Source organism: Amphibalanus amphitrite, unplaced genomic scaffold, assembly GCF_019059575.1.
Source record: "Amphibalanus amphitrite isolate SeventyFive unplaced genomic scaffold, NRLGWU_Aamphi_draft 000778F_arrow, whole genome shotgun sequence".
Classification (NCBI taxonomy): domain Eukaryota; kingdom Metazoa; phylum Arthropoda; class Thecostraca; order Balanomorpha; family Balanidae; genus Amphibalanus; species Amphibalanus amphitrite.
In genome coordinates this window covers 28,002-168,183 of record NW_024882272.1, presented here as the reverse complement: position 1 = coordinate 168,183, position 140,182 = coordinate 28,002, and the positions used below count along the sequence as shown (strand labels likewise).

The following is a 140,182-nucleotide window of genomic DNA, read 5'->3' as shown; positions in this document are numbered from 1 at the left end:
AAAAACCCGCAATCTTAAAAACCTGCTTTTGCAAGAAAAAAAATACAGCTGGGTCAATGCTAGAGCTATATAAACCTTACTTGCTTCATTGCTGTGCAGAAAAAGGCAGCCAAACAAATAGTAAGGACTTGAAATTTCTATGCTAAGTCCTCAGGAAGTGCACACTGGATAGTGGAAAATGAATAATGCATCAATACATTTGAACTTCCTTTCTGAAAAGAGTTCAGTGAAATCTTTCTCTCACCTTACTCTTCAGCATTGGCTGAGGGTCAAAATTTCACTCTAGCTCCCTCTCAATATTAGGCTTCTAGAATGATATTGTTATCAAAATGAATGTTGATATAAAAAGATATGTGATTTCCAGTTAAAAATAAATAGTGACACGTTGAATAATGAGTATCTAGTCGATCTACACATAAAACAAATCATGCAAAATCCCAGCAAAAACCAACTAACCACCAATGAACCACGCGTTTCTGGAAACATGCGTCAGAAGCGTCACCAACAGCTGATTGCAAGGAATGTTACAGCGACTAAATTATTGCAGCCGTAGTTAGTGCAAACTTGTTGCGAAAACACCGTTGTATAATGCATATTCATGTGCCATTCTGATAAAGTTATTTTACACAACAGCTAAAGTTTTACAATTCAGAGTTAATCACCTGTTAAAAAATAAAGAGACAGTAAATACTAAATAAATTGTAATAATTTTAAAGATGGTCTTGGTAATGCTCTCCGGCTGGTCATCTCTCGGCATACAAATGACAAGTAAAAAGACAAAAGAAATAAATGCGACCAGCTACTGGTTTTGTATAACTGCTATTTTGAGGTATTCAAAAACCAAAACAGAAAAATTGATTGCAAAATTATTATTGCGTCATCAATGTCAGCTTTCCTTCGCCTCAGAGACCAAAATTGACGCACTCAAATGCCAATCCTTGTCAGAATGTCGGAAGTGCGCCAGTTTTGTATTGCGTTATGTTTGGGCCGCATGCCAGTCAATATTTTGATTTTTGTAAGGGTAATTGGTGTTATTTTCGAAATATAGGGTGGGACAGAACATAGAGTAGGATAGGTAATTAATGAATTTGCATTGCATCAAATTTTGTTTAGCTGATAGCTCTTTTTATGCCGACCAGACGCAAATAAAGTAACATGTGGCATTTGCTCTGATTTTCAACATCTCATTTAAGTCTGGGTTCTTCCATAATGTATATCTAGTGCACACTGCACATAGACTTCAGTTCAGCTTCCTATAAGTTTGCTTTCAGGTTCTTTTATGTTTTATGGAATGCTTTCATCAGCATTTACTTATGCTTTGTAGTTTGTTGCTTGTACCCTGGTTTGGTCATTGCTAGACTGTGGATGCTATTGCTGGTTGTTTTCAGTTTTGCATTTGAAATGTGCTACCTTGATATATTTTTATATTTGGTTCTGTTTTAAAAGTTGTTTTGATGAATATTGTATTGTTAACCTGAGCAAATGCACTTGACATTGTGTTTTGCATCTAAAAAAATAAATTAATAGGTTCTTAAGTCTGACCGCCAAATACCCGCCACACGACAAGTTTTGCTTCTCGAACCCGCCAAAAACCCTGCGGGTTATGAAAACCCGCAGAAAGCGGGTTCGCGGGTTCAAAAGTGGCATCTCTAATGCACAGTCATTGTTCAAGGACGAGGGTCATGCCAACACAAATTAATGCCAATGCGATGAACCTAGGGTAAGGTGCCGACCATAATAGACACGGATATAGAGCTCTGAGCACTGAACACACTACCCGAATCACGTAGTTGTGCTATGCATTTATGATGATTTCATTAATCTCAAGTGTGCACGAGTCTCGCTTGCAATCCCGGATGCATGTCTAATTCACAGTTCCGCGGACCTCCCCGCTCGTAGCTAGCAAATAACACGGGCGTCTTATGTTTCTAACCTCAGCTGCAAATTTATCCGCAGACGCCGCCCCATTGCCAGTCTAGCTGCCCCGTTTGGCCCGCCCGTTCCCACGCCACTAGCACCGTTATCACTGCGACTCCGGCCTCTTGACGCGGCGTGAAACCGCCCGTTGCGCCGCCGCCGCGCCAATTTAGCCCAGCCAGGGAGATCCCCCGCCCGGGCTCAACCCCGTTCCTCCGGCGCGGCGGTCGGCCCGGTGTCATGTCGCTCACCCAGCCTCCCGCCCCTCCCCGTGATTCGCCGAGTGCGTCCAATTCGTCAGCCGAGCTGGGTTTATTCGTCTCGGTGGTGGAGCCGTGACTGTTGATATGACATGGGCAGGTAGGATGGGGCAAATGATTTGACGAGCCCCTTGTCAGGATCACATGGCCCGTGATGGGCGGAGAAATCGGAGGTCGGCGATACCGAGGGATGCCGCGGATAATTTGGAATGGGTGCCACGTTCACAGGCAAGACCTCGAAGCCCTCCTGGTTTTCGGCGCGCGTGACAGGGTAATGTTCGTAAATTAACCAGCTGACGGGGAAAGTAACCATTTCAGACAGCTACAGCCATTGCGAGAAACAAACCGACACCGACTCTCCAGCCGTAAAATGGGCCAAAAATAACTGACAAAGGCATAGGCGACGCGGGAGATAGCCTGACCTGAAAATAGCTACACAATGAAGGTAAACAATTTCAGAATATGATTGCTACGCCGTTTAACTTGTGCCGTGCTCCATGCTGAATGCCGCATGTAATGCCTGTAGTGAAGTCAAAACAAACATGAATAAACATTCAATGCGAGCTAGTTAGGTGATTCAGAACTGTAAAAAAAATATATAAAAGAAAGCTTTCGCTGGGTACGAGGAGTCGTGTTATGCGGGAAGTGGATAATGCCTTAAAATCCATGGACACGATATGTGTCGTTTTACAAAGCCAAGCCCACTGTCACGTCTCAGGCTCATCTGGACAGTCAAATATTTCAAGCGATTGTGGTTAAACACGCCTGACGTGTCGTCCGTCATAACACAGGCACGTGTCACTTTGTATCAGCTCTGAACATGTTCAACACGTGATGGAAACAGGGTCATTGCACATGATAGCGAGATTGACGATAGGCGAGACTAACCGGTTCCTTTAGCATGCTTTGGAGTTCGTCATAACGCTATCGCATTAGCATTGTTAGTACCCACAGGCTACGACTGACTACGAACCAAAATGAAGCAAAATAAAACAGGGAGAATTTTTGCATAAGTTTGATATCCAAATGCCTTATCAATCTTTACATGTTGCATTATCAAGACAAATTCACAAAGTCCATGATAGTTTAAGGAATTTCCACTGGTGACAGCAATGTGTCGACCATAATTTCTGACAATGGACGGTTCCTGGTAAGCGAGGGGTGATTCGATTATAACCTGTTGAATTTATGCTAACTTGATTATGTGTGTTAACTGGATAATTGTTATTAATTGCTTCATCGCTGCTAGAAATCATTGCAAAGTAGGAAATGCATTTCAGCGAATGAGGTTTAAGTCTTGAATAAATGCGATAAATGTATAGTAAAGCTGTTTCTAAGATGTACACTATACGGCGAGACACCTCGGCAAGGGCTCGCTGGACTGCGACAATTATTAGCACAAGTTGGCACCTACGTTGCAGACAATAGAAGCGTTGAACATATGAAAAACCGCATCCCATTCCCGTCGCGCCTGCTTTCACTGGCGCAAAAACCGCGCATGTCTTGATTCCGGGCAGTCATCTGTTTAACAAGCCTTTGTTCCGGCGCAAATAAAAACGGAATCGCTCTCGGGAACAACATGCTCCACAGAAGCAACAAAATCCCATTATGGTGTCAATTAATTTCTCACGACCTCTTGGGGTCGTATAAATTAGTCGCCCCCTTCCAATAGGTCAGTAAAGCATTGTCGCTCCGTTCCAGCGGCTCAGATCGTTCGGTGTCTGGTTTCAGCACACAGGGATGCCACGGGAAAGTAACGGAACCCCATGGTCACTGGTCCGACTGGTCAGTCGCCAGTTCCCGGTGGTCTTCTGACGGTGACTGGATATTTCTGTCCCTTGAGTCGCAGTCAGATAACCAACCAATGATATCTAATGTTGAACCCATGTTCAACGAAAAAAAAAACTACAAGACGTTATGAATTACACAAAAAACACAATCTGCGAACTCCATTTGAAAGTTGGCTTCATAGTCGAAGTCCCACCGCCGGAAGTAAGGAGACCCTAATCCAAAGCAGCGCCTTTCACTGCCGTGGTGACTGGCGAGCGCCTGACCCCTGTGAGGTGCGTTTGGGTGCATGTCACTGCAGCCGGCGGCGCCGACTGCAGCCCTTCGCTGGAGCTGTGCCAGCTCGGCAGCTGCAGCTTTCGTCCAGCTCGGTCCTGGCCGCCCATGGCAGCAGCAGCCGTCGCCAAGGCCCGGTACGAATACCTAATGGGCCCCGTTGAGATATGCAAACACCGCGGCGAGCGCCGGCCGGAGCCGACGGACGAGAGGAGCGGACCGAGAGATAAGCAGCCCGAATAATGCCGCCGCCGCCGCGCAGATAAAAGGCCGGCCCGCCCCCCGCGCGCGCCTTTGACGGAGTGCAGCTCTCCGCCTGAATGCCGGCCGTTATCTGTTTATGCTTTGTGCTTTGGTTTCTCCTGGCCGACTTATAAACGGTGGAGTGACCCGACTGGCTTCCGTTGAATGCGGTTAGTGGCCACTTCGCTAGCACACACGCGCACATGACTCGCCGGCTGACGGGTTGACACAAGCTGAGTCAGTCAACACATCGGAACCTCAGCCTGTCCCACTGTTTGAAACGGGGTCGCTGGGGCCGCGGGTGCGGTCACAATCCTGACATCTTCATCACATCACTGCCCGGACAGAGTGAATGGGCGACACTCCCCGACCGCATACTGTCTGTGCAGTGAGGTGAGTCGACACGGCGATCACCTTCAGCTGCACGTGCTCGGTGAATGGGCTGAGTCGCTGTGAGCCGGTGCGGGACACCGGTCCTCGGCCGCTCCCCGTCGTGGGTGCGGCAGACACCGTGTACCGTGCCGACTGTCTGGGCCCGCGGCGGGCTAACGAAGTCCGAGCTGGTCCGGCATCCGTCCCGCTACAGGCGGCCGTATACCCTGTTGCTGTCGCCGTACTCCCCCGCTACATATCAGCTCATCAGTCGGCGTGCTCGCCCAGTCCATCCGCCCAGCGCCCGGCTCCAGAACCCGACCGGTCCGGTCCGCGACCATCGCTGTCATCGTCCGCGCTGATCCCACACAGTGATTGGAGAATTTCCTGCAACAGGCGAACGCGACCGCCGCGCCGGCCGACTGCAAAACAGACGCGACCTCGCGCCAAAACAGAGCGGGTCCCGCCAAAACAGACCGGCCCGCGCACCGCCGCGCTGGCCCCTCGGGTTGCGCCGAAATTCCTTGGGGGCGTCTGAAATCTTCAATACGCCGCTATGGTGGCGGTTGATTCCTATTATCTGTGCCTCTCTCCACCGGGCAGAGAAGCGGTGAGTCAACAGAACGATCCGCGCAAACAATAGCGCCAGCGAGGGCCATCAGAGACTATCACTGGCGCGCGACAGAGTGGAGAGTCTTCATCGACAGAAAGGAATAAAAGACATCTCAGATGAAATAATAAACAAAATAGCAAACACGATTCTGGAGCAGATGACGTTACAAGTTACTAGGCTAATTGGATAATGTACCTAATGTTTATCCATTCATTGATTTAAAATGTATTTTACATAATTCATGCAATCTGTCTCTATGCCTGCACACCGCCTACCAGATGTCCCTGATATTCCCCAATTCCTTCCGACAAATTGATTGACATCACCAAAAGCATGTGTGCTGTTCCGACTGTCTCTCTGTCCACCACACCAACCACAGGATAAGGCCGGCTGCCCGTTTCTTCACCATCCCTGATCCCATGATGGCTGCGTGACCAAATTCATTAGGGAAACAAACTCGGAAGGACCAGTTTATATATCACAATGGGATCCTATCGAGGGATTGTATCAAATGCAGTTGGCATTGGGAGAGTTGGGCTATTACTGCGACCGAGAAGCGTCCCTGACCGTTATTCCATTGGTCTGAAACGAACCCGTCCCGAACTATGTAAGTACATGTGGCTGTCGACTTTTCAGTCACGCTGGGACTGGGGTCAGCTGGAGGTCAGAGGTCATAGAGCAGAATCACTCGAGGATAGGTGAGAGGCCGTCCCTGCTGAGACCAAATACTGCGCCACCAATAAGATGGTATATGGCCAGCGGGAGCTCGCAGCTTTATGGTCAGTAAAGCTCATTATATCAAAAGATCGTTTGGTTTAAACAAGCTAATAGACCTAATTGAGGTCGCTGCACTGGGAACATTAATTAAATGTCGCTGGAGGTCATAAGTTGCACATTTACGTCTAAGCTACTAACTCATGAAACGCACAGCTGACGTTCTGGCAAGTGGCAACCAGCTAACGGTATCAGAATTAACCAAACTAATCCTTCATTGCATAAGACGGTAATAGCAAACAGTACCTTTAGTGAATGAGACAACATAACGCCGCCAATATGTTTCTGGACCCGGTTAACCTTTGACCTGGCCATTTCGGGTCAAAGGCCCACGAAGGGTCAAAGGTCAGGGCACCGGGTCAGTAGTGCCACATCGAGGGACGCTGGGTGCTCTGTTCCGCGAAATATCGTGCAAAATGTCCGCGTCCGCTCGTGCCTGTGGTCGCCTTGGTTCGTGTTTGAGGACTAGACAGCCCGTGACAGCTACCCTTCTCTGCCACTCGTCCATTTAATTGCGTCTCAGCATGAAACTGAAATTCTGTGAGGTGAGCAGACAGTGAGAGCCAGAGAGGAAACTTCAGACCGGAGCTCGATGAGGAGCCCGACCTACAGAACCTGAAACGTGGCTGACACGTCTTTGTTGCTTTCTTCACAGTTTTGATTGTTGTAAAGCCAAAAGCTTCTCACGGGATCTGTTCGTTTTAAATTGTTGTCTGTTTTAATTCGTTTTTTATTTTTGTTGGTGTGTCAAACTTTGCTTGATTGGCACATTTCCTTCCATGACCTGAAATATCTTGGCCAATGAAAGTAGCGCTAGAAGTTAATACTGAGCACATAGCTCTGTACAGTGAAGTGCCGTATTGTCTGACATAGCTCATTTCACTGCATAGTTCATCCGACAACCTGTTTTATGTTTGAATTTCACAGTCAGGCTGATTCCGCCACTTCAACCGCCATTTTCATCATCTGTTGTGTGAATTTCCGGCTCGTTCCTGCCCGAAATCGGTCTCCCTCCGCGGCAGGTATGACGGAGAGAGGCTGATTAGGGACTCCCAGAGGCAGATAAGGCCGCCCGTCCAGACGCTCACCAGGTAATGGGCTAAATTGAATTACACGCTTCAGGAGAGCCTGAATAATTTCACATTGCCCGCGTGAAATGTTGCGACCTTTAAAATGTCTGACGCAAAATTCCCGTTGAAGTAACGGGTTATCATTGTAATTTGAACAAAATTCAATGTGTAGTTTATGGAACATCCAGAGATCAATGCTCGAGAGTGTTTCTCTGACACATTTGTGAAAGACTACCGTTCGAAAGAGATCCTGTCTCAGAATACGCACTGGGAATTCTCAGGGGCATTTTTCTAGAATCTGACATCGGCTGACGGCACCTGTTATCTGGTAAAAGCGACTACTGTTGTCTCTCTCCCTCTCATTAGGCGCCAAGGGGCGGAGCTCCCGCACCGGCGCACTTGTGAAACGGCGATAAAATTGGCGAGCATTGGGGGCGGTGGGCGGTCCGCGTGGTTATCTACGAGGGCCATTTCTGCGTCGGGGAGCAGTAATATGACAGGGCCAGCTCTCCAAGTGGCTAATAGCACGCCATGGAAGGAGTCCCTCTTTATTATGAAGGAGCCGCCGACAGCGAGAGCATGAAATTGTGCGCCAGGCTTGAGAAAGATGTGTATCTTTTTCAATAATAATTGAGCCTCGCATCCATCCTCGGTTAAATAGCCACGATGTCAAGTTACCTATATGCTAGAAGATGCAAGACCATTATGCGAGGCAGGTCGACATTAATCATTCAGGAACGGAGGTTAGATAAAAATGGCAATCATTTAACCCTTCACTTAAGCATTAACGTGCAATACATGCACGTTAGGACATCACATTGGATGTCCTACACGCGCAGGGTGCACGAGTATGAGGGACGACCCTGGTCGCGCCGGGTGCAGGACAGGGGCCGGGTTTCGGACCGCTCCGTAAGGTGTGGCTGCGACACGGTGAGCTGCAGCAGCCTCCACGGTCCAGCACCCCCTCATCCACCGCCACCCCCAACCACCAAGGTGAGCCAGCGGTTCCGGTGGACTGGGCCACTCCCACAAGCCTTACCCCCGAGACATAGACATTGTACAGTGGACATGAGCAGAGGCCCACCACAGGGACAGCTTGGGACGGGACAGTCCACAGCCTTCGTTTAGAGACTGCGGTTGAAGTTTGAACGTTGCGTCACAACACGCATAAACTGAAATAATAAGGTGACCAGATCATGAGATATCAGTGCAAAAAGTCAATGTTTTGTGACTGCCTTTTCTTCCGATTTATTTGTCGTGGGCTTCACGAGGCTATCGGAAGTTATTGCAAGTGTTAGGTACGTAAGCGCCAGAGCTGGGCGGACTAAGTTACGAGTCTCACAGATCAGGATATCTCCGGTATGCCTTCAGTGGGACACATTGGGTCTCAGTGGGACTCACATTAATGGTCAAAGGATAGGCAAACATTGGCTCCTGGACTAAACCAAAGCCATTCATTTAATTCAGGAGGAAAGACTTATCAGCAATCAATTCACTACCATCAAATGCAATAGCCAATAATAAAAATATTTATTTTTCGAGCCCAGAAATCATTTCAATGGTATAGGAGATATTGACATTCTTATTCAACTGATTATTACACAAAAGATGAAACCATCTAGCTATAGTTAAGAGACATTGCTGTGACTCATCTAACCAACATGAACAAATGCAGCAAACTTCCAGCTCAAAATATTGAGTCCAAATTAACATGTGAAACAACCTCAGTGTCCCTTCTGCCATTCTATGCACTATACCATAACCCGTCTAGCACCTGCCACCGGGTAACACCAGCCTTTTTCTTATCCTGGCACAGAATGAGTTCCGCGGCACGCCAAAATGGTCCAATTAATAACGCACCGCCGTGTGGTTAACGGCGACATTAGCGTGACAGGAGCGCTCGGACCACACAAAAAGTTCTGCCGACGTGGGTACAGCATCATCCACAACAGGGCTGTGACATGGCGGCAGCTGACACGCGAAGGAGACCCGCGGTGTGCACCGGAGGCCGTGGACAGAAGTCGTCAGAGAGCAGACCATCTTTTGTGTAACTACTAACTACTGACATTGTCCTAATTTGTCGTACAATCTAATCAACTTTTTTATGTCAATATAATTTTTTGTTAAATAAAAAAAAAGAACAAAGGTAAGTTATTTTAATCAGTGCTTTAATAGTATCGTTCCCGATTGAAAGTAAAATATATCCCATGCCTCACTGACGTAGAAGATGTCAAATGTCAATATTGACGAGACGAGACGAGACATCGCTTTATGCGACGTGAATCTCGTGTCCTGGGAATGAGAACAGATGTCTTTGTTTTAGATATCAGGCCGGATGCAAGTGTCTTCAAACAGCTGTGCTGCCAGCCACTTCGCAGACATCGGTTGCAGCCCATCAGGTGAGGCCACGATATTCACTATTGCCCTGAGCCCTCCATGATTCTGAGTTTTCGTGCCTATTGCCTAAGTATAGACAAGCACGAAAACCATTATTTCATTCATTTCTGCTGTTTATTTTTTCTTATAAGTTTTGTAATAAATTCGATGCACTACACAACCAATTTTATTTCAAAGAGCATGATAAGAGAAAACGTCATAATAGCCGAGCGTAGTTCCCTCTGATATCCCACCTCCCCTTTGTCGTGTCCCCACCACTGCCTGCCGCAGCAGTCCCGTCACGATGTCGCCGCTGCCGTCGCTGCTGCTGACCGTGCTGCTGTCAGCGGGCACCGCTCGCGCCGGCTGTCCGACCAACGTCGACTGGGTCGAGTTCGAGGGCTTCTGCTACTGGTGCTCCACGTACCCCGCCACCTGGTCAGCGGCGGTCACCGCGTGTCCCACCGTGGGCGACGGCTCCCAGATCGCCTCCATCCACTCACTGGTCGAGAACTCGTTCGTCATGGAGACCTACAACTACGGCGAGACGTGGATCGGCCTGAACGACCTCGGCGCCGAGGGTCAGTTCACCTGGTCGGACGGAGCGGACCTGGACTTCACAAACTGGCAGCCCGGCCAGCCGGACAACCTGGATAACGAGGACTGTGTGTGGATGCCGCACCCCAAGGACCCCAGCGGCGGACGATGGGACGACTACGACTGCGACAGAAGCCTCTTCTTCCTCTGTAAGATGCCTGCTACTAGCTGAACAACCGGTGTTCATATATTCGCTGATGTCTGCATTTGCGGCTGCGCTGCCAGCATCAGGGCTAGTGCCATACCGACGTTCGAGGGAAAATAAAGCCTCTGAGAAGTGAGTATGCCTTTTCATAGTTCTTGCCCACCATTCTTTGAGCCCTGTACGCTATGCAGGGATGTCATACTGTTCCAAGATTCCTCAGCCTAATGTTTCATCGCTGCAGCACAATCTGATGGCTCAGCTTCTCATCCTGCGCTCTTCCACACTTGGCGCTGACAGGCCGTGCATTTTCGTGACAGCTCAGCTCATAAGCTGGACTAGGAGTTTCAGAGCTGGACGTGACCTGGCGGAGGAACTGATTAGGTAACGTAGCGCAACTGCAAATGCTTTCAACCAACGGCGGCCAACCATCAAACTAGCAGCATACGCAATGGAATATCACCAGACTGCATGGATAAATTTATATCCCACGAGTCTACGTGCTCTATATGCACAACCAGCGTCCCAAATAGGCGACATCATTGCGCGCTGTGAACCGGCGCCGTTTCACCTCCAGCGCGGTCCAAATGGCAGAGTCCGTATCACTGGAGCTGTTATTCAAATGGCCAACCTAGCTCCAAATGTCTCCAAATGGGACCTAAGCGCCGAACAAGGGCAGCCGATTACGCTGAGCGGCCTGTAATGGTATCAGCTCGGCCACTTCTAGCTAAGCGCCCCAGCCGGATCATTGTCACAAACTACACAGACTACAGAATGATATCAGGCTCAGTGTGGGGTTCACTCAGTGGGATAAGGTCCAGCCAGAGTCAGACGGAGAAAAATACATATATAATTCAAGTCAACTCAGGCAAAGTAACTCATGAGTTTACGTTATAATTACGTTGATAGGTATACGTTATATACAGACGGACGAGTGTCTCGTATCAGTGATGAGAGACACCTTGCTATCTCATCTCATCTCGTCCCGTCCTTTCTGGATCTCAAAATACTTGTGACTTGTGAGAGTCATCACTACGCAATTGTTTCAATGCCAACGCCACGAATACCCGAGTTACTCTTGCGCTCCGCATAATTAATAGAAATACTCCTGAGATCCACCTAAGTCCGACGTCGGTGTCCGTTACGGCGTCCGTGTGTCGCCGAGCAGCTGGTCAGCTCCCATCACCGGCGCACTCTGGTGATAACAGGCCGGCCACCACGACCAAATGAAGATGTATGGGTGCTGTCAGCGCCAGTCGTATACGAGCCGCGGGGGAAGACTCTGAAGGTGTCAGCCGCCGGCGGCGACAAAACGAAGACAAAAGTCGCTCACAAAGGAGCGTGGTGAAATCCGGTGACGGCGGTGATGTGATAAGGAGCGGCGGAAATAAAATGATGACATAAAAGGCGACAAAAGGAGTGATGCTTGAGATTCAAAGGCGTAGAGAAAAGCAAAATGTAACAATAGGGAAATATGTTCGCCTTTGATTTACATATTTAACGTCGTTTTAACGAAGTGGTTCTAGAGCATATGTAAAAGCGAGCGCAAATGTGCTTTATTAATTCCTTCGTGTAAAAACTCCTTACTCCGTCGTCTTGTCATCCCATTGAGACACATGGGTCATCTCGTGAACAGTGCAATTAGCCACACATTCCTGGGTCATGGTTACGGCCAAGTTAACCGTTAAGGTCGTTGCCTTGGAGACCACCAGCAGTAGTGCAGCTGTGGTGAATCCGCAGCCCCAAAATGGCCTAGCTTGGTGAGCCATGAAAGCCTTTAATGACGGCTGATCATCCCAAACCGTTATCCTGAATCCCTTCCGTTCCAAGCTCTGTCTTGGGCGGTCCAAGAGGCGAGCGGTCCTGAGAGTACGCCGGCAGTTTGCTGATGCCACCCAATAGTTTCGCGCCTATTATGACGACTGACCCGTGACTCCAATTCCCCGGAGCGTGTGCCCGTTGGAGGCCCGAGTAGCGCCGCTAACAGGTGGATGGGCGTTGGCGGCCTGCCATGGGTGATTATACGTCAGCTGAGCTGACCCAGTGACACCAGCAGTGAACGTGTCAGCCAATCAGCGACAAGTGACACCAGCCTGACCTCTGACCTGACCTCTGACCCGGGCAGACCTGGGGGCGACCACCGCTGACCTAGACAGATCCGGGAGAGCTAACTAACCCTATTATGGAGCTCAGACGCCACGTCAGTGAGCGACGCTGCAAGCCTTCAGCATGTCAAGCACGCTGTTCAAAATTGCACAGCGCTCTCAGAAACCCTCTCAGAATGCGGTGGATTTCAGTTCGCGAGGCCAAATCGCAGTGCGCCTTTGTTTCAATAACAATCGAACACAGTGCCAGTGTTAGCGGGGCTGGGCCGGCGTGCTCACGTCCTCTCAGCCGCTCCGAAAATCGTGAACGGAATCGCAGCTAGACGGACGCTGCGGCCGGCCAGTTGCACTTGGCGAGGCGCGAGAACTTTGGGACGGTAATGGTCCCTCGGGGAGCCGAGTTAGGCCGCACGAAATTGGTTGGAACACGCCGCACGACGAGACAAAGAGAAATCGGAAGAGGAGGATGCAAGGTTAGTGTGAAAAGTAGTGTATGGCCATTGACCACCCTTTCAATTTCAATATTCAATGCTTGATTCAGTGCAAATATCAATCGGTATCAATCAATCATATCGAATGGAAACACCGGCGTTGCAAATAAGATGACAATCAGTCAAAAATCAATGGTAGATCATTCAGGAAATGCTGATAAAAAAGTAGACGTTAATTTCCATCTATCTGCCATTTTACCGATATCATAGTAAAGTCAGACATGATGTAATTAGATTGGCTCGACCTAGTGTGGAACGGTGCAGGCTGACATGCTCTCGATTCGATCAGACTGTACCATCTTCCTCCCTCCGCCGCCGCTGTATCTGACACCGTCTCGGCAGCTCCCGCCCGCCCCTGCAGCTCTTGGTGTAACAGGAGCGGAGGTCGGCTCCGGTGACCACAACGGCTCCGTGCCGACGCGGCGCAGAGGGCGGCTTTTTACAGCCCCGGGGGTAAGCTGAGCCGACGGGCCCGGCCGCAGTGGCCGCAGTGACCCCACGCGCCGACCGGGCCGGTGTCAGGTGTTTGGCACGGTGTAACAATGGTCCAGGTCGTAAATACAGCAGCACCTCAACAACTTTGTTCACTATTCAGTTTGTGTAGTTGACTGGAGTGTTTGCGCAGCCAAAGCGATAGAGTATATCGCTATACCTGACACCGGCCCGGCCAAAATATGCTCCATAGAAAGCTCTGTTCCTTTATCGCAAAAGCTTTGATCTTTTGAAAACACGATCTAGTTTCATTATTATGGCATCTGCAAATCACAATTTGCGATGAATGTTGGATGAATATAGCCAATTTCACATCTGACGCTTCAACACTTCATCATTCATTTTTCTTATAAATCATTTCTGCTCAACGAAGTGCATAATCAAGAAAGAATGCTGTGCCTAACACAGCTGAAACTCGACAAGCTCAAAGCCGCCTTACGTCCGGGGGAAAATTCAGACCAAAATGCGAAGACTGTTGCCTCACAATGAAACATTGGATGGAGTCGAGTCACGTTCAATTTTGACTCACACCCAGCTTCAGCGAGCATTCAGCGTCCATTAGGCTGTCACTCGGGCGAGCCACCACGGATCTCAGCCTTTCAGTGCTGAGTGATTGAACCAGATAGTTAACTAGCAATCAGGATTGATTGCAGCCCACTGCACCGACTCCATCACTCCGTGTGCGAGACAATATATCTCTCGGAGCCCGTCAGGGGCGCTCGCAGTGCTCATGACTGGCGAAAATCGTCCGTCGACCAAGGCTACCGCCTGTCTCACAACTCAGACGGATGGCGCCTCTCAGTAGAGAGGGGCTCATGACTCTCAGTAGGCACTGAATTTCGGTCTGTACTGTCATCCGAGCTAGTCACCTTAGTCACCTTAGCCTGAGCTACTCGGTCTCATCGAGACTATCTTATTCCATCGGGTAAGATATTTATTATCAGCTTTTGGTCAGTTACCTGAGCCCCATCTTTATGTTTAGGGCAATGCTATTATTTTTCTTTTGTAGTTTTTCTTCACCCATAGCGGTAGGTACGGGGTCCTGTTATCCCCTTCAGTGCAACAAGCTGAATGGTAGACCTGCCTGGTAAAAGCTGAGGATGTCCGGTGATCTGTGCTGCCCTGCGATGCAGATAAGTGGAGCGCTTTCCACCACTCTCACCTGAAAAAAATACACCAGTATAACGCCTTTTGGGGCGACTAACGGAGCGAGCGAGAGGGTGGGCCTTGCACGTGCGAAATTGCAAAGGGGTACCTCCAACTGACTTGTGCACGGCACCCTACTAACCGGTCTCTAGCGATGTGCCAAATTTGGGCACAATCGGCCCAGCCGTTCTCGAGATCTAGAAGCGGCACCCTGCACGTGCGCACGTGCAAAATGGGTCCCAACTGACTTGTGCACGGCACCCTACTAACCGGTCCCTAACTGTGTACCAAATTTGAGCACAATCGGTCGAGCCGTTCTCGAGATCTGGAAACGACCCCTGCACGTGCGCACGTGCAGCAGCACCCCAACTCTGGCACATGGATATGCACTATGCAGTGCCTAGTGGGTGCCTACCTACATGCCAACTTTCAGCGCAATCGGCCAAGTAGTTACCGAGATATTGCAACAACTACAAAACGAACACCTCTTCGTTTTGCACGTGGCACGTGCATAAGGGGTCACCCACATGCATCGGGAATAGTCCAATACTTGGTAGAAGGAATGAAGCTACCCTACAAAATTTACCGCATGTAAATCGGTCGAGTGGTTGCTGAGATATAAGCCTCGCAAAAGCGTTCGCACGGCCGGCCGCTCATACTCAGAAATTTCCGTTAATCTAAGGAAAGACTACGCTCGCTTCGCTCGCTCCGTAATGACAGCCCTAGCATAAAGTAATGCAATTTTTTAGCAGACCGAAATGCTGTGTCCAACTAAAAACGAAAAGTTTGATTATAAGGGTTATACCAGTATAGCGCCTTTTGGGGCGACTAACGGAGCGAGCGAGGGGGTGAGTCTTGCACGTGCGAAATTTCGAGGGGGTACCTCCAACTGACTTGTGCACGGCACCCTACTGACTGGTCTCTAGCGATGTGCCAAATTTGGGCACAATCGGCCCAGCCGTTCTCGAGATCTGGAAGCGGCACCCTGCACGTGCGCACGTGCAAAATGGGTCCCAACTGACTTGTGCACGGCACCCTAGTAACCGGTCCCTAACTGTGTACCAAATTTGAGCGCAATCGGTCGAGCCGTTCTCGAGATCTGGAAACGACCCCTGCACGTGCGCACGTGCAGCGGCACCCCAACTCTGGCACATGGATATGCAGTGCCTAGTGGGTGCCTACCTACATGCCAACTTTCAGCGCAATCGGCCAAGTAGTTACCGAGATATTGCGACAATTACAAAAGTGACACCTCTTCGTTTTGCACGTGGCACGTGCATAAGGGGTCACCCACATGCATCGGGAATAGTCCAATACTTGGTAGAAGGAATGAAGCTACCCTACAAAAATTACCGCATGTAAATCGGTCAAGTGGTTGCTGAGATATAAGCCTCGCAAAAGCGTCCGCACGGCCGGCCGGCCGGCCGGCCGGCCGCTCATACTCAGAAATTTCCGTTATTCTACGTAAGACTCCGCTCGCTTCGCTCGCTCCGTAAAAATTGATTAGAGAAATGAACACCGCATTGGTTTCTCATGAATCATGATCTATTCGTAGCTATCCGTATTATAAAAAAAAACTTTTTGCTGATTGGTAAGCTTTTAACGTAAACACAGAACGAGGCTATTGCATGAAATTAGTATTGATCGTGTTTAACAAAAGGCTTATCAACAAAACAAGTGCAATCAAAATGAGCTTTTAGGGCCTTTTCATATTCCTGTTCAGCCCCGGTATTGTAAGGGTGTTTTCCCAGTCCATCAAACGATTGAACAATTGAATAAAAAAAGCAATAATTGGATAACACCGAAGTACCTACATTCGTCACCACTTTCGCAGGGCTGAATCTGTTTCAGCTCTGTCGGAAGTGTCGACTCCAGCTGCGGTGATATATGACGTGTGACTGATGTGATTTGTGACGTGTGACTGATCTAATTTCACCCGAGGAGGGTGTGACGCAGCAGCTGCGTGCCCGTCGCAGTCTCTCCGGTCTGTTCCACGACAGTCTCATAACTCCACTAAGACAAAGCACGGCCTATATGCCGAGCCAACCTCGAGGATTGCAAGATAAACACTCCTTAGGTTAGACGTATAATGGAATATGGATAAAGGCACAGCACCAACAGCAGTTCCTTGTAAGGGTCTGACGCTAAAATAGCTACCTGTTCTTTACGTAAGATGTTCGTATGTGTTCGTTCGCCGAGGCATCGAGAGAGACGGCTAAGCTGTTTAAGCATGTGTTCAACACTAGCATATGTAGATCGATGTCGCGAGCCAGGTGGTTCCTAGAATTACTTAGCCCATGCGTCTGCAGGCAATGGCGCCTGTCGGTAGCTGGATTTATGACGTGATCAACCCTAGCAGAGATACGAGTACCGAACATCTGTTTAACAGTCGCCTGTGTCCTCGGACAACTGAACACGTGTTAAGCGCGTGAAATATCTTTCAGAATGGTTACAAATGAGTGCGGACACTCCCACTTGCATACCTGGTGGGCCGAGTGAACGAGGCCGAGGGCGGTTTCACTGCCACCGCAGCATCATTGCGGCTCGGGAGAAACTACCCGAGAGGTTACAGGCTGTGCAGTCAGATTACATAGTTGGATCTAATTGGCGATATCTGGCACCCTAGGGGTATGCAGGTCAACTGGCGAGATGCCCGTAACAGTCTAACGAGCCAAGCCACTTGGACATATTAGAAATCGACGGAAAAATGATCAACTTAATGGTATGGGACGTCTCGGCCGTTGGCATTCGTGCATTTTATGTTACATTTTCATTGGAATGTTGTTTAGATGTAAACTAATGAGAAATGTCATACTGACTCGGAACAAATAAGTCTTGTGCATGCGCTGGTTCTACTGACACATTTTTTACGTTTCATCCAGCTGATACCGAATTCCACGAAAACTTTCGCAGCCTGATTCAGTTAGCTTTCCGAGCTAGCCCACAACAGCGAGCGATGGTAAGGTTTGTTTAACATGCCGTGACTCCTGGCAAACATTTGAAATGCAAACGCCGGCAGAGGCTCGCCGCTATGACTAGATGGAGTGCCCTCCAGCTGCAGCGATCTCAGTCTGGAGCGTTCGCCAGTGATGGGATGAATTCACCCGTATATCTGGCACATTCCAAATGGAATTGCAGGCAAATAGATTGGCGAGGTGGAGCTGGAATTGCGGTGATCAAAGTAGGGATATGCGCTCATCTGCATGTTCCCGCCAATAGTGAGCGCGCGGGTTCAGATAAATTAGCTGATTACCCTTTTGCATTTGGCATGAATTATCATAATGCGTATGGAAAACCCGATTCCAAAGCAGCTGGTTTCTTTGAAGTTTTATATAAAATGCGCATCGGCATCTTGTGTCTAAAATTTCCCGTGAACTGACGCATTTAAACAAGTGCACTTTCTATCCCCATGCCCCCTATAACCATGCGCGAGAAAAATTATAAATGCATTTGTGTTCGTCTGTGAAGGATGATGACGATCCTAGTAAACACTCATCTCTTTTATTTTCATGTATCCGTGCACGTTCAAATAAGTAAACAAATTCAATTAAAGGGAACGTTTGTTTTACCGAACGTCTTATGCACACTATACCTACTTTGCATACAATCACGACCATCCTTTAAATTATGGAAAGATCATTAACATGTAAAAAAAAAACTGAAGATGTCAGTGCTTATCAAACTAGAGGTGCTGACCAGCTACAGTACTATACTTAATTTAGCTCCTATAAGCTGCTGTACTAACACGTAATGATAAATTAGTGCCCACAAACATTCATTCGATTTTAAAAAGGCATTTCGAGCGTGCCAGCATCAGTCATTCGAACTTCGAAGGAAGGTGTGTGGTTCATGAGCTGTCTTGGGTACGAGACCCCAGCGCAAAACAAAAACGTAACACCATGCTTCACTAACTGCAAAGCAAGCAGGGTGATATCTCAATAACAGTGAGCACAGCTCAAATACTCAAAAGCTCTGCATTTTTAATCAACGTTGTAGGCATGCACGACGTGAACCGTTCAATGCTTTTAAGAAAGGCTGTTGTGTGTAACAGCTCACGAACTGCTCTCCTAGCAGCACTATAACCCAACGGCAGCACAGTTACCATAATGAGGGAAACCTCGGCTCAAATCAACCGCTTCAAAGGACCCGCAAGCTGGAGAGCAGGCAGCAGTTTCTTCATTGGCGCGCATTCTAGGGACTTCAGTTTCAAAAGGAACTTGAGCAGCAGCTACGCAATATCATTTTGAAACGTTCAACAATCTTGGATTGCTTCAATTCACTAGTAAAAAACGCGTGGAACCACAAACAAAGCTACGAAAAAATAGAATTTGCAGTACAAAAAAAAAACTGAAGTCTATGAAACTCAAGCCAAGCACATGCTAGTATACAGGAATGAAACAGCAATAAACAAAATTAATGGTTATCAATTAATTAATATCAACTTGCGAACGACAACTACGGGACGGAAACGGGGATGATCAGGAAAAAGTGAAGAGGCGATCTGAGCTGGGAGGAGAGAGTTCGGAGTGAGAGTTGTTGCCGGCCGCGCCCACTCTGCTGAACTCCCGCGCCGCGCGCCAGAAAGCCCTCCGCCCGTCTGCATACGAATGCGGCGCATCGGTGGCGGGTCGCCGCGGCTGGCTGTTGATGTATGAGCAATAGTTGCGACTCATGGCCGGAGAGTGGCACCGGATACCGCTGACCTGAGCGGCAGCGCCGTGGAGCCACAGAGGAGAGAGGGACACGAGTGGCAGGTCAGGAAGGCACGGGGACAGGGCAGACGGACGTTCCCAGGTTCGACGGCAGGTTCCCACTCGTCTTTTGTGTCTTTGTTTTTAATTGAATTCATTAAACTGTGCTCTTCATTGCTAGCTCACTCTCGGAACTGTTCATTTTCTTTTAGCCTGTGGGTCACTGAAAATGATGTGCCTAGGCAGGGGCATCATATCTGCTACTCCTACTCTAAGGTTGACCCACGGCTTCGTCTCTGGCCGCCACTGCAGCAGCCCTTTTCAAACCTGAGCCCACAACTCATATCACATTACCGCCCCGCCCTCTAATCAAGATCACGGTTGACGCTGTGAGTGCGTCGCTTCTCGCCTCCGCACGGTATAAGCGCGACACTTGCACCGCTTCTATAGCCCCTCCACCCCATCCAGGGCGCACCCGACCGCTGTGAGACGGCGCGCCAACAGGCAGATCACACCGGGCTTTTCAATAAGATGTGATAAACGACGGTGGCCGTCGGCCGGCCTTTGTGACGGCCGGCCGGCGAAGGAACGCCATGGCACCCAGACGGTATTCGGAGCGGCACATGGGCGCATTCCACGCCCTCATATATCGTTTGCATGAGAATGCCGACGGCGAGCTCGCGCCGACAGGGACGATGGACGGTGGCCGGTGTCGGCGGCACTGGACCGACGAACCGACGGCACACGGTGACCGACGTCGGCAGGACGCGGACAGAGGAGACTGACCTTGGAGAGGTCGCGCGTAGGTCACTGAGTGGTCAGCGACGGTCATTGTGCGGTCAACGAGATAATAAGTCACCGCTGCTACCTTCGCTTCTTCACCGGGCTAACAGCCAGTGCACTAGACGGTTAGGGATGGTAGGTAAAAGTTAAAACTGTCCGGACTTAGGTATACCCTAATGGTTGATATGGCTGATCCGCCTTTCCCAATCGATCTCGATCTTACATCGATGTTACGCCAACATCAAGCAGGTCGGTCCATCGGTACCAAACGGTCGCCTGACCCTGACAGACAGCAGGTGTCATGTGACGCCCGCCAGAGGTGACGGTGACCCGTCCGGGACGCCTAATGGTGGTCGTCAGTAGTCTCGCCTCCAGACGAACGAGGGAGAGACACTCAAGCCGAAGCAGTGGGCGACACAAAAGGCCGGGTCCATGGGAGTTGGAGTCGAGAGAGCACCGGGTGGAGAGAGCCGAGAGCCGCGCGGAGAGAGCTCAGGAAGAGCCGAGTGGAAGCTGGAGAGGCGATCTTAGCCGAACAACAAACAGAGGCCATAGCTATCCCACGGCGAGCCGCTCGCCGCGCGGTGTAGCAGCCTCGTCCGCCCCATCGATAGTTGGCCAAGCCAACTTTTCGCCCACTTTGCGAGTCGCGTTTGTCCCTAAACAACGCAGACTCCTCCACAGATAGTATTGGTCCACTGCAGATTGTCTCAGCCGCGTGGGTTTCCGTTCAAGTTTCACCGTTCTACCTCCATTCGTTTTCGTGACTATCCGCGGCGCTGCGCCAATACCACCGTCCGTGCGGGCCACAGTCGCCGCCGTCGTACCATCCATCTCACAGAGACAACAGCGGCCGATAATGGAATCGGCCCGGCTGGTGGCGGCGGAACGGCGCGTCCCCGACGCTGTGCTGTCCGAGGGAGGTCCAACGGCCGCTGTGTGGTCCAAGCGAGGTCCAAATAGCCGCTGTGTGGTCCAAGGAAAATCCAATGGTTGCTGTGAGGTCAGGGAGAGGTCCAATCTGGTCAATATATCTGTGTACTGTTGGGGATGCCCAACAACCGCTATGTTTTTAAACGAAGGCCCAATGGTCACCGTACAGCTACGGAGGTCCAATGATCGCTGTGGTGACGGTGAGCTACAAAGCGGCTGCAGCCGCTCTCAGGGGTAGGGAAGGCGACTGGTCATTTTTCTCACAGCAGAGAGCGCTGTAATTTGACGAGACCGAAACGGCAGGCGGTCGACGGCCGAGGTCACGTCAACGGTTCTCTCCTCTCCCGTCTCTGATTGTAAGGAGGGAGAAGGGCAGACTGGCAGAAGAAAATGGGAATGTCAACTTGTTCAAGGGCTGCGATGTCGTGGGTGGCACGTTCGCGCACCCAGAACTTGAGTGTTTAGACAGCATATCCTAGATATATAGCTGGAAACTAGAAAACGAATTAATTTCCAGAATTGCCTTACTACCAATGCAAACATTCCAGTTTCCTTTGCTTCAAAAATTGTATGTTTCACAATGCACAATGCACATGTCTCATATCCACGAATCGTTCAGATGCTACATAAGAAGCTATCTTTTCTACATCAACCCAAAAACAGCCGTTTTCTCACGCCCTGGCCGCCATGTGTTGGCAGCCCGTCTCTGCCCAGCCCGGAGTGGTGATTGATAGCCACCATCGAGCACAGACGAGCCCCCGAGGACGAGGACCGCAACAATAGCTCCACAAAAACACGACACACAGCGGCCCCGGAAAAAGACGGCAACACGCCCCGCCGTGCGCCGCGCCGGCCGCCATGTGACCTCTCTGACCCCGGGGCAGCGCGCGGCGGGATCCGTCACTCGACCAACAGGTGGTGGGCGACTCTGTCAACGGAGACTTCAGCGGGACTCAGCATCAGCGGCTGCCGGCTCGGTAACGGCTTACTCGATGTTGGGATAGCAGGTTCATTGTTCAAGTAAGGATGCATATTGCACAGTGCCGATTTCCACTTTCACTGATGGCTCGTCGTTTGAAGCCATAGGTAATGCCTACCACGGTGAATGTTGTCTTATTTCAAACCTTTTGGTGGCGGCAGGCAGCGTCAGCCCGAGGCCACCTCCGTGCTGTCTCCTCGTCCCCTCCCCGTCTCAGAATGATTGTCCCGTCCCGTCTCTGTTTCAACGTGATTAAGTGAAAGTAATCTATATGCAGATGGCTCAACAAAAAATGACACCAAAACAGATTGAATTGTAAATTATTCACTAACCAGAATTTTACGCTCCACGTCGTCTGCATTCAAATCGCGAATGGTTTACAAAGAATGGCTTGATGTCTTTATCAATCAAATATTTCAATTCCTTGGTGTGCGAGAAAAAAGTTGATACTAGCTCTACTGAGATGCCGCGCCTATAGGGATGGGGTGTGCCTCGTTCCAGTGTTACCAGGTCAGATTACCTGCACCGTCACGACTCATGGCAGTGGCGGAAGGTCACCGAACTGGCTCAACTGATGGCCCGTAGAGAAAGTTGACCAGTGCAGAGGTGGCGGCACGGCGCCATGAAGGCAAAAAGTGACTTCCTCTCCACGCTCCACCTAGGCGCCTAGGGTCACTCATGTGACCTGTTAATGACCTCTATGGTGACATCTGTGCCCCTCAGACCTCTATAGTGGCCGGTGAATGAGCGGTGACATTAGGTGACATTTAACACACGGTGACATTGCTGCCGTCTCGCCTTGACTTCCTGTGAAAGCTGAACAACCATGGGAAGTTTCAATGGAACCACGAAGAGCACAATGCAACCCCAACAGAGTTAGGCACGATCTCGACACTCGGCGGCAGAGGAGAGGTCACCCCTGCCGTTCGTGATTCAGGTGCCAGGACCATGACCTTCAGCTGCAGCCGACCCATGTGGCGAGGTGCAGTCACTGAGTTAGAGTGTTCAGAATCGACACCACCACTAGCAGCACAAGCAGCAGGCCGCACAGCAGCAGCAAAAACAACACAACAACAACAAAACACACAACAGCCACAGCAGCACCATCGGCAGGGTCAGCATCAAACAGCAGCAGCAGCCAGCAGAAGTATTTAGCAGCCACCGCAGCACCATTGGGGGCGGTGCTGATGACGGCGACCTGCACCGGGTGATCAGTGGGCCCAGAGAGGCCCTGTTTGAGGTCACCGGACCGTTTAGGGGGCCCCGGCCGTGGGAACGGGGCTAGCGAGAGGGCCGGGCGGACCGCAGGGTGCCCGGTACTAGTGTTAGAGGTGCCCCGGTCACCACCTGATCCTCGTGAGCAAAAACAAGCGTAAATCTCAAACTGGGCGGTCCTAGAGCAGCATGTAGAAACGGAGCCAACAAGAGTGCGTCACTCACTACATTTGACCCCATGCAGATAGTAGCACAAAAGCAATGACCTGTCATTTGATTGACACCCTGCGGTCATGCAGTTCACAGAAAACGGGTGGAAGGCCGGCCCGATCCAACGGCGACCAGCGTACCGGCGCTGCACTGTGCGCCAATTGCGCGCCAATCTGGTAGCGCCGTGCTGCCAGATTGGCGCCACGGCCGGCTGCAGAGGTCACGTGCAGGTCGGACCGGTCTGTGACGTCACGGGAGGCCGGTGTGCTGCGGCGAAATACGGCGCCGCAGCGACGGTAGCGGCGCGCCGAGTCCCAACAGACTACCGCGGCAGACGGGGACGGGAGAAGGTGCGGCAGACCCCGGCAGTCGGTGAATTCTAAATATTGAATCCTAGTATCTCCAGATGGAAGGGAAATAAAATAAAGATGCTGATACAAAACATGCCATAAGCAGGTGCAGGCATAGTTTGTAAAGTATAAAGCTGAGCCTAGGCAGAATTCTTGCAACTGTTTAAAAGCAGAATAGCGGCAAAAGTTGTTTGTTTTGACTAAGCGAAAGTCTGAAAAAAATGCGACACATTTTTTGTTCCAATATCAGCGACAAAGTTTCATATTTGCCCGTGCATATGCCGTGCAATAAAATCCCCTTTGATATGAGCATCTGATGTGTCGAAGCCCGTAAGCTATTAACCCGGCGGCCGCTGAGCCTCCGCGCCACCCGCCGGCCGCTGGGGGGGGGGGGGGGGCATATAGTTGCCCCCCTTTACTTCTGCGACGATATCGTCGCAACGCGAAGAGATAAAGAAGCGAAACTTTGCACACATCTTCCTGAATACCTAGCCGAGGTTGTGTCCAAATTTGGTGTCGATCCCATTTGAAATGACGTCACAGTGACGTCATAAGTGAAATTATAGATTTGCGACTCTCATATTCCTCACGATACATCAGATATATGGGACCGAATATAAAGGGTCGATTATTGGTCAGAAACTAGATGGAAGTGTAGTTAGATGTTTTAGGATGACAGCAGGTGCTGGCTAGTTCATTTACTGTTGAGTTTCATGCTCAGCGTCATCAGAAACGGTCCATATCGGAAAACGACAACACTTTATGACGTCACTGTGACGTCATCTTAGGTACTACAACCACCAAACTTTCCTCAAACATTGCCTAGGTATTCATTTGAAGCTATGCCAAGTTTCACGTTCGTAGCTCATCAGGTTTCGGAGATATTTCACAAAACGTAAAGGGGGGGCAACTTTATGCCCCCCAGCGGCTCGTGGGTTAACACTTTTCTCCCCTCTACACGCGATAGACGTATGTAGTCACAGTCCAGCCTTTGTTCAATTTATTTCTGGTTCTTACACAGCTTTTACAAATGTCGACCGGAGTAATGCAGAAAAGTTATGTTTTGCGTGCATCCTGATCGATTTGAGCTTCAGCTCAATAGCGTCAGGTTTTAAAAAGAACGCCTGTGGTTGCTCATAAGGTTTAATACCTACCTATGTTTTACAGCGGTCCGGAACTTTGCTGGTCATACAAAAAGCCAGCCAATTTCTTATTTCAAATACCTAAATTAAGCGGGTTACCTTCTCACAAAACGTAGGCAAAACGAATAAAATACAAAAACGATAAAGTTTCAGCAAATTCATACTTTGCAAGCGTTCCCATTCAACCGTCTTTGACGCACACACCCACTGCGTGGCTAGTGGCTACCCCTGCCGCGTGGGCGGCCCACTCAGTCCGTTCGCCAATTTGGGACCGCAGCTCTGCTGCCGTCGTGACTGGCCATAATGACCCCCGGCGGGTGCGGGTGACCTCTGCGCAGACGTGAATCACTGCAGCCCCGAGTGCCGCGTGGATGACCTCTTAAGAGCGTTCGCCGCACCTGCTCATTGTCCGACAAAGCTGCAGACGCGTCCGACGCTCGTTCGTCTCAGTTTATGTCGCGAATAATTGCGCCGCTTATTTCGACAGTTTCAAAACCGTTGTAAAGTGAGTCATTACTAAGCTAAGTGAAGGTCATACGGTGTTTTAAGCTCAGCTTTGAAGCAAGTCACGAATCCGTCTGAAAAGTGACACAATGATTTTCATTGTACTCGTTAAGATATCACACTACACTTCCGTCGTTTAAAATGAGCAGATTGCACCACATTTAACTGTACTCCACCACAATCAACTTCCGCTTTCCATTCGCTCATTCCTCAGCGGCAAACTTGTCCATGATCCCATCACACTTTCACCTCTTGACTATCCCGTGACTGCCTAGGCCATCACCATAGACCGGCATCGCAATGACCCTCTGCAACGCGGCGCCGCCGTACAGGTCCGCGACGGAATGGGGCCGCGCTGGCGGGGCTGCTCGTGTCGCGAATGCCATCTGCATTCCAGAGGGCGGCGGCTTAATCGAGCATTAATCTGCGGTGGCCTCGGCGGCGGGCAGGTGTCGTGACGCGCCGGGTGGCCCGACGACGGCGAGGTCCGGCGGACGACGGGGTCCCGTGGACGGACGACACCGGCAGACGACCGACGCTATAGGGCCAGTGGACGACCGACGGCCCGACGGACGACGGACGGATGGCGAGTGAAAGACACCCAGCGACCGATACGGGCGGACCATCAACAACCATGGACGGCCGATATTCGGCCAGTCCCGTCACTGTGAGGCTGGCGAGTTCGTTCAGACTTCAGCCGCGAGCAACGGCATCGCCCACTTTTCGGTGCGGTGAAAAGTTTCGTTGTCGCTGTCTGTCTTCTCGCTGTCTTCATGGAGATAGAGGCGGCATACTGCGCCAGTATAACCAGGAAATGGATCTCCGTCAACTCGGTGAAGGCCTCAAAGACAGCTCAGAGACGTGAAACTCGAGATATATTCTGCAGATAGCGATGGAATTGCGACACTTTAATTCGGAGGGCGCTGAAACAGCTCGAAGACTGCGCGCTAAGACGGTTTGGAGACAGCTCGTTGACGTTTATGAACCAGATAAGGGTGGAACGGGGGTGTGCACTGTAAGATGGACACGGAGTATGTGGGATTTGTTTCGGACGGAATATCTAGGAGCAGGAAGGATGCTCGCGGTGCATTCAGAAGAGCCATAGATTGTATGAAATATTTAGGTAACAGTCAGTCGTAAATTATCTAACACTTCGTACAGCCGTCTTGTAAGGTAAGCTAAACATTATTTTCCCTATTTATCGCTTGAAGCATTTAGGTAATATATTCATATTTGACCCTTTCCATTTCCATTACAATTACACCGGTTGAGGCTTGAGCCTACAAAGCCACCAGCTCCACAAGTTTGCGCCGGCTTACAAAATAATGACCACCGGCCGCACCTTCCGCCGTTCATGACGGCATAGAAACTACATAGAAAGTGCCGCAGACCGCAGCCGGTCACCATCCTTTCGGCAGTCGCCACTACCGGGTGACGACAATGACGGCACTGGGGGGGGGGGGGGGGGGCGTCACTGTGTGGCGTCATCACGTCAGCCGCTCCTCGAGAGAGGAAAGCCGCCGGAGAAAGTCGTCATCAGCACGTCATCCTGTCGTCATCTGCCAGTCACCTGACTGTCATTTTGTCGTTTTCCGGCAGACAGCTGTTGTCAAACGACAGCCATACACACATGGACTGGGCTGCCTTATCCGTCTCACATTGCTGTGCATTGTGCAACGTGCATGTCATGTGTGATATCACGTATCACATCTATGCAAATGACAATAGTACATTTCCACTTTTTCCATACAACTGTATGCCTAACCAGCGATTAGAGTCTAGCTTACTGATAAGACGTTTTCATTGTTGAAGGTAGGAAAACAACTGCAAGGATTGATAGTAGGTAAATAGCTTTCGAGCGTTGCTTGCAACGCAACGCGCTTACAAGTTAACGTGAAGTGCAGTAACCGGGAAATGGTTACGGTGGATTCTGTTCTATTTTTTTCTCTCTCTTCCCCCCTCTCTCTCTCTCCCTCCTCCCCCTCCCTCTGGCCTCGGACAGGTGCATGCTCATTGATCAAGACACCCATTACCCATGAAACCAGACACCACTGTAATCCAAGTCTGCATGGCGTATGGAGACCGCGAACTCGAGACTTCGGGCGTCTCTCTCTCTCTCTCTCTCTCTCTCTCTCTCTCTCTCTCTCTCTCTCTCTCTCTCTCTCTCTCTCTCTCTCTCTCTCCTTTCTTCCTCCCTCCCTCCCTCCCTCTGGCCCTGGACAGACAGCATGATCATTGATCAAATCAAGATATCCATGAAGCCAAACACCAATGTAATCAGAGCCTTGTAAGGAGACCGCGAACTCGAGACTTGGAGCGGTGGTCCCAGTCAAACACAGCAAGGAGCCGAACGGTGCAACACACATCCCCTGCAAAGGCCGAGCGTATATGGAGGTGACCTTTGGATATTGCCGGCCGACCAACAGGGCAGCGAATTGCCCCTGTAACTGCCCAAATTGAACGGTAACGAGCGTCCAGCGCCGGCAAGGTTGAGCCAAGCGAGCAGAGTTTGAATCGAAATTTATTTGTGTGAAGTGGGTTGACTTATATCTAGTCGGCTGATAAGAAGTCTAGGTTCCGTAATGCGAGTTGAGGTGGGGTCAGCTAACAATTGATTAGACAAAGTTTGGCTGTTCCAGTCAGGTGACCCCTCGGACTTGGTCAAGACGGGGAGACTGTGGTAGGTCAGGCTGGGTGAATCGGTTCAGAAACGTCGAGGAGACACCTCAGCTTGGCACAGATCAGGTCAGGTCAGTCTGACCAGTGACCAAGTCAGCTCAATCAAGCTGTCACAGCTCAGGTCAGGTTGTCTGGGACACTGCGGACAAACCAGTTTAGATAGGCTAAACCAGATCCATGCAGAAAGGCCATGTCATGCAAGTAGATCAGCACAGGTCAGCTTGGGTCAGGTAGGCGCCGGTTAGGTCAGTTAGCTACCGGCGTCAGATCACCTGTGACCGCTCCGCGCCCGGCTCGTGCCTCTCCCGGGCAGCGACCTTAGACGGCCGGCGGGACAGGGTGACTCGCAATACCGACCGGTCGCTGACGGCGACTACCCACCTCACTGTCGGTCCTGCTGGAGTGGATCCGGCGTCACCGCCGCTCGGAGTCCTCGCGAAAATACAGACGGAGAGGACACAGGCCTCAGCACCGCGTAGGTCACGTCAGAGAGGCTAGACGGACCATCGAAAGTAGGTGCCGAACGACAGACAAAATCCACCGGCAATCTCACTCTCTCGAAATCCGCGACACCACCACAAAAACAGTCACCTTTCCGTCAGAATGGCGCAAATGGTCTAAAAATCCTGTTCCACTGTCAGATCTCTTCGCATCTCCCGAGTTCCAACCATCGCACCACCACCACCACTCGACACTCAGTCACTCCTCACTCGTCACTCTTCCTCACTCGGGCGCGGCGACACTCGATCCACACACCTGCGATCGACCGGCTCGACTAACAGGATTGTCGGACGGGTGGACAGACCGGGCGGGGCGGACTGACCGGCGACGGCTGCACCCCACCGCGGCCGGAGCGGCAGGCGCTCCACCGACCGGGTCGGCCGTGACTGAGCTGCACGGAGAGCTGGCGGACGGCAGACGGCGGCAGCGGGCTGCCGTGAACGGTGGGGGAGGGTGGCCGAGGGTGGGAGGGAGACGGAAAGGGAGGGGATTGGCAGCAGAGACCAAGTCAGATCAAACCATCCATCCTCGCCGTCCTCAGGACAAGTCCATCCGCGTTCCCCTCACGCTTTCCTTTCCGGGCAGGGGCTGCGATCCCCAGTCCCCCTGACAGAAAACCGGCGGTGAGGACAGGTTCGGGGCAGGACCACTTCCTCTCCAGGGTGACCATTTGACCGGCAGGGTGGGATGTCCCATTGGGGACATTCCCGTCCCACCGAAACGGTCTATGCCGTTGCGGCGCATCGTTGGTGGTCCGCTCTGTGCAATATGTCTACACTCCACACCCTACCATATTATCATATATAGCTGTGCAATGTGCGTTGAGCAATGGGCTTTCAGGCCGGTAGAGCCTACTCCTCCTCTCCCAAAAAGCAAGGCACTGAACTGTTAAGAACCTACATCATGCATTAAATTTAGCACGATTTAAAGCTATCCATTGCTGTAGCGGAACTACCGGAAGCCAATGAAAGCCTGGAAAGCTTTCTTTCGCGTGAATGGGGGAGATGAAAGTTTCAGAAAAGATGATGAGACTGCCGTAAGTCATTGACCAATGACCAGCTTACGCCTTGCATATTTTTAATGTATTCGGTCCATTGATGCAGTCCGATTATAATTTTTCCCCAATTTTCAGCACCTTCGAGAGACATGTTTGATTCTAAAAGCCATCATGTTTCTCGGCGAATAGCCTGTAACATTTTTGTAAAAATAAAAATGATGTACCTATTATTCAGGGCCTATTTTAACATGTTAACTGGGTCGGCAATTGCCGACGCCGTCCCACTACCCAGGTACGGAGAATGCCGACCCAGTGACAGCCGTTTGCCGACCCTGGACCCAGCTGCCACCCCCCCCCCCTCTAAGATGCAACACACACATGCAGGCTAGGCGCTGTCCTTCATAGCTAGGCTGCTGCCCTTCAAAATAATAATGCCGCCCATTAAAGTGAAACAGCCTTCCATAAAAAGTGATGATACCGCAACACATTGTGATAGTGCCGCCCCTTAATCTGTTAGTAGCCCCACACAAGGTAATGGTGCCGCCCCTCTAAGCATCCGTGGAGCCTCTAAATGTGATGGAGCCGCCCCTCAAGAAGACATGGTGCCGCCCCTTTCGGTATCGGTGGCGCCCCTGAATGTGATGGTGCCGCCCTCTCAAGTGTCAGTGGTGCCCTTGAATGTAATGATGTCGCCCGCCAACGAGTCGGTGGCGCCCCTCAAAATGATGTTGCCGCCCCTTCAAGTGATGGTGCCACTGCCGCCCCTTGCAGTGGCGGTGACGCCTCTCAAAGAAACAGTGGCGCCCTTCGAAGTGTCGGAGGAACCCCTTAGTTTAATGTTGCCACCCTTAACTTTATGTAGCGCCCCTCCATATGGTCTTGCCGCCCCTCTTGTTACCTACATTTCCATTTAGGCTCCAAGCATGGATGAAGGTTCTTTCATCTATGCTCGAATTCTGGGCTCGATGTGTCAGTTATACAACTGCAGTGAAATAACATGTTTCAACAGCAAAGCTTGAACGCTACAAAAATGAAGAGGCTGAGACGTTTTTGGAACGTAATGCTAGTCTACATGAAAAACTGTTACAGAAAAATGACGTAGTCATTTCTGTAACCTGCTTGCATAATTTATTGCGTTTGATTACTTATATTTGTCAAAGCGGGACTTGCAATAATCTCTGTGATCGTCAATAAAAAATATAACTCGAAAATGCAAAAATTTATTTACAATGAAATAAAAAAATGATCAAAATTTATTGTTATTCATGACGTCATCAACTTGATGATTTCTCTAGGATAGACTTCGAAAATATAAACAAACCGTTCTGAACCAGTTCTGAACGACACACACATGAGACCCCTGACAATAGATAAGAAATTTATAAATAATTTGATATTTCGGCTCGATATCGCACACTCTGTCATCATGTGTAGTGCGGCTGAGCTTAGCAAATTGCACACATCCAAAATTTCAAGTGATGATGGTAAAATGTTTAACTACTTGGTTCATGAGAACGATGCTGGTCTTTTAACCATTTATTTACACTCGACGGAAGATAATGCATTTTCTTACAAGGCGGAGGTAAGTCTGAGTTAAATATCACAATTAGTTGAAGTTATGCTGTTTGGAATTAATCTTAAAACACCAATGATCCTAAGGCTGTTGATGATGGGTAGGTAGTCATCCGTCTTTCAGTGTACGCATAAGTGTGATGCCTGCTTAATGACTACCCCTATTTTTTGCACAAATTGATGCATTAGCCATTGCTTTTTTATTTTTCATGCCTCTAAAATCATTTTTACTTTGCTTCAAATTACCTGTTCATTATTTGCCAAAATAAGTAAAACAGGTTAATATGAGCATCATGTTACGTGGATCAAGATTGCTTGATAATGGGGATTGTGTTCAGCTTAGGTTGAAGTATGTCTTATTTTGCAAATCCACACAACGTCCATGGCATCAGAAAGGTTATTGTATCCCATCATGGCCCTTATGCTAGGGGCCACCTGCTGAACCATATTTGAAGAAGTTACAGGGTAGTGCTCTAGTCTTTTTTATCTTTTTAATGGTTGATAGATTCAGTAGGTAGTGCTTGGTTAATGGAATGCTGAAGGCAGGCATGTCTCCATCTGTACAAAATCTCATCAAATCTGCCTCAAATTACCAATAGATATCAGATACTTGCTTACTTTATTTAGTTCTGATTGATTTCTGTTGGTTATTGTCAGGTAATATCTCATGTTTTTTTCAGGTGACCCCAGATATGTTATCCATCTTAACTCAGCAAAGTGAAGAACCAGCAGCTTTAGCCAGAAATCTGCTTTTTGCCAGAGAGCCCAGCATTGTTTGGTGTGTTGAGACCAGCAGAGCAGATGCCAAAGTAACATGGAAGAGGAGCCTGGCTGAGGGAATGAGGCTAAAACTGGGATCAATTACTTTGGTAAGTATGTAATACCCTTATTCAAAACTATATTTTTCTCAATTCAGTCACTGATGATAACCATAGGTTTATGTATTATGTAACAGTGTATTGCTGTTTCAGTACCTATAACATCAATTATGTTAGGCTAACATGTTACATGGTTAGGCTAACAATTACTTGTTAGGCTAACATTGTTAGCCACTCTCATGTCACATCCTGTAGGTCTATAGTGCAGGCAAAAAATTTGCACCTGTATTAGTACATTATCAATGATGAGTCCTCTCTAGTTACTCAATTGTTGAAACAGAACTTGCCTCATGCTTCATCATTGTCCTATATTCCAGGTTGCACACCCCTCTGCATCCTCAGATATGCTCTCTATCTGCTCTGCAACCCTGCAGGAGGAGACAGCCAAAACAAAGGTGGCTCAGAGTAAATGTGACACTCTGGAGAAAGGTAATTTTTCTCAAATGAGCTTTAATGGCCAATTCACAATCGGTATCTTAGAAACTATAGGGGAATTTGTGCTTTCACTGAAGCACTGGCTCATAAGTTGGTTAGATGCTTACAGAGCACAGCTGAAAGTTACACACTGATTGCAACATTTTTGGCAAGCTGTTGTTGCTGAATTTGCAACATTTGAAACATATGTCTTAGCACTATGAAGTATCAACCGACAGTGGTATGAATAAGTAGAAGTAAAATGCTTATAATAGCAGAACAATGTAACGGTTTAAGAAGTGATTAAGTAAAGAACAACAATGAGAAATATTTGCATGTAACTGCCACATTCACGACATTGTAATCATATTATTTTAACATCATTGTCATGACCATTCATTCATTCATTCATTCATTCATTCATTCATTCATTCATTCATTCGTTCATACATACATACATTGGTTCATTCATTCATTCATTCATTCATTCATTCATCTGTTCTTACATCATTCATTTATTCATTCATTCATTCATTCATTCATTCATTCATTCATTCATTCATTCATTCATTCATTCATTCATTCATTCATTCATTCATTCATTCATTCATTCATTCATTCATTCATTATCCCAGAGAACAGCCAGCTGCGCCGGCTGGCCGAGGAAGCGGTCAAAGCCCGCGAGCTGCTGGAGGCAGACCTGATCTCCAAGTTTGCCCGGCTGCTGAACGAGAAGAAGTGCAAGATCCGCGCGCTACAGGAGCTGCTAGATGAGCGGCGCGCAGAGGATATGAATGGAGGTGGGTGATGGGCCGCCTACCACCGACTGCTTCCCGCGGGACAGGGGTTTTGTCTAGTGACTGTGTCTTTCCTAACTGGATGATAGAGCTGTAACACAGAGGTCGCTAAGTTTGTGTGCAGTCCATGCGTGATATTGGCAGCATCAGATCGCACTATGACGGTGTACCTACATTAGATTTAAATGTGTTAACGATATGCATTGGTCATAGACATTGTTTAGCACTCTTTCCTTTCTCCCTTTCCTAGCTGCTCCTAATTCGAGACTCCGGTCTCAAATGCCGCCCCTCTCCACTGCGCCTGCCACTCTTCTGGTTTATGGCTCGTTCAGGCTCCCACAACCACATTTATACTCAGTACTCACCCACCCTGTCGTCTGACATTTTCCACAACTCTTCATCCGTTCGGCAGCGGGCGGAGTCGGTGACGCCGTGCCCGTGTCCCCGGAGCCGACACGGTCGGACGAGGACGCCGACAGGCCGGGCAGCGGCGACAGCGACGCCTACGACCAGGACACGGACGTGGACAGCGGCGCAGAGGGGGCGGAGGAGGCCGGGCCGTCCTCCCGAGCTGCCGCTCCGTCCTCCCGAGCCGCGCCGCCGCCGGCCGACGACAGTCTGGAGCTCGACGGTGATGCACGTGAGTGGGACGGCTGGAGGGGCAGGGGGGGGGGATATGGTTAGAAGAAGAATGTGAGAAATCAAGTGGCAGGATGAGTTATGGTTCTGATCTAATACCACTATCGTTGAATTCTCCCGGTCTGTTTCATTTGATATCTAAAATTGTTGGTACATTGACGGAAAATATCAATATATTCGTCGTGTAGGGCGTTATCACATATTCATCACATGCGTGCGTAAAATTCTGCTATGGATCTCAATATCAAAGACGATCTCGACGTTACCGTGCCGACGGCCGTTCGAAGCTTCGAATTGTTACTTTTGATGGCATCCTCTTTTTGAATTATGATAGTTCATGCAACGATGTTGCTATGCCATGCTGATATGTTCCGCAAAAATGCACGATTTGACATGCAAGCCGACCGGGGTTCATGTAGCCGTTATAGTAACTAGGCTGCTCAGGCTTGTGCATAACGTGCATGTTTTGCTCAATCTGCCACTTTTTGGATCAGGCACTCGGTGATTTCAAGCTGTTTCATGTGGGTAGCTTTATTGCAACGTATGCTAGCAGGCAGGCAGGCCTTATGTCATGGGAGGAGCACTTATCTATTCCCCATCCAACTGCTATAGTTATACAAGTCTTCTACTCTCGCATTTTGGCTGGACATGACCGTTTGATAATCAGCAGACACCCGGCCTCCCCCTGTCGGCAGTGGATGACCCGCTACCGGTGCGTCCCAAGCGGCCGGCGGCCGAACCAGCCCGACCGCAGCCGCCGCCGGACAAACGGCGGCTGGCCGAGTGTGACGACCTGCTCGACCTGGTGTGACCTCAATCTCAGGCCGGAGGTCAGGTCACCGGGACGGTGTAATGGGAGGGGTCACTGGTCAGGGTAATGGGTATGGTGTGAATTCCACCTCTGACCTGGGGTCGTCACTGGGGCGGGTATTCAGGGAGGGGTTAGGATATGGAATGACCTACAGCCCTACCTTGGATATTCAGGTCACCGGGGGCGGGCATTCAGGGAGAGGTCGTCAGCTAGCGATGAGGAAGGTAGCTGATAGTGGCTACCTTTGCATGCAGTTATGATGCGTTATTGAAATGTTTGTTTAACGACGTCATTTTTGTGTCCCGGTGACACCAAGTGGGCGAGCTGAATTCGAACCTTGTCAGGATAAATCCGAAGTCAGAGAGCAGACACACTTTGCTTGCCGTATACTGTGGTCTGTGAGATAGGCTAGCATGACTCAATTGCATTGTGATTGTAAATCAATGCTAAGATAACTCTTATGCTTGTGCACAGATAACAGTAGTTACTAGTTATGTACCACTGTTATCTGTGGCTTGCGCATTCAAATGCCTCTTCTACCAGGATGCTCCACTTACGAATGGAGTAGGCATATTCCAGTCTCTGTTTGAGGTCGTAGAGAGCAATGCGGACGCCGTTGTGTTGTGACTGAGGTCGTAATATGAACGTCTTTGACGCAACATCAATGTCCGATATGCGAGAGAAACATTTGAGAATCCTAAGAGAGCATTTTGTCATTGCCTCTGTGATAGTCTTGTGTGCTGCCTTTCTAGTCGAATGCGATGTTGGAAGCGTGCATGTCTGACGCCTCCACCACAATCTACATAGCTTTGTTCAAGTGTTTGTTGGATGCTATAGTGTGCTTAAGGTATGACGGATCTGTTGCATTGTGCGAGTCTGCTGGTAGTCGCCCAGCCAAACTAGCACAGTGTGATGTGATTTTCTGCGATTTCTCTAACTATTTCATGCATAATCCTGTGATTGCATTCACCTTGTACGAGTTAATTTCATCATAGTCATGTGTTGTTGATAACTGTAATACACCATCGTTTTGCCGAGACGCATGTGACGGCCAGAACTCCAATGTCAAGCGCAATTCAGACGCCAAGAGAAACCCAAACTCGGCTCCAACTATCGCGCCACCCCTACACCAGCGTAGTTCCTGGGTAGGACACCACCCACTGGCCACCCTCCACCCAGTCTCGGTCACTGTTCACATACCACTCGCTCCTTCAGCCGTGTATTGAACGATTGTCCCCTCACCAGCCGGTCCAGCTCGCCGGCTCGAACCCCGGCACCACAGTGGCCGCCGGCTCGAACCCCGGCACCACAGCTGCGCGCCGCTTAGGTCACGGAAACGAAAACGGAGGGAACGGTAACGGAATGGTGACAGAAAGCTTCAGAGTGTGGGCTTGGACATACTGATGCCATTGATAAGGATTTTCGCTAGTATTCCGGTGAAAAAGGGGATTTTTGAAGTAAACCAAGCTAGCAGACGTTGTCAGGAAAATGAAGACGAACAGAACCAAACGGTACACAGAATGTTGCTAACAAAATGCAAGGTGGGCTGGCAGCAAACGCACGACAACAAAAAGCAGCATCACACAGCGGACAAAAAATAGACGGAATCTTATGGCGAAGCTCGCAGGGGCGAGTCATAAAATACGAAACCCGCTCAATAATTTGCAAACAATGATAGATATTCATTTACATTAAAACAACACATAAAACGGGACCACTCTCCCGGCTCTTCGTCCCAGCTCGGACGAAATCTCGAGACGTATGGTAGGCGCCGCCGAGTTTAGCATGGCAGCAACGACAAAATAGACAACTCTTGGTTAGTGGAAACGGAACAGTTTGTCCGCTTTGGGTGATTACACGGATCCGCACCACCTCGAGGATGCGCACTTTTCGTAGACAAATCACCGGCGACTAACTAGTAACTGGTTAGATATATAGACTGCGTTAAATAGAACCCAAGACTTTGGATGTGTGTGGCGTGAAGCAGAATCAGGCGGGCGGAAAATGTAAAGCGGCAGGGTCAGAGCCTACGTGTCTGGGGTCAGCCGGCTTTAATCAAGGTCTCCATGGCCAACGAAGGTCTCCTTTGATCAACGAAGGTCTGCCAGTCAACCAAAGCCGCCTGTCAGCCGAGGTTAGCAAAGGTCGCGCAGGGTCAGCCGAGGTCATCCAGAGTCATCCAAGGTCATCCGAGGTCCGTTGTGACCGGAGCCGGCCGGCGGGCGTGTCCCTCTACTTCATCAGCGAGGTGACGACGGCGCGGGCGTTCAGGTTGCGCAGGTCGGTGTAGGTCTGACCGCAGCCGACGAACACGATCGGCTGACCGGTGACGTAGGTCATCGAGATGGCCGCACCCACCTGCGGCGATAGGTTGCATGTCAGACAGCGGGTCAGGCGGGTAAGAGAACCCCGGTTACTGGTCAGTGATAAACACATGGCTCATCTAGGAATAAACGGTGATTCAGTAAACACTTCCCTTACACTAAAGTAATCATCTAAAACGGACAATCAGCTCCAGCTAACAAAACGACAAGCATAGACAACAAGCTACGCGTTCTAAATAAGTTTTCCCAAGCACCAAGCCGTTAATTTCAGCCCCTCATGCCACCACTGAAGCCACCCTTTACGCCGAGACGATTTCGTGGCCTGACGGTCCGCCGATGCCGACGCTACCCACCTTGTCGTCGATGGTGTCGAACTTGGTCAGCACGATGCCGTCGATGGTGTGCGGCCGGTCGGAGGCCGAGTGGTCGGCCAGCGACTGGTTGAACTTGACCAGCTGGTCGACGGCCTCGTTACCGACCAGCGCCTCGCCCACGAACAGCACCAGGTCCGGCTCGTTCACCTTGATCAGCTGGAGGTGCCGAGAGGGGAGAGGAGGGTCAGATGTTGTCGGTCGGAGTTGGGTGGAAGGCAGCCATCTCTTCTACTGGACGATGATTCATTAAAATGAATAGAGCAAAACACAAGATCGTCAAAGGAACGTTACAAATTTAATTGCTCATCAGATTGTCAAAAAAGCAAAACTGCACTCCCCTCTATCCTGCCCCTACCCCACAATGATCCTCACCTTTCCCAGGGCGCGCATGAGCGGCTCGTTGTCCTGCATCCGACCGGCCGTGTCGATCAGCACCACGTCCACCCGGCTCTCCCGGGCGAACCCGATCGCGTCGTTGGCGATACCGGCCGGGTCCTTGCCTGAAGAGGGGGAGGCGGAGAGGTGGTCAAAGCGCTGGTCAGAGGTGGGCGAAAACGAGCAGAGGAAGTGGTCTGTATCTGGGAAATACATGCTTCCCTGACGTCAGAAAATAATTTGGAGGTGTGCGGCGCCACTGTTGCTTCAAACGGCAGAAAACGTCGGCACCAGTGACTATTGACTGGCCTGCCAGACTAATTGGTCTTCGTAAGGACTATCACGTGCCCGACTCATAACTGACCAAACCCCTTTCCCTACACGGTACCGACCAAAACACACCCCTTCTTCCATTCATCGCTCAGCACATACCTCTCCTTCCATCAATGACTTTTGTCCTTACCCTCCCCACTATCACTTACCATTACCTCCTCCCCACCCTTCCCTGGTCCTTTCCTCACCCTCACTAACCACACCCCCTCCCCTCCGTCCACTAACCGTATCCCTTCTCGTACAGCTGGACCATCTGCCTGCCGCCGTGTTTCTCGGGCGGGTGCAGCGCGTTCAGGTGGCGGGTGTGGGTCCGCAGCTGCTCCACGGCTCCGGCGCGGAACGTGTCGCACGCGGCGATCAGCACGCTGAACCCGTTCTCGATCAGCCAGAAACAGATCTGGGGGGAGAGGAGGATAGTGGCGACTGGTGGAGCGTTGAAGGCAGATAATTTCGCTCAATTGATTTACAATGATGTTTTATCAAATGGAAATGAGCGAAATATTGAATGGTTTGAAATCAGCTGTGTTCAGATGAGCTACTTGACGATCACAATAAGTAGGGGAGAGTGGGGTAATTTGGCCGGTGGTGTAAATTGGCCGCCCCCACCTGTACGATGTCTTATAAAAGTGAGTGAAATAACTCTAGTCTCTATTCATTTGTCATGAGTAGAAATAACTGGAGGACAAATGTCAAAACTTTGCCCCTCGTAGTTTTATTCAAAATTAATAAAACGTTAATTTCATTAGAAAATGGTAACTTTTACTTCTGTTTACAAAGTTGTATAACATGTAGTATTTGGGCTAAAAACGAATTCAGACATTATAGCGCCATTCTTGGGGGTGTTCAGCGGTTCCAAGAGCAATTTTATCTAATTCCGTAAAGCCGTGATGACTTTATAGACATAAATTTTCAGAATGGCAATATGGGGTAATTTGGCCGGGACTAGCGGGGCAACTTGGCCGGTGCGCTCATGGTCACTATGCTGGGACGGCCGAGTTTTCATGGTCAATTGTACCATAAATGACATGATTCATGACCAACTTTGACTACTTTGATGCCTTACTTCCGATTGGTCAACTGTAAGAGCATGTGACGTCATCAAAGGTTACCAAACGTTTTTTGCTAATAAATCCTTACATAAAAATGGTACAGCCGCACAAATGGTCTCATTCTGTTCAGCTCGCCAAGGCGCATCAAGTGATATGCATGATTACCTTGAAATCACATGACCTTGAGGTTAAGCGACCTGATACAACGTGACCTGAGGTCAACCTTTGACCTTGACTTCTCAAGGTCAACACATATATCTTTCGATGCGGACTGACGAGAGAATTACGATGGTACTCAAAGTTTGGGCCTAGCTTGATTACTTCAAAAGTTATTCGTAAAAACTGTGATCGCATCTAGAGCCGCTAATTTGGCTATTTTGACCCCTGTGACCCCTGAGCCAACCTCCAAAATGCGGCAAATGCGTCATAGGACACACGTCATTGCTGAATCTGAAGCTGACTCGCAATATAACAGAAAATCCCGACCGCAAACTAACACCGGCCAAATTGCCCTACACCCCCGGCCAAATAACCCTGCTAGTGGGGCAATTTGGCCGCCTTGCAGACCTTTGTAATACGTCACAATTTCAATATAAGTAATTACTCTATCATTTCAAGTTCACTGTCCAGTAAAGTAAAATGAATGCGACACCTGCCAGCGTTGAGAAAATGCAGAAATGTGTCGTCAATTTTAAGTTATATCGTTTTCTAAAAAAAAAAAACGGCCAAATTACCCCACTCTCCCCTACGATGAAATTTCATTGGAAGAGTAACAAATTCTGACGCATCTAATAAATTCCCGTTAGCCTAGTTTACTATACTTATAGGTACCGGTCATGCGTATGTTAACACTAAATTCACATCAAACGTCTAAAACACAGTCTTTCTTTCTTCAAAGACAAACCTAGAATCGACCGATTCGCGCCCTTCTACCACCTCGCTCCGCACCTTGGCGAGGTTGGTGCTCTTGCCGACGCCGTTGACGCCGCAGAAGGCGACGACGTACGGCCTGCCCGACTGTTTGGCTGCCATCACATCACGCAGAATGTCGATACGTCGCTTCGGCGAGAGGATCTGCACCAGTGAGTCGACCAGGGTCTGGCGCACGGTCTGCGCCACGCCCTCGAACGTGCCCAGAACCTGGCGGAGGGGGGAAGGGGGAGTGAGCGTGGTGAGAATCGTAACTTGTCCGGCATAGGCACTGGCAGTGGCGAGTCATGCGACTGGGTTTGATAACATAGACGGGCTAAACAGGATGAAATCAAATGGTTGTTCAGATACAATACTGGTTTTCGGATGATCAATAAAAAAAAAGAATACACGTGAGGACGGAAGAAGACGTCGCAGCATAAAACGGAATACAAATAAACGAAGACGAAAAAACGCTCATGCCATCTGAAAGCTTCCGAAGCCTCGTGTCTCGCGTTCTGTGCCCACCTTTCCCTCGAGTTTGAGAGCGATCGAGTCGCACAGTTTGGCCGCAATGTCGGCCGCCACGTTCTTCCCGACCAGGTGGTCCTTCAGCTGGTTCAGCACCGGCGTCACGTTCTCCTTGGTGATGGTCTTGCTGCCCACCAGACTCCTGTCGCCGGAGAGGGGGAGGGTGAGTTAACTTACGACGCAGCATTGGCATAAATGTCAAAGCAAGGGCATAGTCGAAGCCATCGACATTCCTCCGCACCCAGGGTATCCCCTAAGCCAGCGTCAGTGATTGTAAAGAGACACACAACGAATTATGTAAATGATGATGATTGTAGTTTTTGTCCACTAATGAGGCTGTATAGCGATCGACACCGAGTTGTCAGAAGACAAGCTGCCGACGACGGTACTCCAGCGGTATTAGGGGTAGTAAGAAGCGGGGACTCCAAAGTTCATGGCCACTGTGTACCGTATAGTTATTCACTCATCAGTCCCGCCCCTTACTCACTTGAACATTCCGAACACGCCGCCCGACTTCTGTTTGGTCGGTGCCGCGGACTGCTGCTCCTCCGGCTCACTTTCTTCATCCACTTCCATGTCCTGGATATTTCCAGCCATGGCTCCTACCATCTGTGACATATAGATCAGGCCGGACCATGGGGTTATGGATATTTCCAGCCATGGCTCCTACAATCTGTGACAGATACACCGGGTGATTGTCAACGGGTCTCAAAAATAAAATAGAATAAAAACAGTGATCAGAATAGAAGCACGATCAGTGATACAAGACTGTGTCTGGAATACGTCGCCCCACTTACACTAGTATCAGGTACGAATTCGGGCCGCTTGGACTCCTTGCCATCGCCAGCCTCGGAGAAATCGAGGCTGGCAGCATCCTTCTGCCCTCCCGACAGCGCCCAGATGCGCGCCTCTTTTTTGCCCTTCTTGCCGCCACCGCCGGCCGCCGGCGACTTGGGCCTGGTGCGGAGAGAAGAAGGGAAAGTTGTAACGTTTTGAGCCGGGATACAGTAAGGTGCGCTGGTATAAATAAACATGGGTGTATTTTGCTATTTAGCTTGAAGGGGCTCCACGCGAGGAGAGTAGCATTGCCTTCACAACATTGCAGCATTATAGACGTACAACGTAATTTTCCGATAGCGGAATTGAAAAACGACCGATCAGAGAATAGAAACAAGGATTACGATACACAAAGCACAGTTTTTAACGACTTCAAATAGTCATCTCTCGACAAGATGTCAGCCGATCGCCACAGCACTGGTCGGGCCGGGTCGGACTCACGATTTGGGCTCCTTCTTCTTGCCGCCTCCGCCGGACATCTTCATCATCATCTTGCGCCGGTTGGCCATGATCTGGTCCTCCTGCGACATCCCCGGCTCCGGGGCAGGCTCCGGCTCCGGCTCCGGCTCCGGGGCGGGAGCCGGCTTCGCCACCGGCTCTGCCAGACCCAGCCGGAAATAAATTAGGTCAGATATATGGAAAGACTCATAATGCGAACGAACAGTGAACGCTATTGACGCCATTTGAAACTTATTAACGGACCAGAAATTTACCGCTACGTAGTATCAATCATAGTTACTAATTCAGTTATCATCGATCATGTTTCAATATCTTATTGGTAGACAATAGGATATCAATATGTATTAATCGATAACGACGTCACGACATGTGCTGTTCCACGTGTGTTCCATTCACAACGTGCACCGGCCACCGGTCTCAGCCTCCGGACCCCTTCCAACCCCAAAGAACCGGAAAGCGGGCGCCACCATTACCTTCGGCTCCCTTCTTCTTCTTCTTATCCTTCCCTGAAACGGTCACCAGTGGCGTGTTAGCAGGGGAGCTCAGCCGTCAGCTATAGCACCATTCTGCCTCCACCAAGGCACCAACACCTCGCCCAACACCAGAGATCCAATCAGTCCCAATCGAGAGCAGCTCCATCAAAATCCAGCACCGGCAGGTCAGTGGGTCTAAGGCAATAATCGGCCAAAATCGTGCATTCCCACCACCAATGTTTATCCACACTAATTCAACGGCGGATCACGCATGCCTATCGACAACCATTCATTCAGATTCACTCCTGATATGTTTTGCGGTGATTTGGGCACAACTCCAGTCATACACACGCACACAAACCTGAACCCAAAACAGCCCGCACCCGGCCCCGGTACTGTGTGTCAGGGACTCAGTCGGAGTGTCGCACGTACCCGGCTTCTTATTTTCCTTGTTATCGCCTCCCTTTTTCTCAATCATGGAAGCGACCGTCTTCTGCGACTTTTGCGACTGCTCGAAGGAGCGCATGGTGCGCGGGGCCTCCGCCTTCTGCTGTCCCCATTGTTCGGCCACCGTCTGCAGCTGCGCGAACCGCGAGTCGAAGGAGAACCTCTGCCGATGGGGAGACGGGACGGTGTCAGAGGGGACGGTGTCAGTGTGGTGACAGTCGGAAATAATGACGGTGGTTTGCGATGGGGCCATGTGCTATTATCATTACGGTTTGAAATAATGCTCATGTGCTTCATTGAAACCCATGCATAAAAATAGCAAACATTAGTGATGAAAACAATTAAAGACGCATGTGGTAGCCGTGAAACTGGTTTGGACAACTTTCCTCCTGGTCCGTTTTTTACCGCGACCTTGCATGACAAGGAAACTCACAATCCATCAACCACAGTAAACTTGATACACTTTCATATTGCACCAAGCCAATCACTACTACCAGTACCTACTACCTGTTTCGATGTGCAGCCAGCAGAATGAAACACAACGGTTGGGCTATACCTAGGCCCAGCCCACGTTTCCTGGTGCCAAAATACAATGGTTTCAAGGCCAGTCAAGCACGACCTGCTTCGTCTACTACTGCACCTGATAATAGCTGTGCTCGGTGAGCAGGTTTTCAAATTTATCCCGGAACTCCCGCTGTACATCGTCCAGTAGTTTGTCCACATAGGAAAGCTGTAATATCTTCTGGAAGCCGACAACAAACACCAGGTCGAACTCGTTGTCCAGCCGGTACTTGAGTGTCCAGCTTGCATCTGTAAATGATGAGATGCCTGTGCGCTCCTGTGAAAGAGCAGGTTATAGGCTAAGTCAGTTTGATGCATGTCTGATTAGCATTCATACATCAGCAAACTATAGATCAAACCCTAAAATATGTCATTCATTCATTGCTACAAATATTCCATCTCGATCCTTTGTCAAAGCATTAATATTTTGACATTGCATTCATTGTTGACAAGTACCTAACTTCATTGAATATGTACCTAAGCTATTTATCCCTACATCAAGTGCCTTATTCATCAGCACCTGCCATTGATGGGTTGGCAACACATTAGACACCCCAACAAGCAGTGGGATGTCTACCAAGCAGTGGGATGTCTAGATGGAATGCAGTTAAAAGCAAGCATTTATCAGCACAATTATTAAGTTTGCTATGTGAGGAAAACAACATTTTGTTAGCATCAGAACTCGCAACACGCAAGGGAGCCAAACAATGCAGATACTGATCCTCCTTGAACCTTGGAATCATTGATCCATGCAGCATTAGATAGGTACCTGAAAAAAGCACTTCTAAGCCAAAATGTATCAAAACAGCCACTCGTTGCCTCTATCTATGTTAGTTGGATGAAACAATACGGCTACGTTGACGTGGTCCAATTTTAGGTCACTTTATCTCTATATTAATTTACCTGTAAAAGGACACTTTTCACCAATGCATTTACAGAGGGAGCGAATAAATCTTTGGTGCCTTCAAAACACCAAAGCACGATGCCTCCCTTTGTGAATATAACAAAGAAATCTAACATCGTGTGGCCGGAACACCACCACGAACACGACAACAACCGCAACTGACGTCGTATATAGGGCCTTGCTGACGTCCAGCTGTTTTCCTTCTACGCAATCGCAGTGGATATGCAACTGCGTCGTCAACGTAACAGCCGCGTCAGACAAGATTTCATTTCCAAATGAAGGAAAACCTTATATGCGTGAAGGATTTTCGCTATTTTGTCCCTAATCAAAATACTTTTTGTTTCGTGTCAAAAACCCGGTTTACATAGCATATTTGACGAGGCTCTAGAGTCTAGCTCGTTAATTTGGCGATAATTTCGATGCAGTGGTCTTCAAATATTTAGAGGGGATCATTTTGTAAATTGCTCAGCACCATTGGCATCTTTTGCAAAATCACGGACGGAGATATAAGCTTGTAACAAACCCTATGTAAACGCGTCTAATAAATCAGCTTGCAGAACTGCAATGAAATATGTCATTTAGGTATTTTATGCATACTTTGTCTGATACCGCTCTACAAATTTCCCATGTTTCATTTTATAGAATTTAGTATACTTTTTCCTCGTAGGTAAATCTCTTTATAATTTGGTAGTAATTTGATGGAGTTCAAATCACCGCGCTTAGACGTTTATTGCGCAGCATATCTTCGAATTATTCCATATATGGAATATTTATGTTTTCTTTGTGTGTTATAAGTTTGTAATTGTAATCGTGGATTGGGTTCTCGAGTTTTTACCTATTTCAATATTTGTCTCCATTTTTTCATTGGACATTTCACTCCATCCTGCGCAAACCAGCCCCTGTTCTTCAGCAGTGGGATATTATACTCAAAGGCTGAATTTGAATTGGAATACCTACCTACCCTACCAGTCAAGTGGCTATTGTAATGCAATGCCAGTAGCAGAGGAACACCTTCAATTAAGGGGGCACTGCCGGCTCTTGGTCCCATTCCTTCCATGCAACGCCCATATGGCTAATGTCAATGTTAAAATGCCAAAATCAAAGGGGGGCACGGTGCCCCGGTGCCCTCCCCGTTCCGCCGCCTATGTGCAATGCCATACTGCAAAGTGTGGGAAGCTTGTGGGTACCTTGCCAGTGTAGAGGCACTCCAAGGCCGTCAGTCATGTCACACAAATTTCCAAGTTAATGGTGCAGAAGGTGCATGGAACGTTTCAGTCTTGACTCGGGCACCAACTTGAACTCTGTACTGGTATCGTAGGCATTCCATTTTGACTTGTGCAGGCGCATCATCCAAGAAAATGATGTATGGGGGATAGGGGTATGGTGGGTGACGGTGGGTCGGTTAGAGAATGGCCAGCTTTTTGCTGCAGTTGTCACACCAAAGCTGCAAGCATCTACATTTTGTGGTGAAATTCTAGGATTTGTTTGGTGCTGGCTGGTTCAGATTTCCAGTCTTGGTGTGGGGTTCACACAGATTTGTCACCCTAGCTGGTGTGGCTCATCAGGTATTGTCCTGCTTTGCAGTCTGATGCTAATGGATATTTTTATTTATTCAAAATAAGCTATTTATTTCTTGTTTTAGGTACCTGTGAGTGGGAATGAAAAACTGAATCAGCTCTTGGACATAAGCATGAAGACATTACAGTGATGTAAAGTGCAGCATGAGTTCAAGTTGAATTGAGATTGCTTGAAAAAGAAGCTTGTTCAAGTTGATTGGAAATATTCTTCATTTTCATTGCCAGTCATTCAAATAAATTATTGAAGATATTTTGTGCATGTTCATTCTAGCAAGACTTCAGAATGGCAAGTGTTAGCAGTGATTGTAATGCTGGCTTTACTGATCCACTTCTGGCCAAGCAAAAACAGCATAGCAAGAGGGCATTTGAACTCATAGCCAAGGCCCTGAGACTTGATGAAGAGAACAAACATGGTGAGTACTGAGTACCTAATAAGCATATAGGTTACATAATAGTTTTTTGGGTATTTTCCATTTGTTTCACCCATTGACCCCTTTTTTCATTCACTGACCAGGTTAGATTTTCATTCCTCTCCTTACCCCAGCATTTCTTTGTCATTTATGACGGTCGGGCAGGCCATTTTCACATGATACCACAGTAAATCTGCACTGAGTGTCACCCCCTCCCTCTCCCCCACACTGACAAGATATCAGTCAAACTGGGCACCATTAATCGTCTGGCGACTGTCGATGCTCGGCAGGTAGCCGGCCGGAGGCGGTGCGGCTGTACCGGGAGGGGATCGCCGAGCTGGAGCGCGGTATCGCCGTGGACTGCTCGGGCCGCGGCGAGGACCGGCGCCGCGCGCAGCGGCTGCAGACCAAGATGCAGACCAACCTGGCCGTGGCCGCCGACAGGCTGCGCTTCCTAGGTGAGCTGGAGCGAGAGCAACACGTCGGAACTTACGAGCTGATGAACGTTCCATTGGCACGAGTTTAAATGTTTCACTACACCTTACAAGAAGGTGGCTTGGCGCATTGTATATATAACATACCCGCTCAACTGTTGACTATTCCTGTCCTCAGTGCCATGAATGCTTAACACGCGCAGTGGAAGGGGGGGCGGATTTCGCCCACCCCTCCTGTTTTTCGCCAATAACTCGCGCCGCAAACATAATATTAATGTGAAATTTCGGCTACCTGTCCAGAATTGAATTGCGGATCTTCTCGTGCACGAAATAAGAAAATCGGTTCACAACTTTTCTAGTAATAGCGGTGTAAAGTCAAACATCCTGCCGCCGCGGCGGCGCGGCGGCCGGCGTTAGCCGTTACGCGCCGCCTGAATTGTAGACAGTGCCGGGGCGGGACGGTTCTGTCTTTACATCGCGCTCCTTACCGCTGATTAAATTAGATTCGCGTCAAATTCGGTGAGAAGACTGAGAAATGTACAGGCGAGCATATGGTCAAAGAATTTTGAAAATCGGCCGATAACAATTTGAGTTATGAGTGTGTAAACACAAAATTGTGATTGCCGCGTTTCCCGCGTCGGCCGATCCCGCTTCAGCCGGCGACATCTTACCCTTAGCAGGCTTCTAACTGCCATATTTATTGTTGGATTATCTAGAAATTCACCATACATACTCACAAATGTTTGTTCTTTCGTATAGTGAAAGAAAAAAGAAAATCGGCCGGTAACTTTTTGAGTTATCGGCGTGTAAACGCGAAAAAGTCGCTAATATGGCAGATTTGACCACATTTGACCTCATTTGACCTTGAAGATATTGACCTAGGGTCATGAAATTTACACACAACAGAGTTCCCCATGACCCCCACCTACCCTCCAAATTTCGTCTTTCTAGCTCCAGTGGGAGCTGAGATCTTAGGGGGGGGGGGCGACATCCGCCCCCCCCTTCCACTGGGCGTAGTACTCGCAACCCTTCCACTGCGCGTGTTAATGTGAGCTTACAATCCCTTTTGACACTTAACAGTGCTTTCACAATACCGTCCTCCCTCAGTTCAATTTTCATCAACCGGCCATTGCGACCTGGGCATTGCGATTCTAAAGCCCCGGCTCCACTACGCGATTTTCCGTGCGATTTTGCGAGAATGCGATGCCCTAGGCGATGACAGAAAATGTTCATCTAGTGGAAACGGATGCGCTAAGCCACACTGCGGGAATCGCATTATTGCATGAAATGTCACGCAATATTGCTCACGCATTATCGCAAAAAAATCAGAAGTCCGATCGCAATATCGCAAAATCGCACAGGAAAATCGCGTAGTGGAGCCTGGGCAGAACGCTCTAATGACTCATTTTTTCATATTTTTCTCAAAACAATTATCATTTCCATTTCAGAAAGTTGCCTCTCAGACCCTGATGGTGAGTGGTGGAAGTCCTTTATATCAAGCTTGTGCTTTAAACTTTCTCTAGTTTCCTCATGCTCTTACAGCTACTTTTACCGATTCTGCGAACTGCATGAGCAGTAGCACGGTTATAGTTTTACCGCCATTATTTTCTGCACAGGGACTGATGCAGCAAGGCTTTGGCACGTCATATTCTAGTCAGCCAAATTCTTTTTGCTTCCGGCTCGGCTCTGCATCATCTTCTGCCTTGCCTTTCCCGATCTTTTGGACTTTTTTTGCAGTGCGTGGAATCCAACGAAGAACACATTTCTGACTTTGTTCAAATGTTATGTTTTTTTTTATTTTAGACTTAAGTCCACTACGTGGTCTCACTTTTGGCTGGATACCGTCTGCCCACACCGTTGCGAAATGTGTACTCTATTTTGCACCGCTATCTATCGTAGTTGCCCGTTTCGGTCATTCTCAACGAACCGGTGGTGTCCCCTGACGGGATATCCGTCCCGGGACGCCACTGTTCCCGGCACTGGGCGACCACAGGGTGCATGCTGAGGCACGTGACCACACCGTCTGCAGAGCGCATGGCCTGTCTGGAGGAGCGTGCGGCCGACTCGGTGGTACCGCCGGCGGCTCGTCAGCGGCCCGGTCCGACGGCACGTCCCCCGGGCCAGGCCGCCGGCCGGCCCGCCGCGAGGGCCACTGGTCAGACCGGTGACCCTGTGACCGGTCACGGCAGCGGTCAGCCGCCGGCGGTCACCGTGATCAGGGAGGGCCGGCGGAAACCCAGCACCGGCACCGAAGGTGGGTGTGGGGGAGGCTCCACCAGAGACCGGCCGAGGTGTGGGCGATGTAGGTGGGGATGGCACGAATGGAAAATGGTGATGGCGAATTGTATTGGTCGTGCCTTCACCTCTCTGAACGAATGCTCTGCTGGGGACTGGGGAATGAGTGTGATGCGATGTCACTAAGCATTAGTAAATGTTTTGTTTACTTTTTATGACAGCCTTCATTTAGTAGCTTTTGCGTGTACCTATGTCTTTATGTCTGTCCGTTTTGCGCGTAAATCCGGTTGTTATGTTGTTTGAAAAATGTTGGGCTGACTCTATGATTCTTTGTTAGTTTGAAATATGATGAGCTGTTTCATTTCATCACCATATTTGAAATCAAAGTTTGCTGGTGATTTGGGTAACTTCAGCATTTTTTTTTTTTTACTCATCCATGCTCCATCGGCTGCAAGATTTTCTTTCAATTTAGGCCGGATTCGATGTCTTCCCGACGACGAACATACTACATCGTCCGGCGAATGGCGTTCGGTAGCCGCAGCCAAGTCCCCGCCGACATCGAACGGTATTGGCCGGAGTCCGGACGACGTAGAATCTTCGTCGTCCGGGAGACATCGAAGCCCATAACCGGTCAGCTCGATATAACCCACCTCGGACGTCCTGCAGCGGCCGAGCGGAAGATCTCCCCTGTGTACGGGTACTCGGGGCCGGGCCGGCGTCCCGCCCCGTCCACCGGTACCAGTCGGACCACCCCGTCCTCCGTGCCGGCGCGCCGGAGACCAGCCGCGCCCGGCACAGCCGCCACGCGCAGCACGCCCAACCGGGTACGTCCCCTATCGGAGCAGGCCAGGCCGATCGGGCTCTGTAGGCACGGCTATGTGAATGTGTGTGTGTAGTGTACGCATGATTAGGGTGAATGCGTGTGAGTGTATTTGTGAGCATGGCGATGATACGTGAGGTAGGTAAGTTGGGCATCGAATCATGAGTTTCCCAAGGGGTTTCCGGTGATGCAAAGGTGGTTGCGACTTGCGAGGCACTCGGCATGACTTCACCGGCATTTCACCTACTGGTGATAGGAAAGAAGCACGCGTTTTAATTTTTAACAAGCATCATGGTCCGTTGATGCGGGTCCCGGAACTACCAACATATTAGTGCATTGCATATCGCGCTTACATCCCGGTAAAGGATTTTGAAGGTGCGAGGGATTTGGTAGCATTAGATTAGGGCGTAAGCTGCGCACATGCGACAAATTTTGTGAACAACAGTTGTGTTCAGATTATCGTCGATGGTTTTCATCCATATGACGATTTTCTGAAGGTTTAATTGAATAATAGTGTTAAGTAAAGAAAGTGGAATAGAATATTGATGGACGTGTAGTTTTCACCAAACAATTATCAAGTGTAGCCAAGGCGTTGTGGCTGAAAGTAGTTTCGTTCCGTCTGTAAAGCGATTACGTAACCTCTCGCGAACAGGAAAACGGACTCAGTTGAACAGATAAATTTGGCGCCACATGCTCGTTCACGTTGTTGCCGCTGCTGGCCAAACAGTTTGGTTTTCGCACGTTGAGTCGATTGTTTATGGTCTGAGCTTTTGGATTATCGACTGGATTTTTTGTTATTTTGTGACTTCTTGGGGCAGCACTAATGAATACCTTGTTTTGCATCAGCAACATATTGGAACAGCGAAAAGCCTTGTCCTCTTGTATGAATTTCTCTTTTGCAGCTCATTCTTCAGTTAAATACCTACTGTCTACTGTCTTCTGAAATTTAGAAGGAGCAAATTTCTGCCAAAATCCAAATATTTTTCTTTTGTTGCTGTGGAGAAATGTCCTCTTCCTATGTTTGGTCAGTGGCATGGTGTTTTGCAAAATTATTATTGGTGCTCATGATTTGCGAGTAGTTAGCCCAACATTTACCAACTTCAATTACTTCAATTTCGACTAAATTACTTCAATTTTATCAGTCAGTACAATTGGATTAAATAAGTAAATATAAGCAATGCTAACTATTGATTTTAGTCTCTGCATCCTATTTGTTGTGGTTTAATTGCCATGGTTTCCTGACGGCAGGTGAATATAGGAATTCCTCAGCATTGGGTAGGTAGATATCTATATATCAAGGTATTCACTAGTGCTCCCCAGTTAATTCTAATTTGACCATCTTCATAGAGTTCAGAAGCTACATTGGACCCAAGAAGGTAAACCAAGATGGAGCGACGACGAAGCACCAGACTGCAAGCGAAGCCGAAGAAGGATCTTTGTGAGATTGAAAATGAGATTGAAGAGCCACTTTCAAAGAAACAGAAGGTGACTGATAAGCTGGACAAAAAGCCTGTTCTGAAGGCAGGCAATTTTGCATCAGTCCCTGGTCCGGAATATGTCTCTGCTTATGAGGCATCCATCAGAAAGAACATTGAGGAAAGGATGGAGATGCTGAAAATGTTGAAGATTGATGCAATGAAAGAGGAAGCAAAACCGACCGTGACAGAGAGCAAGACCAATACAACCAGGTTCTACAGGAAGGCTGTGAAGCCGGCGAAGCCGCTGACACCGAGCCGGAGAAGTCTGCGGATCAGCGGCCGCGACCCGCAGGGCATAGAGCTGCCGCCGCGGCCCCCCACGCCGGAGGAGCGACCGCTCAAACTGGGCACCGAGACGGTACAGAGCGCCAACACGGGCCTGTCCGAGCCGGGCGAGATCTCGGAGAGCCTGGCCGACATCGCCGGCCGAGTGGCCGAGCAGGGGCGCTCCGGGGGCGGTCCCTGCGGCTCGTACGCGGCGGCCCTGACCGACCTCGCCCTGGACACGTTAGCCAAGGTGACGCCTCAGCGTATCGTCTCCATGGCCTTCTCTCCCCTGCGTCAGAAGCACGTGCTGGCGGCCGGTGACAAGCGCGGCGTGCTGGGTTTATGGGACGTGTCGCGCGGCGGGCTCGGCGTACACAACCTGTCCGCACACACCGGGCACATCGTGGGCGTGAGTTTCTCACCCGTGGACGGCGCGCGCTGCTTCACCAGCAGCTACGACGGTCTGTGCCGCGCGCTCGACCTGGAGCGCCAGCAGTTCGACCAGGTGTACGCGCCGCCCGACTCGCAGCCAGATCTCTACCTCAACCACCACACGCACAGGGACGAGAACATCCTGCTGCTGGGGCGCAGCGACGGCCGGCTGGTGCAGCGCGACCTGCGCACGCCCGACTCCACATCGCTGCGGCTGAGCGACCGCGGCGGCCTGCGGTACCTGAACGTCCACCCGAGCCGCGAGCACTGCCTGGCCGTGGTGGAGCGGCCCAACACGGTCAGTCTCTGGGACCTCCGCCGTGTGAAGGGGCCGCGCAGCGCTCTGCAGCGCGTGACTCTGCCACGCACGTGCGCCAGTGCTATCATCAGCCGCCGCTCGGGTGACCGACTGGTGGTGCCCTGTGCCGACGACTTCATCCGTATCTACGACGGCGTCAACCGCGGCGCACTGGACGCCAGTCAGACGATCCGGCACAATAACCAGACGGGGCGCTGGCTGACCACCTTCAAGCCCACCTGGCTGCCCGACAGCGACGAGCTGTTCGTGGTGGGCTCGATGCTGCAGCCGCGCCGCGTGGAGGTGTACGACATCAGTGGCCACGTGCACCACCTGTTAATGGGAGCCGACTTACTGACGGTGTGCTCCACCGTCGCCTTTCACCCGAACGAGCGGGCCATCGCGGCCGCCAACTCCTCTGGAAAGGTGCACCTGTTCCGGTAAACGGCTGCACAGACTATGGACGGTAACACAGGGACGTGATCTGTTCCTAGACGAAGTGTCTAGGTGTTGGATGCGAGTGTTAAATATTAGTAGCGTTGGAGCTTCTGTCTCCTCCAAACGGGCCAGCCGGACAGCTGCTGCCCTCCGCTGCCGATTAAATTGTCGTGCTCACATGTAACGCGGGACCACCTCATGTATTCGCTGCTAGGACGTGTCCACCTGTCTCAATTCTCAGCTGAGAGGTAGGCGATGCTGATAGTTAAGTTCAGTGTTAGTCCAGATCAGCGTCGGTTTTCAACTGCTGTCTCGTTTTAGGTCATTGTATCAGTGCCATGTACTGGTGCCAGGAATTTTTAGGCATACGCGCCATTTAATTATGCGCCGCGTTAAGATAACTTCGTTATGGAAACGGGCGCAATAGTTTAGGGCTGTTAAAGGCGTTTGGTGGCGTAAGATTATAGTACACACTTCACTGTTTTAGTTAGAAGTTTCTCTAGTGATAATTTGAGTGCTTAGATGGACCATGATGGTTGTCGAATAAATCAACATTTTATTTTGCATGTGTGTAATCCTGTGCTGTCGGCTATGACATAATGAACAGAATATTAGAGTAGTAGACAGCGCCCGATCCCAATCACGATAATACAGTAGGATGCTGGTGACCGGGAAACGGACTTGTGAACAACCATCGAAGCGCAGAGAGAAAACGTCCGACCGCTAGCGACTCTCGTCATTTATAGCTAAAAAGCATGAAGTTATCTGGCATCCCTTGTATTCCACAACCGTTTCAATATCCAGAGCGGCGTATTCAAGGTAGCTATGTGCGTTAGGAAAATTATTAGTGATAATGAGAGTATTGAATGCCTCCATCGAGCTCAAATAGGCCATTAGTTAGTAGGCACTTCGCGAAGCCCGGCACATACCCATTCAGCACAATACCTCAAGAGAGTTCGACGTGAGTTTGGTAAGTTGGCGTCAATTTCGCTTGTTTTTTTTCTTTCTTATTCTCAGATGGGTACCGCAAATGGTGTTTACTTTCATCTTCGTGTACCATGCGTCGCTTTGTCACACTGCCCGCCCGTGACCGAGTCTGCCTACACCACGCTGACTCTGTCTCTGCCGCTCCCGTCAGGCGGGCGGCCTGTCATCCCCGGCCACCTCGTCTTCCGGCACCCCGTCTCGGTCCGCGCGCAAGCTGCTCTCCACCGCCGGGCTGAAGGGAGTCGACCCCAAGCTGGCGCAGCTGATCCTGGATGAGATCATTGACGCCGGACCGGTGGTGACGCTGGATGATATTGCAGGAAATGCGGTGAGTTCTGGAGAGGAGGGAGAAGAATGGGAAGACTGGGGGAATTTGCGGGGGAATCAATGGACGATATGCAGAGCAGGAAATGCGGCGAGCCGGAGAGATAGCTAAAGGCGGTCTGTGGGAATGACTGAGGGAATCTGCGGGGAGCTAGGGAATGGTCGATGCTAAAGTACGTATTTCGTCATTCAACTAAGTGGGCGTGTAAATTCAGGTTGTGGGAGTCAGTGGGTGACTATTTTTAGCGATGTGGTCGGTCGTAAATGCTCAACGTCCGGCTCAGTGTGGGTGGGAGGTGGAATTGAGTTTTCCGGGAGGCGATGGAATCTATTGACGTGATAACTGTAGAACACTGATTCGATGAAGGGAGGGACCCTATCGCCCGTCATACGGGCAATCTTCTGGATCAAACTGTGCTACTGCCGATTTTGAACTACGCAGTCCCAGCCGGACTTTCGTGAGCCAAAAAGGATCCTGAATGTTTCTGTTTTTAGGCCTAAATATCTGTGAAACAGGTTGAATATATTTTTTTAGACGTCCGGGCTCGACGGAGCCCATGTAGGTTCTCTGAGTGTGTGACAGGGCGCACCGTGACCTCATGCGTCATGTTTGGCTATGTATGCGGTATGCTATTCTGACAACAATGTGATTGTCTCCGCTCAGTCGGCGAAGCGGGCGCTCCAGGAGCTGGTGATCCTGCCCTCGGTCCGCCCCGAGCTGTTTACGGGACTCAGAGCGCCGGCGCGCGGTCTCCTGCTGTTCGGACCGCCAGGTGAGACTGGGTGAGGGGAGAGGCCGGCTCGGAGGGGAGAGCTGTAGAGTGCGGTTTTGAGTTGGGAAAGAAACTGATATGGAAGGTCAGCTGTCTGCAGGCTTTCGGCGGCGCCTTTTCAGATATATTTAGTTGGGATCCAAGTTGAAACCTAATAGAGACGCGAATGTGATTTGCTATACTGAGCTGTGTTAGAACAGACACAATGGCTATGTCTTACTATCTCTGTCGTGAACTGATTCAGAGACTATATATATACTCCTCGCAGAATTGTCCCTTTGATCTATCAACATATCGCACACTCACACTGCCTTTCGGACACACCCTCCTGAGACCTAACTATGCCCTATGCCTCCGCCAGGTAACGGCAAGACGATGCTGGCGCGCGCGCTGGCCAGCGAGGCGTCCGTGACGTTCTTCTCCATCAGCGCCTCCAGCCTGACGAGCAAGTGGCACGGCGAGGGCGAGAAGCTGGTGCGGGCGCTGTTCGCCGTCGCCAGAGAGCTGCAGGTGGGACCGGGGGGTCTGTCGGGGATTAGCTGATCTGCAGCGGGGAGAGGAGAGATTGAGGGAAAAGGGAGGATTGGGAGAGGATGAGTGTTCGGCAGTCTGTGTAGTTATGGCTATCGAACTGGCGTTTTGTTGCTGTGTTCCTGATTTGTGAGATCGATATGCATAGTTCCTAACTTTTATGCAGGTTAAAATTGTTGAGATCTTGCTGAGATCATCTTGCCTCTGAACGAACAAACGTTCAGTACTGTGTTATCTGTCTGGGCAGTTCACACAAGCTGTCCTTGCAACGGCATCTATCTGTGTGCCCCATAAGTATTACACCCTCCTCGCCGTTTCGGTTTAAGACTCACTGTGCCGCCGCTGACTCGCTCTCCCGCGTCCCCAGCCGTCCATCATCTTCATGGACGAGCTGGATTCGCTGCTCTCGGAGCGGCGCGAGGGCGAACACGACGCGTCCCGCCGCCTCAAGACCGAGTTCCTCTGCCAGTTCGACGGACTGGGCACCAACGCCGAGGACAAGATTCTGGTGCTCGGAGCCACCAACAGGTAGATTGGGAGAGTCGGTAGCTTGTGTTTACTCCTTTTATAAGTGCGGTCTATGGTAGAGGTGGTTTTGGTGTCGCTGTGTGAATCAATCATCACTATGTGGCTCTCCGTCGTGTTGGCTTTCTTCTCGAAACGTATGGCCACACTTCGGGTCTGTAGAATGCCTCTTACCGCTTATCAAATGACTGACGCGTCCCCTCTCTTCTGACGCCGACTCCGCTGTCTGCCACAGACCTCAGGAGCTGGACCAGGCCATCCTACGCCGCTTCCCGAAGCGGATCTACATCCCCCTGCCGGACCGCGAGGCGCGCAAGGCGCTGCTCGGCCGCCTGCTATCCAGCCACGGCCAACCGCTGCGGCAGGGCGACCTCCAGACGCTGGCGGAACTCACAGACGGCTACTCGGCTAGCGACATCGCCGCGCTGGCCCGCGACGCCGCGCTGGGGCCCATCCGAGGTGAGAGGGTGTGCGAGAGAGGGAGAGATACGTGTCTTCTTACTCGTCAGAGGAGAGTCAGGGAGAAAGGGACGCCAGTGTTCCCTTTACCCATGTGAGGGGAGCGATGGTGGGGAGAGAAGCCAGTACACGTTTTACCCATCAGAGGCGGATGGTCGTGAGCTGGTCTATTATAAATTGAAGCCAGGTGGTTGAGGGTGGAACGACGGCACATTGACTGTAACGAGAGGGACATGACATTATTGGCCTGATCATTTGTCATCATGTACGCTGTTGCAAGATATCTGTGGACATAATTCACACAGAACCTTGACTTGTATAGTATAAACGTCGAACACTACACTGTCCTCCGGTAACAGTCGCTCTGTTCCATCCTTCTGCTCGGCAGAAATGGACCAGGAGCAGGTCAAGTCCATCGATCCCAAGAAACTACGGCATATCAATGTCAACGACTTCAAGGACTCTCTGAAACGAATCCGACGCTCGGTCGACGCTCAGACACTGGCGCAGTACGAGAAATTCGAGCGCGAATACGGCGAGCTGCGCGCGTGATATAGTTGTAGCACATCCTCTTCTGACGGCTGGGGAAAGTGCCGTGTTGTTGGTCGGACGAGGATTGATGGGACTCGAGTTACTCGAGCAGAGACTGTGATTTGGGAGTCGAGTTAGCTGTTGCCTCGGTGAACGCCGTCCGTATTGCCTGTTCCTTCGGAGAGTTGCGTGGACATGGTTTTGTGATTTTCCGTGAACGGTGGACTGTTATGAATAACAGCCAGAAGATGTGTTGTGGACGGTTTCGTAAATTTTATAAGCGTTTGTCGTTGAGGGAATCGAATGATATGCGCGCCCAGTTTTGATCTAACTATTTGGGAAAGTGTAACAACGCGTCACTGGCTGCTGATGTGTCAGTTGCCAGAGCCGATATAACAGTATGTGTGTGTGAGATTAACTTACATCAGTAGTAATATCAGCTTCCGAAGTCGCGTTCAGCCTTCCGGTCATCAACTTCCGTTAGTCTGTTATTAATATTCTAGCTGTATGTCGCTCTTCTTTCGGCGGCCGGCGTCCTGTTCCTTGGATGCTCGCCTTATGATGTTCTCAGCTGTGCATAAGACGCCACATTCATCAAACGAGAGTACTTCCGCCTTCATTGCCCAGCTGTGGGTGTCCAGCTGTGGTGCCATCAGTGTTGCTTGGAACCGGGCCGTGCCGGTGTCTCTGCCCCCCCCCCCCCCTCCCCTTCTTCACACACCCCTCCTAAGGCCTGGCCTACCGCTATTGTATAACCCTGTTTACTACTGTGTCCACGTTGGTAGGCTGATGTGTTGTGAACGGTAGATGGAAGAGGTGATTTGAGTGAGCTATGACCCTGCCATCACCAGTGAAATGTGGGGCAGAAAGGATGTAAGCCAGTGTTCTGCATTCGTCATGCGTCCCATGGAACCGCCAGTGGTGACTTTTCGGCTGACTTATCTGTTTTAAGATCTGTATGTGTTATGTTGGACGTGATCAATTTTCGTAGTGAGATTTAACAGTTGTTGGATGGGGTTAAGTTGCTTATAACAGTTGTCAATTAAAGTAACATACTGCAACTACTGATATTACTGGGGATGCGAGTCAAACTAGTAACCCATCGTAGTAACCATTGTTGATGTTTAAATTTGTTGGTGATATCCGAGGCATAATTCACATTGGCTGTTGAGCCGGTTATCCCGGCCAAGTTATGAATCAAATGATCTGTGTTACCTCAAGTGTTACACTACCCATCGGACCTGAATAGGGCTGACTCGGTGTCCCAGGTTTTCGTTTTAGTCATTCCAGCGAGAAGTATTACGTTACTGATTCGTGTAACAGCGGGTGAAGATACTGCTCGATCGCAGTGTCACGTGCTGCCCCCTCCGTGAACCACGAGCTCTGGTGTTCAGTGTGATCCGTCTTCCGCCGCCCCATACCAAACCTGCGTATTCACAGTGACAATGGCGTGCCATCAAACGCTGGCTGCTAGATCTGTGCTGCCGCCTGCAGTCGGTGTATTCTGTTGTGAGCCCTGGTGGTGTTCATCCCTGCTTACACGCAGTTGTGACTGCTGGGTTATCCAGTGCTTGAGAGCGACGAGCACAAGAAGTATAGTCAGGACTGCGAGGAAGCACAAGTCCCAAGAGGTCGCCGATGGACTGCCGGTGTCATAATCCATTGATGTACTGTGTATTGTCCGTATTTAACAATAAACTGCGTGTTCTAACAAAGCACGGTGGGTAAATGTGGCAGACAGCGGTATCTAGCGACTCTTGTAGACGGGATGGGTAAACAAATCTGCGGGAGAAACTCCGTGCCATTGGACTGAATACCAGTTACTGCCTCAGACATATACAGATACAGGCGCACGCACACGCGCATACTGGCTGAAATATCACAGCACACCGTATTGTCGCGACAGCAGTGGTTTACTTCAACCGAAGTGCGCAACACCAGGGGTATAACTGTTCTCTTCTCACACATTCACGCTATAAGCACTCTTCAAACTACTTGGAGGGAGAAAATCCTCTTCTTGATGTCCACTGACGCTCTGCGCAATAAAATTGTTTTATTTTAAACAGCCCATTGATTGAATACAGCGGCTGCTGGTGAATGTCCCGACTAGAATATATTGCACCTTCCGAACATAGGCACGCTTGGACGCTCTGCAAGGCTAAAAATAGCATGACCTTATGAGTATCAAAACAGTCCTAGACGTTATAAATTCACATCAAAGTACAAGTAAGTACTACGTCCCTTATCACCACAGATTGGCGATTTGGTATTGCACCAACCACACATTTCTTCTAGAATACAAAAGAAAAAGAATACGCTCGGAACGATGAACGAAGGCGCCTGCTTTTCGCACCTTGGTGTCGCACCGATGCCTAGGCGCACTCAGCTCCCAGTTTCCTCTAGCTCTTTAGCTTTTGGTCATCTCTCTGCTCTTTGCTGACCCTCTCGACTCTCCATCTTCACTCTCCAGTCTCCCTGCTTCTCTCTGGCGACCTCTCAGTGACTCTCTCGCTCTCTCAGCGGTCCAGCTTGACCAGGAGTCCCTCGCCGGGCTCCAGGTGCAGCTGTTTGAACCGGATGAAGCCCTCCTTGTCGCCCGTCGAGCTGGCCACCACCAGGCCTCGGAAAAAGATGTGGCTAAGGTCGCGCGTCAAGGACTCTGGCGAGGTGTTGAAGATGACGCACCAGCGCGGCTGACGCGGGTAGAAACGGTCCAACACGAGCACGGCAGAGTCCAGGTAACGCACCTGACGATCGAGAGGGGGGGGGGGTACGCAGGTCAGCACGTTGTACAGGGTGTAACGAAATTATCCGGACATCTATTTTTTCGCCATATCTGCTCGCAAAGTTTCTTTTTTAATGTTAGAAGCTGGAAAGTTGGATGAATGCATACCTCTGATAGCTGCTCTCAACTCAGCAGTGACCCTGACCTTGCGAAATGACTCTTGCTCTGAGTAAGAGTCGAGTCGCCGACGGGTTCATTTGATAGTTTTCGTTTAAGGCAATGGAGAGAAGGGAGTTCAGTCTCTCGTTTCGTAGTAAGGCTACGTGTTGGTGGCATGGTGGCATGAGCCAGAAGCTGGTCTGTCAGCAGCTGGACATCAGCAGCAGCCAGTAGCACATCTGCCTGAGACGTAATAAGCTTGGACTTGGTGGCAGACTCAGCCCGGCGTCGATCGCGAAGGGCGCCCTTTGCCAAGTGGTGAGGAGAGTTGTCAGGATAGCGACAAGGAAACGGCACCAATTAATCCGCAAACTGACTCGAATTCTTACCAAGGCAGATAATAAGAGGTCCCACATCATGATTCACCGTTACCCGCCCTTTAGCTTGGTTTTACTGCTCTTCAAAGTGAAAACGACAATGAAATTGACGGGAAAACAACCAGTCCACCACGTTTGGCCTCAGTCCAGGGCGTGTCCACTGGTCGAAGGAAGACATGAATGAGCTGGCCTGGTCAGATGGGAAGCTGTTCGAGCTGCGATGTCCGTTGAACCGTCAAATCGGCCATGTGTGGGCTGCCAGCAGCTCAAACATGCCGGCCGTCGCCGGCGTCAAACATCCGGCCAAAATTCAGACCTGGAGCATGTTCAGCTGCTGTGCAATATTCAAGCTGTTCATGACGCCACAGAAAACCACTATCCGTGACGAGTATTACCGGTGCAACATCATGGCTAGCGATTGGTTGGAGCCACTGAATAGACGGCACAGGAGGGCTCGGTTTCTGAACGCGTACTGATGCCTGATTCAAGTCGCGCAGTCTTCATGCGGGGCGGCGCACCACCTTCAAGTCCCTAGCAGTATGAGACGTGATGCCGAAAGGACCTATTGTTCTTCTGGGCTAACGGGCTATGGCTTGGAAATAGTTCCCATCCCAATTCCATCGATATCTTATGGACTATTGTCCAGCAGGAGATGAATGAGGGGACACCCGCCACCAGCGCCGCCCAGCTGTGGGCACAGGTTAGTAAGGCGCTGCTCTACATGAAACCCACTGTGCTGGAAAACCCAGTGGCTGGAATGCTCCAGAAATTTGTACCTGCGCTCTTATGAAAGGTGGCTACATAATCATTCAAAAGGGAAAATATCAGATTGTCTTGCTTCTTAATTACAGCGCGACGAAAGGTGTCCGGATAATTTCGTTACACCCTGTACTCGTATAGTGACACCGGTCTGATGGACCTAAGAGGGTCACCAGGAACTGTGCGAACTGTTACTCAGCATGTCATTGCAAGGGTGGAAACCTGAATGAAGCAACGTGGCGCGGATGCAATTTGCAAACACGGACTAATTGCGTCAATCCACGTCGCTCTTTACGAAAGGAATGCCCGCAATGCATTGTCAGCACCCGTTAATAAATAAATAACGCATTCCCATCGCCAGCGAAACATACCCAACCGCCAACGGATCGATCTGTCCCGCACCTTTTCCACCACCAATAGACCTCGGTGTACGGAGGTCTGTGCTCTACCCCACCCCACAAACAGACCATTACATCGCCTCACCATCAGGTTCGACGACCGTTTCGGGTTGAAGTCGCCCACCGCCTCGTAGATCCCATTGACGTAGATGGGCACGGCGGTGCTGTGGGTCTGCAGGGCGGCCCTCACTGACTGCACTGATATGTTCTGTTGGCTGTCGGCGTTGTACAGGTGGTGGCCCTCGGGCAGCGGACGCCACGGCAGTCGCGAGCTCAGGGTGAAGTCTGCTGATGTGACGTCGTCCGACCACGGCATGATGCCCAGGCCAGGAACCGTCTGTAGGCGGAAAGGGTCGCTCAAAACTGGGGGAGGGGTATGCAACGGCGGAATTGGGACGAGAGGCTCAGTGCACTACGAGTCAAGATCGTTGCACACATCTAGTCACTACAGTTAGCCTATTGTCGTTAGTAGTCTCTCTGTTAGTAGCTTTTATCCACACACCGCGCCGCCTGGACCGCGCACTTTCCGCTAACCTACCTGGTTGGTCTCGCTCTCTGTCTCCATGAGGCAGACTTCATCTCCGTAGAGGACGGTGACCGTGCCGGGCAGCAGGCTCTGTAGCAGGGTGGCCCCCACCGAGTGACCGCGGCCCAGTCGGCGGGACAGGCGGGTGTCCTCCGGTGATGAGAGGCGCCACGTGAACCAAGGCACGTCCGCAGACGCGTCCCACGACATGATCTGCGGGCGGTACGGAGAAGGGTCACTGAGTGGGTCACACCACTGATGAGGTCCGAGGCGTGGAGCGTAGAGAGGAGAACAGAATGATCGGGTCGACGCGATGGAGTGATGAAGCATATTCATCAGTTGAGGATTGCGAGATAAATTTGATATGTCGTTGGCATCACATGCGGGTCACGGTAGGAAAGAGGCAGCCTCGGTCAAACAAGGTCCTGAACTGAAATGAGATCAAAACTACGTCGCTCAACGGGACATTGGAGAGGCATGAGCGCGATATGTTCGCTGGACCTCCGCAGTAACGTAATGGATCCATAAATACATTATCAATGAGAAACGACAGCCCACCCGCCGCAAATCTATCTGACGGCGAAGGTAGAATACAGAAGAGGCCCTGCTAGCTCCCTTCACCGATGCCCGATTTTCCTCGGGCCTCTTCCACGAGCTCATCTCCGTGCAAGGGCATATCCAGCTGCGCCATTTTCCTTCACTGGGCACTGGCCCCATCTGCATTCCCCAGCGCTTGCCCTCTCTATATGCTCTGCCCCGTACCACGGCCCACTTTCAAAACACCCCAGCCTACCACCTCTCATGTCTCTATCTTCCTACCGGATCCATTTTCCTCTCTCCGGCACCCACGCCCCTCCCCTCTCTCCAGCACCTGCCCTGCCCCCCCTCGCCCTCACCAGTCACCACAGCCCCCCTCGCCCACCTCCTCTCACCTCAGTGATCTGGTCGACGATCTGCTGCGGCGAGCGACCCTCGATCTGCAGCTGACAGTCCAGCAGATCCACACGGTGCAGCACCTTAGTGGCGTTGTGCCGGTCGTGCTCCTGGATGGCCCGCAGCAGCTCCAGCGGCACCACCATGATCCGGTCCTCCATGCCGACCGTGTAGCGGTCCAGCAGGTTACGCACCTCCTGCACCAGACTCTCGACGTCAGCACGGTCCACGGCACGCTCCAGGCCGCGCACCAGGAACCCGTCGACGCCCTGGAGCAGCCAGTGTTCCAGTGTGGCCAGCAGGGCGGGGTAGGTGGCATCCTGGAGATGAGAAGCGCCAGTGCCGTTCGACGGTATCGGGTTGGTAAGGTCAGAGTCGTCAGACGTGAGTAAGGGTACGGGATCGATGGTGAGAATCACGTGAAGACCCATGGCGTGAGCGTCTTCAACCATGTTCAGGAAGTCACCGGAGGTCCCCAGCTTCGGGTCGACGAGCTTGTGGTTGATGACGTTGTCGATGTCTGTCGGGAAGTCTCCCGTCTGGAAGATCCCCGTCAGGACAATCGTGCTGGCCCCCAGGTTTTTCACGTAGTACAGCCTGCTCTGCAGCCCCGGGAGGTCACCAACGCCGTCTCCGTTCGAGTCCTGGAACGATCCGGGGAACAGCTCGTACATCGCCTCGCCCTGGTACCACTTCTTGAAGGGGTCGCATTTGCGCGGCATTGAGACGATCCATCCGACGCAGACGGCCAGCAGGGCCAGCCAGATGGCGCCGCTGACGCCGACGAACACGTTCCTGATGAGCGGCCAGTTGCACGAGGAGCAGCACGTCTCCACCCGCTCCATCTCCTGGTAGCTCAGCTTGCGGGCCGCATCTCGGTCCAGAGTCTGGTGGAGATGGAAAGGGAACGTGTCAACAGCAGCATACAGTGAAATGATGACATTTGTAGTTACCGGGATAGTTCCGACGACGCCGTTTGCCATGGAGACCATGTTCACATTTTGGTTGATTTCCAACGTTTTGCAGCCACTTCTGTTTCCCATTCTACAATCTGGTAAGATTGGCCAAGCTCTCCGAAAAAGACGTCCATCAGGGCCCACCCCAGTTTCAAATTAATTTGGGATGGACATTATTCAATAAATCTCAGTTCCCCACAGGTCCGACGGCGGTTCTGACCTGCGCCGAGCCGAGGTGAAGCAGTTTCTCCTCGGTCGGTATCTCCGGCTGTTGCGGCGTCACCAGCAGCTGGAGGGCCTCCTCAGCGCTGCCTTCCGAGGAGGTCTCCTTGCTGGTGGCCGACGCCGGCCGGTCCTCGCCCACTGCCGGTGAAGACAGGGAGAGGGGTGAGACTCGCTGGTCGACAGCAGTGAACGGATGTGCACTGTGCAAAGGCGGTTAGGGATCAGGATAGAGGAATAGATGATAGTAGATAGAATGCGTAAACCTGTACTGACCAGTATAGCGCCTTTTGGGGCGACTAACGGAGCGAGCGAGGGGGTGAGTCTTGCACGTGCGAAATTTCGAGGGGGTACCTCCAACTGACTTGTGCACGGCACCCTACTGACCGGTTTCTAGCGATGTGCCAAATTTGAGCACAATCGGCCCAGCCGTTCTCGAGATCTGGAAGCGGCACCCTGCACGTGCGCACGTGCAAAATGGGTCCCAACTGACTTGTGCACGGCACCCTACTAACTGGTCCCTAACCGTGTACCAAATTTGAGCGCCATCGGTCCAGCCGTTCTCGAGATCTGGAAACGACCCCTGCACGTGCGCACGTGCAGCAGCACCCCAACTCTGGCACATGGATATGCAGTGCCTAGTGGGTGCCTACCTACATGCCAACTTTCAGCGCAATCGGCCAAGTAGTTACCGAGATATTGCAACAATTACAAAAGTGACACCTCTTCGTTTTGCACGTGGCACGTGCATAAGGGGTCACCCACATGCATCGGGAATAGTCCAATACTTGGTAGAAGGAATGAAGCTACCCTACAAAAATTACCGCATGTAAATCGGTCAAGTGGTTGCTGAGATATAAGCCTCGCAAAAGCGTCCGCACGGCCGGCCGGCCGGCCGGCCGGCCGCTCATACTCAGAAATTTCCGTTATTCTACGTAAGACTCCGCTCGCTTCGCTCGCTCCGTAATAAACATCTAAACAGCTAAACGAACTGTGTACAGGTGCGCGCATTCCCATCATGTACGTTTAATGTTGAGAACGTACTCATGGAAAGCAGGCAAACGACGACCAAGCACTATCGAGCGATCATTACCGGGCATGACGGAGGCGTCAAGCGACAACAAAAATAAAAGGCGGGACATAATAACAAAGCACTGCCGCGGTGACTGGTTCAAATAGACAGGAGCTCCAAGGCCATTAGAACCACGGGATGATGCAACCGAGCACATGAAGTGATGCTGCACGTCCCGATCACCCATCACGGCGCTTCGGGTTGGCGAAAGACAACAGCAGCACCGTTATAAACACACGGACTTCGGGCTGTCATAGGCTATGAGACCCAATAATGTTATAGCAATGGTAGTAACTCAAGTAAGTATAACTAATGGGTTAATATGGTTCATTCCCGTCTTCCAACGAAACAACGCGTCATCGTTTTTCTCTTGAAGAGTGAACTGTTACATCGAAGTCTGCGAGGAATCGGCCAGGAAATGTCGCCCGTTACCGCCATCACGCAGCACGTCACGAGCAGCTCCTGACCGGTCAAAGGTCGTGGCACCATTTGGACATGTGTCACTCCAGTCTGCTGCAACGGGACTGACGTCTTACCTATCCATTCCTATGTATGTGTCATTTATGCAGAGAGAGTGGACATGTTGACCAAAGACATCCGTAGGCCTTTTTACTTTATCTTTTTTTCGCGGCTCCAAATTATAACACGGCTTCCGGTCGAGAGTCAGCGTCCAGTCAAGTTATAGTTCGATCCCAATACGGGCTACTCGATCGACTTCCTCTGACAGAATGAATAGTTGCGTAGCGATTTCCACATGCGTCACATTGACGGCCGGGATTATATTGTCACGATACGGCGCGCTCACGCTTGACATCTAACGCCTGTTGTCGATTTATTTAGATACAAATAGGCAATCATTTTGTTGGATCACCGGTTAGGCGCCTTCGGTCTATTTAATTACATAGTTTTTCATCGTTCAGGAATTACGGAAACGGCGTAATTTTAACGGTAACTCATATAACTGTTCCCTGAACACAAACAAACGGAAACCAGAAATTGGCGGATATTCCGAGTGCGTCTCCCCACGCTTTTCTCATGATGATGTAAGTTAACGTAATGTTGCTCTCGCGAACCGGGGCACGACATCCGAAGGTCGCTGGTCGGCCTCAGTCCCGACCAGACTCAGCCAGAGAAAACCAGATTTGTCCAGCGCGGAGAGGCGGGCGTGTCTCACCAGCCACCGGCTGCTGGCGGTACCCTCTGCGCGGGCAGAGGGGGTGACGAGGGTCGAAAAGGCCGCAGGACACGACCCACGCAATACATAGTGTGTCCAGAGAGCGCGGTGGCCGGTCGGCGGGGAGCCGGCGCTCCGCTCGCCCTGTAGCGGGTCCGAGCTCCGGACTCAGTCTCCACCGGTCTGAGTTCCGCACTCAGAGTCGTCCGATCGAGCCAGAGGAGCTGCGCAGTAGGTAGGTGACTGTCCTTACCTGTGGGGCCGCCGGCGCCCCCCGCGGCGGGCACTGCAGGAGTGTGGCGGGCCTGTTTTACAGTCTGTAAACCTGTCTGCCGCGCCCCCGACGGCCCCGATATACGATTGGCATGCATACAGGGAGCGGCTGCAACACCGAGGGCGAAACGGTTCCTCTACGTCATGGCATGGTGACCACCGTCCATGGCATCACTCAGGAGCTGGATTACATCATATTCTTGGCTTCGAATTGGTTGTAGTTATCTAACTAGGCAGTCTCTAAGCCCTGCACATCCCAGCGACTCAGTCGCCTAGTAAGTGATGAGCAAAAAAGATTTACCATTTTCAGAAGTACATATCTCGAGAACACGGATGAATACACGCAGGAGATAGGTATGTCAATCTTGTTTAGCGCATATTGCAACGTAGCTTTAGACAATGATTATAAGCACAATAAGACCATTAGACTTCAACTTGTCTAAAGGTAAACTTAAAAACTTGCCGTATCAAAAAAGAATAATTTTTCCTTCGAAGTGATTTTTTTTTGTAGATCGAACATATAAATCTATGGTTATCTCCCTTTTCCCAATACATATGCTTCGTTAAATTAAATTAAGTTGAATTTGACCCAGGTGCATCCACTTAATTGCCATGACACGAAGGCTGTGACCAAAAGTCCGCCCTGTCTCGCAGTCCATCCCCGCACCATCTGACCTGTGATATCCGTGGTGATATGTCCAGTCACATCCTTGGTATCCAGGGGCTCGTTCCGCGGCAGATCCAGATCCAGTGCGGGAACTTCCTCTAGATTCTCAGGCAGGTGCGCTGCGGCATGGACCGAGCGGGGTCAAACACGGGTCACACGCAGGTCAGGCGCTAGGTCACATACGGGGTCATTCCCGAGCCAGATAAAGTCAGACATGAGAACATGAACGAGGTCACACATGGGGCAGACCTGCCCGTCAGATACGCCGAGGGCAGACACAAATAAGACAGAGACTGTCCAAGGGTCAGATACAGACTCCTAAGAGTCACACGACAAACGAGGCCGACCTGACTCTAAACGACGACCTGACAGGTCATTCCTGAAGTCAGACATGATCACGGGGAAAATCACAATCACCGTATCACTACACAGGACACCAGATGCACACAGCCGCGCTAACGGCCGTGGACTGCCTACTGTGTCCAGTGTCCACCCTCGGCGGCACTTGGCACGTCGAACCATCAGCCGAGACGGGGTGACAGTTTGACGGACCGACCGGGGAGCTCCCACTGACAGTGGATACATATTGCGTCACCGGTAGGTACAAGGATTGATGGAGAGCTTCTTCTACGGAGCTTCTGGCTAGTAGCTGATCGAGATGGTAGATGATTATTTTTTTTCTTAGAGGAAGAGGACAAAATGTAACAACGGGAAGCCTTGTGATAAAGGGTGGTTGATTGAGACGACATTCTATTCAATACATTTCGTGTAGACACGGGATAAATAACCTACCATTCGATGACCGTCTGAACATTTTGAGTTCACCGAGTGAGCAACATTACATTTATAAACAAAGACGTTGCAGTAACAGTAGACAGTGTTTAATAATCCCGAGGAAAACAATCGTCAGTGGTGACCAAAGATCTCGTTATCAGGAGAGACTCCATGACACCAAGGCCATCTTTCTTATGTGGTGATCTCAGCACCTCACATGCCAAATGACTGATGCTCAAACCAAACGATGCTAAAAAATAAAACAAATAAATAAATAAATACATAAAAGAACGTCAAAGAACGTCGATAAACGCATCCCGATAACAGAACGGGGATTCCCCGATTCGGACAAGGCCTGCCAATTAGTGGTTAGGTTATCATCGAGCCGGTTTCCTATCCATAACAAGGCGTGTTTATTATTTAAACTAAATAACCCCAGTCTCTCTCTCTCTCTCTCTCTCTCTCTCTCTCTCTCTCTCTCTCTCTCTCTCTCTCTCTCTCTCTCTCTCTCTCTCTCTCTCTCTCTCTCTCTCTCTCTCTCTCTCTCTCTCTCTCTCTCTCTCCCCTCCCCCTCCCTCCCTCCCTCCCTCCCTCTCCCTCTTTCTCTCTCTCCCTCTTTCTCTCTCTCCCTCTCTCTCTTTCTCTCTCCCCTACCTGATTCGATGGCGTCTCCCAGTGAGTGTGGCGCCGGCTGCGGCGGCTCGTACGCCTGGTCGTACACCAGGTTACGCAGCCCCCCAGTGGTGGCGGGCGGCGGCGCGCGAGGCAGCAGGTCACGCTGCAGGCTCTCGGGGCTCAGCCGCAGGATGCACGACGTGTCGTTATCGTTATTGGGGTTGGGCGGCGTCGGGCCGCAGGAGAACGACGAGTCGCTGTCGTCCTCGATGCGCATGTAGCGCCCGTACGGGTCCATGGTGGCGGCCGCGAGGATGGCGGCACGCGGCGGAGCTGGTTCAGTCTGGGTGAAAAAAAAAAAACAGAATACCATTGCCAGTGTGGCAAGCATACATATTCCCAAACATACATAGAAGATACGTGAATTAAAACGTGGTAGCATGGGGCAAAAACGTTATTTGACCGTCATGTGAAATGACAACACTTTTTCCGGTACAAGCACAGGCGAACGCTGGTTGTTCTGAGGAAGCCAGCCCGCAACCATCGTGTATGCTATAGACCATCTGCCATATCGATATAGCCACTTCGGATCGTCCCATCCACCCCTAACCGACCACAAGTGCACCTGAACTGCTATTGCAGAAGCCATCCCGTCACCAGAGACGGCAGAATGGCCCACTCACCGCGGCAGATGGAACCCACAGCCGGTCTGAACAGGCTCACCGTCACTGGCACTGCAGCCGCGGCCCGCGCCTGGCGGCCGGCACTCGCTCAGACGGTGCACTGAGTGTATGCACACTGTGCAGTGCCAGTATGGGAGACGAGCGCTCCCGTTTCGGCGGATCATGTGGCACGACTGTCACAATTTATCACGGAAAGGCCGGGCGGCCCCTGCCCCGTCGCCGGGACCGGGGCCGGGGTAGCTTTGGGAAAAGTTTACTTTCAACGCCACAGCAGTGCAATGGAATCAAAATCCGAAAAGTTTTGGAACTTAGATAAACTTTTTTGGGGGGCATACCCCATTGCGGCGCCCAAGACCGCCTTTCTGGATCCGCCATGGGGTCATACTGCAGGGTCCGCGCCACCGCGGCGGATGGGTTTAGACTCTGCCCGTGATCCCGGGCATGGGCCCGGCAATGTAAACATATTGCTATCACTGGCAGAGTGCAGGGGGCGGTGGCAGCGTGTGACTTCTGGCAGCCGTATGGAGCTGGTGGCATTGAGCGCTGATATCCGGCAGAAACTGTACATCGTCAAAACGTAGCAGCCGGCAGGTTGACAGCTGGCAGACCTTAAACAGATGTTCTGCCTTCATACAATCTCCGTTTACATATAATAATTATAAAAGGGCGTGGGCAGATCGGCCCCAGTAGATAACTACCTGTAGGTATGAAAATTAGAGCCGGTCTCGCTGTGACGCCACTGTCTCCTGGGCGTCGCGCACTCTGGGAATGGCCAATATCAGCGAAGGCCTACGTCATGGACAGGACAATAGAACACCACTAGGGTTACCCGCGTGCTCCGCAACGCAAAGAAGGGTTATTTTTGACCAGTGGGTATTGGGTTGGTCTGTGTCGATTTAGTTGGTATCCATTTCGTTCGATTTCTTTTTGACGGCCAAGCATTTTGTAATAAAACAAAAAAGATACATCGCATCGAGGTGCCCGTGTCGTATTATCATGCGTTCTACTTTAGAATGATTCGAAAACTGACTTGATCGTTTTTAATCGTTTTTAATCCTCCTCTCTCTAAGCCTCGATTCCCAGACTCATACGCCTGTCAACCCCCGTCTGTGAAAAGCTCATCTATCGAACTTTTCAGGAAGCTTAAGTTCAGAATATTATCAGCATTTCGGTCACAGAAAAACACACAGAACACTGATGCAAAGAAATATGCTCCCGTCATAAAGGATATTGTTAGCAACGATGATCTCATAGTAAAACAGTCTGACAAGTGTAAAAGCTTAGTTGTCATGTCCAAATCAGATTACGTCTCCAAAGCGTCGGATTTGCTAAGTAGCTACCAAAAAGTGGCCACGAATCCCACCCCAGACTTAGAGAAAAGGACCCGAGACCTCACCGCGAAAGTGCTGCGTGGGAAATTACCTGACAGGACCATCGACCAATTAGTACCCAAATGGACGAGAACGGCTGAGTTTTATGGCTTACCGAAAACCCACAAGCCAGGAAACCCTCTCAGACCCATTGTATCAGCTTGCGGGAACCCCTTAGACAAACTGTCTTGGTTCCTACAGCAAATCCTAACACAGCTCCTTCAGTTCGTACCAACGTATATTGAAAACACACAGCACTATCTTGGTAAACTCAATCATTCCTTTCCAGGTATCTTGCCTAAGGGAGCCATTGTGTTTTCCCTTGACGTGGTGAACCTGTATGGGAGTATCCCCATACAAGAGGCGATTAGCGCAACGATCGGCTTAATCAAAGAAAACATTTCCAAAATCAACACGTATGGCCTTTCACTAGACGAAATAGAGAAACTTCTTACACATGTGCTGACAAACAACTTCATTCGTTTTGGGACTGATTTTTACAAACAAACGGAGGGCATAGCAATGGGGAACAGGCTTGCGCCACCGCTGGCTATAGTTTTCATGCACAACCTAGAATCTAGCTTTGTAAAGAAAGTACTTGTTAGGCCGAGCATCTTACTAAGATATATTGACGATTACTTCGGAGTATGGGTACATGGCATCGAAACTTTACTTGAGTTTTATGAGAATATCAACAGCTTTCATCCAAAAATCAAGTTCACCTTAGAGCACACGTACCACACAGGCAACATCTCATTCCTTGACACTATGGTTACGGTTCATCCCAACGGCACTTACACAACAGAGCTGTTCATCAAACCCATGACTGCCCCTATCAGGCGCGGATACAAGGGGGGGGGGCCATGGGGGCCATGGCCCCCCCCCCTTGGCCGATTTTTTTCAAAAATAAAATAAAAAGTTAAAAAGCTGAAAAGGGGGCCTCCTGAAAATAAAGTGGCCGAAATCCGATGAGTTTTTTTAACCTACCCACTTAGTTATTTCTTAGAAGACTAGCTGAGAAGACTTCTTTGTTAGAAGATTGGTAAAGCTTTTCATAACTTGGAGGTCTCTTATACTCACAGAGATGACCACTTTTACAGGGCCTCCTAACCTGCACAGAGGGCCTCCAAGCCTGCACAGATGTCCTAACAAACACAAAATCTCTTAGCCTACACAGAGGCCTCCACTCGCATCCGAACAAAGGGCCTCCTAGCCAACACAGAGGGTCTCCTAACTCACACAGAAGGTCTCCTATCCTGCACAGAGGGACTCCAAGCTTGCACAGATATCCTCTTCGCCAACACAGGACCTCTTAATCTCCACAGAGGGCCTCCACTCGCATCCACTGAACAGCTAGATAAGCTCAATAGACGCAGTTTTTTTTGGGGGGGGGGGCCCAACAAGTGGGAAGATGGGGCCTCCAACAGGTGGGGGGCCTCCTGGTTTCTAATGGCCCCTCCCTTGGAGATTTTCTGGATCCGCCCCTGGCCCCTATCATTTTAAATTATGAATCGGCTCATCCCATGAAAACTAAGCTAGGTGTCCTCACTTCCCAAACGAAACGAGCGGTCCAGGTATCCTCTTCCCCATCTGCTGTGCAACGCAGCCTGGACAAAATCAAGCACCTCTTCCTGGAAAACGGATATCCTGAGCACATCATTGACCGAACTTTTAAAAACAACAAAAAACGAAAGGCACAACATGATAGAAAAAACGCTCAATCAGGGCAGATGACTTATATGAGGCTCCCTTACGTCAATGAAACAGTGTGTCATCGAGTCAATGGCATTATCAGGGCATCTAAGCTTAACCTTAGGGTGGCTTGGCAGAGTGGACCCACGGTGAAAAGCAAACTGGTCAGATCTGCCCTTCAGCCTCCGCTTTGCCGCGGCAAAACCCGGTGCCACACGTGTCCGAACGGTCTTCAGGGGAAATGCCACATAAAAAATGTCGTATATAAAATCACTTGTAAAACATGTCAGGACAAACCTTATATTTACATCGGAGAAACGTCGCGACCGGTTCGTGAGAGATTTAACGAGCACCTTTCTGACGCCAGACTAAGAAGACTAGGTACCGGACTTGGTGAGCATGCCTTAGATAGACACCCGACACTTAGTCACAAGGAAATGAACAACAACTTTCATATAGATATTTTGAGCAGAAACCGTGACGTGGCTGACAATAAAATTGATGAATCTATGAAAATCCGTGATATCAACCCAAACTTAAATACCTTCACACAGTCCTGGCCAATCGTTTAGGTTGTTGTGACTTTTGGTAGGTTACGAACCAGAAAGTAGTATTCATTTTTTGTTACTTGCATGGTGTGTATCTGTTTGTATAAGCGCTTGATTATATAGAACATGATAGGAATTATCATCGCTTGATTATATAGAACTTGTGACATGTGACGTTGTAAGCATATTGAAATAAGCATTTTGTGATCTGTCGTCGATGTCGACATCCACCTACATACAAACGGAGGAATGTTTTCCATCATTGTAGCGTGCGAATATGTTTTTGTATGTTGTGAAGTGTGTAAAGGAATTTCAAAAAACTCAGACCTGATGATGACAGTGTTGTCGAAAGCTTGTCTCTTTTGTTTCTCTTTGGTAAACTAAAGAACCAATACAATTTTTGGCATGTTATTGATCATTTTCACATCAATTTTGACTATAAAACTGACTTGAAGTCTTTTGAGGGCCATCGATGAATTCCGGTAAAAATGACAATGTAATGGTTTGGAACATTTACATTTTTAAGAATACTGTTGATCATCATGCAAAAATGAAGGCTGAGCGTTGGACAGAATTGAATGCTCTTTCCAACGGTGCCATTTTTAATTGACAGAGATATCAGATCATTGAGCAAAACCCGTGTGATTAATTAAGTGGCACATCATCGACAAAAACCATTTTCTCCAGCGATTTATACCACCTTGTCGTCGATCAATTAGCTATTCACAATTTTCCCATGAGAGGCGGTACGTTTCTCTTGTCAACAGGCGTTGTTTCAACTCGCTCCATTTAACGGTCACCTAAAAATAAAATTAATTCCAAAATCCCTCAAAAACCGCAACTTTTCAAATAAAAGTGCCCTCTCCGGTGCACGTGGCGCGTGCTATCCTCTGCATTGCACACCATTCAATAGCCCGTTCAATTCTGTACACGATGCTGTTTTCCCCGTGCCGGTCGGACCCCTGGTCACCAAGATATTGCACGGGAACTGGACCCGTGTCGGCCAAAATTAACCGTTTTCGCCCGATTTCGCACGCCGATTTATACATGTAAAGTCTATGACGCGAATTTGCACTTTTTGAGCACGCGCCACGCGATCCCTATCAATCCGATCGAGCTGAGACCCCTCAAAGGCACGTCGCGCATCCTTGATCTGTAAGTTGTGCAAATTTCACCGGGCTAGGTGCAACGGTCTGGCCTGTAGTCCACGCAAAGCACGACCAAGTCGGGACCTCGGTAACGGACAGACGCACCCTCCTCAAATAGTAATATAGATAGCTAAGGCTGACCTCAACCGGACACTTGGCGAGTTGCATCATCCAGTTTCTCGAAGCATGACAAGCATGCATGTCGTATCAGAGACAACCTTGTTATGCCGCCAAACGAAGTCGTCCAGAGCCAGTTACATAAGCTGAAGATGCATTTCAGCAGAGGCGTTGGAATAATGAGATTCGTGTCAAAGAATATACATACATTACTGACCTGGCCGACGAAATTATTTAGAAAAGAGATACGTAACTTTGACGGGGCTCCATCCCCATAATTTCACTTTTGTACCTAATTCAACTTAAAGGGACCCTCCCACCTTCAAAAAAAGTTAATGAATTGACATGAAAGTGATGTCGCTCGGTTCAGAAAGAGCGAAAAGGAATAGCCGTTTTCACGACGGGCTATCCGGCGAATGCACCTGATTTGACCAAATCTGCACCTAATTTCTTTTACAGCAAATATCTTCATTTTATGAAATTATTTCAGTGTTTTATTCGATGATGCTCTCTGATAATATGACACAGCAGGCATATAAGCAATTAGTGCAACTCTAGCTGATAGCTGCTAAGAGACACACTGAACCTGATTTGACCAAATCTGCACCTGATCTGTACCAGATGTGCACCAAATGTGTACCAGATGACAGTCGTGAAAACGGCTAATATCTACCAAATTTCATCGATAAATATTCACCGGTTTTCAAGATTCAAGACTTTTACTTTTATTTACTTTTTGGGATCTCTGCTGTTGCTAGCGACTTAATTTGAAAGTGCGACACTTGTTGCGCGCAAAGCAGCATATACCACCGCGTGCTACCAAACGTTTTGGTAAAAGATTTAAAATCGTTGGATCTGCACTGACGTCACTCATTCAGAGGGGGCATTCTAATGCATTAGTCCCTCTGAATCAAAGTGCTGCAACTTTCAAATTAGATATTTTCGATTTGAGGCATTTCTCGATCTTGTGAGTGCTCAAACCGGTAAGTGCAAGCCATGGACCCCATTTTGGCTATCTCAACTCAAAACTAATGTTAAGGTGGGATGGTCACTTTAACGTATAAGGGTGTGTGCATTTTGGGGTGGGACCACACAATCCTGAGACCGTGGCGGAGCCCCTGTAAATAAGTAAATAGTGTGAAAAGTAGTGTATTTAATAAACATTGAATTAAATAACAATTAACAATATCCAACGTGCAAAATTATGTTACGTTCATTAGGCAACTTTTATTATCATAAGAAGGGTTCATTTTTGCACAAAAACAATCTCAAGACCTCTACAAAAACGTTCATCCTCCGGCCGAATAACCTCCGAAATATCTGCCACTTCAGCACGTCTCGGCATATTCTTAGCCCAAGACAGAAGTTTGGAGTGATTCTGAAGGTGGCCTAAAATAGCACAACGATTTAGCGGATGCCATTGCTGTATTGGAGCGAGTTTGTGACTCTTAGCAGCAATAGGGACGGGAAAGCGGTTTCCACGTAGCGCCGCAGGAAAATGCCTGGAAGGTATGCTGTACCGCAATGCTCAAACAGTGTGATACTGTGCCGCATTACACCAAGCCAGGCGCGGGGCAGGGGCGCGGCAGAGTTGAATCGCACACATGTTGAGAACGCCAATTATAAAACAAGCCCAAGAATAATCTCGCCACTGCATGGCCAGATTGTCCTCCAGGCACATTGACATTTGCATTCCATGGAAAACATTAGTGTTTAGTGGGGAGCCCGCGGACATATCCACTGAAAACTACCTGCTATGAAGGTGATTAGTCACTGATCAGTGGTCGGCTCTGCCCTGTTGTACAGTAGCGGCGGAACACCTTCAATTAAGGGGGGGGGGGCACTGTCGACTTTTGGTCCCATTCTTTCCATGCAACGCCCATAGGGCTAATGTTAAAATGCCAAAATCAAAGTGGGGCGGGGCACAGTGCCCCGGTGCCCTCCCCGTTCCGCCGCCTATATGCTTTTGTAAGTTGAAGCTCTGAATGCTGAGCAGTGCCCCAGTGTCTTGTGACCGAGTCTGATACCCGGCAGCTGAGCCTCACACATCCTGTGGCATTGTGAACCCATTGACCGAGCCGGCATCTCACACATTCAGCGGCACACATACAGTCGTTTCGGTGACCGTCAACCGAGGCAGCATTTAGTTGACATCCCAGGCCTTGGTCGGTGATCCTGACAAGTCCTGCAGCGATTAAATTTCTAATTGTGATCGCTAATTTGTAAAGGCAGAGATAAGAAAAGTAGTTTAGTGATTATTTCTGTCAGGCGCTTGATTCGAATTTCATTTTCATCTTACGTATTTAGGAAAACGACAATCGAGAGTGACATCAGCGATCCACAAAATTTGAAAATGAGTTTAAATATTTTGAGTAAAATTTATCATTCTGTCATCACATGTGACAGGACTCCATCCGGTCCTGGCCCTAGCACGGTGTATGACGTCACGAATAACCAGCGGCCGCTCACATACCATCCACAGCCAATCCGCTCAGCCCTGGCAATGACGACGGCCGGCGGGATTATGACATCATCATCTCTCCGTCAGTCAGAACCTTCTGTCTCCCCTCAACTCACACCCGCGAGGTGCGGCACTCGCCAGTCGCCACCCTGCCGTCCCCCGACCTTGTCATACCGCTCCCGTCCCAGCCCGACCCCGATATAGACAGCCACCACCTGACTTGGCGTGTGTCCAGAGCTGACGCACAGCTGTACGGGCCTGGCGTCAGTGGGTCGGCACCTACCTCGGCGCCCCTCGCTCCGCTGCAGAGTAGAGTCCACTGTTTTCAGTCACACACAGTCACAGATTCCACGGAGGAGTTCGTAGGAGCGGGTCACTCTGCCGACTGCGGCAGCCGGGCGGCGCGCCGTCGGACGCACACAGACACACACAAACGCCCTCGGGCGTAACGATCCGTCTGCGATCGGTATCGCGACGGCGCCGACGATCGCTGTCGTCGTCCGCGCCTGCGCAGTACGGCCCCGTGACGTCACGTCGTCGGCGGGCGGCGCGTGCGCTGATTGGCTGCCGCCGGACACACCCCCACCAATGGCACGTGCGCTGCGCTGCCGGTTGCGCCGCTGGTTATGAATTAATGAGACATGCTCGACGGTGACGGTGGGGTCACCGGCGGCGGCTCGGAGGCGGCAGTGGAGAGTGACGGTCAGCGCGGGTCGCTGGCCAGGGTCGTTTTGTCTACCTGTCGGACGCCGGTCGCCACGACGGGGAACCTAGCCGCCCTCCTGGCCCACCGAACGGGCACTCGCGCGCACATTTACGGTAAGGGGAATACCCTAGATAGTAGGGGGTTGTGTAATGTGTAGTGTGCAACGTCGTCACAGCCGAATTCGGGCGGGTTACCGAATCAGGTCATAGAGCTACCCAATGGTTACGCCATTCTGAGGCCGGTGTCGGTTCAATCTAACAATCGACCTGGGTGACTTCCGACCTACTTGATTTTGTGTAGCTAACACTTGATGTACTTTGTAAGAATTCTCCAGTTTAGTTGCGAGGGTCACTCTAACCACATTGTTAATCTGACTAACTCTTCGTTCAAAGCATACCCATATGCACAAACGTATGTACAAAATACATGTTCTGCACGCATTACAAAATATATGCAATGAAGATCATAAGTAGGTAAGTAACTAGAACGCCCGCTCAAATCTCAGCTTCGTGAAATCATTCATTTATAGGCATCCTTTGTAACAAATCGGAGCAAAACACACTTTTATATTATCTTTTCCTGTGAATGGCACATAACTTAAATATGAAAAATGGCACTGGGCACATCGTCAAAGGGTATCGGAAAAATCAAAAGGTACTAAATGCCAATGGTGCACACTGCACAGAATACGAGTGTCTGAAAAAAAATATAAGAAAGATCGGAGTTCAAGCGCCTGAATCATTTTGCACGTGTTTTGATAACTGACAATGTAACGTTCGGAGAACATGTATGTGAAAAGCTGTGAGAGAAATGTGCTTGGATATATAGGAGGCAATATAAAGGCGCGTGCATCAGCAGCGGTTGCGCTTTAAATCCGTTCTTTCTAAGGTTTGTCAGACTAAAGCAAGGACTAAAGTTACCAAGAAAAAAAAACGACCAAAAGGCGGATACAAACAAGTATCTCTTTGATCCGTAGCGAGTGACAACTGGAGTCTGGAGTTCAAAACAGCATAGTTTATGGCCAACGTGAAGATTGCATTACAACCTCTTACCTCAACCATATTTGCGTATAGATAGCTAAGAATTATCATTTATAAACAGTCGCTCGAAAGGTTCATAAACTTAAGTTTTTTTTATAAATTTAGTCCGAACCTTTTGATGGGAAGGATTCACAAGGACAGAGCCACCGCTAAGCGAAGTTTGTTGCGATGACCCTGCCCTCTACCCTCCGATCGCGCAATTCCGATTCTATGGCAGGATTTAGAGTCCAAAGTTTAACGTGCGCACAAAGCCGCGCACGGCCGGTCCCCTCACTGACTTCGCCTGGCTACGGCCTGCCACCAACCGCAACCATACCTGTCAGGAGGCCCATAAATGTCGAGCGCCCGTCGCGCTTCGAACCCGGACTGTCATAACCGGGAACGCGTGCTCTCACCACGCGGAGTCCAACGCTCTAACCAACTGAGCTACGGGACCGGCTTTTAAACCGACATTTTAAATAAGTTAAGGAACTTATCTAAAATGCTTGCATTTAAAATGCACTGCAGTCAAATCATTGCATCCTCATCTGATTATGGCAAGCAAAACGTGGATAAATGGCAGGGGAGGATAACATAGACACAGGGATAAGCCCCCTTATCATTCGCAGAATGAAAATAGCAGATAATGTATAATACAAACACATGCAAGTTCCTACTTCCTTCAAAATAATAAACTCAAACATGATAAAAATGCCTATAGTTACACAGTGCACAAGAAGCAAACGGCCTTCATTCAAACACCGCCCAATAGCATGCGCCGGTTTTACCGACCTATCAAGCTGACCACACTGCTTACGCACAAACACTCGGCAGTCTCTCAGAAAGTCACTGGTCATACTACGAGTACCCACTGTAACTTTCTAAGCACGCGCGTTGTGCGTGGTCGTCAGGTGACCGGTGTTCAATAATGGATCAGACGTAGGTATCCCGCATCTCGTCGTCGGAAGATAGGCTGTCAAGGCAGCTCGCCTGTAAACAATTGCACGACCCTGTGTATTTGACGGCGAAGTCGGCGACACAAATCTCTCAAGGATGCAAGATAAGCGCGAAACGTGAAACGCATACGTAAAGCGAACGACCCCGCTTCCGGCGCCTTTTGTTTTCAACCGATCAAATGGTGGACGAGTGGTGGAGCGCGAAAGAACGTAGCTGGCAAGCAGCAATAGAACTGAGTAGAAGGTATCTAAATGAAAACATTTCTCGGAATGAATGTGTTAATTAGCGCAATCCTTTGCGTCTTTTCAGCACTTTTGCGTTTGGTAGGGCGTAGGTGTGGTCATCCAACACACTATCCTTCTCAATGACCAGCGTTTCTTTTCTTGGTACGGCACATTTCAACTTTATCACGGCAGGGTCGAAATGGGAGGAGCACACTCTGTTGTTATCCGTAGGGAGCCAATCTGGAGGCTTTCCCAGTGCTTCAATCCACTTGGTGGTCAAGGCAGGATCCTTAGGAAATCTGTGAAAGCTGCACTTTGACTGCCCTACGCATCCTGGAACACGGCATTTCATAACCATTGTGGAAAAACACTAAAGCACGATATGAAACGTTGAATGCTAGAAATCCTCAAATATTCATGGGACCTTTAGCGCACAATAATTGTTCCCTACCATGGGCTTGAATCAAGACCTTGTTTCTATCCCATCGGGAAACATTTTATCTGGCATCGGTATGTATTTTAATAAAGATGTTCATTCAGTTAAGGCCATGTATAGGCAATAGGCATTCAAAGTTGAAATCCACCAGATTTCGCGGGGCATTGGGGAGTTTCAAAGTGAGGAAACTGAGTGTTTTAGTGGTTTTCGACACCTAAAATCACAAATGTTTTAGCTAAGTCGTGCTCTTATTTGTTTCAATAAATTCATTATAGGAAAAATGAAATCAGCATGAAAAATGTCATCTTGAAGCAGTCAGAGTGAACATTGCATTATCACAAACATTATTACAAACCTAAGTTGAATTTTATATAGGTACATGATGTTCAGCACATGTCCTCAGGTGGACCAAATGACTCCTAAATCCGTTTTCAGGACGCACACCTGATGTTTTTGGTCCACAATAAATGAGGCAAATGCTCGAAATGTCGAGGATGGCATACTGGTGCCGAGGACTGCGGACCTCGGTGTGGGGTTAAAGGCCTTTTTGGAGCTCCAACCGTCACCTCCACCAGAATGACATGCCCGGCATTTCAAGATTGGATGAACAGCCAGGAATGGTAGCGTAAGAAAATTAATATGTCTACAAAATATTTCTATGTGATTCGACATCTCAGTTACATTGATCACCGAACAATTTAACTTTGAACAAGCTTATACTATTAGAAGTTGAAACTTGAAAGATACCTGGACTGGACCAAAATATGAAAATGAAATCGGTAACCCTTGTCTTAACCAATGCTTTCAACGTAATACCCTATAACCGAGGTGCCTATATGATATGACTGATTAAGATCTTCCTCTGAAGCCGCCACAGCGCACAGAAAGCCCAGCGACTGCAACGCAGCAGTATAGGAGTAGCACCAACAGCGAAGACTTCAATGCTCCGAGGAAACGGCTGAGCCTTTCTTTCGTTGGACTTTATTGGGTGCCTACTTACAGACGTTGGGTCTATGTCCTTGTACCTATTCACAAACAATTATTGCCTTGTAAGCATCATGGTGAGGTGGGTGGGTGATTTCAATATAATATTTAGTTATGTAGGCAAAGAAGGCAAGTAGGTAGTGTATATTTTGCTATAGAAACAACGGGGAAACGGTAGAGTTGAAAATGTAACCCTATCGGCTGGACCGTCCGGGCAGCAACAGTTGCTCGTTTCTCACTCACCTCACGTCTCCAAAGAAGGCAGCCATCGGCATCATGAGTAGGCGGCAGCAGCGACTGGCTCAGTGGGGCCTTTTTACTGTCCCTGGCACCAGCGACACATCGGGACCGGCGCCGATAAGGAGCAGTTGTCTGGGGGCGGGACAAAAACGTGACCAGCACCTGAAACACGTGAGGCGAGACTGTCAGTTCGCGGAATCGGACGGGAGTCGCCCGGCACACCGGTAGACAGGGTCGCCAGGAAGGTGCATGTAGATTTTGGGGAAACACTCGGGAGTCTGATCCCTGGGCGCTGAGCTGTCCCATGGGCCTCCAAACGTTCGTAATACGAGTATGGGTGCAACACTCATTTTGAATTAGGTATAGCAGTCTGATTATAATAGAAAGGGCGTTAGAACAAAGCTGGTATCACACAGTTGTCTCTTGTCCTCCATATGCGTAAACATGTCTAGTTTTGATGAATATAATAGGCGAAAACTAGCATTTTATACAAATGCACCACCCTTCTTACCCAGTTCACCCCCGACCGGCCAGTTCCGCGAACCCCCTGCGGCAGGGCCGCCCTCTCGGAGACAAGGGGACTGATCAGATGGAGACAACGGCACCGGCCGGGGAGACGGACCGGACAGTGGTCGCGGAGACGCCGTGTCGTGTGGGCCAGCTGGATCGCAAAGGACGATCACTAGGCGGTCCCAAAACCGCAGTGGTGACACCGCCGTTTGGCTGCTGGCCCCCTCCGACTCGTGACCCTGGCCGGTGACCTGGGACCGCAGCCGGTGACCGGACACCGGTGACCAAGCCTCTTGCTCTGACTGGTGACCTAGGTTAGATTCCAAACGGTACGTCCTCAATGTAGCCTCATGCTGTTATCTAAGCTTCCCTTGTGTCTCGTCGTTTTGCCACATTCGCAGAGTGATTTTGAGTGCCAGTTCCGAAGTCGGCGGGGTGGTTTTGGTGGAGCTATAGACCCTGGATTGACGGAGCGTTTGTCTGTGTTCGGCAGGTCGAAGTCGGAGGTTTCTTTCCAGACCTCAGAGAAGAAAAAGAACAGGATGGCGACGGATTTCCTCGCCGGCTGCGTGGGAGGTAAGCACTGCAGCGACTGGAACGAATGTAGTGACCGAATAGCTGTTGACATCTATTTGGCGTTGCATAACTTCATAAGGTGTTCATTATTCATAGCATTCCGTATAGTGTTATTCATGTATACCAATCGACACGGTAAAATTGCTTTCGTTCACGCTACAAAGCAACAACAACGAGCTGTAGAATCAAAGGGATAAATATGAGATGAAGTAAGCGAACATTAACAGCAAACAATAACGATAAACATAAACAGAACCGGACCTACCGGGCCATCTCAGACGCTGAGTCTGCACTATCTATCGCTGCAATCTCGAACGTACCCATCCGCCGGCTGATATATTCCCACATACAGAAGTCAATTAGTATGCAGACTGTTCATGGCCCTCGTCGCCAGTTGAGTGCTGAGGCCGGTTGGTAGGCAGCTCGGCCCCAGTGGCAGCCTCCGGCTACTGTCGACCGGACGATCGAGGTAGCGGGCTTCCCGAGCTTTCAGCACAGCCCTGGGGCTGGCTGCGAGGGGCTGCGGCAGACGGTCGGCCCCGAGACTTGGCTGCAGTGGCGGAGATGGGGTGGGAATAGATGAGGGGTGAATGAGAAGAGGATGGAAATTGGAAAATGGCCAGAGGAAAATTGGAGGAAACGGCAACAACAATTAGTCAAGTTGAGCGATAATTGTTGACCGGTTCACTGCCAACAATTGCAGACCTTCAGTGACACAACAACCCGGAACTGAAAGGCAGACAATGGTCTGGCTAACCTCGACGAGGCCTGCCTCTTGAGTAGCAATCCTCCAATCTAGGTCACCACTCATCCAAGATGGACGGCATCATGTGGTGCAGGCTGCCGTCGCAGCTGGCAAAGTTCCACAGAGCTGAGCCGTGACCAGCCAGCGCTGTTCGGGGACATTCCTTCCTCTGCGCCCTCGATAGAGGACACTGGACGCTGGGACAGGGTTTCTGGGCTCTGGTCATCGTTTGCTTGTGGCGCAGGTGTCGGAGGATAATGCGCAGCAGTCAGGGACGCCTCTGTCGACATGAGGGCCATCTCGGAGCGAGCCAGCTCGGGCCCCAGACGCGGCGGCCTTCTCGGACGGGTCCAGACCGGTCCCCGCCGCAGGCGTCCCCTAAAACATTCAGTTATGGGGCGTCCATGGGACGAGCCCCGAGATGATAGCATCGGAACAGCAACCGTCGGCCGTCTGCGCCTCCGGCCGCCTCCGCCTTCGATGCTACCCTCGCCACCACTGCCGCCTCCGCGGATATCTCCGCCTGCTACCACTGATGTGGAGGCAATTTCTTTTCGGGACCGACTGCAGCCCAGTTCGGGTCAAAAATTCATGTTGAAAACGTCCAAATACAGTGCAACGCCTCGACCCTGTTCTCTAAAGAGTCGAGGCTTCTTCTGAAGTAGCTGTCCAAAAAGGTGACTGTAATAGAACCTATTATTCGATACATGCTAAAATGCAGTCTTGGTTCTAAGAACGGTTTATCGTTTAGATCGCATTTATATTTAGGGAGTGACCAAAATGTGAAGGACCCGCGGCTCTGCAACAGACATCTCTCAGGACATTCAAAATTTGGGACCGTTTCATGGCCAAGCGACAAAGGTGGAGGGCTGGACAGGCTGGCCACCCGGGCTGCCGACCCTACACACCAGTCCAGAGAGTCCGGCGCCACACCGCGCCCCGGACACCGGCCGCGACTGGTTTTGATGGCCCAACGATTGGACAGTATATCTGATCGGGAGCCGACGGCCACCGGCCACTGGAAGTTTCCATCGCCAACGACGCGCCGCCTCTCTCTCTCTCTCTCTCTCTCTCTCTCTCTCTCTCTCTCTCTCTCTCTCTCTCTCTCTCTCTCTCTCTCTCCCCGTATTCTGCTCTCCCTTTCCCTTATTTCTTTCTCAGTCTCTCCTGGTAGCTCCTCTATCTAATTCTCTCCCGGTATCTTCTTTCTCTCTTTCTCTCTCTCTCTCTCTCTCTCTCTCTCTCTCTCTCTCTCTCTCTCTCTCTCTCTCTCTCTCTCTCTCTCTCTCTCTCTCTCTCTCTCTCTCTCTCTCTCTCTCTCTCATTACCCCTGTCTCTTTTGTTTTTGTTTAAGGTTGTCATCTCCCTCTATCTCTCGACCCCTTTTCTCTTGTTTTCTTTCTTGTTCTTAGAGACATTAGGGTCCACTGAGTAGGAACTAGGAAGGATAAAATTGACGAGCGGCGAATCACGATGCGTGTTGGCCGAGTAGCGTTGATGCTCCATGACACCATGGAATGAGTCGTCTGTCAGTAGTCACATTGGAGTGCCGAAAATCTTCTTGAGGTCATCGGCTTAAATTCAGGAGTAATCAGGTCATGGCGAAACTCACGGAGGGCGCCAGGTGACTGACCCGGTAATGATCGTATAGACGGTTAAGCTTAGGGGAGCCGTTGCGTTGGAAACTTGACATGAGGTGCAGGGCACTCCGTTTCAGAACAAACATTTGCTTAGTGGGCTTAGTGGTTGCTACTTTATCCAGTTGTCCAGTTCCTCTAAAATGCATCAGCCGCCTGGGTACGTTTCATGAACCAAGCCAACAATCGTCCATTGAGCGCTCGCGCGATGTCTGCTAGAGCTCTGTGCACTGGAAGATTCGGTCGGGTGGCCCGGACAGACCCGGCCTCCACTCGCTGAGAGGCCTAGCCTGCCTGCGGTCCCGCCCGCCGCCTGGAACCTTCCATTGGCAGTCGCAGTGGCGCCGCCGGCAGACCCTATCAGATGCCGCCTTATGCTAATGAGGAGGCTCGTCCGTGAGTTATATTCACTACGAAACGTGGAGCACCAGCCCAGCGTACCGATTGGTGTCATGATTGGTGCCATAGGTGCCATGGTGCAGGAACAAGTTGGGCAAAGCAGCCACCCATCGTTTTGGACTGTGGAACGAGTGGAACACACCGGTTCATATCGATAACATCATTTTGATAGTCATTTGTTATTTTACGTAACTTTTGTTAAAACCTTTGGTTGGTTTATGTATCATCAAAGGTGTTTTTAACGATCATCGAAGGGATATTCTGCACTTATTCTATAAAATCGTAAACTAACATTGCACACAACCAACAAAGATTCTAGGCATGATATGATCCGAAGTACCTATGGGAGCCAACGAAATGTCATTCAATACCCAACTCATAAACGACGAGAAGCTGCGCGCGCCGCGCAGACGTCACGTTAGTCAGGTCAACCACAAGGTGAAGCGGCAGCGGCACTTCTCGGAGGGGGCTGGCCGAGTGAGACGATTACATAACTATACATGGCTGACTGCATCCAAGGGTGGACTGCACGAACACTTCAGGCACCGGTCGGATACAATTCAAATGAGTTGCTGCTATCCGTCGACATATATTGGCGTTGCTGCATGTGCATGGTTGATGGCTGACTGATGCAAAGCGTCGAGCCGACGTTGCAAGTTGTTGGTATGTGAGGCCGCATCAACCGTATTGACTTTCTGGATGGTGAAACGAACGAATGTTGAACTCTGAGCGCTGAACTGAGGAAAGTTAAGCTTTTATTGCTATCGTGCGCTGTCGCACTTCTTCTTTCGGTCACTTCTTTCGGTCACAGTTTGTCATCTTATTGATTAATCTGCTTATGCGTTACGTGTGCAAACTCCAGTCCTTTAGGTACGTCTTTCGATGATTCTAATGCGATCTTTATTGTTTGTTTCAGGTGTGGCTGGAGTCGTTGTCGGACATCCCCTAGACACAGTAAAGGTGAGTCGATACTCTGTCACCAGTCACTTCAGTATAAAGCCCTTCAGTTCAGTTCCTTTCTTCCAATGGAGATACCCAGTACCAACCCAAGCTAGACTAGACACCTTACAGTAGTAGAAGCTGTCATACTACCGGGGAGGGGTTGTGCACTGCAATGGAGGTATCAAAACCTCACCCCTATAAGCGGTCTCCGGGTCACTCTCCAATGGAAGCCCTCGACTTGGAGCGCTACAGCGGGCACTACTGCGTGTAGGTCTTCACTCAAATATGGCGCGATGGAGCCCTGGTAGACGGGAGGAAGGGACCAGGCCCGTGCAGCGGTACATAGGACCGAACAGGAGGGGCTGGTGTCACGAGGATGATACCGGTGCATGAAGGACGGTTCCGAGTCAGGACACATCGGCTGGAGCGTTGCCCCCCGTCCAAGGTTCCTGTCAGTGCTTCGACTAGTGTCAGTCACATTACGCTGGTCGTGCGAGAGTGATCGGTCTTCTTATGCAACCTAAGCGTGTTACATTTCACTTTAGGTATTTACATTTGTTACAAGCGTGACAGGTTTCTGGACGCTAGTACGCGCGTACGCACTCGATCTTTTATCGAGCAAAAGCGCATGCACTATTCAGTGACCGGCACGTCTGAAAGGCGTTGACCTGCTGCCGCTCTCTTCCGATTGCGACGCAGAAAGGCCCCGTAGAAGGCACTCTTTACGCACAGTGCTTCTCCTTCTCATCAAGATTATCCCGGCGAAACAATCAGTATTCTCGCACATGTTTTGGAAGACCACCGGGCATTGTATCGCATTGACCAAAGAACTCTCCATAGTCCTATCTAGTAGAACCCAGCCGCCTCGCTGGCCGAGGTGGTAGAGCAGAACACTCTAGTCGTGAACAACATCCCAAGAAGCGCCGCCAGACACTACAAGAGCGGCCACCCTTTCTGATATGTATCCCGAATCGAGGCGGGCGGCCTAGCACGCCTTTAGCTAAGCGTATGCTCGACTGGGCTCATTGTTCTCGGTGGCGTGACCACCAAACAAGGCTGCCGGGGAGGAGGCACCTCGGAGGAGCCGGCTCAAACCGGAGGCGAGGCGACTGGGCCACCCGTGCGACCACCGCTTTGGTTCGGGCAGCCTTAGGTCGGCAAGCACAATGGGGTCCCACAGACAAGCGCCTCACTGACCGAGGTGTGGGCAAGCGCAAGGTATATGGGCGACGAGTCCGCCCAGTCGTGAGTAAACGAACTCAATGAAACTCGAAGAACTCGGCAATCTCAACTCAACCCTAAAGTGCAATGGACAGCTCACGCACCATACATGCAGTACGTTATCCGGGATAGCCAGATATGGACGAATGAACCCACTAGTCCACTACGCCATTTAACAAACGGCAACACCGATTTTGTTTTGCGCGCCTTTAGAAGGACGTCCAATGGCGACTGACCAGTCGTTCTGCGCAAATTGTCCCGACTCAGATTCCTGGGGCTCACACCGGCTCCAAATATTCAAAAAGCGTTTTTAGTTTTTACGTCTTAATTGTCAGTGGTGCGTCGAATTCGTCCAACTGGCGCGCGTCTTCTGCGTGAGCGCGCGGCACTCTCCGCCGACTTCGGACGACACCGGCGCGGCCTCAGCCGATCAGGACGATAAGCGCGCGCCACCGGACCTATCCAGCCATCTACAGTCACCAGTCAGCGCGCGACGCGTCGAGAGGCCGCCCCGCGCCGAATTCTGCCCTCGCAGTGGCGGCCATCTGATCTACGCAGCGCTCGCCGGCGCCCCTCCGTCGTCCCAGGGCCCACCGGGTGCCCCTCGCCGGCCGACCTAGCTGGAGGGCCGGCGCCGCGACCACCGGCGCCGCGCTATAACCAGCAAGGTCTTGTCCCTCCGGAGGGCGTATCACGAAAACAGAGGGGCCCGCTACCTCGGGATATGTAGCTGGTTTGCTCAGGGTTACCCTTTCTAGACTCATCCCCTGAGTATCCGAGACCTTGCAACATCCATATCTGCACCTATTTATCCCAAAACATTACCCGGAAATCATTAAGCGTTTAGCATGTGTCTTGGGCGCATTTCAATTTGAGCGTAGGTAACAACAGTCCACAAGTGCCCTACTTGTAACGAATAGAGCCAGAACAGTGGCCCACAAAACAGTGAATAGAGCTAAAATGCAATAAAACCACGCTGCTGACGTTAGGATATTTTGATTACTGTTATTCGACTCATGCCGACCAATTGGGACTGTGTGTTTGTTTGCAGGTCCGGATACAAACACAATGTTCGGTAAATCCTACATACCGCGGGACGTTCCACTGTCTCCAGAGCATTCTAGTCAAGGAAGGGGTAAGTACTGAAACTGTGTGCGGAGAATTAGCCAAATGTGCGAAAGCTTCATCTCCTGATAGTTTTAACGCTGAACGTATAAGTCATTTATTCTCGAATACCTATGTAGGTACTGCCATGTGTGCAATGTTTTAAATATGATCTTGGAAGGTGAATGCTCGAATTGCCTCATCCTTTTACCTCAAGAGTTTAACTGTATCTCAAGCAAAACATATAAACCCGATGTGTATGCCAATTTGTGGAAACACTCAAAATCTAGCAAAATATCTCACTCAGTTCGGCTCGGCACCGTGTCGCGTCGACCATCTCCAACCTCTCTCCGTCTGTGTCCCGGCAGATGCGCGGCCTGTACCGCGGCCTCACATCGCCAATGTACGGCGTGGCCGCCGTCAACGCGCTCACGTTCGGCATCCAGGGCAACGTGCGCCGGCTCATGTCCGACCCCGACTGCCTGAGGTCGCAGTTCACCGCTGGCATGATCGCCGGCGGCTGCCAGGCCGTGGTCGTCAGCCCCATGGAGCTGGTGAAGAGCCAGCTCCAGGTGCAGAGCAGCGTCTCCGGCATGGGCTCCCGCCACTTCAGCTCGCCCTGGGACTGCTGCCGCCAGCTGTGGGCGCGTTCCGGTGCCCGCGGCCTGATGCGCGGGTACTGGGTCACCGTGGTGCGCGAGGTGCCCGCGTTCGGCCTCTACTTCGGCACCTACGAGCTGCTCACCACCGGCCTTGTCGGGGATCAGAGGAAGAGCCTCACGCACATGCTGATGGCCGGAGGCGCGGCCGGGGTCGCCTCCTGGGTCTTCACCTATCCCATCGACGTGGTGAAGACGCGCATCCAGACGGACGGCATGGCCGGCATCCAGCACTACGACGGCTACATCGACTGCGTCCGCAGCACGCTGAAGCGCGAGGGCTGGCGCGGCTTCATGCGCGGCGTCAGCTCGGCGTCGATCCGCGCCTTCCCGACCAACGCTGTGACCCTGGCCATGGTCTCGGTGATCCTCGAGTACGCGCACGACCGGCGGCGGACGCCCGAGCCGCAGCAGGAGGCGGAGTCCCAGCAGCTGCGGCTGCCGCACCAGGAGCGACACCAGCTCGGCCAGCAGCTGGGCCAGCACCTGGGCCAGCAGCTCGGTCAGCTGGGTCAGCTCGGCCAGCAGAATCTGACCGTCACTCAGGTGACCGTACAGTTGGAGACGAGTGACGGCGGCCTCTCGGCGCGCCGTCGGAAGGCCACCATCCGACTGGATGGCCAGATGGCGCTGGGCCAGCTGCGCAGCCTGCTGGACCGCGAGATGGCGGCGCTGGGCGGTCAGCTCGGCGGCCAGACGGCGCTGCCCGTCAGCGCCCAGCACTCGGCCGCAGACCCGGCCGTGGCGGCCGCAGCCGCCGCCGCTGCCGCTGCTGCTGCGGCCGCCAAGGCGAGCGGCGTGCGGCGGGCGGTGGCGATCGACCCGCGGGTGGGCGCGCCAGCCGCCGCCGAGGAGGCCGCTCAGGAGGAGACCGGCGCCGAGGAGGAGGAACAGCTCGAGCTCTCCGACGTGCTGCCCTGCCGCCACGTGCGCCGAGAGACCACCGTCGTCACGCACATCGTCGAGTACGACGTCGGCGACGACCACATGTCACGGATCGTGGAGACGGCCGCCGCCTAGAGGTGCGCGCAGAACAGCCTGCGAGGCTCGCCGTTCCGTCCGGGACGTGGTCCGTCCTTCCAGACAGGGAGAGTATGTAACGATTCCGTCCAGGAACGCGGTTCAATTCCGTCCTCCGGCCAGGTAAATGGGCCGATATGTGTCCGTCCTTGTCTAAGTATGTGTGTGTGTGTGTGAGATGAGAAGCGGTATGTGTGTCTGATAAAACCGTCTAATGCGTGCGGATACGCTTCTCGGCCCGGCCAACTGTGCAATCACATAGCATAAGCTCCCAACCTGGGCGTCATTTGACATAGTGACCAATGTCGGAGTGCGGCTGCTGCTTCCGATTGCGTTCGACAGTGATAATTCAGTTTGTTGGCTGGTTCCACAAGGACGTCATTTGCTCGTGCGTAAATCGGATAACATATGCGGATTATTAGCGCACTTTTACCAAGTCTTCCGCTGATCTTCCGCGTCCGTTTACTGCATGACAGCTTTTCCTAACGTTTCTGCCTTTTTCTAGCCTTTTAACGCGAGATGTTTTGATTTGTGATATTATGTAAGGTGCACAATAAGCGTGTGGATGCGTAAAGATGAATGCCGATTATGCTCCAAACTAACCAGGCGTGATTGAACTGTTGACTTTTCGAACGAATTTAACTTTTTAGTCGTGTCGTTCACATGTCCTGTAACTTTTATACTAATCAGCGGAGGTTCGCGCTAGTGCCTTATTTATGCATAATTGTGGGGCGTTTGGGGTCACGTCAGATGATGTATCTCTACATAATCGGGACTGGGGACCAATCTCATTCAGGTATATATGACAAGGCGCAGGGTCGCCATGTGCCAAGTTAGGCAGTGACTGTATTTGCTTGTACGAAAGGAGAATAATTCTGCTGACTGGAGCCGCTGATATTGATCATAATGTCAAACCAAGTTGCCGAGCTATGTTATGCTTGTCATGTCGAAGTGCCTATGCAGACTGGATTGTGGATTGTTCTGTATGCCTAATGCTTATGGATGTCTTCACGCATTCCATGCGAGAGGTATTAAATATGTGAATACACTTGCCCGAATAGAAACCGGTTTTGATTGGATGTATCTTGGTATAAAAATGTAAAAATGCGTGAAAAAATGACAAAAAAAAACAAAGACCGCATCAATTATTTGATTTGCCTAAAGGAAGTAAAAGACTTTCACGAATGTTACGCGGATTAGCAGTAAGGCATCTTGGATTCTGTCTGCTCTGTAGATCGAATCAGGCTCCTGTACTTTAAGCTTCCAGGCGGTGGGGGGGGGGGGGGCATTTTTTTGCCCCCTATAGTTTTTTTCAATATATCTCGAGAACCGCTGCGCCGATCGTCACCAAACTTTCAGTACCCTCCCGGGAGCAGCTAGCGCACATGGTGACCAAATTTTTTTCCAAAGGCTATGATAGGTTGGCCGCTAATGACGTCAGAGTGACGTCATTTTTGCCATTTTCGACCCAAAAAAAGGTTTCGCGGGAAGAGCTGTCAGGCCTACAGCTTTAGAGATACAGAAAAATGTTTCAGATATAAAAGGTGTGGAATCAAAAGGGCTTCAAAACTGCTATTTCGGTTTTTCGATTTTTTTTGGATTTTGACCCCCAAAAATAAAAAAATAGATTTTTTGAATATAATAGCCAAAAAATCCTTTTTTTTTTGAATTTCGAAAAAACCGGAATATATGTGATAGTCGCTATCGCCTTCTATCCACATACTAAATTTGAGATCGATATCTCTTTTTTTGGCCAAGTTATAGCGAAAAAAACTGTTCAAAATTGATGACGTCAAATTTTCAAACTCAATTTTTAGCAATTCTAGACCTCGTATCGCAAAACAAAGACCACCATTAGACTCCCCGTGACGAGCTGCATCGAATCGATACCCATTTTATGCAAAAATATCAAATTTGAAATTTGACCTTATTTGACCTGACCTTGACCTGACCTCCACCAGAAAATGACCTAAACCGTACCTGATGGTCTTATAACCAACAGGCAACACCATTGAGCTGGAAATGAAAAACTGGCCATAAAACATGCATCGCATAACCTTAGTAAAGTTGGGCTCATGTGGTGACCCTTGGTGACCTATGGTGACCTGACCTGTGACCTGACCTGGTATGACCAGTGACCTCTAATAACAACATATTACTAGACAACGTGACGCCTTATCGCTTATTTTCGACAAAATGCGTTTTACTCGGTGTTATAGCGCTTTCCCTAGAAGCCCGTGAACGGTGAAACATTTTATCTTTGACCTGACCTGTGACGTCATCGGTGACCCCGAGGTCAATGAAATTTGGTTTCCTTCAACAAATTTGACAGGGCTATCGAACGCCGTTTGAATTTTGCGGATCCGTCCAGTAGTTTCGGAGATACGGGGGGGGGGGGCAAAAAAATGCCCCCCCCCACCGCGCGGAAGGTGGCTGGTAGGCCCACCGCCTGCCGGGTTAAAGACTCATTTGCTGTTTAAGTCACCTTTTTTTCTGCAATGGACCATAAAATAAAGCTGTAGCGGGCTCTCTTCAAATAGGGCTTTATATCTCAGCAGTATTGCAATAATGTCGGACGCCTTTGAACTCATCGTTAGACTGATTGATAATTAACTGCTCTTATTGATACGATTAAGCAGTGAAGCGTTACAACGGCGCAATGTATAGCTCAGATGGCACAACCGACGGCCTTGTTGGAATAATGATGCCGATGTCCTTGGCGGCTCGAGTAAAAAGTTTTCAACATCGCTGTGACCACTTGGACAGGCCCCAAACCAATCCTTGCTGGCCGAGATATGCTTGCATTTAATGAACCCAAACATGGGCGAGGGATGCAATATTTCTCATCCATGTCCATTGCCGATGGCACGTTGAACTTGGTATTTTTTTTTTACCTTCGAGACGTCCAACTACCGACAGTGTGCTTAACCCACAACAATCCAAACGTCTACTCTCAACTTAGTAGTATTGTCAACCGATAGTTTATTTGAACTGAGCTCAATTTAAACTCCGTCAATCGTCACATGAACACCACTTGGCTCCAGCTCTGCACCCATTGATAAATCATATCATGGGTGCGTAGTGATGTACCCATGCATATGATTTGCGCACCATGTCATCACCACTCTGCTCACCATTCGGCACCAAATCACGCAGTGTTTATTACAATGACGACATGGTCACGGGTACCGCCCCTCGCATCCCCTCCTCCGCCACCCGGCACGGCAGCTGGGCGGGAGACGGAGTACAGTATTGCTCAACCAAACATTCCTGGGGCAGCAGCTCGCTGGCACTGGCGCGTGGCCGCCGTCGGCTAGTGAACAGCCGGCCGCACTGCCATGGAAAACACGGCAACCGGCCGTCGGTTAGGAAACGCTGCACTGCCGACAGCGGATGGCTAGATTTCCTATTTATAGTCACCGTGGATTTCCTTATAATCAGCTTCCATTGAGGCGGAATTTGGTAAGGAGAGAAAAGGCAGAGGGTTAACCCTCGCACTTATAGGGGGTCGAACGGACCCTCCCCCCGTTTTTTTTTTGCGAATAACTCGCGCAAAAAGCAGCCGATCGGGACGAGACCTTGGGTACCCTCGAGTTAATCAATTTTACACATACCCTGAAAAATTCATGACCCTCACCAAATTGTCCAAAAATGGGCAATTTGAGCGAAATCCGTCGTTTTTGTTGTTGCTGAGAATATGACGTTTAAGTAAGGTCATATCACGCCCTTTTCGCTTCCAAATTACAAAACTGCAAACGCCTCAATAGGTAGGTATCTTCAGTTTCTAAGGAATCAAGACGTAACAAAAAGCATGAACGGGATTTTGCTTTGTCTTTCAAGTGGCTATCTCGGTTTTTGAAAATTTTGGATTTTAACCTAATTTTCTTTTAAACTGATTTGCGGAGAGGGAAAATAGCAATAAAATCAAAAATTGTGGGTGAACTTGACATGGCCTCAACCAGATGTCGACCTGAACTTCATTCCAAATATAGTCCATATCACTAATTGAGTATGCCCTTTGAGTTATATGAATAAACTGACCCATAAAACAGGTGTCACACATATCCTATTATATTGGTCGTCCTTGGTGACCCGACTAGCCTTGACCTTGACCTTTACATTCCATTGTATGCAATGCATCTTGTCTTGGTAGCCTAAGAACGTATTTCGGACAATAAATATCAGTCCATTCTTCGTGAACTGCGCTCCACGGCCGATAATGTACATAGATGCTTACACCTTTACCCTTGACCTGACCTTGACCTGGCCTCTGACCTACTTCGATAATTTTTGTTTTGCTCCAGATCAAGCCTTGTTGAGATCTTTTGATGAGAGCCGTTTCCTTCGTCTTGCTGCGACCATCGGTTCGGAACTCGACAAGGGGGCAGAATATGCCCCCTTCCCACGGCGGGACGCGGGATGCAGGGATGGGAAAATAATCACAGATCACTGAATAGGTTAGGTACTGGAGCCGTTATGAGCCCCGGGGTGGGTCAGTTGTCTTGTCACAGCCCGTCGAAGAAAAATAGGTATCAGGGACATTCTGAAGTTATAATAGGTAGACGGGCTGATCAGAAACATAGCATAGGTAGCTAAAACGTTATGATTCACTTATCCGATGCCAAATGCCGAAAGGTTGCAGCTCTATCCGTCGGATTGCGGCACCAACCGGGCTGATCAGGAGCCACATAACCTGGGCCCGGGGCCACCCGAGGGCGCTCATCACCAGCATAAATAGCTCCGGCGGCCGGCGGCTCGGCTCACTAGTCACTACCGGCGGAGCACAGCGGTCGCCACGTGCCTGACGGAATCGGACGCTGCAGTCCAGAGGTCACCGAGGGTTGTCAGGTGAGGTCGGATAGCCCGGGGCTACATCCGAGGAAGGTGAGGTGGGTAGAGGCACTACAGCTGATTAATATAGTTGGTTTCAGGTGTGTTTGATGTGGATTGTCGGCTCTAAAGCAATAAGTGATTTTTTTAAGTAGATAGGCATTAGCCGGTAACATAAGACAGACTTTGCATCATATGTATTGCATTTTAGCTACTTAATTAAAAAAAAAATATAGACGGTGTTTAAATATTGTCCACAATTTTCTACAGTGTAGCCTGAGTGAAAATCTCTCCGGGAGTTGCCATGGCACCGCCCGCGCCGACTGAGGAGACCCGCTCGTCCTCCCGGCCACTGACCGAGGACGAGTTTATTCGACCCGACCTGCCCTCCAAGTGCACCTGGCAGCTGGGCGCCGACCCGGCCACCAACCCGCACCACCGCCAGTGTCCGTGAGTAATCACCCGAGTTTCCACTACAGCCGCTGTTCGGCTGAGATGCTGTGTAAGTTATCTGTTATTATTGGGTATATGGTGTAACGTCGCCTTCATAACAAGCAACACATTTTAATGTTGTTGCTTTTATTTTATCTACAGCCGCTGTTCGTCTAAGATGCTGTGTAATTTATGCAATATTGGGTACGAAGTAACGCTTATACCTACGCCAACTACAATCTACATAAGCAACGCATTTTCAATTTTGTTGACATAGTGCAATCTATCATGCTGCAAATTATAACTCAGTAAATTTTGAAGCGCACAAACCTCTGGCCGTGTCCGTATTTATCAAGAAGATCTTCAACGGCAAACGCACCACATCATGGGCGCACCTTTTTGACGTCCATTCCACATACCGGTACCGACGCAAAGGTGTCAGCATTCCGGCCGTTCATCGGCTTGGCCAATGATTCGGAAAACGCAATATGTAGCAAAGTTATCACGAAAGGTTGCCTTTTTAAAATTATGGATATCGACTGCTCCGTGGCAGCCGGGTGGCCCAATCGTAACATATCAGGACGGGGGAGTTGTATCGACCCCTCTTCAGATATACAAAAGGTCTATAAAATGTCTATAAAAGGTCTATGAAAATATCTATAAGAATGGCTATAGGAAATGATGCCGATAGATAGTTCAATGCTTTTTTGCTTGTCCATCCATTGTTGATAGCAGGAGTGCAACTATCACGGCATAATACATATTTATCGCTCATCGTTCATTGAAAGAAGGACACCAATTCCTCTAAAATAAGCACCTCCGTGACAGCTTCACTTGTAGTCAAGTGCCTGCCGCCAGAAGAATGCGTCCGTATCAACGGGCCATTTTTAAATGCCTGAGCCAGCAATGCCAAGTAATTGCGGAACGCCAAGCGTGTTTACCCATTCCCAATCGTCACGCATACCTGGCATTAGGTATGCAAAAACATCATGACTGGCAAAATCCTTTATATGAAAGTATGTATCCCTGAAAGTGAGCGGTTCACTGAAAATGGTGCGGAAACGCCGTCTCAAACTCTCGCGATCTGACGAAATGCTACAAACATTGACAAACATTTGGACCTTTGTATATCACCATGCACCACCATGTCACCGCTCATCGCCAGCGATGGCGCAATGGTGTCGACAGTCTCTGGCAGCGGTGTTTATGCAAGTAGCTAATTGAAACAGACTATGATTACGCAGCGAGCGAAGCGAGCGTAGTCTTTCCTTAGATTAACGGAAATTTCTGAGTATGAGCGGCCGGCCGGCCGGCCGTGGTCACGCTTTTGCGAGGCTTATATCTCAGCAACCACTTGACCGATTTACACGCGGTAATTTTTGTAGGGTAGTTTCATTCCTTCTACCAAGTATTGGACTATTCCTGATGCATGTGGGTGACCCCTTATGCACGTGCCACGTGCAAAACGAAGAGGTGTCCGTTTTGTAATTGTTGCAATATCTCGGTAACTACTTGGCCGATTGCGCTGGAAGTTGGCATGTAGGTAGGCACCCACTAGGCACTGCATATCCATGTGCCAGAGTTGGGGTGCTGCTGCACGTGCGCACGTGCAGGGGTCGTTTCCAGATCTCGAGAACGGCTCGACCGATTGCGCTCAAATTTGGTACACAGTTAGGGACCGGTTAGTAGGGTGCCGTGCACAAGCCAGTTGGGACCCATTTTGCACGTGCGCACGTGCAGGGTGCCGCTTCCAGATCTCGAGAACGGCTAGGCCGATTGTGCCCAAATTTGGCACGTCGGTAGAAACCGGTTAGTAGGGTGCCGTGCACAAGTCAGTTGGAGGTACCCCTCACAATTTCGCACGTGCAAGGCCCACCCTCTCACTCGCTCCGTTAGTCGCCCCAAAAGGCGTTATACTGGTTTACATCTGAAGCGATGATGCAACTGGGTATCTTAACGCACATACATTTATACCAAACGTACATTTATCCGGAATACGGACCAGGCAGATTTTTCAGAGCTGGCCACGAATGAATCGGGTACCTACCTTACCGCTAGCCGGGTGAAATGGGTACGGGTGGAATTAGGTACGAGGGAAATAATAATTTCGAATATATTCGCCATCTCTTGAAGAGAGGATTAAGTATTTTAAACCGCGCCCCGCTGGGGGGGGGGGGGGGCAGAATCTGCCCTCCTCCCGTTTTTCGCCAATAACTTCTAAACACGTTACGCCAGCGACGTCAAACTTTCAGTACCTTATCATACATCAATTTGACACGTTCCCTGAAAATTGGAGCGAAATCCGTCGGAAAATTTTTGAGAAATTGACGTTTTAGTGACGTCATGTTCGCCATTTTCGCCTCAAAAACGGCAAAATTTCAAACGCCGCTAACATCTTCATTTTTAACCCGGCAGTTGCTGGGGTATTTCGCCACCCACCGTTTGCTGGGGGGGGGGGGGCGTTAAACGCCCCCAGCCGATAACTCGAGAACCAATAGGCGCAGCGAAACGCACGAGGCGGCAAACGAAAGAACGCGACGAGACGCTTCAGATGAGTACTTAAAAGTTGAATTTTGAGGTCACAGGTCGGGTCAAGGTCAGGTCAAACACCTGAAATCGGGCTTTCAGTAGCATGGACTTCAGGACTTCGCAATGGGCGCCTCTCGTCATTAACTCTGTCAAAACGGTGCACAATCCATCATATAAGGCCTACAAGAGTGTCAGCTCCATGTAGGGGTCAGTCAAGCATAGGTCAGGGTCAAGGTCAGGTCAACCGGGTAGGCACATATCCCCGAAAATCAAAACTGATATTCGCAGCCTGTGACACATGTTTTATAGGTAATTTGGGGCGTAGAACACGATGGTGACATTCATTTTATCATATGTGTACGTGTTTGGCCAAAAAAAATCAATTTAAGAAATGCATGTATCATGGTCGTGAAGTAGTCACGAGAAATTGCCAAGATTCAGTTCAAGATTATGGAAAATGCGGAACGATAATCAATAATCGAAGATAGCCATTTGATTGATCATGGTATTGGCAGTCTAATGACGTTTACGGCATGTCTGTATGTCTATTCTGTGATTTTATATTTTTTGAACATATGCCGTTTTTGGTTGAAAAGTCAGAAATCATGACGCCACTAAAATCTCGATATCTCAAAAATTTTCTGACCGAATTTTTTGAAACTTTGTCACAATAAACTTCAATCACCCTACAGGTAAAATTTGGCGCGCCTGCGACGCGCCGTTTTTATGCTATGGCCCGGTGAAAAAAGTGGGGGCGTTTAACGCCCCCCCCCCCCCAGCAACTCGCGGGTTAAAGGAATCAAGACGTAACAAAAAATAGGTTATACGTGATTTTACTTTGTCTATCAAATGGCTATCTCGGTTTTTTGAAAATTTTTGATTTTGGTCCAATTTTTTTCTTCAAAAAAACTGACTTTTTTGGGAAAATAATTATAAAATCCAAAATTTTGAGTTTATCGAAAAAACCGGAATATATGTCAGAGAAGTGGTCTATGTGCACCTACATACCAATTTTTAGAAGAATCAGTTCAAAAATGTGGGAGTTATTCAAAATTTTATGACGTCACGACACACAAATTTTGAAAAAAAAATGATTTTTTTTTTGGAAGTTCCAGACCTCGTACGGAAACAAAAGTAGCACCATTCGATTTGCCGTGAAAAACTGCATCAGATAGATACCTTTTTAGGCCTTAACAACCAACTTCAAAATTTGACCTCACTTGACCTGACCTTGATCTGATCTCGACCTGAAATTCATCCAGAGGTGGTCCATATCACTTATTGATTGTACCTATTGAATTATATGAGTAAAATGACCCATAAAACATCTGTCGCACATGCCCTTTTCTATATTTTGTTTTTGGTGACCTGACCTGACCTGACCTTGACCTTGACCTTTGAATGACATTGTGTGCAACGAATATTGTCTTGGTAGTCTAATAACACTTTTTGAGCAATCAGTCTCAGTCCATTCTTCGGCAACTACGGTGCAAGGCCGATACTGTAGAACCTTGCATTTTGTACCCTTGACCTGACCTTGACCTGACCTCTGACCTACTTAAGCAAAAAATTTGGGTTTGTTAACCCTAGAACGCCTAGGGGGGGGGGGGGTTGCATCAACCCCCCCCCCCCTGAGGTTTTTTCGAAGTGCACGCTAAACGGCTTGTCGTAGCGGGCTGAAATTTTCAATACCCTCTGGGGCAACCTTTGCGCATCTTTTGCCGAAAACAAAATTGATCGGGTCATGTCAGGTCACGGAGTTATGACGTCATAAGAGGTACAGCCTCCGGCCGACAGTTACCAAACGTGTGCGCCGAATCCCTAGGTTTTCTGCCGGTGATACCCACATTGTTTGATGGATCATGATGAAACTTCCCATGCATGTTGGGGCAAGCATTGGCTATCGTGTGGTGCAAGAAAATTGACCGGGTCAGGTCAGGTCATGGAGCTATGACGTCACAAGAGGAACAGCGTCCGGTACTATTTTTGAAAAGCGCCCGAACCACTATTTTGCTAATTCTTGTCACCTCAATGGGAATATGCAGCAATATTAGCTTCTATAGGGAGCAAATGGACCTCCCAAATCCAAAAATACAATCAGATTTCAAAAATTTAAATTTTGATTTTTCGAATTTCTGCCGCCGACTGTGACCTTGCCGACTTCCGGCGCTCCCAACGCGCCATTTTTAGAGCTAGGGAAACGAAATACATACCAAACGATAGAGAATTGATCAAGGAACACGATAGTGAAGGTTTCAAGTCGATATCTCCCACCGTTTTGCCGCAATCGCCGCGGAAAGTTGAAAAAGTTTGATTTTTTTCGGAAAATTTGACCTTTGACCGGTCATAAGTAGGTCAAATGTTGACCTAGGACCAAAAAATATACCACCAATCGCGAGATCTCGTTGAGAGCAATCCGTTGGTTTTTTTCCGCTAAGCTCTACGACCTTCCGTTTCGAAACGCCAGGGGGGGGGGGTGGTAACAACCCCCCCCTGGTCGTTCGTGTTATGAGAAATGGCCTGGTCGTGCGAGGGTTAAGATCCGCCTTGTTGAGAGCTTTCGATTGCCGTTTTCCCCGTCTTTCTACGACCATCGGTTCGGAAGTTAGACGGGGGGCAGAATCTGTTCCCCCCCCCCCCCCAGCAGGGCGCGTATGGCTTAATAGCCCAGCGGGGCGCGGGTTAATAATGCATATTAATAAAACAAATAACAAATAACATACATAGCATAGCTATAGCATGGATGATATAACACTGGATTGGTGTCTCGTGGAAATTAACATTGGGATCCGCGACATTGGGATCAGGCCTGCCATCTAGCGAGAGAATTATCGTAAGTTAGGAGCAAGCCGAGTGAACGCCATCTCTCAGCATTATGACACACGTGGGTGTGGTGTGTTAGTTGGCTTGAAGTGCATATTCCCACGAGTTGGAGGTAATCTTACTGGACCTGAGACGACAAAAAATGTCTTAAATGCTTGTAAGCCAAAAACGTCAAGCAGCCTTTAGGTAATAACGAAAATAAAATGCGTAAGACGGTGTGTATTGAAGCGCCCAGTCCCATCGGCTTGTATGACCTTTTATATTGTCATTTACTCACAATGGTAGAGCAGTTTGACAATATGTCACTTACATATTTGGTAGGCTTATTCCTTCTTCTCCGAATTTCGCCCTATTTTCTTCATCTTAGTTACTGTTACGGCACGTGCCACGTGCCAACTTAGGGGTGTCGAAATTGTTCCACATAAAGTAACTCCGCAATGGCTGGGCCAATTACAGTAAAACTTCGTCAATACAAGTTTGGCCTTCGTCAATACAATTTGGCCACTGGATGTAGTTAGGCATCCAGTGGCCAATGCATTTCCATGTGTCACTATGGGGGCTACTGCACGTGCGCACGTGGGGGGGGGGGGGGGGGTGCCGCTTCCATATCTCAAGAACAGCTGGGTGGATAACACTCAAACTTGGTACACAAATGTCACATCGATGCTCGCACTGCATTGATCAGTGCTTACATTGGTGCAGAGTCGTTAGGAAAACGATGAAATGAGATGCGTGGTGTGCAGCTGATTGATTCGCAACAGGAGATCCTTGTTTGTGAAGGCTTCGTCTCCCTTTTCCACCCCTTGTTTAAAATAACATTAACAATGCACGAAGAAGATCACACATCAAAGTTGTTTTAGGCGGCTATCTTGGGCCAGGGCTGCGAAGTTGTAGTCAGAGCCAGCGGTTCTGTTCCGACTCGGAGTCGGTTAATTTTTAAAAGCTGTAGTCGGAGATGAGTCGAACGTCACCGAAAAGTCATCGACTCCACAGACTCACCAGGGCTGCAGAGTCGGAGTCAGAGTCGGAGTCTGTGTGAATCGACAGTTCTGCCCGGAGGAGTCGGAGTCGATATTTGGATACCGGAATCGGAGTTGGAGCCAAAGTCACTGAAATTTCATCGACTACGCAGCACTGGTTGGGTCCTTTTCATATAGCGTCTTGAATGGCATATTGAACGGCAATGACGTTAGCAATTCCGTTTAAGTTTTTCATTAGACTTATAGATAATTACTTACGCTCGCTTTGTTCTTTGATCGGACAATTTGTTTGATTTAGGCCAAGTAAAGACTCATGTGAAAAATAGCGAAAACGACACGTGCTGGCGAAGTCTCCAATAACTCCCTGTTTCACGATTTAATGAGGAAATAACATGGAACTGCTTATCTTATTACTGACCCTGCACATAAATCTATTAATTTCTTCGCTTTTACTGACATACAAAGACATAACCTTTTGAAAAATTGCACAACAAGCCTGCTACTACACCACACTCCCGTGTGTCACAATGCTAATCAGCGGCGTTCACTCGGCTTGCTCCTAACTTACGATAATTCTCCCGCTAGATGGCAGGCCTGAGCTCAATGTCGCCAAAAACTGCGAAGACACCAATCCATTATTATCTCATCCATGGCTATAGTCCGTTTTTCTTATCTTTAGACTTCACTCCAAGATGTGCAGATAACTTAGCACGTGACGTCACACAATTTGATAATAAAAATCAAGCGTCACGCTCATTGCCACTGGCTCTAAAAGCGAACACACCATATGTCTGCTGTGTATCAAGGAAATCTGAGACTTTTATATATCTTTTGAAATTTATATCCATTCGTATACAATAATATGCAATGCTCTCAAAACTTCGGCAAGGAAAACCGATCGGTGCACAAGCGAGACAAGTGGTTTATAATGTTTACCAATATTTTATTCGAAAGAAAGATGAATACCTCAAGCAAGGTGATGAGAGTGCAGCGGCTAGCATTAACGTAGCGAAGGAGACCAGCTCTGCTACTGGAGTGTCGATTGCCTCTGTTAATGCATTCAAGAGTGGAATAGAGACACATGGATGCCAGTCTCCAGCCCGCCAGCGCCCTAACAGGGGGCCACGCGAGTACTTCGACGAGTTTGACCAGTGCGCGTTCAGAAGAATGGTGCATGCCATGTACCTGGAAGGGAAAAAGGTCACTTTGGACACCATTAGAGCGGCAGTTCAGGACAAGTTCGAGCAGACTATCTCGCGCTCAACCATACGAAAGCAGCTGTTCCAAATAGGATTCAAGTTCCGACAAGTGAACAACCGAAAGCTGCTGGTTGAAAAACCTCAGGTGGTGGCAGCCCGGAACGCGTTCCTGAGACGCATTCGGAAGATTAGAAGCTCCGACCCAGAGCGCACTATAGTGTACTTGGACGAGACCTGGTATAACCAGTTTGATATGCGAACGGTCGCGTGGTTGGACAGTGACGACGTGGCCGGCCATAAGCCAGTGACAGGGAAGGGCAAGCGCCTAATCATAGTCGATGCTGGCTCGGACAGCGGCTTCACCCCAGGAGCATTCATGTGTATGAGGACGGACGGCAAGTCTGCCGACTATCACACGTCTATGAACGCGAGCTGTTTCGAGGACTGGTTTCGACTCCAACTTCTGCCGAACCTGCCAGCGAATAGCGTGATCATTATGGATAACGCCTCGTATCATTCAAGATGTGCTAACAAGGCACCTACAGCTAGCTGGAGGAAGGAAGCGATCCAAGAATGGCTGCGGGTACATGATGTCAATCCTGATCCGGACTTGCGGAAGGTCGAGCTTCTTGAGCTGGTTCGCCCTCTGAAACAGACACGCGAGTATGTGTTGGACAAGGTGGCACAGGAGGCCGGTCATGAAGTACTGAGGTTGCCCCCATATCATTGCGACCTCAATCCGATTGAAATGGTTTGGGCAAACATGAAGACGCACGTCCGCCAGTTCAACAACACTGGGCATCTGAATGACGTGGAAAGGCTGCTGCTGGATAGCCGAGACGCCGCGCCACCGGACTTGTGGCGAAACTGCTGCCGCCACGTGCGAGAACTGGAAGAGGTGTACTGGCGAGCAGATGGTATGATGGAGGACATCGAGCCAGTGATCGTGTCACTTCAGGATTCGAGCAGTGACGACAGTGACAGTGAAAGTGATTGAGGGCGCATGGGACCTACGATGGCTTCGGTGAACCAAACATACCCAATATACGAGTACGACTCCTGTGTTTCCTGTCTTTTGTAATTTGTATTACGAGTTACTGGTGGTAGATTTGTAGACACTAGCGGGTAATACGAGCAAAACATGTCATCACATTGAAATAGTATGTATATTTGTTAATTTCGATCAATGCTGCATTCATCGCTAAACACACGCTCATATAGCCAACTCGTGTTGGTAGCCTGCGCCGCTGAACACGCATGTCCTGCGGGTTGCCTACCTCCACAGGCATAATTCATATCCGCCTCTCGTCACGCAGTCTAACCCGTCCACATGATACTTCGTGAGGATTACAACGTCACAGTCAATACTATCGAAAACGCGTTCACTCGAATGTCTGCGATAGCGAACCACAAACCAAGTGCTTCACGACAGTCGCCAGAACTTGTTACGAGCCACACGCCGAGCTCCTTCAAGAATTTCCTTGCATTGGGTCCGCACTCGCAGTCGCACGCACCTGCGGTTTCAAAAAACTTCGGCTGGAACCAAGCCCTATAGGTCTTGAACTAAAGTCACTGATGATGACTTGTGTCCATTTGCAGAATAGTTCATTTCCAAGTGATATTCGCTTTTATAGGTACCCTTTAATTCATCGGATCGATAGTTCGGTTAGCATACCAAACTTTATCCAACTTAATTTTTGTAGCAGGTAGGTATAAGTACCTACCTATTTATGTAATACACATTTGTAAGACTATAGTCCGTTTTTCTTAAGTTTGCCCCTCACTGTAAACGTCTCTTTGAACACAGCACGAGAATTGCTAGCTGAATTACTGAGGAAACTGGTAAGCGCACATTGTATTGTAGATATGAATAATATTTTCAAAAATAAGTTTTGAACATCGACGATTTAACGTTATGTTAACTGTTAAGCGCCGTGCAATTTATTTATTAGTTCAGACATAAGTCCTGAGAAGTCGTCTATCCCTGTGAGGCTGTAGGTATTGGCAGATACGATTTACGAGTCTGTGAAATAGTAAATAAATTTGATGGAATTGATCTCGTCTGTGAAATCTGGTTAAATCAGTGTGCGCCAACCAGTTTTCTCAGTAATTCAGCTAGCAATTCTCGTGCTATGTTCAAAAAGACGTTTACAGTGAGGGTCAAACTTAAAAAAAAACGAACTATACAAATCTGCACTTGCCGCACCCAAGAGCGCCACTCTCCAGGCTTCAAGGCAATATTTTCTGTTTCCGAAGGGCTTGATTTTTTCTAAGCCATGCTTTGTCTCGTGCATATCTTGCGAAACATCTTGGAGTGAAGTCTAAAGATAAGAAAAACGGACTATAATAAAAAATCCCCGTCCGGCCCAAACTAAGAACAATGCTCATCGTCATTAAGCTCTGATGCTGCTTTATCAGAAGGCGCAGTCCTGAGCTCGGTGTAAGTTTGTAACAAGTGCCCGCGATCGCTCCCACAGCCGGGAGCGACTCAACCTTTCACCCGACATTCTGCACGAGATCGGACGCACTCCGCTGGTCAGGCTCAACAAGATCCCCCAGTCACTGGGACTCAAGTGCGAAATGTGTGAGTACAGAGATCCGGATATCACGGACGTTATACCAATCAGAGGATGTTGCCAGCACGGTGACGTTGCCAGGACATAGCTTCGTTTTAGCTTCCGTCTTCGTCTATTGAGACAAACGACCTTGGTTTCGAATCGACCGCGATTTCAATGTTCAACAAACATTTTCAAAGTAGATTGTGCAAAATCTTTTTCATAAACATAAAAAGCATGATTCATGCACATTGCACACCAGTTCACCGGTGTAAACCTAACATCACTTTGCCCATTTTGTGAGGTGACTTCAACATACAATGTCACAGCGAGCAATAAATGGGCAACAAATAATAATAGAGGACGCCTCTGTTAATAGCAAAAATAATAAGTCAAGGTAAGGTCGACAGCAATAAAAGCCAGCTTTTCATCTGAACAAATGCACCACTTGTGATTTTCAGACGTGAAGTGCGAGTATTTCAACGCCGGCGGCAGCGTCAAGGACCGCATCGCCTTGCGCATGGTGGAAGAGGCCGAGAAGGACGGCAGGCTCAAGCCGGGAGGCACCCTGATCGAGCCCACCTCCGGAAACACAGGTAAGAGCTAAAAGTAGAAGGTGCCGTTCAATGTCTTATCTTGCAATGTCCGTCAGATAAATGCGGGCCGATCAGAAGAATTTGCTAATTGCTCCTTTACAGGTCAAGAAATTGTTTATTACAACTCTGTTGGAATCCTGTCATCCTGACCAGTGGCACACCCTTCATACATATTAGCATAAGAGAAACCCGAATAGGCGGAACGTGCTTGACGATCTTTACGTAGAGGCCTTAAAAACATGAAAATATGAAAATTAGTTAGCGATCTTTTAGACTTAAAGTTGTGTACTGCAGTGATCACCCGCTCTTCCCGCATAAAGCACCTGCGACTGACGACCGTTTTAACAGGCATCGGCATAGCTCTGGTGGCGGCCGTCAAGGGCTACCGCACCATCATCGTGATGCCGGAGAAGATGTCCAACGAGAAGGTGGCCGTGCTGCGCGCCCTGGGAGCGGAGATTGTCCGCACGCCGACGTCCGCCCACTGGGACTCGCCAGAGAGCCACATCTCCGTGGCGCAGCGGCTCAAGGTTCGGTCACATTGACGTTGTCCAAGGCGGAGTCGTTGACGTCATGCGTTACGGCCTTCTGATTGCATTATAGCCTTACTTTCGCAAATTGAGGAACAAGAACCTGGCGGCGTGCCCAACATCTCAACAGTAGACTTAGCGGTAATCACACTCGAGAATTCTCCTGGCTCCGCTGTGCGCTGGTCCAAGCTTGGTGCCAGTTACGCCGGCTGACACCCAGTACACCACTCAACCGTGCGCTGGTCCAAGCTTGGTGCTAGATACGCCGGCTGATACTCACTACACCACTCAGCCGGGCGCTAGTCCAAGCTTGGTGCCAGTTACGCCGGCCGACATTCACCACACCACTCAGCCGTGCGCTGGTCCAAGCTTGGTGCCAGTCGCGCGCAGACAGGAGAGATTCAAAATTAAGAGAGGCCAACTGGTCTTCACCTCTTCAAAGTTGTTAAATGGCCATGCAGTCTTGTCCTTCAGACAATAATTATTTAGGCCCATGCACCACCCGGCATTGTAGGGTGAACGCGACACCCGGCGTGAGAGGGGGTGTGGGGATTGCCTCCTAACCCGCACGATAAAGAACCCATGGTGTAGTTCGTGAAGAGTAGGCCATGTGCCGGCACCATGGCAAAATTAATCCCAAATCGAATTTATGGTCTTGATGGAGGACAAAATGGTATCTTAACCCGCGCCGGGCCGGTGCTCTGAAATTCCGCGCCGGGCCGCGGGGGGGGGGTGTTTGAACACCCCCCCTTCTAACTCGGCTCCTGGGCCACGTAGCGACACGCGGTAAGCGGCAATCGAAAGAACGTCAAAAATAAGGACGAAAGCACTTCGGTCATTTTTTGGGTCAGGTCAAAGGTCAGGTCACCAGAGGTCACCAAAGGTAAAATGTTGACTATTTCAACATTTTGGAAACTGCCAACGGCTATCTCGGGAACCGATAGAGCTACAGCGCCGCAAAAAAGCGCATTCGATAGCCCTTTTACAGACCTTTCTGAGTAATGGTCTCAGATTTGACCTCAGGTCAACGGTTTAGCCTCCAGAGGGCAAAAACTCCAAAAATAGCCGTTTTTACGAAAAACGTTTTTTCGGCAATAACTTTGGACTCAAAAGAGCTATGACATTAATTTTGCCAGCATCGTGTTTCTCTCGTCGAGACGCGTCGAATGAACTATAATTTGACCTTGAAAGGTCAACTTGAAAATTTGACCTCAGGTCAAGGTCATGACCTGACCGGAAAAGGTCATGTTGCATATCAGTCGATCCGCAACGTCGAGCCGAACACATCTAAGGCGTTTTCAGCGCTCTAGCACGCCTCTATCAGAAGTTATCATCGAAAAACTGTTAGATTCTGTTCGTGACCTGAGATGACCTCGGGGACATAACGAGGGGTCACAGTTGCCATTTTCTGGTTCAGTGTGCCTATTTTACCTACATCTCGATGTTTGAGAGTGTCTAGAATAGCGTTCGTGCAAAACAGGCGCTTTTCAATTTTCTCCCATTGACTTATAATGGAGAGGCCGCAAAATTGACCTGACCTTAGGTCACCGATATCAAAATTCCGAGATATACATTTTATAGATAGTGTTGCTCTAATCAATCGCTGAAGGTTTCAAGGCAATCGTTCAGTCGGTGTAGCTATGACGAGCATTCTTATTTTTTCTGAGGTGAGGTCACTTGGCGTGACCTGGTGACCTGACCTAAGGTGACCTGGGTCTGAAATTTTCACAACATGTGCGGAAAAGATGCACAAACAGGTGTGCCAAAAACGGCGGCGCTCCGCGCCGCCGTTTTTGAGATATCTGCGAAAAACCGCAAGGGGGGGTGTTCAAACACCCCCCCCCCCGGCCCGGCGCGGGTTAACAACCCTTTAAAGTAACTATAACGTAAAAATAATTCTAAGTTCTAACAGTAGGTAAAGTAAGTCCCAGGATCCCACTCACCTCCCAAGAAACCCACAACGCGTTACCGAGCACTTTAAAGGTCAAAATTTTAGAACTCACACACTTAATTGAAGTAAATGAGCACTTGCAATATCAAAATTCAAGCAATTCGATATTTTTCTAGCAAACATATTCTTTACAGGCGGCCGAATGTCCAATGGACAGGGACGCCTTAAAACCTCATTTTCACTCACACTCTGGCGGCGTAGCCGCGTACGGCAAAGCAACAGCTTAAAGGGACCCTCCCACCTTAACATTAGTTTTGAGTTGAGATAGCCAAGTTTGCGGCCAGGCTCAGAAACCACCATTTATCTTGGTCGCAACCCCCGCAGCTTTATGGTGTTCAAGAAATTTCTTCCCTTTACTTGCAGGGTGGGACCAGCGTGGTCCCTATCTCTTAACCATTACGGGAATCTGATGACGTCATCAGGCTTTCGAACGTCCGTTAAATGTTTGACTAAAACGTTTTGTAGCACGCGGTGGTATACGCTGCTTTGCGCGCAACAAATGCCGCACTTTCAAATAAAGTCGCTAGGAACAGCGGAGATCCCAAAAAGTAAACAAAAGTAAAAGTCTAATATCTTGAAAACCGGTGAATATTTTTCGATGAAATTTGGTAGATATTCGTTTTTGCTCTTTCTGAACCGAGCGACATCACTTTCATGCCAATTCATTAACTTTTTTGAAGGTGGGAGGGTCCCTTTAAATGATAACAAACGACTTCATCAACGTCATATTCGCTTTCCTGCTAGCATACACCCACTTCAACGCGGAGTTTCGATTAAATACTCAAGCAAAAGGTAAAAACGTTTGACACTGATGACATAACGATAAAGCCACTGTCAGCAAACTTACTGGTCCCATTCTGACATTTTACAGAAAGAGATTCCCGGCGCTGTAATTCTGGATCAGTACCGAAACAAGGATAACCCGCTGGCGCACTACGACACGACGGCGGCGGAGATCCTGGAACAGTGCGGAGGACAGGTGGACATGGCCGTCGGAGGTGAGCGGACAATCCGATGGTGGGGAAGCTTGAGGTTGTGTAACTGTGTCACAGAACGGTTGGGGAATGGCGAGATTCATAACAATGTTTAAAACGTAGGAAGTCGCTTGCCGTTCGCCGGGCTACCCTGGAAGTGGTAAACGCAACACAGCAGCACAGGACGAACACGAGTAGTCCGATATGACACTAGGCAGTGGGCAGTCCAATTTTGAGTAAGAAATGTAAGGTAGCGTCGCCTTTCAGCGTTGCCTCCAGAAGCACTGTGCAAGTCACATCTCTGCCGCAGGTACTGGCACCGGCGGCACCATCACCGGCCTGGGGCGCCGATTCAAGGAGGTCAATCCGAAGTGTGTGATCGTTGGTGTGGACCCGCACGGTTCCGTGCTCGGACATGACAAGGAGGAGGATGTCGAGGGCGTGTTCTTCGAGGTCGAGGGGATCGGCTACGACTTCTACCCGACCGTACTTGGTGAGAAGCGACTGAAGGATGACTCTGGTCAGCCAGCTGTCATTCGTCTGCAAGACGTGACTCATCGAGGAGATCTGCAGGGATGATTATTGAACAATTTGGGAAATTTGTTTTGTTTGATTATTGAACAATTTGGGAAAAAACAACTGCGGCCCTGGTGGCGCAGTCGGTTAAGGCGTCGACCCGCGGTGCGGGCGGTGCCGGATTCGGGTTCGATTCCCGGTTCCGCCCGTTCCGCGGACGTCGTCCCCGGCTGTGTCACCAGGTGTGGGGTAGGCTCCCACTTCAGCCGTAGCCTGGGGGGTGGGGGTACAAGGGCCAGGAGGAGGAGGAGCCCTCCTGTAAATGGGCCATAAGTGCCCGTTGGAGGGAGGCCTGAATAAAAAAAAAGAAATTCAGGCAATAACTATTAGGCATGAAAATTACGAAATTGCAACCAACTGCGACTGTTCCCGCAATAGGCACCGTCACCTTTCTTGCTGATTGATACCTTCATCTTATGACTTGTTAGTTGTTTCCATTGCCCGCAGACCGTAAGATCGTGGACAAATGGGTCAAGACCAGAGACAAGCCATCATTCCTGATGGCGCGCCGCCTTATCCGGGAGGAGGGGCTGCTGTGCGGCGGCAGCAGCGGGACCGCGGTCTGGGCGGCCTGCGAGGTAAGCGGTACCTGCTGTGGAAATTGGGATTCGCCGCCCTCTTGCTGGATTCCCTTGTTCAAAGACGGTCATGAAGCAGCCGAATATCTTTGCGAACCAAGTGAGCTACATTTTTGGTAGCAAAAGTGAAAGTCAGCCAACCATGTAGGCGCGATGGAAGAGGCTCTTGACTCGCAAATCGAAAAAATCGCTTTTTCTCTGATTTTAGGCGGCCCGTGATTTGCCGGAGGGCTCTCGTGTGGTGGTCGTCCTTCCGGACAGCGTCAGGAACTACATGACCAAGTTCCTCGACGACGAGTGGATGAAAGACCACCAGTTCCTCGACGTCGGCGAAGCAAAACACGGCACCTGGTAGGCATTTTTCGCCAGTGATGTGCTTACCGCGCCGTTACACTGCAGTCCAACAAAGTGACTTAGAACACCACATACACAGAAGCCCCGACGTCACGTCTGAAAATTTCTTCTTCGACATACAGGTGGGGCCAGCTACGCGTCTCAGCACTGAAGGTGACCACACCCATGACGGTGCTGCCGGAGGTCACTGTACAGGACGCCGTCGATATCATGAAGAGGGAGAGATTCGACCAGCTGCCCGTCATCAACGACGCAGGGTGAGGGTCGTAAAACTGACGGTGACATCCCGACAGAGGCATCCTCTTGGATCTTGTTTGAATGGTAGGGTGCGGTATTCGTCTTGTCGGTGGCATCGAAGTACTGGGAGAAACGTGTCCCATTTAGTCGTTTAACGTCATAATACGAATAAAGAATAACTTGGAATATGCAGCGAGTGAGAAAATGGACTTCAAAGGTGATGAGAATCAAATCTTTCAGACTCTCATGCTTTAGAAGACTGGAGCTTTTAGTGACGTTTGCGCTATCGTGTGTTGCAGAAAAGTGCTGGGCATGGTGTCACTGGGCATGCTGGTGGCGAAACTGGCGCACCACAGGGTCGAGCCGACCACACCAGTCGGAGAGGTAACACCCAACCGCCGAGCCGTACAAAAGGTTATGCGTTAACACTTGTTGAATTTAACAAGGATCACGATGACATGAAAATAGGAACGAACGTACCCCGGTCCCCTTTGTTTGTAACCTGGTCAACAGTCTCCTTTCACAACACCTTACGGTGCTAAATTCCTTAGATTTAGAAACGGTGGGCATGGCTGGGGATTACCTTTACCAAGAATAACATTTTTCTCGAGTTATTTACAGCTAAGCCCGTCAAATGTCTTGGATTGCACAAGAAACGCTATTCTTCCCTCGCCTGTACCTATCAAGCTAGTTTTAACGTGGCATCGGCGCATTTTCTCACGATGACTGTGCCTCACTGTCGCATTACTTTCACAGGTGCTCTACGGACAGTTTAACAAGGTTAATCTGGACCACTCTCTGGGCACGCTGTCTCAGTATCTGGAGAAGGACCACTTTGCACTCGTCGTACAGGAGCAGAAAGTTTGTAAGTGGTATATGGTGGCTGCAGTAGCGAATAAATTATTATTCAATTTCATGTCACATCACTAGCTTTTGTTAGATGCTTCAGACTTGTTATACTGATGGACATTTGAGATTAAACTCCTTTGGTTTATCGTCTGCAAGCAGTAGCAGCACAAGTTCTTTTCTTTTTTAAATACGGAATCATACACATTTAAAGAAGATATCCCTGACCGTACAGAGCTTCGCTTATCGCTAACCTGACCGCTGTTTCAGTCAAGGATAAGGAGCACACGGACACCAAGGAAGTCATTGTTGGTCTGGTCACCCAGTTGGACCTCCTTTCCTACATCATGGAGTACGAGCAGAAGCACAAGATGGACACAGAAGGACCCGGCGCCAGCGCACAGTGAACGACGAAAGAGCACCTCTTTTGCCTGGGGGGGGGGGAGGCGTAATTGAAGAGGGCAGCGCCGATGGAATCGTGCGCGCAGCATCCGACTTCTGGGGCCAGGGGTCTCAGAATCGTGACAGCGGGGGACGGAGGCATGACTGAGTGGCGTGTGAACTACCGTTATCAGCCTGGTAGTGCCACGTTAGCCGTTAATCGTAAGATTTGCAAGTGCGGCGCGTATATAAGGCTTGTATTGCTGGGGTTACAGCCAGCCCTTCCAGAACTCAGCAATCATTCACGGCGCTATTATGAAGCTTATTTCTTTGTGCAATATATGCTATACTATGTGAATCTTGCCCAATTGCAAACATGCTGGTAATCATAAACAAAAGTGAAATGACGCGCATCACATATATTTGGTTAGAAAACAGAAAACAACTGTAAGACACACGCAGTTCAAATGAACGACAGCAAGCTTGCAAAAATATCACTTCGTTATGTGTTCACCTGCGCTCAATCCGAGCCATGGCAACCACCAGCGGTCAGTTATGACAATGAGTCAAACGTGAGGCACCATCGTCGACAGGCGTAACGAGGACAACGCTACGTCTGTTACACGACTTCCATCACACGCTCCGTTTCTCCCAGCCCCGAGTCTTGAGTTCCGAAGGTCAGACCCCCGGCGACTGCTGGGCCGCCGCCGGACTCCGCAGAGCCTGCAGCGCGTCGGCACAGGCTCTGATGAGCCCCACCAGTTGGAGGGAGCTCTCCACAGAGGAGGCGGACTCCAGCTGGCCGGCCGCCCAGGACAGTTTGGCCCGCACCGCCGCCGCCGCCGCCGACAGCGCCCTCTCATCCTCTGCGTCGGCAGGGGGCGCGGAGCTGGCGCCGGCCGCGGCGGCCGGCGATGAGACGGCAGCTGGTGCGGACGGAGGCGCGGAGGGCGGCGCGGAAGGGGGTGCCGACACTGGCGGAGGTGCGGGTGCCGCGCAGTACTCCCCAGCGGCGGTCGGGGACGCGGCCGTGCGCCGTCGGACTGCTCCCGGAGAGGCGAACTGCGACTCGGCCACCTGTCGACGGGCCGCCTCCGCGCTGGACGCTGCCGGGAGCGGGTCAGCGGGTTACGGAGTGACGCGTAACGTAGCAGAACAGCACGTCACATGGACATACCAACCTCCAAACTACCGTCACTGTAACAGACTAGAATTGTTGGATGTTCTATACCATATTGATTGTTGCTGAAGGGCGTCGGTCGGGCCAGAGGAGCACTTCTGGACCTACCGAATACAAGCAGCTCGGAACCCCGTCACCTCCGGTTGCCCTACTCACCCGGGTTATCTTTCTCTGTGTCGGTATCCACCTCCACACAGGCCACACAATAGAGCTCGTCCTGCTTGTCGCGAAGGTAGATCGTCTGTGAATTCAGCGCTGAAGTTGATGCAGAGCACAATCGACCTGGACATTCTATAATCGACATTCACTAGGCATTTAATAACTTAACCCCTTCAAATAATAAACTGCCCTCGACTTTATAAGAAATAGCTCAGCACCCTAGTAGCATAAACATCGATTCAACATTAAAATTGGTTGAATCACAGATAACAGTAGTATCTGTGGTTGAATCCAAGTTGATTGTCAACATTGAGGATCAAACGACTTTCGGCATCGGTCCAACATTGATTTCACGTTGATTCTGCGTTGTATTTGATTTTTTTTTTCATCGAGATCAGGTCGATTTTGACTAACAGAACTACGTTGATACGACATTTACGTCAGTGTTGATTCTACGTTGAATCAACATTGTGCTACTAGGGCAAACATGGGAATTAGGGCTGTCTTCCCAGCCTGAGGAGCTTTTGAGAGATCTTTGCCACTGTACACTGTACACCCCACTGACCTCTGTGAATGACATTGCAAGACAATCGCAGAGTCGTTCTACTCACGGTGCATTTTGGGCATGTCTCATTGAGCATCTTGTATCCTTTCAGCAAGTATGATCCCATGAGGTTGGATATCTTGTCAGCCCTCTCGCGTTTGGCCTGAATAACCTTCATTTCTGCCTCAGTGGGAGGTGTCCACTCCATATCATCATCCATGGCTATGGTGCAGACTCCTGACTCAGCCCCTGGCAACAGCACAATTTCTCATTAAAATCTTATCTAAAGCACATGGGTGGGCTTTGAAATGATTTCTGGAACATACAATGCATGACCTTATCAATGTATCCATCACAAAACAACAGATAGCTAAAAAAGAAAGTTAGCATGTTTTCGACTAGGTTCATATAATAGGTTTGTGCAAGATCTGTGGCTGGTTGACCCCTGGCGGCATCAGTTTTGTCACCTACAGTTTTTGGTTGGCTTTGGTAAAGGGCACAACATCTTCACTCCCCTGTTCAACCCACTTGCAAGGTCTTCACAACCTTGGCTCGGATGGGAAGGAAAACGGTTGCATGCAAAGACTACTGACTGATATGCTTTGCATTGAATTGGGAAAGGTTCAACAAGGACCTAACCTAGGATAGTGTTCACACTATGGATAATATAAAAACTAATAAATGTGGCAGCAGATGCATATTCCTTACCATACTAATGTAAGAGTTAGCAAATAAATCAACAAAAGAAGCAGAATAGAGGACTTGTGGTAGAAATATACATGCATCAGTTTCTGAAAATCATTAGTAGGGCTCTTATAGTTATCTAGCTTCCCATCAGGCAGTCCTCCATGTCAACTAGTAGATAGGAAGTGCACCTCATAGCTTGATGGCAGTGAGTTTGTGGCTGGGGTCGGGGAGCTTATGTTGTTGAGACGACTGCCGTTCGTGCCACTCCAGTCGACGGCCCGGCGGTCCCGCGGCCCGCGCCCTCCCAGACACCCCTCCGAGGGCTGCCCTGCGTCTGTTGATGGGGCGATTAGCCACTGCGTTTCTAGATTCACTGTTCAGCCAGCTGGCAACTGACAAGAGGGCTAGGCAATTTTTTTTTTGAAATCGAAAATAAAGAGCATGGTCCTGAGAACAACATAACCTAACAGGACCAAACATTGCCTAACTATATCCAACTTTACCATAGGTTCCCTTTTTGACCATTTTTTTTTCACTGGAACATGAAATTTCATACTGTATTTCAGTACCATAAAACGGGGTGTTAAGGGACAGTTTTGAGGTGTTTTGTTATATAACTCAAGAAGGGTTGGGGATAGAAGCATCAACTTGTCAGCATTTTATGTGGAATTGGGTGCTTTACATGCCTGCTACATTTAAGTTAAAAAAATATGCGCATGCATATTATTTTTTATTATTTTTCATCACTGTCCCTTAGCACCCCAATGTGGGGTGTTAAGGGACACCTATATTATTCCAAGAAATAGTCATCAAATGCCCACAATTGGGGTGTGGAAGGGCACACAATTTATTTATTGAAATGTTTTGCATATTCTGTCACAAAACAAGTCAGGTTCATTAACCACTAATGGCCTTTTTAGCCAATTACATATAATGCAAATTACGCTTCTGGAAAATGTGCTAATTATAAGGTAAACAGAACCAAAAAGTACCCTTCTGTCATTAACAAAAACCCATTTTGAAGCTAGTCACTTGTCATTATGTTGCCCTCTTTGTTTTGGCCTTTTTATGATGACATCACATTTACCTACATCAGTCTTCATTGACCCATCATTGTAAAAGAGAGTGTTAAGGGAGTTTTGAGGTGTTTTGTTTTATAACTTAAGATGTGTTAGAGATGAAAGCATGAATTTGCCAGCATTTTATGTGGACTTTGGTGTTATCCATGCCTACTGAAAGAAAACTTTATGAAATTATATTTAGATATTATTTTTTTATTTTTTCTTCCCTGTCCTTTAGCACCCCACATCCACCTCAAAATATGCATGTGTCCATAAAAGAGGAAGAGGATGATGAATGAATGGGTGGATTTGTATAAATTTTTCAGGAAACATGTGCAATACATGTGACAATGCACCTATGCATTCATTTTACCTGTACTCCTACTAGTTTATGTGGTACACACAGAGTTTTGGAGATGTCTCAATTTTGTGAAAATGTAACATGATTTTCAAAACCATTTTTGAACCAAATCACATAGGCGGCGGAACGGGGGGGGGGGGGGGGGGCAACGGGGCACCGTGCCCCCCTTGAATTCTGCAAGGGGGGCACCAATAGCAAGGTGCCCCCCTTAAATTTGATGTATTAGTACCAGGCGCGGATTCGGGAAAACTCCAAGGGAGGGTCATGAATCGAAGTGGTGCCCCTACCTATACCCAAAATTAAAACCTCAACCGATTTCGGCCACTTAATTTTGGTGGTGCCCTATTTTCATTTTTTTTTTTTTTGGTTAGTCATGTGATGACTGGTGCCCCTGCTAGGCCGCTGGTGCCCCTGGAAAGACTGTGGTACCTACCTACCCTGCCCCCTGACAAGCCTACGGTGGGCCCTGACATGACTTAGGTGCCCATGGGCCCTGACAGGCCCGTGGTGCCCCTGACAGGCCTGTGGTGTCCTTGCTAGGCCTGTGGTGTCCCTGGGCCTTGGCAGGTCTGTGGTGCCCCTGGCGAGCCTGTGGTGCCCCTGTTAGAACGCAGGTGCCCTTGACAGGTTTGTGGTGCCCCTGACAATCCTTAAGTGCCAACGACAGGCTTGTGGTGCCCTTGACAGGCCCATGGTGCCCTTGCGAGGCCGGTGGTTCCCCTGCGAAGCCGATAGTGCCCCTAGCAGGCCTCTGGTGCCCCTGGCAGGCCTCTGGTGCCCCTGGCAGGCCTCTGGTGCCCCTGGCAGGCCTCTGGTGCCCCTGGCAGGTCTGTGGTGCCCCTGGAAGACCTGTAGTGCTTTTGCTAGGCCGATGGTGCTCCTGACAGGCCTGTGGTGCCACTGACAGGCCCGTGGTGCCCCTGCTAGGCCTGTGGTACCCATGGCGGGCCTGTGGTGCCCTGTCGGCTGTCAGGCCTGTGGTGCTCCTAGCAGGCATGTGGTGACCCCAGGCCCTAAGTCATGACCCATGTGACCTCCCCCTAGGATTCGCCACTGATTAGTACTGCGATGGCTTCTTGGGAATTCGATACATGTAGGATAAATGGAATTTATCAAACGACAATAAGGAAGAGACAAACACATAGGTACTTGAGGATCAGCTTAACCCTCGCCGGCACAGGCCATTTTGCGTCCTTCGACGGCACAAGGGGGGTTGGTACGACCCCCCTCGCGTTTGGCCCCTGATCGAGCTAGAGCTTCGCGGAAAAAACGGGCGTGTTGTTCGTCAAGAGAGGAAGCCGATGGTACCCAATTTTAAGGTCCGAGGTCATCGGGTGACCTTCCAGGTCAGATCAATGACCCGAAAACCGGGAAAATCGGGACCTGTTAGAAAGTCGTAAGATGTGGCTGCTATGTGGTTTTCCGGGGTGCTGATCACGAATATCGTGTTAGTTTTGATCAGAGATGATGTCTTTAAGCATTTAGACCAGGTCGGGTCAGGTCAGGTCAGGTCAACCGGTAGGGGTTGTGACGGGTATTCGTAATACGTGTCAACCGCCTCTGACAGCTTCGTAACATATTGCGAAGGCAACACAACTACTTCATAAATGTTCAAATGGTTGCTAAATTCGAATTAAGCTCCAAAAACTAGCCTAGAAACATGTAAAACTCGAAAAAGTGAACCGAGGTCACCCGAGGTCACCAAAGGTCAATGACCTAACCTGACCTTCAGGTAACCTTGACACCCACCCTAATGTATGGGAACAACATCAAATCACAAGTTTGAACGTTTGAAACCACGAAAAGCTTGCAAACGCGCGGCTAATGCGAGCCGACATACGCCGAATCGCGATTCCGGCCAAACATGGTCTCGGAAAAGAGGTCACAAGTCAAAGGTCATTAGGGTCAGGGTCATGAAATTTTCAGGGTAGGTGTAAAATTGATCAATGCGAGGGTACTGAAAGTTTCGTTGCGATCGGCAGCTTTTTACGCGAGCTATTCGCAAAAAACCTTAGGAGGGGTTGCATCAACCCCCCCCCCCCCCCCTGTGAGGGCGAGGGTTAAAGTTAACCACACATACGGGGGTGAACTGCCATTTTCGTTTAGTAAAAAAAAATAAAAAAAATCATCATGTGAGGGCTGTGACGAAAAATAAGTGGCCTAAATCCGAGGAGAAAACAGGATTTAGGGGTACCCCAGGTTTGGCTCCTTGAGCTGGTGCCCCCCCCCCTTGTCTCAAATCGTTCCGCCGCCTATGCCAAATCACTTGCATGAAAAACCATGCCATTTTGTCCTATAGTCAAGAACAAAACAGTGTCAACTACCACACTTAAGTTTTTATCTAACCATCTCAAATTAGGAATTTAACATGACACAAAGTTTTTCCCACGCAACTGTCCCTTATCACCCCACTGTCCCTTAACACCCCATTTTACGGTATGTGTGGCTACTGGCTATACCTAAACCTTCAAGAAAATGCCTTTATGTTTGAAACTGTAAGACACATTATCTTAACTTTCATTAAGATTTCATCACCAGTGAACCAGGTGTGGGCAAGGTTGGGTGGTCAATCTGCTGCATCATTTGCAGGCCTTAAATAAGTTGCATAAATATGAAATTTAAATGTGAAAATGCAAAGTATATAAAGCAAAAACTCATGCTGGGATTGCCTACAAGATATTATTAACCATGGATAATGATAAGCATGTAATGTTTTGTCAGGGCACAAATTGAAATAATTAGCTATAAAAACTGTGTAACAGTTTCCTAAGTGACTAACTAGGTTTTTAAGAGAGACAGTTAATTAACCTATATTTTTGGCTTTCATAAAGCAAAATTATATATTTATCTTGCTTTATCATATTTAAAGGGACTATCCCACCTTCTAAAATGTTGTTAAAACCAGTTAAATTGTGCCAGACTTTATAGATTGGATGACCAGGAACACAGTTCTGGCATTTATTTTTCATTAAACATCTTAGGCTTCCCATATTCCAAACACAAACTTTCAAATATGTGACATCACAGCCCAAAATTACCTCCTTCCCCAGGCCACATTCCTGTCATAAAGCTGATTCTTTTTACTCTGTAGGCACCACAACAAAGTTCAGACCAAGTTTTAAGCGATTTTTCAACGAACAAACCCATTTAAATCAGAATGACTAAACGAGGTGATGTCACACTAACGGTCGCTCCATGTTGAAGATAGGGCCTTGTACAAGGCCCATTTCCAAATGAAGGGAACAAATTTCTTCAACACCAAGAGGCTGCGGGGGATGCAACCTAGATAGATAGTGGTTTCTGAACCTCGCCGCAAACTTGGCTATCTCAACTCAAACCCCATGTTAAAGGTGGGATAGTCCCTTTAATACTAACCAAGGCCAGTGTAAATACATTATCAAGGCTGAGCCCGTTACTGGATTTTTGAATGACGTCGAAGGACGAGTGTGAAAATCAATTATCAGTAACAGTAAAGAATGAGGCGTTGAGAATTTATCACTGGCCAAGTTTGGTATGTATTTTACTGTATGCTAATGGTCAATCATTTTTCTTTAGGCCAAAGTCATTTTCAAGTCAAGCCAACTTTTTTACGAGACCATCCCAAAATGTTGCCGAGTGCAAACTGGTGTAACATTTTTATCGTGGTTATTTTGTTTACAAAACACATCTGCGGCTAATATAGGTACACACTTGAATAGTCCAGACATACAAATAAGTATGTAACTCACCTGAATACTCTTCAGAGACCCCGCTCACGACGAGCAACTAGCACATAGATGTAAAACGACCCGAAAACCAAACACGCGCCCTTGCACGCGCCAAACACAACACAGGTGACAGGCCACAGCACATTGGTACTGCATGTGGATATTGTGTTCGATAGCGTCCTTAGCGCTATACGCTTGCTAACGTTTAGTTTGCGTTTAGTGAAGGATATCACGGTGTTCGCTTTTTTAAGCAGCTGATTGCCTAGCAACACCCCCTGAAAACTGCTTTACTACGCAATATTAGAACAGAAGCAATAGAGTGTGCTGTAAGAGATCGTCTTATTTGTGCCGTATTTGTATTCAAGATATAAAGGTAATACGTTTCTAATTTTTATTATATAGTTTTATGAGCGCAGAACATTCAATCTGTACCTACTATTTTTAAATAATAGACATAAATTAAGTACATAAATCGCAACGAGTATTGCCATTGATATATGCCAAAAATTAACCGGAGCAGTAAAATGTCGGCTTTGTGCTTAGCTCACTACTCGCCTCCCGACAGTTTCTGTTCCCGAACAATAGATGTCGCCCTAATCATCCGCCTGTGTGATGCTATGCCGCAATGCTCCGTCAGCTGCTTCTGCTCCCGAACAATAGATGTCACCCTAATCATCCGCCTGTGGCCTGTGCGATGCTGTGCCGCAATGCCCCATCAGTTTATGGAGCGTTTCCTTTGGACACGATGAACGGCACGTTATTATAACCTCATGGGCGACAAAAATGGAATAGAATGGATATCAAGGGAAAATATAACGTACCGATTAAAAAGCCCTTCACCATTTTCTCAATTGTGTTTTATTTACCTCGGTTTCAATTATCCCTTTCACCTTCGCCCGATGTGGGGGAGTGGCGTTTTTGGTCACACCTGCTATACCTATAGTTTTATTTTGCGTGTGTAAAGAAAACCGAGACGCGCAGCGCCGCAAAACTTGGAATTGCTTATGGAATTCGCGATAGTCTTACTTTTGGTAAACTCCAGTGTCCTTTAGGGATGACCTGATGAACGATGACCTATATAATTCTGAAATATCTTATAGCGAGCTGTTTATTGCTTTTTACCGCGTCAGTTTTAGATCTCCCACTTTCCCAGATATGCTGGTATGGCCAAATACCCCCCCCCCCCCCCACACACACACACCATGGCGAAGTTGGCTGAGAGACCCAGCTGGACGCGGGTTAAGCCTGGCTAGTGGTTATCATGTGAAGACATACGAAGAGGCTATGAATGTGAAATTATTAGGATTTGATATTGTAAAAGGTAGAAATTCTCGATCTCCGCTAAAAGGACACGATACGATGTATGTACCACCTGCTGCATCCAAAGGCCCGCGCAATTCCTCGCTCACTCCAAAAATACTGATTCGGGCTGTACGTTTGGTGATTGCCATCATTCGACGTGAGTGGCTCCTCAAGACGATACTCTCGTCTGGTTGATCGCTTGCGGTACTGGTTGGCCTGTCCACCTAGACGGGTTCAGCCCCGGCGGCGCACCGGGATGGCCGTCCAGACAAATTTGTCTGGGCGGCCTCATCATAAGTTCTATCGTCCTTCCGACTCTGCAATGGTCTCATTAGACCAACGGCCTAAACCAACAAAACCAGCAGGCACAGACAAGCAAGGAAAAGGAACGGCGACAGTTTCTGGCTCCTGCTTGAGACCAAGTTTGAACAAATAAAAATAACTATCGTTCTCATGACATTGTCAGGCAAAAGGCATCCTATAAAGTTACTTTTACGATTGGAGACCAAATTGTTCTTTATCGATATCTCAACAACATTTTCAATACTAACAGATTAGTTTGTTTCATTTATTTTTTTGTCACCATCATGACCGCAACCAACGAAAACGAACTGCGTTTCCTTGCTAACTGCTGATTACCCAGAATGTAACACTGGCTAGTGTGCACCCAGCCGGGCCCCTACTTAAACCTGAAATCGACAAAAATAAATACACATCCAGCAGAAAACTGAGATTATACAACCAAACCTGAAAGAGACGACCCGTAGTTCTTATCCTTACTTTCAAACGTGAATTTGACAGTTTGGATGCGATGCTAAACTATCCTAAATAAAACATTCGGATTCTAGCACAATCTTTTGATTTAGATCAAGATTCAAGATGAAAGTCTCACTCGACCTAAAAACATCAGATGATACCCTTTACAAAAGAATGGTGTTTAAACCATCAAAACTACTCCTGTTCTAAAGCTGTCGTTTAGCATGGTATCGGATCTTTACTCAGACGTACGCAAAATCTCAGAGGCTCAGATATAAACAATAAACATGTCAATACGCTGCTAAAATGTTTGATGTGTTTGTTGCTAGACATTTTATGTAACATTGATGACACAAGTTCGGTAATTTTTGCCAGTCTTAGAAGCAATGTCTCATATGAAAAAAGATATACTTGTGTCTGCCTGCACTTACAATATAGGGTATCTGCGAATACCACTCATGCCACACCTAATATGCCTAAAATATGCACAAAAACATAAAACAAATACACCTTTCTGATTCCCCCTTTTCACTCAAGATCACATCTGTGATGACATTTCGTTCGTAATGTCAATCAAACAACTCAAACGTACAAATAAGAAAAGTTGATTAACTAATACTATAACGCACGCATCAAATGATTCATTATGCTTCCCTGAACAAGTCTCTTCATCTTCGCGAGGCCTCATTTTAGGAGCCTGTGATCGCCTATGCCATTACGTAATGAGCCTTCCTCTGTGTCCTACAGGGGAGGCCATATTAGCTATAACAGACGATTAAAAGTGCCTTATTACAGTGTACCCGGGACCGAACTGATCGACAAAAATCATATTAAAACGTAAAGTCCAATTAAATTATGAATGTAAGATCAAGTAACATAACTCAATGAAACAGGGAACAACTATTTGTATATAAGTTATATAGCACTATAAGATATAAGCATGTTTCGACTGCCTTTACTTCTTTGCGAGTCCTCCGAACCGCTCCTACGGTACCCATTTTCACCCTGATCAGACCAACCCTCTCCCCACTATCTGCCGAGAGGCCAGAGGCGAACTCCGCTCCGTCCAGCCCAGCGGTTTACTCAACCAGAGGCACTTCGCTCGGAGTCGCGGACGACTTGACGAACATCTGAGAGAAGTTTGAGACGATCGAGGCCTTCCGTTTGTACCATTTATCCGTCTTCTGCCTGTGGTAGGTCGGATCAGTCTCCATGATCGCCAGCATCTTCGAAGACTGGTATTGCTCGTCCTCCTCGTCAGATTTGTGGTGTTGTCTCTCATTCTTCGTGATGTAGGAGAGCAGTTCTTCCTGCGTTGCTATCCCGACTATGATATCTTTGGTCGCCGTCTGGCCGTTGCCCAAAACTGAAATATTCAGTTGCGTTTAATGCTAAATCACTCCAAACAGCTGCATCATAGCAATAAAATCAAATAGATTAAAATAAAGGTTAGCAAGTAAAGGTAAACGAGCAAATAAAATGAAGGTTTAAATGGACATGACACTCGAAACCTTATGCACATTTATCACTTGGTAAACATAAATGACGATCATGCGAAATGGCTCCAAATTAGGATCATGACAGTTACAACTTATAAGCATCATAAATGTAATGACTCCAACTTTTAGCATAAGTTTGGTGACACGAAAACTAGGTCCAAGTATGATCTGTTGTAATTAGCTTGCCATACAGTATACATGAACGATGTCTAATGCAGCTGTAAATAATTAAAATGCTTCCTTGTAGTTTTGCTTGTTTAGTGCAACTGATGGCCATTTTATATGTAATGCTTACACATATTCTGGGTCTGAAGGACAACTGCGGATCGTTGTTTCTTCAGAAGCTGCGCCAGCCGGCCAAGGCTGTCATTCATATAAACCTTGCTAAACTCGCCATGCAGCACCTAGAAAGGTTGTGTGAACGTGTCAGATGTCGCCTAAGCAGCAAATACAGATGACGGACATCAGATGGCACACTGCAGACGAAGTTATACATGCACGAATATTGTCCATGAATAAAGTTAAGCTGAAAGAAGAATACCAAATACAGGGTGATTCATAGCCGTGTGACCTGTTTAGTTGATCTCTCTTGAGAAGAGGATTGCATATTTTCGCGTGAAACTTCACGTGCTAGTAGCAAATTTTATGAAGTTTTGTTCGGTCTTGGTCTGGTCTCTGTATATCGCTCAAGATGTACACAGTGCAGCAAAATGTAGAAATGTGTAATTTGTATAATTTAACGCAGTCCGTTAAGCGGACACCAAGATAGTTCTGCACGTCTGAGGGCCTGCACCCCAGGGAAGCTCCAAAGAAGATAACAATTAATAGAATTGTTAATAAATTCAAAACAGAGGGCACGGTTTAATGATAAATACGGCAGAACAAAAAATTGGTAATCGATCCCCGGAAAGTTGATTTCAAAGAGCTCTGAGGTCCCGTGGGCGCCACACTCGCCGGATCTCAACGTCGCATGCAATTCTTCCTCGGAGCTATGCAAAGTCCGAGATCTTTTAGGAGAGTCCCCAGGATATTATGCGACTGAAGGACGCCATTGCAAGCTTCTTTGGCTCCATTTCCTTAGACATGTGTTGCGCCCGCGCCATCGCCAACTTTAGGGCTCTGGTGCTGGAGTCATCCGTCGCCGAGGTGGCCATTTTGAGCATCTTGTCTAAAATGAGTGTGAGCTTCAAAGGAAAAGTGTATATGACTGATACAATACATGGATCAAAACTTCAGATTTGGCTCTTTCATATGGTGCTTCGCAATCGCATGTAACATGAAAGCATTTCCTGGAGTTTTCATTTATTTTCGGTCACACGGCTATGAATCACCCTGTACATCCTAAGCATTGAAACGCTTTTTTTCCTTTTGAAGAGGCACCTTGATACATTTGAAGGAAGATGTCACGGTACCTTAGGTTCCTGTTTCCTTATGCGTAGCTTTATTGTCACCTATGCACTCACCCCTGCCACTGGTGTGAAGGCCTGGACTTGGCCGTCCATCAGCTTCGACAGCATGACTTCTAGACTAACCACGCCGGAAATGTCTCTGAAACAAATGCCGGGAAAATTTACGTCCGATCTCATTTTCGTCACAACCGACGGATGTGCAACTCTAGTAACTGAAGGCTGAGCTTAAATTCATGTTGAGTTTGTATGTAGTTCATTCCCATTTAGAAGCCCTCATTCACAGTGACTTCGCTAGATGCCCTCAGTTGTACGACCCTCACCCTGCGTCATTGATGACGGGCAGCTGGTCGAATTTCTCCCTCTTCATGATGTCGACGGCGTCCTGGACAGTGACCTCCGGCAGCACCGTCATGGGAGCCGTCACCTTCAGTACAGACACAAGGAGCTGGTCCCACCTACGGAGGTCGAGCAGCGTCACATGAGAAAGAGGCACTTGCTGTCTGTAACGATTTCATTTTGCTTAGTGACGTAGAGGAGCATTCACCAATGAGAAACAAAGAAAAACTCATCAAGACTCTCATCTCTTTCTATCTGTCCTTTTGATTTACCGATCATACATTTGTATTGGAAATTATAAAAGCATTGGAAGCGCAGTCCCTCCGGACAGACCATGCATAACGCTTGCGTTGGATGATTATGGGTCCTGTCTGGTTTCTAAAACGCGATGTGATTTACCAGGTGTCATGTTTGGGCACCAGGGAGTCGCAGAAGCCACGGGTGGCCATCCAGTCGTCATCCAGGAACCTGGTCATGTAGTTTCGGACGCTGTCCGGGAGAATGACGACCACTCGAGAACCCTCGGGCAGGTCACAGGCCGCCTGAAGCGAACAATATGGACAAACAGAACAGCAAAACACGGAATCTGTAGCATTTACCTACAACAGGACGCGTTGCGGGACACGGATGTTATCTGTAATAATCGAGAATATACCTCAGGGGTACACAAGAGGATCAGCGTCAGCGATCGTTATATAGGGCACATTCAGAAGACCCAGCGGACAGAGAGTTACCTGGCACGCGGCGTGGACGGCGGCTCCACTGCTGCCGCCGATCAGCAACCCCTCCTCCCGGATCAGGCGACGCGCCATCAGGAAGGCCGGCTTGTCACTCATCTTCACCCACTTGTCAATGACGCCGTAGTCTGCGCGTAAGGTGGCGGGACGGTGGAGAGAATGTTTCGTGATTTTGTTTTGACTGAATCTGTTACTAAGCATCAACATCTTGATTTGCATTGGGGACAAACTAATCATAATTAAGTCCGATATGACCCATGAAACATCCAGAATATTCTTGCAAGTGTGGAATGAACACTTCTTAGACCTGAGAGCTCGGCCGATCCCTGTCGAGTATGGGCTGAGAGGATGAAAATACAGCGTTAGTACGCGACATTTACCGAGCACTGTGGGCTGAAACTCTGAGCCGATCCCCTCCACGGCTCCGGACGGGCCGCAGTTCTCGGCTCCGTCCCCGTAGCCCATCACCGAACTGTGCGGGTCCACGCCCACGATCACACAGTTGGGGTTACTCTCCTTCAGTCGGCGCCCCAGGCCGGTGATGGTTCCGCCAGTGCCGGTACCTGCCGCAGCGACATTGGCATTAGAGAATACATCTTCACTGCTGAAGATATAAGACAAGACCCATTTTTCCATGCCACTGATTTCCATCAACAAAGACTAACCACGACAAACGCTGCATTTTCGGTACACCATGAAGTAAGTTGTCTTCAGGTTAGGACAATAACACCACAAGCTTTCCCCACTCTCGGATTGTCCCATCACCTCCGACGGCCATGTCGACTTGTCCCCCGCACTGTTCCAGGATCTCCGCCGCCGTCGTGTCGTAGTGAGCCAGCGGGTTCCCAGCGTTCCGGTACTGGTCGAGAATGACAGCGCCAGGTATCTCCTTCTGTAAAAGCACAACACTTGGTAAAAGAGAGGTACTCGCCCCAAACTTATAAACCTACATGACTCACTGTTCTCAAAGCCTGCTCGATATTTTAGATACAGTCTGCGTAGCTCTCACGGTTAGGGTTTCGAGAAGCGATCTCGTTCGCTGACCTGAAGCTGCTGTGCCACGGAGATGTGACTCTCTGGCGAGTCCCAGGAGGCAGAGGTCGGCGTGCGGACAATCTCCGCTCCCAGGGCGCGCAGCACGGCCACCTTCTCGTTGGACATCTTCTCCGGCATCACGATGATGGTGCGGTAGCCCTTGACAGCCGCCACCAGGGCCAGGCCGATGCCTGAAAGGCAGTTATCGTGATTACTTTTCAGATGATTTTATATGTTTCGAATATTTTTACTGATCCGTAAGTTTGACATTCTTAACCCTATTAGTGGCAGGGGGGGGGGGTTGTTTTTATCCACCCCTCAGGTTTTTCGGGAATATCTCCGAAACCACTGAAGCTACGATGCTGAAATTTTCTGACTTTTCCTAAAACTAAATTGGGCTTATTCCCTGAAAATTTCAAGTTCATAACTTTACCAGGGGCGGCTCCAGAGCACTGGGAATTGGGGGTCCTATTCGTGAAGCGAGTCATTTGGGCGAAGATCACGATGCTGCACCAGTTTTACGAACAGTGAATGAAAGGTATACATGTGATAACATATACAGTTATTGTGCATCCTCTTTTGACACGTTTTTGCTATAATAGGCGGATCCAGGCGTCCAAAAAGGGGGGTTATGTTTTACCTCCCAACATAGGTGCCCTGACACCGCCTATGCATGACCAATACAATTGTAGTCGTTCTCTCATAAGAAAATTGTAACATAACAAGACCATTACCACCCTTTTTAGAAACAGTACCAACAAAAACCTTATTTACTATACTTTTTGTGTACCCCCAATCTCAATGATCTGTATCCGCCTATGATTTTTGAAAATGCATATTTTTAGGATCCATGTGAATTCCTGGTTCATTCTCTATCGATCGGCAAAAGTTGCGTTAGGATTGGTTAAGAAACCTGGCCGTGATAAACAGTCTAAAATGTATCTGCAATTTGCCCGTTTTTACCCCCCTCTACCCCCCCTGTTGACATATTTTAATTTTTATTTTTTAGAAATGTAGATCACGTTGAGCGAAATCGAATGCCGTTTGAATTTTGAAAATCGGCCCGTTAGATCTCGAGATATCAAGGGGGGGTCGTAAACAGCCCCCCCCTGCCACTAATAGGGGTATACCAGGAGCCTGCCACTAATAGGGTTAAATGCTTCTATATTTTTTGCTTCTATGGCTTTCCGTCATTTTTAGTTGTCTTGCGACTTGCTGAGGGGGTAGTTGAATATTTTAACCTTACCGGTGTTTCCGGAGGTGGGCTCGATCAGCGTCGCTCCCGGCTTCAGTCTGCCGTCTCTCTCAGCCTCCTCCACCATCCGCATGGCCACGCGGTCCTTGATGCTGCCACCCGGGTTGAAGTACTCACACTTGACGTCTGAAAATGCACCACAAAATTTAGTAGAAGGAATCTGCCGTGACATTTTACTAAGAAGCAATATTTGAAGCAGAACGATAAGTCATGCAAAATTATTCCGGTATGCTTCATTCTGTTTTGATTTTCGAGTGTCTTTATAGTGTCGCATAATTATGACCATCACCATTATGTATCACTCGGTATCACTACAATAAAGCAAGTAAGCTCGAGGCCACTGAACTCTAATATATGTATACTCGAGGCACAGTTTTTTATTGTACAAGACACGTCCTGGAATTGAATATCAAAATAGTAAAAAAAACATCTGACATTCGGATTACGCAATGCTTACACATTTCACATTTCAATCCAAGCGATTGCGGAATCTTGTTGAGCTTCACCAGTGGCGTGCTTCCAATCATTTTGAGGATGTTGTTCATAGATTTGCGGTCATCGCGGCCGCTGGGGTACCTATGGATGTATTTATAATAATTACCAGCGTTGGTACATTATTCGATAATTAACAGAAGTTCAGAAACATGAAAATACTGGTAGTAAAAGGAGAGAATGTTCATTTAGCCATGCCGCCCGGAGATAGCTAAGGAAAATGATGGCTTCATGCTTCACGTATTAGGAAATTGGGTGTAAGTAAACCCATTTAAATCAAATCACGTGTTACATTTCATATGACATCTGTAGCCTCTGTGCACGTTTGCACTCTCCCTCACTCACGGGCAGCGGCGCCGGTGCGGGCTGGTGATAGCGTCCGCCCCCGGCCTCCAGGTGCAGCGAGACGGCTGGTCGGGCCTGGCCAGCTCCCCGTCCCCGGCTCCCCTCCTCACCAGCTCCGCACCTCCTCCGCCCAGAGACAGCGAGGAGATGGCCCGCTTCGCCTCAGTCAGATTCGGCGGCATGGTGCGTGGTGTGTCGAGATGGCTAGTGCAACTGCCGGAAAGAATAACTTGACACCTTTATGATTAAATCGTTAATTGGAGCGTTTTTACGCTCATTCTGAGCAAGTCATGACCACAGAACTTTGCTCCATCCTAATTGAATAGGCAGGTTTTTATAAACATACAAAAATGATCAATAACATGGCAGAAGTACAAAACTTTTATTGCAAAATAGGCCAAAAATGACAATAAGCTTTCGCTTTAAAGCATCATCAGATTCATGACGCCTGAATGAATAGTTTTCTACAGCTTAAAATGGCTGAACATGTTAATGTTTTACTTAAAAATCGGGTAGTTTGCACAGTTTTCCGATTAAGAGTCAAAGCAACAGTGGGTCTCGCCAGGACTGCGATCACCGTATCAGTTTTACTGCAGTCGCAGAAGTTCAGTCACCCACACATACCGGAGGTAGCGGAGCCGGTCCGTCGGGTGCCGTTTGAGGTAGAGTTGTGACTCGCCCGGCGCCCGGGAACGTCACCGGCCCGTCGGCACCGGCAGCAGCAGGGGCGCCGCCAGGACACGATTCGGGGAGGCGTCCGATAGTCTCAGCGGTGAAACGGACACCTGCCAGCGACCTAAAGCTGTTTTCGTGACATTTCTAGGGATGAATAGATCAGTTTAAAGAACTAAGCTTTTTGTGTTTTTATTGAATACGCGATTACTTGTTGCGTCTATGCCAAAACGCCACATAGTTTGTCGTTTGTTGTACCTACTTATCCTAATAAAAATAATTTTCTGCCGACGCAAATTTCTCCGGCCGTGAAATCGCCGTAATCGAAGTACGCGACAGACGCCTCGTCCACTTCGGCTACACGGAGGACAGATGCTCCTTGATATGTTGGCATTTTATCTTTTTGATATGAAAGTTAAAAAATCATTGATGGATTCTAGCATATATTGTTATGCAATTTAACCCGGAATTCTCTAAATATTATGTGTTGGAGATATTACACATGAGAGAGAATTCCTCAGAGCCCAACTACCCTGATAATTTGATTTTCCAATTGCCATATAATCCAAGGGCGTCTGCATCTGAGCAGCCGCTCCCCCCAGCAATTGGAAAAGGCTTAGCTGTTCGATGGTTCGAATTTCTTTGTAATTGTTTTCTGAGTTAGTTATCAAAGCAAATTCAAACACAATATAAATAAACATTATTTTCAGACCACATTGGTCTTTGATGTTAATTGACCGATTTACGCTAAAAGTAAGATACTGATGTTATTTTATTCAGCTTATCTGAAAACGTATATTAACGGCATTTTGTGTATGGTATACCGTTCATTTTTAATAAAATATCTTACAGCTGGATGTTGAAGATGGATTATCCTTCAAAATTCGCTCGCGATTTCTAACTAGCCTGTATACTCTCTGGAGACCATCATGAGGTCGCTCGTGGACTACCGGGAGGAAACAGCCAGCGCGCTTTTACAAGTGTGTTCCCAGCAGCGGGCATCAAGTGCTTGCTATCAGTTCATCAGCCGAACAAATGGTGTCGGTTGAACCACACCACACTTGGTCAGAGATTGAACACATCGTCCACGAATATCGCGTCTGTGACATTTAGACAAGTGCCGCCCGCGCCCAGCGAAGGACAAACTTCGAAACCAGTCCGCAAAAACACACCCAGATGTGTCCCTGCCCACTCATGTTGGGGTTTTGGCATCTAACATCCTGGCCTTCACCAGAGTACCAAATGGTCTTTCAGCTCTAAACGTTCCACGTCACCCCGATTGATGTTATGCACGTTTGACGAGTCAAGAAACTAGAAAGCTAGGTACAAACTTTTCTTCTTGAATAACTAATATTCATTCGCTATCATGGCACATTCTTGTTAACTCCTAACAAAAAAGGAAGAGACACGAACCATATTACGAACTACATAGATAGGCAAAGATGTGCATTCTAAAGGTCTCTGAACTTCAACTGCTAGCTGCCGCAGTTCGGACCGCCGTCGCTAGATGTCTCTGTCGTGCCGACTGGACTCTGCCAACTCTCCCTGGATCCCCTGCTCAGTGGCCGGCCCATGTTCCTCCCACTGCCAGCCGGCGGTCGGCCCGCCTGCCGCCATGGGCGCCGGTGGAGTCTGGGCGACTGTCTCCGTCCTGGCGACACTTCTGCTGCTCAGAGGTGGGTGACCCCCTCCCTCATAGACCTTTTACGACGGGTTATTTCGAAGTAATTCGAGCAGAGATTGTATAATGCATATCTTCGTGCATTTAATCGAGACGTAGCATTAATTTCCCTTCCAATATTTTGTTGGAGTATACATAAAAGCACGCTAGCCGGAACATAGCCGACGTGTTTGCGATACAATCGTTATTAAAGTTATATGGGCCGTTTGAAATGAATTGGCCTATGCAGTGCCTTATCCGTCATGATATCAGATATGTATGTACCTAAGCACTTGTCACGTCATAGTCCTCGTCAAAAGGCGAAAAACAGCTAGCGTATCTTATTCTTATTTCATCCTACCAACAGCGCTTTCTTATGTGTTAAGAAACCATATTCGCGATGCAATTGAGGATATATTTATTTCAAGTTTGTGTACCTTAATATGAATTATGCATTTATGACAGCGTTAAGTCTGTTACCTTTCTGTTATGTCTGTTTTGTTGTTACCTGGTATCAAAGTGCCCAATATTCAGCGTTACAGACAGCCAATGATGCATCGCTAAACATCTTGCTAGAAATAATGTTGCCTGATGAGCATCTATACATCTCCCTGAGCTGGTCATGGAATAACTTGATCATCATCATCCAGCTTTGCGATCGATCCTAGCCCCCATCTGGCCGTGCCAAAACTACGACTGCCGCCCACCCGTCCCCTCCCGTCCGCTCTAGCCCCGGCCCTCCACCCTGCTCTCCCCTCCGGGTCGGTCTTCCGCCGTCCACACGAGAGAGAGAGAGAGAGAGAGAGAGAGAGAGAGAGAGAGAGAGAGAGAGAGAGAGAGAGAGAGAGAGAGAGAGAGAGTCGGCACACCCTCTTCGAGACCGGAAATCGCACACAGCCAACAACAAAAGGGCAGATCCACCGAACAGCGTGATGGAAATTATGGCGACCCACGATTATTTTTTCTCTCTTGCTCTCCTTCCCTCCCTCTATATCTCCTTCTCCTCTATCTGTCTCATTCTTTCCTTGTTCTTGCCTTATTCTTTCTGCAAATTTATATTTTGCCCCTTCTCCTGAACTGGCTCATTCATTCACTCCGACTCCCTTCCTTCCTCACTTTTCGTCCTCTGTCCTCGCTCTGTACGGCTCCCAACCATTGTTACACGCTTCCCAGGTAACAGAAACAACACACTCACTTCCTTTACCAACCTTTCACTAGGACCCGCTGGCATCGTTTTGGTTCCAGTTTGCGAAGGAGTGTTCATTGAAGACCTGCGAGTACCAGCCGTGGTGGAACATAACGCCAACGCCACGGCCGTCCTCGACTGCGTGTACGACCTGGCCGCTCGGGAGAGTGACCTGGTCACAGTGAAGTGGTTCTTCAAAGACGAGAACCACCTGGTCTACCAGTGGGGGAAGGGGCTGGCGCCGGCCGGCTCGGGGATCTTGCGCGGGAGGCTGGACCTGGAGCACATCGCCTCGCGTCACGCGCTGAAGAAACACCGGGCGCTCATTATCCAGAACCCGACCATCGAGCTGAGCGGCAACTACATCTGCAAGGTGTCCACCAAGGAGAACGTCGTCACCGGCACCAAGAAAATGATCGTCTATGGTGAGTTCACAAACAATTAGCAAAACACCTGGTTACTATAAATAGATAGAGTGAAAGCAATGGAGATGCAGAGCCCTGTGTCCATTATTTCCATTGAGAATAATTATAATGACAAATATGCCATGTATGTGTGTTGCATATTTATTACCATTGTATAATACCACTGGATTACATGTAATGTTTGACGATTAGAATACATAGACACATATTTTACCGATTGATGCTTTGCTGAGCTCCAGCTCCTGAGCGCATTCCTGATTATTTCGTACATTGTATGTATGTATGTATTGACACCAAAAGCCTTCCACATATGGCGTGGCGATTACGGCTTAGATCCGAGTATAATGGGTAACAGTCATGCGGGCAGGGGGAAGAACACTCAGCGCTAGACGACAGTCATCCATCGATGGGGGTCGCGACAATAATCATCTACATATGTACATAAGACATTGTCTTTCAGGTTTAACAGTTCATATAACCAAACCAGTAAAAACATGGCCACAAACAGGGACTTATGAGGTTCAATTCGAACGCTACAACATGACTTTTTTGTGCCTCAATGATACTTTGTGTGTTCCGGCGCCACTAAAAGTTTTTCCTGTCCGCAGCGCCTGCGAGGGCAATGAATCTGACACAGGAACGAAACAGTGAAAGCTCTATCAACATCTCCTGCTCAGCTGAAGGTGCCTTCCCTGTACCACGGCTGGATATCTATATGAAACAGGAGAGTCGACAAACCAGGTAGGTCAGAGCAGAGGGTGGGTAAAGACTACACGTTTGGTTCCCGGATCTGCAAAATGAATGTCGTAGGCTCGGTACAAGTGAGTGCACCAAGTTTCTACGGGACAACTATACTACAGCAGATCTTTATTATATGAACCAGTAGATATAGTTGAGATATTCTGTGCCTCAATGACTATTTAACCTCAACCTTTGAAATCAAACGATACGCGCTGCTTCCAACTGCCCGACTTCAAAGACTTATGTAGCTACTGCACGTTACCGCAAGATAGACTGTACCGCAATGCTTCAGCGCCTGTGAGGTAGACTGTTCCGGACTACAACACTGTCAGTCCCTGTAGGTTGGGCTGTACCGTAGCGCCCCCATCGTCAGTTGACAAGACATATGCCGGAAGATTCGGATTATCTGGAGGGTAGATTACACTTCATTTTGCTTGCTCTTTTACGATGTTTTGCATGTGTTTCTTTTTCGGGCTTGCCATTCCTTTATTTGATTTATGCGTCCTCAATGCATTAGGAACCAGAGAAACAAAAGCTTCTTTGATGCATCATCGTTCAACAAAACAGGAGCTTACTTTTACAAGATTGTTCTTTCAACCGACAGGATTCGTCTGAAGAAGGTGAAATCTGTCGCCAGTATGACCGAGGAAGGAGTGTTCGACGCGACCGCTCATGTGCACCTGCTGGACAGCGAGATCGACCCGCGCGCCCTATTTGAGTGTATGATGACAATACCAGATACTCAGTACTCGCTGAAAAGGGTTATCAAGTATCACAGAGGTGAGCCTGCATGTAAAAACGTCCCTTACGTACTAGGCGTAGTCAATATGTATACATACAGGGCGTGTAATTCAGCTATTCGCAGAATTATGCCATCGACAATGCAAAAGAGTTGAAGGCTTTTGGACATGAAAACGATATGTAAGAATAACAGAATGCTTTGATCATTGATAGAAACAACTCCAATCACGAAACATCACTTCCAACAAAACTGTGCTGTATAGGTATGTACGAGCATTCTGCTCTAGAGTCTAGCCCTATTGATTTTGGAATCGAGCGTAATGCTATATTTATTATGGCCTGTGGTGCTTGTGGTCTCAATGCAATAGTAAGTAAAAAGGTCGGCCAAAAAGCTGCACGGTAGCAGCAGTCGCTAATATCAAGATTTCCTCTCTGTCATTCGGCAAAAAGCAGCTCTGCCTACCGGCTTAATGATCTCGGCTCTGGGGATGACAAATGAACACCCCGCGAGTTATCTGTCTGGAGAGAATTTATCTGGCCTATTGGCCCTCTTGGTAGCGTCATCAGGCGCATGCTGCCATCGATCTATATATCCCCACCGGCCACTGCCGAGGCAGAGGGGGGGGGAGATGAGAGAGCTGAGAGAGGGAGAGGAGCAGGGAGCGGGAGATGGAGATATGGGGTGCGGAACACTGATGATTCAGCACTACCGCCAGCAGTGACGTAAACGGGAGCGATGGCCGCGTGGGCAGCGTGTCGTTAGGCAAAACAGATGTCAGGCAGCTGCCGCCGCCAAAGTGGGGTAAATGCAGCGAGGCCGGCCGGTACGAGGGATGGTCGCTTCTTATTGACGGTAAAAATGTTGTGAGAAAACGGAGCTTTTTTAGTTCTCCTACTTAGGTATATATTTAAGTTTTGTCAACAACAATGTTCGACTTGGAGTTTTTAGTTTTTTAATTAAAATGCGTCATATGCCTACTCCACACTATACAAAAGTTAAATGGTGGTATTTAACTTTTCAGGTGGTAAGATGGCTGATACATCAGGTAAGTGTGGTTGAAGACTGAAGTTTTTGTGTTCATTATAATGGTGCAAATACTTTTGTGCGTCCCGTTTTGAAGCATTAATTCGGTGTTATATCTAAAGTGAGCGGATGTCCTAACCATAATAATCGAACATGCTTCCTGAAATGATCAAAGGTAACTGGAAAAAGTAAGAAATATTGATGTCATAATGGCAATGAAGCACAATCACCGCAACGTGCACAGTGTTTGGTAGTAGAAAACATCCAATATCTTGTCATGTATTGTACATATGTTTGAACCAAATAATTCACTTCTGTGTGCATGTTTTTACCATCCATCCCGCCGTCTTTTCAGCACCACCTCTATCATCTCACCCAGTGCTGCTGACAGCCGGCGTTCTGCTGCTGTGGTCGTGCTCTCTGTGTGACACCTCCTGACCGCTCCTGGCGGGCTGATTCTACCACCGATCGATCGCGTCGGAAGCCTCGCCAGCAGGGGGCACAACTGTATACACATGTACTGTGACATCTGACCTCAACGGGCTAGGGATAGACACGCCTGTGCTCCAGCCAGCTTCAGGTAACTTCAGGTAGCGTTATGTCTAAAAAATGATAATCCACTGTCTCCGACTGACCTCTGCTCCCGGATTGGACTGAACAGTGAACGTCCATTGAGGCACAACAATTTTTTAGATTGCCTGTATTCATCCTCGGGAATCCTGGTAGGTATTCTCTGTGAAGAAAACAAAATATACCTATCACATATTTATCTTTGTCTTTTGTCTAATGATATCTCAGTCTTTTGCATAATATTGAGTATGAAAAAATCGAGGAGAACTGAGTGGATAACGAGCTACATGTCGATTAAAACAACCCCTTTTTCATCGTAATTCGTGCTAATGTTGCCTAAATCACAAAAAAAGTCCTCAAATATTATAGATGGATTAGAACTGTACAAAGGTACGTTCACGATGCCTTCCTATTGATTGCAATCGCCAAAACTTTTACAAGCGGCACCATTGAGCATTGCATCGAGGGGAGTGCGATTGGCTTAGGCCTAAACCTGGGGAAATGTCGTATTTATTCAGCATCAGCTAGCCAGGGACGGTGGTCGGGTCTGCTGTCAGCGCCCTCTGAACGTCAGCAGACACTGAAACCTGCCAGACAGGCCACCAGATGGCGAAACTTATTCCGAAGGCGTCTGCTTGAGGTCACATGATGACACATACATGGTGACCTGACCTTGATGTTATAGAACTGCAGTTTTCACATGTGCGATACAGATTATCATAAGGCGTCTCAACATCGTAATTCACAAAAACCTGCAATGGGAGGACGTAATTCGTAAGCAGGAGGCTTTTTGTACGATAAAATGTTTTTAACGATTAAATTAGCTGTTCCAGTTCTTCCAGCGCTTTAGGATACTAGAAGCTCGTCTTAATGACCTTTCTGTTACCTTTATGCGTATAACGTCAAATTGAGATTGAGGTGACTAGTATTGGCACCTTGATGATTGAAAATGTGTTTTGGCTAGTCCCTGAAACAAATTTGGATCCGCAAATGCCATATTGCAGGCCATTTGACTGTTTGTGCGACATCATGTCAGACACTATGCGTGGGAGGGGGACTGGGCGAATATTAACAATAATTACCAGTAAACGTTCCCGTTTCAACCATAACATAAATCGAGTAGGACCTAAAGCATTGTGATGAACGTTGCCATTACCTTCTTTGCTGCCAAGACACGGATGGCCTTTGCGATGGTGCTGCCATCTTCTGTCCCGCCAGAGCTGCGCTTCGTATGCCCTTAGAAATTCTGGGGATTGTTTTTCTCAGTTTGGAAAAATACACAGCTCCCACCATAATACAGCACACGACTCACAATTTTTTGCATTATCATATTTGGTATTGTGTGTTTTGGTGATGTGGTATGTTTTTTTCTTCTTCTTTTAGTGATTGTCTGAAGAAGCATAGAGTAAAAAAGAAATTTCATGTCACGATATAATTGTTTTTAGTGTTAACATGGTGAGCGAATTTTTCTTTCTTCATTGTTACAAAAATAACTTTTTTAAGTAACCTTATGCCAAAGCATCTGGCTGCTATTGAAAGGAGGGTACGTATTTAGGCCAGATAATTTATACACATGCCGGTGACCAAATGCAACTAAAACGTACATAACCGTCATGACATGAGTCACAACGCAAGTTTCCATAGGTTCGTCAAATTGATGTTCAAGAAGGTAGTAAGAACCAATGCAGGGACGAATCGTCTGTTAAGTATTTATGTGCTTGGTGAAGAATAAAACGGTCAAAATCCAAAAAACCATTACCTATTTAATGCAATCGTTATCCATTGGTCTATTAAATACCTATTGACTATAAACATACTTTTACCCAAGGCCATATATAGAAGGTACAGTCACTCCCCCGGCGACCAATCAGAGACAGATCCTGAGTGACGTCATCCCTGATGCTCGCAAGGGGTGCTCCATTCCTTAACAACTAAAAATGACAAACTTCATTTGAAGATTATTGATGGTGCTTTTCACATATTGCTCAACCGTTGATGTCAATCGAAAGACCAACTAATTTTCTAGCGACAAAAAAGAGCAGCAATATGCTAAGAAATGGCCGGTGTTGAAGATATAGGCGATTTAACCCGCGCCCCACTGGGGGGGGGGGGGCTATTTATAGCCCCCCTCCCGTTTTTCTGCAATAACTTCCAAACAGCTTGACGGAGCGACGCCAAACTTTCAGTACCTTCGGCTGCATCAATTTGACACCTTGTGTCAAAATTTGAACTTCGTAGCTACCATAAGTCGGCCGGAAATGACGTCAGAGTGACGTCATGTTCGTCCGATTTCGACGCAAAACATTGAACCACGGCAATCGCTCCCAAGAGCTCAGCTTTTAAGCTAGATCCAATTTCTTTGCATAAAAGGACTCAGAATTGACCGCGCTATCAAACTGCTATCTCGGATTTTCAAAATTTTGAAAATTTCGAAAATTTTATATAATAATATTCAAAATTTATATTTTTATATTTTTTTCAAAAAGTTTTTGACTTTTCGAAAAAACCGGAATATATGTGACAGAACGCATGATTATGACTAACTCTAGCAAGTTTTAGCTAAATATCTTCGAAAATGGCCAAGTTATACACATTATTGCAAAAAAATCACAATTATTAATTTTTCAAATCAAATTTTCAGTACGTATTTGACATCGTACACCAATATAAATGACACCATCGTGTTCCTGAGCTCAAACTGCATCCAATAGACACCTTTTTTATTGAAAAATTTTTACTTCAAAATTTGACCTTTTTTGACCTGAAAGTGACCTGACCTAAGCTAAATTCGACTCAAAATGACCTCGAATGACACAGACGACATCAAATTCGAAATCTATGGCCTAAATGGACCATAAAACATGTATCACGTGACCGACGCATGATATAATATTTTCGTGACCTGTGATGACCTGACCCTGACCTGAAAATCAAAGTACAAGTTTGGTACCCTCAAGGTATCTAGAGCATCTGTTCACGAGTGTGGAAACCAAAAATGAGCCTGATCTGACTTGTAAGACGGCGGCCAGAGCCGAAAATGTGTACAAGCCAAAATGCTAATAATTTTTACTTTGACCTGACCTGTGACGTCATCGGTGACCTCGAGGTCAATGAAATTAGGTTTCGCTCGACAGTTTTTCCGGGGCTATCAGACGCCGTTTGAATTTTGACGATCGGCCCAGTAGTTTCGGAGTTAGGAGGGGGGGGGGCTATGAATAGCCCCCCCCCCAGTAGGGCGTGTTATACACAGACCCCAGTGGGGCGCGGGTTAAAAACCCTCTGCAGTAGCAGAAAAGCAACGTAGAAACGCATCGAGCTTATATTTTTACTATAAGTAAATCACTTTTCAGTATGTTTTCAGAGAACGTATTGATATGAATAATAACTTTATTACAATATTTTTATTATTTGTAACTTTATTTCAAAATTATATTTTCAAAAATGGCAAGTGTTGGCAAGAAGCTTGGAAGCGATTGTGGCGCACCACGCCATTATTGTCTTGAGGCCCCCTTATGATGTCATCAAAAGTGGAGTGACATGGGCCCATGGGCGGCGCCACCGGGGGGGACGGGGGGGGGACAGTAGAGCACTTCATGGGCCGGATAAATCCGTTATCCACGGATAAATCCGTGGACCGGATAGGATTGGATCCCAAATTTGGAAAAATAGAACGGATCTGGGCGGGCCGGATTTGGGAATTGAATGTTGAACACGGATCAGAACGGATAAAATTGTAGCATTCAATATTCATGTTAAGAATTAGGTAACTTAACTTGTTAGGCACTGCAGCAGAAGTATTAATTGATTTACATGAGATTTATAAGCATACCTTTGTGAGCCATGATAGTCTGTAAGGTATATGGCAGCACCAACCAAATTTTTAAATATAGATGGTCACAACATAAAATCTGCAGACTCACACATGTTCCTAACCGAGGAAGCAAGAACAACCGCCATGGCATCATATCCACCATGGCTCGCTGGTTCCTGAATAAGATACGAATCATGTAAAAAAATGTGTTAATAACTCACTTGTCCTGAGAACAG

At 48.9% G+C, this 140,182-nt stretch overlaps 10 protein-coding genes across 40 annotated transcripts; 6 read left to right on the top strand and 4 right to left on the bottom strand.

Annotated features, from left to right (window-relative positions):
- The first annotated feature begins 9,640 nt into the window (after positions 1–9,640).
- Positions 9,641–10,567, top strand: LOC122366015 (lectin BRA-3-like). Its single transcript, XM_043337745.1, has 2 exons — positions 9,641–9,712; positions 9,981–10,567. Exon 2 carries the CDS (start codon positions 9,994–9,996, stop codon positions 10,456–10,458), a length of 465 nt encoding a protein of 154 aa, XP_043193680.1. The 5' UTR covers positions 9,641–9,712; positions 9,981–9,993; the 3' UTR covers positions 10,459–10,567.
- Positions 10,568–30,951: 20,384 nt separating this feature from the next.
- Positions 30,952–35,794, top strand: LOC122366025 (DNA repair protein XRCC4-like). Of its 2 annotated transcripts, none has more exons than XM_043337786.1 (6): positions 30,952–31,228; positions 31,899–32,087; positions 32,414–32,525; positions 33,146–33,310; positions 33,720–33,947; positions 34,642–35,794. In XM_043337786.1, exons 1-6 carry the CDS (start codon positions 30,998–31,000, stop codon positions 34,755–34,757), a joined length of 1,041 nt encoding a protein of 346 aa, XP_043193721.1. In that variant the 5' UTR covers positions 30,952–30,997; the 3' UTR covers positions 34,758–35,794. The 2 variants fall into 2 exon arrangements, with proteins under 2 accessions (XP_043193721.1, XP_043193722.1); XM_043337787.1 differs by having other exon boundaries at positions 30,969–31,228; positions 32,439–32,525.
- Positions 35,795–36,399: 605 nt separating this feature from the next.
- Positions 36,400–44,559, bottom strand: LOC122366019 (signal recognition particle receptor subunit alpha-like). 3 transcript variants are annotated; one of them, XM_043337756.1, is made up of 13 exons: positions 44,333–44,559; positions 43,509–43,706; positions 42,854–43,031; positions 42,422–42,454; positions 41,931–42,087; positions 41,450–41,609; positions 41,140–41,261; positions 40,650–40,794; positions 40,161–40,352; positions 38,389–38,560; positions 37,828–37,955; positions 37,435–37,611; positions 36,400–37,115 (listed from the first exon to the last, which is right to left on the bottom strand). In XM_043337756.1, the coding sequence occupies exons 1-13, from the start codon at positions 44,447–44,449 to the stop codon at positions 36,990–36,992; spliced, it is 1,905 nt and encodes a 634-aa protein (XP_043193691.1). In that variant the 5' UTR covers positions 44,450–44,559; the 3' UTR covers positions 36,400–36,989. The 3 variants fall into 3 exon arrangements, with proteins under 3 accessions (XP_043193691.1, XP_043193690.1, XP_043193692.1); XM_043337755.1 differs by having other exon boundaries at positions 41,931–42,090; positions 44,333–44,521; XM_043337757.1 differs by lacking the exon at positions 42,422–42,454 and having other exon boundaries at positions 44,333–44,552.
- A 499-nt stretch (positions 44,560–45,058) lies between these two features.
- Positions 45,059–59,179, top strand: LOC122366021 (spastin-like). 22 transcript variants are annotated; one of them, XM_043337760.1, is made up of 12 exons: positions 45,063–45,116; positions 45,976–46,323; positions 46,611–46,778; positions 48,203–48,226; positions 48,784–49,008; positions 49,656–49,813; positions 53,861–54,037; positions 54,698–54,806; positions 55,168–55,316; positions 55,705–55,865; positions 56,098–56,321; positions 56,710–59,179. In XM_043337760.1, exons 2-12 carry the CDS (start codon positions 46,194–46,196, stop codon positions 56,871–56,873), a joined length of 1,689 nt encoding a protein of 562 aa, XP_043193695.1. In that variant the 5' UTR covers positions 45,063–45,116; positions 45,976–46,193; the 3' UTR covers positions 56,874–59,179. The 22 variants fall into 22 exon arrangements, with proteins under 22 accessions (XP_043193699.1, XP_043193695.1, XP_043193712.1 ...); XM_043337759.1 differs by having other exon boundaries at positions 45,086–45,137; XM_043337761.1 differs by having other exon boundaries at positions 45,106–45,131.
- LOC122366018 (probable alpha-glucosidase) lies at positions 58,511–81,224 on the bottom strand. 4 transcript variants are annotated; one of them, XM_043337751.1, is made up of 8 exons: positions 81,071–81,224; positions 68,522–68,825; positions 67,102–67,212; positions 63,906–64,048; positions 62,729–63,616; positions 61,809–62,009; positions 61,356–61,607; positions 58,511–59,599 (listed from the first exon to the last, which is right to left on the bottom strand). In XM_043337751.1, exons 2-8 carry the CDS (start codon positions 68,778–68,780, stop codon positions 59,369–59,371), a joined length of 2,085 nt encoding a protein of 694 aa, XP_043193686.1. In that variant the 5' UTR covers positions 68,781–68,825; positions 81,071–81,224; the 3' UTR covers positions 58,511–59,368. The 4 variants fall into 4 exon arrangements, with proteins under 4 accessions (XP_043193686.1, XP_043193687.1, XP_043193688.1 ...); XM_043337752.1 differs by lacking the exon at positions 81,071–81,224 and adding an exon at positions 76,785–77,022; XM_043337753.1 differs by lacking the exon at positions 81,071–81,224 and adding an exon at positions 69,166–69,347.
- LOC122366023 (mitochondrial basic amino acids transporter-like) lies at positions 77,165–90,944 on the top strand. Of its 2 annotated transcripts, none has more exons than XM_043337783.1 (5): positions 77,165–77,320; positions 82,071–82,153; positions 85,851–85,894; positions 88,149–88,232; positions 88,570–90,944. In XM_043337783.1, exons 2-5 carry the CDS (start codon positions 82,120–82,122, stop codon positions 89,878–89,880), a joined length of 1,473 nt encoding a protein of 490 aa, XP_043193718.1. In that variant the 5' UTR covers positions 77,165–77,320; positions 82,071–82,119; the 3' UTR covers positions 89,881–90,944. The 2 variants fall into 2 exon arrangements, with proteins under 2 accessions (XP_043193718.1, XP_043193719.1); XM_043337784.1 differs by lacking the exon at positions 77,165–77,320 and adding an exon at positions 81,514–81,906.
- A 3,594-nt stretch (positions 90,945–94,538) lies between these two features.
- Positions 94,539–112,613, top strand: LOC122366016 (cystathionine beta-synthase-like protein). The gene is made up of 13 exons (XM_043337746.1): positions 94,539–94,728; positions 94,981–95,160; positions 105,151–105,257; positions 105,690–105,824; positions 106,173–106,354; positions 109,177–109,303; positions 109,590–109,772; positions 110,303–110,433; positions 110,642–110,784; positions 110,910–111,044; positions 111,324–111,408; positions 111,781–111,889; positions 112,141–112,613. The coding sequence occupies exons 2-13, from the start codon at positions 95,015–95,017 to the stop codon at positions 112,275–112,277; spliced, it is 1,620 nt and encodes a 539-aa protein (XP_043193681.1). The 5' UTR covers positions 94,539–94,728; positions 94,981–95,014; the 3' UTR covers positions 112,278–112,613.
- A 40-nt stretch (positions 112,614–112,653) lies between these two features.
- On the bottom strand, positions 112,654–120,249 carry LOC122366017 (protein ZNRD2-like). Of its 3 annotated transcripts, XM_043337749.1 has the most exons (5): positions 119,971–120,055; positions 114,606–114,609; positions 114,202–114,371; positions 113,588–113,672; positions 112,654–113,357 (listed from the first exon to the last, which is right to left on the bottom strand). In XM_043337749.1, exons 3-5 carry the CDS (start codon positions 114,352–114,354, stop codon positions 112,930–112,932), a joined length of 666 nt encoding a protein of 221 aa, XP_043193684.1. In that variant the 5' UTR covers positions 114,355–114,371; positions 114,606–114,609; positions 119,971–120,055; the 3' UTR covers positions 112,654–112,929. The 3 variants fall into 3 exon arrangements, with proteins under 3 accessions (XP_043193684.1, XP_043193685.1, XP_043193683.1); XM_043337750.1 differs by lacking the exon at positions 114,606–114,609 and having other exon boundaries at positions 114,202–114,383; positions 119,972–120,249; XM_043337748.1 differs by lacking the exon at positions 114,606–114,609 and having other exon boundaries at positions 114,202–114,449; positions 119,972–120,061.
- Positions 120,250–121,806: 1,557 nt separating this feature from the next.
- Positions 121,807–129,311, bottom strand: LOC122366011 (cystathionine beta-synthase-like protein). Its single transcript, XM_043337742.1, has 12 exons — positions 129,117–129,311; positions 128,737–128,855; positions 128,271–128,405; positions 127,034–127,215; positions 126,755–126,881; positions 126,370–126,552; positions 125,987–126,117; positions 125,652–125,794; positions 125,237–125,371; positions 124,971–125,055; positions 123,803–123,911; positions 121,807–123,374 (listed from the first exon to the last, which is right to left on the bottom strand). The coding sequence occupies exons 1-12, from the start codon at positions 129,296–129,298 to the stop codon at positions 123,088–123,090; spliced, it is 1,818 nt and encodes a 605-aa protein (XP_043193677.1). The 5' UTR covers positions 129,299–129,311; the 3' UTR covers positions 121,807–123,087.
- Positions 129,312–131,261: 1,950 nt separating this feature from the next.
- LOC122366024 lies at positions 131,262–136,332 on the top strand. The gene is made up of 6 exons (XM_043337785.1): positions 131,262–131,464; positions 132,694–133,059; positions 133,668–133,800; positions 134,405–134,580; positions 135,564–135,587; positions 135,921–136,332. Exons 1-6 carry the CDS (start codon positions 131,296–131,298, stop codon positions 136,001–136,003), a joined length of 951 nt encoding a protein of 316 aa, XP_043193720.1. The 5' UTR covers positions 131,262–131,295; the 3' UTR covers positions 136,004–136,332.
- Positions 136,333–140,182: the final 3,850 nt, after the last annotated feature.

Excerpts from the sequence above, each read along its gene's own strand:
- LOC122366021 (XM_043337760.1), top strand. The coding sequence starts at position 46,194 with ATGGCAAGTGTTAGCAGTGATTGTAATGCTGGCTTTACTGATCCACTT. Across the intron at positions 46,324-46,610 it reads TGATGAAGAGAACAAACATG|GTAGCCGGCCGGAGGCGGTG; the intron begins GTGAGTACTGAG and ends GATGCTCGGCAG. Across the intron at positions 55,866-56,097 it reads GTGCTCGGAGCCACCAACAG|ACCTCAGGAGCTGGACCAGG; the intron begins GTAGATTGGGAG and ends TGTCTGCCACAG.
- LOC122366019 (XM_043337755.1), bottom strand. The coding sequence starts at position 44,449 with ATGTTAGATTTCTTTGTTATATTCACAAAGGGAGGCATCGTGCTTTGG. Across the intron at positions 42,091-42,421 it reads GAAGAAGAAGGGAGCCGAAG|CAGAGCCGGTGGCGAAGCCG; the intron begins GTAATGGTGGCG and ends GGCTGGGTCTGG. Across the intron at positions 37,956-38,388 it reads GCTGTACGAGAAGGGATACG|GCAAGGACCCGGCCGGTATC; the intron begins GTTAGTGGACGG and ends CCCCCTCTTCAG.
- LOC122366015 (XM_043337745.1), top strand. The coding sequence starts at position 9,994 with ATGTCGCCGCTGCCGTCGCTGCTGCTGACCGTGCTGCTGTCAGCGGGC.
- LOC122366017 (XM_043337750.1), bottom strand. The coding sequence starts at position 114,354 with ATGGATGATGATATGGAGTGGACACCTCCCACTGAGGCAGAAATGAAG. Across the intron at positions 113,673-114,201 it reads AGACATGCCCAAAATGCACC|ACGATCTACCTTCGCGACAA; the intron begins GTGAGTAGAACG and ends CTGAATTCACAG. Across the intron at positions 113,358-113,587 it reads CACAGAGAAAGATAACCCGG|CGTCCAGCGCGGAGGCGGCC; the intron begins GTGAGTAGGGCA and ends CGCTCCCGGCAG.
- LOC122366018 (XM_043337751.1), bottom strand. The coding sequence starts at position 68,780 with ATGGACCCGTACGGGCGCTACATGCGCATCGAGGACGACAGCGACTCG. Across the intron at positions 62,010-62,728 it reads TCGTCGACCAGATCACTGAG|ATCATGTCGTGGGACGCGTC; the intron begins GTGAGAGGAGGT and ends TACCGCCCGCAG. Across the intron at positions 61,608-61,808 it reads CAGAGAGCGAGACCAACCAG|ACGGTTCCTGGCCTGGGCAT; the intron begins GTAGGTTAGCGG and ends TTCCGCCTACAG.
- LOC122366025 (XM_043337786.1), top strand. The coding sequence starts at position 30,998 with ATGAGACCCCTGACAATAGATAAGAAATTTATAAATAATTTGATATTT. Across the intron at positions 32,088-32,413 it reads AACTGGGATCAATTACTTTG|GTTGCACACCCCTCTGCATC; the intron begins GTAAGTATGTAA and ends CCTATATTCCAG. Across the intron at positions 32,526-33,145 it reads ATGTGACACTCTGGAGAAAG|AGAACAGCCAGCTGCGCCGG; the intron begins GTAATTTTTCTC and ends TCATTATCCCAG.
- LOC122366023 (XM_043337783.1), top strand. The coding sequence starts at position 82,120 with ATGGCGACGGATTTCCTCGCCGGCTGCGTGGGAG. Across the intron at positions 82,154-85,850 it reads CCTCGCCGGCTGCGTGGGAG|GTGTGGCTGGAGTCGTTGTC; the intron begins GTAAGCACTGCA and ends TGTTTGTTTCAG. Across the intron at positions 85,895-88,148 it reads ATCCCCTAGACACAGTAAAG|GTCCGGATACAAACACAATG; the intron begins GTGAGTCGATAC and ends GTTTGTTTGCAG.
- LOC122366024 (XM_043337785.1), top strand. The coding sequence starts at position 131,296 with ATGTCTCTGTCGTGCCGACTGGACTCTGCCAACTCTCCCTGGATCCCC. Across the intron at positions 131,465-132,693 it reads GACACTTCTGCTGCTCAGAG|TTTGCGAAGGAGTGTTCATT; the intron begins GTGGGTGACCCC and ends TTTTGGTTCCAG. Across the intron at positions 133,060-133,667 it reads CAAGAAAATGATCGTCTATG|CGCCTGCGAGGGCAATGAAT; the intron begins GTGAGTTCACAA and ends TCCTGTCCGCAG.
- LOC122366016 (XM_043337746.1), top strand. The coding sequence starts at position 95,015 with ATGGCACCGCCCGCGCCGACTGAGGAGACCCGCTCGTCCTCCCGGCCA. Across the intron at positions 106,355-109,176 it reads CCGTGGCGCAGCGGCTCAAG|AAAGAGATTCCCGGCGCTGT; the intron begins GTTCGGTCACAT and ends GACATTTTACAG. Across the intron at positions 111,409-111,780 it reads CGACCACACCAGTCGGAGAG|GTGCTCTACGGACAGTTTAA; the intron begins GTAACACCCAAC and ends TTACTTTCACAG.
- LOC122366011 (XM_043337742.1), bottom strand. The coding sequence starts at position 129,298 with ATGCCGCCGAATCTGACTGAGGCGAAGCGGGCCATCTCCTCGCTGTCT. Across the intron at positions 128,856-129,116 it reads CCGCACCGGCGCCGCTGCCC|GTACCCCAGCGGCCGCGATG; the intron begins GTGAGTGAGGGA and ends ATACATCCATAG. Across the intron at positions 125,795-125,986 it reads CCGTCCACGCCGCGTGCCAG|GCGGCCTGTGACCTGCCCGA; the intron begins GTAACTCTCTGT and ends TGTTCGCTTCAG.